Here is a 121,340-nt window from a genome sequence, read left to right as displayed (position 1 = left end):
GAACACATAACTAATCGTTGGCGGCAATTTTCCCTAGAATTGTTTTTTTGGTCTGCGCGGCCCAGTCAAAATTCCCTGCACGCGCGGTTTTTCCATTTAAAAGCCAGTGAGCTGACTGTGCGGGACCTCCAGAGCGCTGAGCGGCCGCACAGCTTAAAGAGAACACTGGTTGGCTACAGAATTTCCTTTATAAGGAATCATTTCTCATCCCTGTAAGTGATAACTGTTAATTTTTCCATGTGAAAGAAGTACACCAACAGCTGGAGGGGGGGCCGTGGAAAGAGCGAAGGACCACCAATGGAATAAAGACCACACAAGACATCAAGGAGTGAATTTACGGAGTCCGATCCAAGATGAGCAATTAATACAAGTTTTGCTTGCAGTTTCTTCCTTGAACTATCTTAGGCATTTGTTCCATATTGTATTGGGTAACTCCATTGTTGTGAATAGCCTCTTGTAAATGATCTTGCTGTGGTGCAAGCATAACACGGCAAGGTTTCATTTTTCAAGTGGGATGTGCTCAATGGCTATGAGAATTATCCTCTTGTGATATTATGGTTTGAAGTTCAACAAAATAAACTTTTTAATGCAGCCTCATTCAAAATATATTTGACTTCTACTCAATGTAAAAGTCAGAAAATGTTTCCAGTTGTTGGAGGGGGGGTGGGGAAGACCAAAGCTCGGGGCCATAAATAAAAGATGGTCACCAATATGGAATTCAGGAGGAACTTCTTTACCCAGAAAAGGCATTTTTGGCAGTTGACAAAATGTGCAAATCCGAAAGACATTCAGTACTCAAAAGAGTTAATCTGCATAGTTTCATTTCAATGACAAACACTTGTTCTGGGTGTTTTTTTTTCAATTGCAGTTCACTGATTTTGCAACACTTGTTTCACTTTGAACATTCTCCCTTTTTTGTGAATCTGATTGACTTCCTAACGTACAAGATGTCAAATTTGCATGGTGGTGAGACTGTGGAATGCGCTTGCACATGGAGTTGAGGCAAACAGCATAGTTGCATTCAAAGGAAAGCTAGATAAACACACGAGGGAGAAAGGAATAGAAGGATATGCTGGTGGGGTGAGATGAAGAGGGGTGGGAGGAGGCTCGGGTCGAGCATAAACACCGGCACGGAGCTGTTGGGCTGAATGGCCTGTTTGTACTGTAAAATATAAGCAAGTCTGCATTTACTTACCAAGGACCAAACCGCAACCTTGTGTGCAAAGTATCTGGGATAGCAGACCATGGGGAAATATATCTTTTATCATCAGTGTATGTAAGAAATCGTGGATTGGAAGAAATAATAGTCTGTTACGGGGCTCCCTGGCTCAGCAGTTTGCTTAAGTTGAGAATGCAGGATTCCGGTTATGTCAGGGAAAAGAGTTTTACAGAGAGCTGAGTTGCGAGGGCAGAGAGAAAAAAAAGCAGGCCTTCCAGGTCTAGCTAGGATGATGAGATTTAGCCAAGAACCTTAAAGATAAGACATGCAGACAGAGATAAGGAAGAAAATGACCTCATCAGTACCCTCTCCCCTGTGATTGGACAATTGAATGGGTAATTGATTGATGCGAGGTATCCACTGGCCCACCGAAATAAGGTATAAAAACGGGCAACCGAGAGAGACACAGGCAGACTGAGGAGTTTCCTCAAGGTGGATCTCACATAGGCTTCAGCCTAACGCCTTGGTCAAGCTCAAACCTCCGAGGTGGACTCCCCTTGTGGGCTTTGGCCTAACACCTCCACCAGCTCGGGATCTGTTCTGAGACCACCGTTCTGCCTCAACGCCCAGCCGTTCTGGGGCCGTAGATTGTTCTCATCTCTCACAGGTTGTATGTCTACTATATCTATCTTAATCGCGTGTTGTATGCTCATAACGGCCGCTTTTTTAATAAAATGCCATACAACTCTTAAGACCCTTTGGGCAATGTGTGTGTGACCCGTGATCCGAATCTTACAGGTATGCACTAGAAATAGTACAGGATCACACCAGGCATGTCTTAGCTCTCCCACTGACAGAAAACACTATCCCGACATTAGTAGTTCAGGCTACAATGACTTTAAAGAGCAAGTCAGCAGCCTAGCTACAGTACAATACTGCCCTCATCTGGTGCAATCCACACCCAGCTTTTTGAACAGCAAATTTTTCAGTTTAGCTATTAGGAATAATGACATGGCTCATTGTACAGTGATATTCCTGTATAGACCAGCTATATATTCTAACAAGTCCGAGGCACCTTTTGGTGGCTCTCTGAACCCGTTGAAAAATAAAAATTAAGTCTTCATCCAGTTCCATTTTAAAAGCTGTTATAGTTTCCATTAGAACAAAAACTTGTAGTATCGCTGTTCCCCTCAGCAGTTATGAGATCTCTGCCTGACAATGTAATGGAATAAGCTTTCTCCCACTGGGAGTTTCCTCACCTTGCATCTGGATCTGTTGTAGACTAATTGATAGCCATGAATAGGCAACACCACCATTATTTTTGTATCATGCAACTACCAGGATGGCAGAGGACCTCGAACTAGATAGAATTATTAGAGGGGGAAAAAGATCAAGTTCTATGTAAAAAGTGCCTTTAATATGTTATGGGATAAGGTAATGTACACCACAGCCACATAAGGGCATTTAATACTTGGATTAGAATAGGGACTATTAAAAGCTGTTTCAATTTAGTTCAGCCGTGTTTACTTCAAACACTAAAAGGCTCTTTACCATGGTATAAACATACACTTGGACCACTTTTCTGAAAGAAAATCAGCATTAATTGGAAACTCTACTACAAATAATCACAATTTCACAGTTTTAAATCCATGTTTACTTTAGCTTCAGTTTTGGAAAAAATGCCACTCGTTGTGCAACTGTTAATGTAGTGTTGGAGAAGTTAGTTTCACCAACAGTTAAAGCCCCATTTAAATTTAAGAGCTGCTTGAGATAGATTTGAAAATAAATCCTGTCGCAATGTTGTTCTGTAACTAGCCATATCTTTTGAGGGCAGGGGTCGTTTAAATGGTATGTAGGAGAGCTCCACCATACAGCAAAAATCCTTGAATACAGCTCATGAAACTTCTATAACGCTTTTGATTTATTCCTCCTCACAGCTGAGAGCATCAATTGATACTGGGATACAATTGCACACTCAGTACACGCACTCCACTACCTCACCCAAGTGCCAATTGTCCATGTTAGTCTCGACAATGAATATTGACAGGATAATCAACCTTGGAACCAAGAGGCTGCAGTACAGCCAAACCGCATAGTCTTCTCACCTCACTTCCAAGTAGTAAACATGACCAATTTTTCTCACTCTCTAACCTAGGGACGCTATTGCCAATAGCAGCACTGACTAGCTGAGCAGAAACTATAAAGCCAACCTGGGACCTTCCTAGTTTGTATAGCTCAGGACCATGCTGGTACATTTAGCCACTAAGCCATAACTCACTTCTAGACTGCAACAGATTAATCTCACTCAAGGCTAATTTAGTGGCACTTTTTAAACAAGTGCTTTGTAGTGGTAATTTTATATGATGTTGTGTATCGCTGTAATACCAGTGTAAATTGAGTATGTACAAGTTTACAGTAAAGTGCACCATATCCAATTATTACATTTGCTTTGTGCAGTTAACCACATTTTTGCTGATGGTGTTGGTTTACCGATGTTAACAAAATAGAAACTGAAGCAGTGATGCTTAAGTGTACACTGGGGTTAAGAGCAGGCAGGAGTTATTTATTTAACTGAGCAGGTGAAGGGGGATTTACCATTCCTTGGAACATGTGCCAAAGTCCTCTCCCTTAAAAGAAACACCTGGGAAAGGATCAGTAGCAAGTTATCCCACTCTTAAGAGATTACCCTCAGATGCTGCAATTACCTGAATTAATACACTAAACCACAAACCAGTCTTACATATTTATCTTTTCCTACTTGTATTGTTCATGCAGTTTGCCCAGAAAGAACATTGTGACAACCACTCATTGGTCAGGGGGTCTTGTACTTCAAAGTAGTTGAAATTCAATATCGATTAACTTACTTCAATGTAGATCAGTGTGAGGTGATGCATTTTAGTAGGAGGAATAAGGCAGCCACATACTCCTTGGGAAATAAGAGTTTAAATAGGATAGGGGGAAGCAAAGGGATCTAGAGGGTATAGACTCACAAATCATTAAAAGTAGCAACACAGGTGAACAAGGCCATAAAACAATGCAAACTAAATCATTGGGGTTAATTTCTAGAGGAATAGAATTGAAAGCAGAGGTTATGTTAAATGTGGATAAAACCTTGGTTAGACCACACTTGGGTCCTGCACAGTTCGGGTCTCCATAGTACAAAAGGGCATATAGTGACACTGGAGAAGGTGCAAAAATGATTTAAGGATGCCAGAACTGAGGGGTTAGAACAATCAGGAAAGGCTGAATAGGCTCGGGCTCTTTTCTCTCAAAGGTTGAGTTTGGAAGCTTCCACTTGTTTTTTGTTTGGGGGGGGGGGGGGGGGTGGAGGAAGGGAAGGCGGAGGAAGGGAAGGCAAGTGTTCAAAACTAGAGGACATAAATATGAAAAAGAGTCACCCATAAATCCAATAAGGAATTCAGGAGAAAACTTACTTACTCAGTGTAGAACTCACTACCACAAGGGGTAGTTGAGGAGAACAATATAGATGCATTTAAGGGGAAGCTAAATAAGCACGAGGGAAAAAGGAATAGAAGTAAATGCTGATAGGGTTTGGCGAATTACTTTTACATTCCTATTGTGTAGAGTTTATATTAGGGTGGGAGGAGGCTCGTGTGGAGCATAAAAAACTGCTTGGACCACTTAGGCGGAATGGGCCGTTTTTGTGCTGTAAATTTGAAGTAACTAAAAGGACCGACCCATTCTCTAAGTGGATTTGGGCACATAACCCACTGTTGGATTGTGCTCAAACATAATCTTTTGTACATCTTGGTCTACTGAGTGAGCGAGCTCTTGGGGTATTAAATTAATGTAGAATACATACATTGCAGTATTAGTCAAGCGATCTCCCATCCTGTGACTGAAAACCCTACAGGATACTGCCAATTATTGCACAGCTGGGATATTGACAACTCCCTGGAAGCATTTGAATTCTGTACACATTGTAGAGTGTTTGTAAAAATACTTTGAGATACTTATGATTCTGTATGCATCAGTGAATAGGCCTCTATGTCTTTAACAGTTATAAAAGCAGAGAGGCTTCAGTCACAACTTAGTTCCTTTTCTTAAGCAAGCCAAGGAAAAAACAGAATACCAAATTCTAAAGCAAGGCAACAGTGAGGTTCCACTGAGGGGTGAGGTGCTTCCACAATAAAAAGAGTAAAACAAACAGACAAAACACCAGAGTTGATCACTGCACTTCTTTAACTGAAGCTTTGGAACCATCAGAGCATGCATTGCACAGGACAGTGAAAACTACATACAATGCACTGTACCATTTAAGATAGTATTCAATTTTAAATATTCATCAATAAGGCTGCAGCGATCCCTCAACTGATTCTTGCGAGGTGTATCCTCAAATGGCTACAAGCACTTCAGAGACTAAAGCTGTAACTTGAAAACCCTTCACTTTCACGGACTCCTGTGGTTTCGATTGTGCGAGACACAAAGCTACGTTATCGACAGCTTGCATCAATTTGCACTGGGATTTAACGTTTGTGGCAGAGACCCACAAAAAAGGACCCCAAGAAAATGGGTTTTACGGCAGTTCTGCAACAGCTGGCCAATGAAGCAAGGTTACTGCAGCTGAAGGCAACTTTTATACAGCCAGGCAAATCTTTGGTACAGGTCTTTATAATGGTTAACACTCAAATATTTTTAAAAAAACAAGTAAAATGGAAGGTGTGCTTTACAGCTGTAAAGGCTACATTTAGATTACATCATAATCTATAGTTTAGAATCTAGTCCGCATAACGTACAGTTTATTAGTTGGAGTCAACATGCTTCTACTTATGGTAGCAATGTTCTATTTGATTATAGGTATTGAATGCATTCAGTAACTCCGCACAATAGGAATGCAGAAGTATATTAATGTATATTGCAAGTCCTAACAGAGGTAAGCACTTGGCATCAGTCTGTGCCCAATCTACTTCAAAATGGATCACAAGTTACAATCTATTTACATGCATACACACAGGCATCATAGGCCAGGTTAAGCACCTATTAAAAAGAAAACACTTCAATGCTTTTTTTAAAAAAAAAGAGGCTTCTGCTGGTTATCAGTGGGTTAGAAAGCAATTGGAGGAACTGGATTTAAATTTGCTACCCTCAACAACAAAAAATCAAAAGTAGCAAATAAATTCTAACCTGCAAGCTTTTACAACGTAACCTCGATTTAAATCACTGAAAGGGTCATGGCAATCCCAAATGTGAAGCGTCCCGTGCCCAGTCCTTTGCTGGGAGCAGTGTATAAAATGGCAATTCTTCAATTTGCAATGCATTTTAGAACAGCAATTCCTTTGCTTTGACAGCTCTCGGTCGTGTCCAGATCGCCAGCGCCTCATGCGCCTGTGGCAAAAACGCCACTGGCGATTCGAATGGCTCGACAGCAGTTGATGTCGAAGCTGTGGCTTTGCAGCACGACAAATAGGTTTAAAACAAGGATTGTTTTGGAAACTGGAGAAAAACTGCGGCCAGTGTGATTAATTGGGTGAGAGGCTGGCAGACCCCAGCGCATGCCTGTAGTGGATAGAAACTACCGCTGGCAGCAAATTTGTTCGATGGCACTTTTCTTTTGCAGGAGACCCCCAGCTAAAGCGTGGGGGGAAGCCACAGAATTAACGCACAGGTCAAAGGAAAGCAACTGCTAACACAGTATGAAATTGCCACAGATACACAGGCTACCCTCAAATAGTTTAACCTCCAAAGCTGCAAGAAATTTTAGGCGTTTAAAAGATATGAGTATTTTGTAGGCGTACTATCAGGGCTACAGGCACAACAGATTTAAAAAAAAAAATAAAAGTCCCAATTAATAGCTCCATAAAAGGCAGGCAATTATGGAAACAAAATTCTGCCAGATCAACACTAAGGCAGAAACGGTTGCTCAATAGCATGTAGTAAATGTTCACTAAATTACAGCAATCCTTTCGTTTTCCTGCCAATGTTTCCCATTCTGTAGCAACAGTTTCCACAGCCTGTGACTTTGTAAAATAATCTTTTACTCTGGGCTTTTAGTTTCAGTTTTCCGAGGCAGGAATTTGTGGCATTCTAAACCAGTTCTTGGTCCAAAGGTTACTAAATTCAACCCCCTGAACCTCCACATCACACCTGTTAGCAATAGTTTTAAAAACTGGAATATAGAAGTTATCTACTTAAAAACAGGCTCACAGCATTTAAAAAAAAAACAGACAGACAACTACATTACATTTCAAGGATTAGATTGGTGATTACACATTATTATCTAATGCAAAGTATAAAACTACTGTATTAGGACTGCTGTATTAGGCAGCAGAGAATACTAAAAACTGCAGTTAGCACGAGGAGCTCATTTATGGAGAGGTCCCTCAGAAACCAAATTTCGATTTTGGGCCAATTTGGTTAATTTGCGATTATTTCAACATTGGGGAGGCAAAAAAGGTGCCAGTTCGATTGAAATTCATCGATGACTTGCTCTTGCTTCCGAACCTGCAAGAAATAGAAGAGCATTAATCTGCCTTGAAATCTGAATGCAGGAGTGGGAAAGAACTTGAATCCCCTAAAGAGCAGTAGTCTTGAGAGCGCGCGCACACACACACACTTCATCAAGAAATGTAGGTACATTTGGAACTTGCAATCAGACTCAAATGATCAAAATGACGCACCCAGCAATTCAGAATACTTTATTTTAAAAAAATGATCGGTTTATAATACATTTCTCGGGGATCCCTGACGCCGCTGGTAAAGAACTTTACCCGTCCATAGCTTTGGGTGATTACACTGCTACGGCTGTGCTTGAACTTGCTGCATCAGAGTGAGGGGACAACAGTGGTAACCCACATGTGGAGTTGTCAATCTCATCTAAACTGTCTGGGTGGGTGGGAGGAAGGTGAAGAGCAGCAAGAATCAAGGAGTCAATAGAGGCAGATCATGAGCCAGCCAGCCAGCCAGCCAGAGAGCAGGTTCATAAGAACATAAAAATTAGGAACAGGAGTAGGCCATCTAGCCCCTCGAGCCTGCTCCGCCATTCAATAAGATCATGGCTGATCTGGCCATGGACTCAGCTCCACTTACCCGCCTTCTCCCCGTAACCCTTAATTCTCTTATTGGTTAAAAATCTATCGATCTTTGACTTGAAAACATTCAATGAGCTAGACTCAACTGCTTCCTTGGGCAGAGAATTCCACAGATTCACAACCCTCTGGGAGAAGAAATTCTCTCTCAACTCGGTTTTAAATTGGCTCCTCCGTATTTTGAGGCTGTGCCCCCTAGTTCTAGACTCCCCTACCAGTGGAAACAACCTCTCTGCCTCGTTCTTGTCTATCCCTTTCATGATTTTAAATGTTTCTATAAGATCACCCCTCATCCTTCTGAACTCCAACGAGTAAAGACCCAGTCTACTCAATCCATCATCATAAGGTAACCCCCTCATCTCCGGAATCAGCCTAGTGAATCGTTTCTGTACCCTTTCCAAAGCTAGTATATCCTTCCTTAAGTAAGGTGACCAAAACTGCACGCAGTACTCCAGGTGCGGCCTTACCAATACCTTATACAGTTGCAGCAAGACCTCCCTGCTTTTGTACTCCATCCCTCTCGCAATGAAGGCCAACATTCCATTCGCCTTCCTGATTACCTGCTGCACCTGCAATCTAACCTTTTGGGATTCATGCACAAGGACCCCCAGGTCCCTCTGCACCACAGCATGTTGTAATTTCTCCCCATTCAAATAATATTCCCTTTTACTGTTTTTTCCCCCCCCCCCCCCCAAGGTGGATGACCTCACACTTTCCGACATTGTATTCCATCTGCCAAACCTTAGCCCATTCGCTTAACCTATCCAAATCCCCTTGCAGCCTCTCGGAGTCCTCTACACAACCCGCTTTCCCACTAATCTTAGTGTCATCTGCAAATTTTGTTGCACGACACTCTGTCCCCTCTTCTAGGTCATCTATGTATATTGTAAACAGTTGTGGTCCCAGCACTGATCCCTGTGGCACACCACTAACCACTGATTTCCAACCGGAAAAGGACCCATTTATCCCGACTCTCTGCTTTCTGTTCGCCAGCCAATTCTCTATCCATGCTAATACATTTCCACTGACTCCGCGTACCTTTATCTTCTGCAGTAACCTTTTGTGTGGCACCTTATAGAATGCCTTTTGGAAATCTAAATACACCACATCCATCGGTACACCTCTATCCACCATGCTCGTTATATGCTCAAAGAATTCCAGTAAGTTAGTTAAACATGATTTCCCTTTCATGAATCCATGCTGCGTCTGCTTGATTGCACTATTCCTATCTAGATGTCCCGCTATTTCTTCCTTAATGATAGTTTCAAGCATTTTCCCCACTGCAGATGTTAAACTAACCGGCCTATAGTTACCTGCCTTTTGCCTGCCCCCTTTTTTTAAACAGAGGCGTTACATTAGCTGCTTTCCAATCCGCTGGTACCTCCCCAGAGTCCAGAGAATTTTGGTTGATTATAATGAATGCATCTGCTATAACTTCCGCCATCTCTTTTAATACCCTGGGATGCATTTCATCAGGACCAGGGGACTTGTCAACCTTCAGTCCCATTAGCCTGTCCAGCACTACCCCCCTAGTGATAGTGATTGTCTCAAGGTCCTCCTTTCCCACATTCCTGTGGCCTGCAAATTTTGGCATTGTTTTTGTGTCTTCCACTGTGAAGACGAAAGCAAAATAATTGTTTAAGGCCTCAGCCATTTCCACATTTCCCATTATTAAATCCCCCTTTTCATCTTCTAAGGGACCAACATTTACTTTAGTCACTCTTTTCCGTTTTATATATATGTAAAAGCTTTTACTATCTGTTTTTATGTTTTGCGCAAGTTTACCTTCGTAATCTATCTTCCCTTTCTTTATTGCTTTTTTAGTCATTCTTTGCTGTTGCTTAAAATTTTCCCAATCCTCTAGTTTCCCACTAACCTTGGCCACCTTATACGCATTGCTCTTTGATTTGATACTTTCCTTTATTTCCTTGGTTATCCACGGCTGGTTATCCCTTCTCTTGCCGCCCTTCTTTTTCACTGGAATATATTTTTGTTGCGCACTATGAAAGAGCTCCTTAAAAATCCTCCACTGTGCCTTAATTGTGCCACCGTTTAGGCCTGGTTTCCAGTCTACTTTAGCCAACTCTGCCCTCATCCCACTGTAGTCCCCTTTGTTTAAGCATAGTACGCTCGTTTCTGACACAACTTCCTCATCCTCAATCTGTATTACAAATTCAACCATATTGTGATCACTCATTCCGAGAGGATCTTTTACTAGGAGATCGTTTATTTTTCCTGTCTCATTACACAGGACCAGATCTAAGATGGCTTGCTCCCTTGTAGGTTCTGTTACATACTGTTCTAAGAAACAATCCCGTATGCATTCTATGAATTCCTCCTCCAGGCTACCCCGTGCGATTTGATTTGACCAATCGATATGTAGGTTAAAATCCCCCATGACTACTGCCGATCCTTTTTCACATGACTCCATTATTCCCTTGATTATTGCCCGCCCCACCGTGAAGTTATTATTTGGGGGCCTATAAACTATGCCGACCAGTGACTTTTTCCCCTTACTATCTCTAATCTCCACCCACAATGATTCAACATTTTGTTCATTGGAGCCAATATCATCTTTTATTAACAGAGCTACCCCACCTCCTTTTCCTTCTTGCCTATCTTTCTGAATCGTCAGATACCCCTGTATGTTTAATTCCCAGTCTTGACCACCTTGCAACCATGTTTCTGTAATGGCCACCAAATCATACCCATTTGTAATGATTTGTGCCGTCAACTCATTTACTTTATTTCGAATGCTGCGTGCATTTAGGTAGAGTGTTTTCATCCTAGTTCCCTGTCCATCTATCTTTACAGAGTTGATGAGGGGGAAGGGGCCTGGTGTTTGTCAGCAGGAGAAATGACTAAAACAATCCCTCACTATAATTCTAGATACCGGAGCATGGATATTACGCTGAGTTATCTTATTGCGCGAATGTTAAACATGTTCTGTCCAGTATTTGATCGGAGACATTAACCAGTTTATTTTAAACAGAATAATGCAATCATTGAAAAAAAATAAGACCACATATTCTACCCCAGGAAATGGCACTGTGCAGGACATTCGATAACACACACCCTGCATAAGGGAGGGAGGAAATTCCTCATTTCGGCTGTGTCACTACAGGGAGGAACCAGTATTTCCACTCAGGAGCGTGCAGACAAGCAACAGTGACCATGAAATGGAGAGGGCAAGGGGAAAAGGAGAGCACAGGAAAGGGAGTGCCAGTACAAGAGAGACACACTCGAGAGCAAAAGTGCAACATCGGATCAGCTCAGGGCACTTTGAAGCAGCATTGGCAGAGGTGGAGAATTAACTCAACCACTCTCATCCCAGAGACCTGGGGTGGGAAGGACCAAAATCAAAACTGACACCTGTAACATGGCAATTAAACAGCGTGTTCCAACTATAATTTCTCACATCCGATTCTAAAACGCAGGACTGGAGATTGCATCAGATAAACGGCACAGAAACAGGCCATTTGGCCCAGCCAGTCTATGCCGGCATTTATGCTCCAGTCGAGCTTCCTCCAGTCTTTCCTCATCTAAATCCATCAGCATAACCCTCGATTCCCTTCTCCCTCATATACCTGTCTAGCCTCCCCTTAAATCCATTTATACTATTCGCTTCAACCACTCCCTGTGGCAGCGAGTTCCACATTCTCACCACTCTCTGGGTAAAGAAATTTTTTCAGAATTCCCTATTGGATTTCTTGGTGACTACCTTATATTGATGGCCTCTAGTTATGCTCTTCCCCACAAGTGGAAACATTCTCTCTGTATCCACTCTATCAAAACCTTTCATCATTTTAAAAGACCTCTATTAGGTCAGCCTTCTTTTTTCAAGAGAAAAGAGATCCAGTTTGTTAATGCTTTCCTGATATGCATACCCTCGCATTTCTGGTATGATCCTTGTAAATCTTCTCTGCACTCTCCAGTGCCTCTATATCCTTTCTATAATATGGTGACCAGAACTGTACACAGTACTCCAAGTGTGTTCTAACCAAGGTTCAATACAGGTTTACCATAACTTCAATACTTTGCAATTCTATACCTCTAGAAATAAACCCTAGTGCTTGGTTTGCTTTTTTTATGGCCTTGCTAACCTGTGTCGCTACTTTCAGTGATTTATGTATTGGTACTCCGAGATCCCTTTGTTCCTCTATCCCACCCAGACTCTCACCCTCCAAGTAATAAGTGACCTCCCTATTCTTCCTACCAAAATGTAATACCTCACATTTATCTGTGTTGAATTTCATTTGCCAATTAAATGCTCATTTTGCAAGTTTATTAATTTGTTGGCGTCCTCCTCAGTATAGACCATTACCACGCACCGCGCCCCCCCCCCCAAAAATTTGGTGTCATCCGCAAATTTAGAAATTGTATTTTTGATTCCAAATCTAAATCGTTAATGTAAATTGTGAACAACAGTGGTCCCAGCACTGATCCTTGTGGAACACCACTACCCACCTTCTAATACATGTACTTACTTTGGAGTGGTCTTGGTCAGACTGGATTTGACTCGTGCCGATAAGGAGCTGGACGAGGGGGTCTTGCCAATGATTTGGTGCTCAGGAGTGGTAAGTGGCCCAAGCATGCTCACTAGGGAAGAAAATTATGAATTAGGTGATGAAAAACTGAAATTTGTATCCAGAGACTTTCATAAATTTCGGTTTAGTTATTCATTGAAAATCGGTTATCTGACACTCGGAGCTGCTCATGGGTGGCCCTGGTGCCGCTCCATTCGTATGTTAAATCTGTATGTTGGACCAGTCTTAACCCACGAGATCTGGAGTGGCTGCATATACCTGACGGACACCAACATTTCGTGGCCTGGGTGCTCCTGGACCAGGACCCAGGCTGGTGCAAAGTGCAGCCTGCATGCAGGGTTATATAGCTGCTCCAGGATACATGTGGGCCATGCTATATCATGCATGCCATTGGAGCGGTTCCAGATTCCAGAGAAGACCTAGAGAAAAGGTGAGTTTTCATGGATGAATGAAAATTCATATGTCAATTTGGAGACATTTAAAAAACGTATTCTCCATGGCCGCCCTCTTTAACAATGAAGAAGATAGGTGTACAATGGGAGTTTCAGTTATTTTGGTGAGACACTACAACGAGTGGAAAGTCACATTTCCGGTTTTTAATAACCCAAGAAATGTACGCAAGAAATTAAGATTTGTATTTATAAAGCGTCTTTCACGACCACCGGACGTCCTAAAGCGCTTCACAGCCAATGAAGTACTTTTGGAGTGTAGTCACTGCTGTAATGCTGGAATCGTGGCAACCAATGTGCGCACAGCAAGCTCCCACAAACAGCAATGTGATAATGACCAGATAATCTGTTTTAGTGATGTTGATCAAGGAATAAAATATTGGCCAGGACACCAGGGCCAACTCCCCTGATCATCTTCGAAAGAGTGCCATGGGATCTATTACGTCCACCCGAGAGGGCGGACAGGGCCTCGGTTTAACGTATCAGAAAGACGGCACCTCAGACAGTGCCACACTCCCTCAGCACTGCACTGAAGGGTCTGCCTAGATTTGAGTGCTTAAACCTCTGAACCCACAACCTTCTGACTCAGACGTGAGTGCTACCAACTGAGCCACAGCTAACACACACAACTGTTTTTTTAAAAATATAACCATTGGACACTTTTTGCAGCGGTAATTTAAAATGCTTGCCAACTTATATGAATGCGTTTGTTATAATGATTCCATTAGTTCACTTACTAGTATAGTTTTAAGCACCTTTTGACTTTGGAATTACCACCATGTGATAAAATGGGACAGAATATTTAATTAGGAGCGTGTAGAGGGTAAAATTCAAGATTCAAAACCAAGATTTGTTAACGAGTGTTAAAAAGGCTGCACCAGTTACTTAGAACATTAATGTGACACTGCTAACTCAATGACTTAAACCCGCTCACCTAAATCACTGTCCGACCATACTTGGCTTACTCAAAACAGTAGATTTAAAAAAAAAATAAAAAACCTGGCATCCATAAGCTTCGTGGCCATGTAGCGCTCCTGGGGTCCCGCACAGTGGGTGAGCCAGCTTTTAACTTGGAAAAAAAAACTGCGCACGAGCGGACTTTTGAATAACAGGCTGTGCGGCCTAAAATAAAATGATGGGGAACATTGCTGGCACCTGGTCCAAGGCTGTGATCCAGCTATGGGGTCTGTTTAACATTGACCAACCACAAAAGCTTTATTTGTTGTTTGGACTGCTGTTGATCCACGACTATACATGAGGTCATCCAAAACTCGGCTGCCCATGTCCTAACTCGCACCAAGTCCCGCTCAACCATCACCCCTGTGCTCGTTGACCTACATTGACTCCGGTTAAGCAACGCCTCGATTTCAAAATTCTCATCCTGGTTTACAAATCCCTCCATGGCCTCGCCCCTCCCTATCTCTAATCTCCTTCGCCCCCCACACCAAGATGTCTGCGTTCCTCTAATTCTGCCCTCTTGAACAGCCCTGATTATAACTGCTCAACCATCGGTGGCCATGACTTCAGCTGCTTGGGCCCTAAAGCTCTGGAACTCCCTCTCTAAACCTCTCCACCTCTTTTTCCTCCTTTAAGACGCTCCTTAAAAACCTACCTCTTTGACCAAGCTTTTGGTTATCTGCTGTAATTTCTTCTTCTATGGCTCGGTGTCAAATTGATCTGTTTCAAAAGGGAGTTAGATGTGGCCCTTACGGCTAAAGGGATCAAGGGGTATGGCAAGAAAGCAGGAATGGGGTACTGAAGTTGCATGTTCAGTCATGAACTCATTGAATGGCGGTGCAGGCTCGAAGGGCCGAATGGCCTACTCCTGCATCTATTTTCTAGGTTTCTAAAGGCGCTATATAAATAAACGTTGCTGTTATTATAACAAAGGACCCTTAAAATTGATTAACAAAATGGATACATGGCAGACAATCGAACAAGGCTCTTCACATGCGGCCCCCTCATTACAAATATGAAGTGTGTGCATCTTTAGACCCGATTTCTGATAAGGAAACAATGCAAAATTTCTGGATTTTCCTCCCTCAAATTCGGGGAGAAAGCAGTTCGCCGATGGTTATTTAATCGGCGGAAAGTGGTTAAAAAAAAATGTATTCGAAAGGCACCAGCTGCCAAAAAGACAGACCAGCATTTATATAGCACCTGGTCACATTTCTCAAACACCCCAAAGTGCTTTACGTGAATTACTCTGAAGTGCAGTCTCTGATGTTAAACAGAGCAGCCATTCTGCACACAGCAAGCTCCCACAAGCAACAGCAAGATGGTTGGTGATGTTGATTGCAGGAGGAATGTTTGGACAGGGCCACCAAGCGAACCAACTCCTGGATCTTCTTAGAACAGTGCCACGGGGATCATGCACATCTAGCCGAGCACAGACAGAGCTCGGTTTAATGTCTCATCTGAAAGATGGCATCGCCAACAAGGTATTGCACTAAAAAAAAAGTCAGCCCAGATTATGGGCTCAAGTCATGCAGCGGGGCTTCAACTTGACCTGACAACGGAGCCTAGCTGGAATAACACTGCTACACTCGTGAACAATCCATCCCATAAATTATTTCAAACCATCGCAAGGTACACTCAAGTGCCCAGCTTAAAACAAGTCAGAATGCCATTTTAATTTTGATAACCAAAAGTGTTACCTTTTACTTCAGGAGTGCTGTAAGCATTTGAATTTTCAATGATATGATTCGGATGCACATTCTCCTTTTCCACCATCGTAAACTGGCTCCAGTATTCCACTGGCAAAGACAAGAAACGTTCAACCACCTACCGGAAAAGGAGAAGCTTTAGATCAGTTCAATTCAGAAACAGACGCATGACAAAGACGGCTTGCTACCATATTACCTGAAAAACTCATGTGCAGCTATGGATAACTTGCAAGACCGTTAAAACTACACGTGTACATCAGGGCAGGAGTTTGTTTGTGAGATTCACTGTTGGCCCAAGGCAAAAAGGTTCAGACAAAAGGTCACAGACCTGAAACATTAACTCTGTCTCCACAGACGCTGCCTGACCTGCTGAGTATTTCCAGCGTTTTGTGTTTCTGTTGCAAAAAAGATGACATTCACGATGAAAAGAGACTGCAGAAAGCGGTTTGCAATCAGGACTGCTGCTTGCAGCACAATGCACAAAGTGCCAACATCAGATGGGCTGCCAACAGGGAACACGTGAAACACCCGTACAGTTTTGTGGCTTCAGGGAGAACTGCCCAAGCTCACACTTCCACCTTTGTGCACACTCTACCAGTGACAGTGCAGATGTCGGAAAGCTTTCCGCGTAACACTGGAGAATCACACATTCTGGCGACCGGAAGCTTTGATCAAGAGAAGCTCGGCTCGCCACACAGGACTGGGAAGCCAAAAAGATCAACTTCAAAGCCAAAACGTGACCAATTTGAGCTTATCATAGAAACATAGAAAATAGGTGCAGGAGTAGGCCCTTCGAGCCTGCACCACCATTCAATAAGATCATGGCTGATCATTCACCGCAGTACCCCAACATTTCTCCTCTTCCTCAGCTGTTGTGGAAAGGTATGGCACACTGCAACAGCTTGGTTACATACCTTTGGTTGTCGCTTGGTTTCCTGCAGCATTGTCATGGGGGCTAGATCAGGAGCGGAATAACCCACAATTGTCGGGCCAAAGACCTTGGCGAGGTTGCTTATGTCCATCTTGCAGTTTGGGCTGTTGGCCACTCTGAGAGGGAGGAAGAATTGGAGTTCAGATCTGGGTATCAAAATTTGTGGTTTACTTGCACAACAAACCAGTGAAACAAGTAAAAAGTTGATCAGGATTTTACGGCAATACAACAGTCCAGAACTGTTTGGCCAGTTAGCAGGTGCGCAGGCCACAGACACCTCTGACGCAATGAAATTCAGCTACAAAACCATTTCAATGGCTTCAATTAAAAATGGCCCCAGAGAACAAATTGCTGTTTGAATATTCAGATAAAATGAAGCATTTCTAGACCACAAAAAGTTCTAAAATTCACATTATTGTAAAGCTGCACAACAAGGAGAAGCTCCCGATATACAAAAGAGTTCTGAAAAACCACCCGCCAGAAGAAACTAAGCTCCCGGAGAATAATGAAGCAGTCAGATAATGCAGCTAGCCAACAGTACGAGCACACTGGCCAACACCCGCCTTCCACTCCCAGAAACACCCAATCTCCAATAGGACACCTCATTCCCACTGGTGCTTCAGCTATTCCTGATGGTGGGTTTTTGCATTAATAGCACACAGCACAGCTCTGCAGTGGAAGCAGGAGGGTTGCAGACAGGACTCAGCCAGCCCTCCTTGGAGCAATCTAAAGCAAACCTTAAAACGGCCCGCAAAAGGACTTGAGACTGGGTATGCCACAACCCCACCCCCAAAGCCCATGAAAAGGAAACAAGCAGACACTACAGCCCCTGCCAAGCAGAGGGCACCCTGCCTGCTCACCAATTCCCCCGTGCAGAGCCACCGACACTGCGCCTCTGCGTTTCAATGCTGCATTCGTTCCCCGCCCATGGTTACAGAGAGATTTTTTAAAAAGCAAGAAAGTCAGAGAAAAAGAAAAATATAGGCAAAATGAGAAGTGGACGCTCAATCAAGATTCTGACCAATAGGGTTATTCATATGCGACCCACGCTACAAAACCTCGGACACCCCTGCAATGTTCCCATTAGGCTGCGCAGCTCCGGAGAACCCGCGCAGGCCACTTGTCTACTTTACAATGGAAAAACCACACGTGCGCAGGCATTTGAATAACGGGCTGCGCAGCCCGTTAAAGGGAACATTGTATCCCAATGTAGTCAATATTCTGAACTGCGACAGATCCCAAACATACCTACCTCTGTAGGTGATTCATCAGGAATGCCAGAGTGTCTCTGTTGGGCTGTGGCAGCTCACCGATAGTCTGGTACATTGCCGCAATGCTGTTATCATCGTCAGGGATTTCTATAAAATGAAACAACATTGGTGAAACAACCTGTGCAATATCATCGCCCTTGGGTGAAGACCAGTTAGAAATGCTGAACTCGCTTTAACTGGTGAAATGAATTCTATTTCCCCAAGAGAAAATACATCCAGCTTTAACATATCCCGCAAAATTTCCCCCCCTCTTCAAATATACTGAAACACAATGATGTATCAGTCACGTGACACCATTACCCTTTCGGCTAAAACTATCAGTTTTAGACAGCTCCAATAATCTACACTGTTCTTTTCTGGCACGTTATCTGGTTGGATCAGGGAAATGAGTAGAGTTAAAAAGCAGACACTTGCTGCTACTTTCAGTTTAGAACACCTGAACTCCTAAAATGGATGTACTGCTTTGCAAGGTGTTCCCCGTATCTAATGTTAAACTAGGAAAGGTGTTAAAATTGTACCAGTTAAACCAACTGCATAGCTAATTTGTTTTTAATAAAAACTGGAACCATAAGTTTTGCATTCATTTTCTCATCAGATTTTCCAATCAGGGTGGTCTCCTCACTGGGGTTTGATTGCACAGGTGGGAGTTAGACTTCAGGTATCTCACCAAAGGCAGCACTTCATGTGCACACTTTTACGGCAAGTGTCAGCAGGCTTTCTGACCACAGGAGTGACCAGGGTCGTTCCCAATCATATTACGGTTTTCGCTGACATCCCCCTCACAGCAATCAGGAGCAGTAACCTGCCTGATTATCCCCTCGTTCACCCAAAAAGGTGCGGAGGCTAATTTCAGTGACCTCAAGTCATGGTGAGCGAGATCTGACAAAGCATTGGCTGAGCTTCAAACCTGGGAACAGAACGTTCACTTCCGAGGTAAACTAATCTGGAAATTCAAAGTCCAAACAACGATAAATATTTTAAAAGAATCAATAAAGTGTTTTAAACCTTGAACTTTGAACCTCCAAAACAGGAATAGTAACAAAAGGCAGCAGCCTTTGGAATCAGACATCCTCAAAACACACAGCGGCTGGATTGCCCACACCGAGGGACGTCTGCATGTGCAGTTACTCAACAAACGGGCTGTTCTGTTCTCAATGCTAGTCATTAGAACCAACTTTTACAAACCTGCTGCATTTACAAATGTTGAATACAGTTTGAAAGTCACAAGAGGCTCCTTCAAATTCCTTAGAAAGTCTTTCAGAAGGCCACAGATTGCATGAATGTCGTCCACTTTACTGAGCAGTGGCATGTTCTTCCCTCTCAGGAACTTCTCCTTCAGCTCTTTCACCGTGCGGTCACACCCCGAGATACGGTACAGCCCAGTCTAAAAGGAGACATCAGTTACTCGTACTATACAACTAAACCTAATCTATCGTTACAAACCCAAATTGAAAAGATTTCTGTAAATCTCGGATACACTTTTTTCAAACGACGTATTTTTCTGACGAATGGCCTAGTTAGCACTCAGTTTTAACTTGACTCGCCTGGCATCAACAGGGTGGCAATGGCCTCTCTGCCTCGTTGACCGCAATGATGCGGCTAGTGCCATTTTGAAAACAGCACGCAACACGGCTCCCCATTGCAGGGGAAGAGTTCAATACAACATGCACATCGGGGTCAGAGGACCTGGACTGCCATTTTAGGTTGCAATGTGCGCAGTACGCACTCCAATTATTGCTACGGGCGATGGAGCCAGAAAGGCCTGGCCACGATTATTTTCGTAGGGCCCCAGAGGAACAGGAGTATTCCTCCAGGCTCCACAAAAAAGAATCTGGGCTGCTGCTGCCCTGGTTGACACGAATTACAAGACACCAGTGCTTCACCCACACGAACCTTGAATTCCACAATCTTGGAATTGGTTATTAAAAAACCTCCCGTGTCGACGAGAGAGAGAAGAAAATGATAAACTGCATGAAAATTGAGCACCAAAACATGGAACAGGTTTGAGTCATTCAAGCTTTATAATTTCAAACCAAGACTATAATCAGAATTAATAATGAAAGGTTTCATCTTCCACCAGTCCTACCTCAGATAAGCCTCTTTGCTCAATTTCATTGATGCAGTGCACCACAATGGATGGGATCATGGGCGATGTACGAGATGTGAAGTCGGCCAACACTCCCTGGAAGCAAAAAAGTGAACAATATTCCAAAAAAAACAATATACGTTCAGAACTATGGGACAAGACTGTTTACTTGGACATTTTTCATTCTTAGTAACTGTACAGACCAAAACGGATGATTTGGTAACCCATGGAGACCATTTATCGCTCACCAAATGGAACACAAAAAGGCCAATTTTGTACCTCTACGCTGCAAATAGCTGCTCATCTTTGTTTGCGTGTGGGTTGGCTGACACCAAGTTGGACTAAACGGTCAAAGAATCTCAACTCAACTTTAGTTCCTGCACGGTTTTTAAAATGCTTATTTGACCATTTTTGCTGCCTGAAGTCTATTGCACAGATTCCCAGACTGCCACCGTGACTCTTACCTCTCCAATTTTCACAGGTGTTCCCGACAAGGTTGGGATACAGGGGAGTGGACAGCGATCTCGGCATTCGGGGTGAGACACAACTCTGCAGTCTCGGCACTTCAAGGCCAACTTCCCAAATTTGATCCTTTTGCCACAAGGGACGCATGACTCGGGTTTTATAACCTACAAAAATAAAGAGACAAACAGATCGGCACTGGAAACATTACAGTACTATTCCAGGGTGATGGGAACTATGTTTGAGGTCATCGTACCACATAACTTCAAGACATCATCCCAGGAAAATTGCAGTCAAAAGCTTCTGTACAGAAAAGTGAAACCCAGCCAAAGATTGTGGCCACGTCGAAATTAAATTGGATACCGTAAAAGTCAGAAATACCGTTTTAGAGACAAACTCGTGAGTCCTCATCCCTCCAATACTCTGAGGTGTGACACAATTATCAGAGTGACTGGCTACTGATGGTGTGCTGGAAGGAGTGTCTGAAATGACATCAAGATCCTGTCCTTGCAGGTTTGCTGAAGAAATGAAATTGGAAATGATGTAAAGTCACAGACAATTTAAATTGTAGCTGGACAGGAAGAACACAATTCAAATGCACTCAGAAAATAGTCTATGGCAATTATACTTGGTGAGGATTCAAATGTAGACAAGTGTCCAAATTTACTGGAGATCAAATAGGCCATACGGTCATTCAATTTTCAGCCATTATTATGCTCAATATATTCATAAAACATAAATGATCAGAAGCAAAATGTGTCAAAAATGAGCCAACAATTTTTCCTCCACTATTAACCCGACTTTATTACTAAAAGTCAGCCTGGCACATTCCCAATTTGGAAGCGAGCGAGAACCAATCTGTGTCCCAGTTATTGAACAGTTCCTATTACAGTACAATAGTAAGTGACTGCACAGCTAGATTATCAGCAGCCTGGCAGGTCTCCAGCCCTTCCTCTCCACAGGGTGCGTGGTAGGAGATAACAGGGCGAGCAAAAGAGAAAGGTAAGTTACCAAATGCATGTATAAACCCATACTGATACACAGCGGAACAACTAATCAGAGGAAATATTGGCCCAAGTTCAAGCAAAGCATTCTGCATTTCCAGGACAACTATACCCAGAAATATCCGATGCTCTATTGCACAAGTTATGGGAGAGTGTCAAGCCCACTTGTAGCCAAGCCGGACGTCTGCAAATCCAACAACAGAATCCATGAAGTGTGCCTGGCCAAATGATCAGTAAAGCAAATAGATCAAACGTGGCAGATGCACGCCCATCTTAAAACTGGCTCCCCCCAAATTAAACAGAAAGTCAACGTTTCTTTGGTTAGGATTCATTGGATGAATTTGTGCTGCAATATTCCCACCATGGAACACATTTCTGAACAGATTTGCTGAAGCACATTTTAAAACTACCCTCAACTTTCCATAGAACCATAGAATGGTTACAGCACAGAAGGAGGTCAGTTGGCCCGAATCTGCAAGAGCACCTCAGCTAGTCCCACTCCCCCGCCCTTTCCCCGTAGCCCTGCAAATCTTTTTCTTTCAAGTACTTATCAAACTCCCTTTTGAAAGCCATGATCGAGTCTGCCTCCACCGCCCTCTCAGGCCGTGCATTCCAGATCATAACCACTCCTTCGTGATTTTCCTTGTGCTGCCTTTGGACCTTCTGCCAATCACCTTAAATCTGTGTCCTCTGGTTCTCGACCCTTCCACCAGGTCGACTTGATTTCAAAATCAAGTTTTCAGTCTAATGAATAAAAAGGAGTGTCCGGGTTTGCTCAACAGCTCAGCTGGTCAAGATGGCAAGTAGCTGAGCCAGAGAGACCAGGAAGGTAGCCGAGATCAATCCCTGGCCTGTGCTGTGTTAGCTGACTTCAGTGGGACAATGGCAGTGGTTTCAAATGGTCTCAGTTCCCCCTCCCCCCCGCCCCCGGCAACAGAAAGCTGTGCAGAATTCCCACTCCCGATATATAGTGATCCCGATTGGAAGTGCATGTGTAGAGGTCAGGAGAGGATGGGGCGGGGTCGACTGCGATGGCTCCTTATTCCGCCCACTGCTTCACACTAACCAGGTTCACCCATTAAAAAAAAACAAGTAGCCACTTGAGCGAGGCTTCACTGTGAATGGCACCCATGAAACCACAGCCCAGTGTGGAGTCAATTGCCTTCAAGAAAGATGGGGGGTGATGGGGGATCCAATTTTATAAAGCAGAAATCCTCCAGCTCAGTGCCAACCAGATTCTCTGCAACAAATAATTGAGGAAACATTTTTGCAAAAATGAAGCCAAACCCCTTAGCTGATGGCCAAATCTTCACAACCAACAACACTGCTGCCATTTTCCATCTTGTGCCCCGATTCCCAATGCTAGCCGCAAAAGGTAAGACCGCAGCATTTGGTCAGCGGAACTCACCCGTTCGCCGCCTGCTTCTTGTCCAGTATGGCACAGTCTCGATTGTAGAAACGGCCTCGATTGGCCCACCATTATTTGGCAAGGTCAGAGTGGTTTTAGCCACGATGGAGTCATTTCCCTGAAAAGGTAACCAAGGTGGTCAGCAATGCTTGGACAGCATTCCCATGCTCAAAGAACATTCGCGTTCCTCTTCCCCTGCCTCCCCTTACCGTATTAGGAAAATGCATTAACGTAAGAAATATGAGCAGGAGTAGGCCATTCGGCCCCTCGAGCTTGCTCCGCCATTCATTATTATGGCTGATCTTCGACCTCAACTCCACTTTCCTGCACTGTCCATCTCCCTGGATTCCCTCAATATCCAATGCACACACTATTTCTGCAAACCTTGGGGGGGGGGTCACTTCTTTCATTACAGAAAGCTTCAAGAACCAGGTGAGACCACACCTGGAGTATTGTGCACAGTTTTGGTCTCCTTACCTAAGGAAGGATATACTTGCCCTGGAGGGAATGCAACAAAGGTTCACCAGACTGATTCCTGGGATGGGGGGGGGATTGTCTGATGAGGAGAGATTGAGTAGACTAGGCCTATATTCTCCAGTGTTTAGATGAATGAGATGTGATCTCATTGAAACATACAACATTCTTATAGGGCTTGACAGGGTAGGACGTTTCTTCTGGCTGAGGAGTATAGAACCAGGGGTCACAGTCTCACGATAAGGGGTTGGCCATTTTGGCCTGAGATGAGGAGAAACTTCTTCACTCAGAGGGTGGTGAATCTTTGGAATTCTCTCCCCCAGAGGGCTGTGGAGGCTCAGTCTTTGAGTATGTTCAAGACAGAGATCGATAGATTTTTGGATATTAAGGGAATTAAGAGATATGGAGATAGGGCAGGAAAGTGGAGTTGAGGTGGAAGATCAGCCATGATCTTATTGAATGGTGGAGCAGGTTCGAGGGGCCTACTCATGCTCCTAATTTTAAATGTTCTTAATCTGATTCCTTGGTTTAGCTTCACGAAACAGTAAGAGAACCAACAAATTAGCTCTCGTCTGGGAAGTCAGCAACATGGTTTAACTCCCCTGCTAATTAAGATTGATCGTTAGTTGGAAACAGAAAAAGTTGCGTTTCGACTGGTTCACAAGAGAAGAAACTTCCACTGCAGTTACAGGAAGGTATGGCTCATCACGCAGGGGGTGGGGTGGTGAGACATGGACAATGTACAGTAGACACCTCAAATCGCTGGAGAAACACCACCAACGATGTCTCCGCAAGATCCTGCAAATCCCCTGGGAGGACAGACGCACCAACATTAGCGTCCTCGATCAGGCCAACATCGAAGCACTGACCACACTCGACCAGCTCTGTTGGGCGGGCCACACTGTCCGCATGCCTGACACAAGACTCCCAAAGCAAGCGCTCGGCTCGGAACTCCTACACACGGCAAGCGAGCCCCAGGTGGGCAGAGGAAACGTTTCAAGGACACCCTCAAAGCCTCCTTGATAAAGTGCAACATCCCCACCGGCACCTGGGCGTCCCTGGCTAAAGCCCGCCCCAAGTGGAGGAAGAGCATCTGGGAGGGCGCTGAGCACAGTCTCATCGCCGAGAGCATGCAGAAATCAAGCGCAGGCAGCGGAAGGATCGTGCGGCATACCAGACTCCCCACCCACCCTTTCCCTCAACCACTGTCCGTTCCACCTGCGACAGAGACTGTAATTCCCGAATTGGACTGTTCAGTCACCCGAGAACTCACTTTTGAAGTGGAAGCAAGTCTTCCTCGATTCCAAGGAACTGCCTATGATGATGCTGGGGTGGTGGGGCTGTTGCAGCTCATGAAATGGAACTTCAGTCTTTCAAAAAGTAGTATGATTGGCTAAGTCCCAACCTCAAAAAGGCCAGTATCTTTATGCAACACCGTCTCGCTTTTAAATGTAATCGCATTACAGATCCAACCGAGTCGTTCCGATGCTTCTTGCAACAGTGAAACCTGAGAGACTGCCAACAACGAGGTTTGTTTGCAGTCCACAAGGTAATACAAATACACTCATTGCAATAGGAACTGGGTGGTACAGTGGGTTAGACACGGACTGGCCTTGCACTTGTGGCAGTTAAAGCACGAGTGCGGGAGATCTCCAATGGCAGGCTGCGGTGGTCTCTGGACCCCAGAGCCTTTTTAGGTGGACTGCACAGGATGCGGAGGTGAACTTTGGTCCTGCCTGTGGATCTTGGCCATTTCTGGTGGCCTATCATCCAAGTGAAAATGAGCAGCCGTTGGCTAGTTAGAAACAAAGATGATCCTGGTGCCAGGACAAAAGCTCATCATTGTCAAACACCTGATTTACTGAGCAACACCAGTGACAGTAAGCAGAACTGACTAATCTAATCTCGCCTATGTAATCCCCTGGAGTCAGTTATAGCCGCATTTAAATTGGTCTTGGACAAAAGTTAATGGTGATGGATTTGTTAATGAAATTCAAGCTTTTTGGGGGACAATAGATGGAAATGAATTTGTAGCATTAAACAAACTTAGCAGTTGAAATAACAATACCCATAAAGTTTATAGCCTGGCAAATGTTTAGCGCAGGTCCCACATTAGTAGCCTCAATAACTGAGCTAGTTGGACCTTGTACCTGGGACAATGAACGGTTTGTTTATGAAAACACAAGTAACTTTCTTTTCCCCGATGTGCAAGGCAGCAAAGCAATTCAGTTGAGGGCTTCGGTAACTGATCCCCGTTCCAGAATAGATACTTCAATCACAATCATTACTAAATTGTACTACTCTCCTGCACAAATATTAGCCCTTTATCCCACTTCTCCTCATTGTTGTTGGGCAGTTCCAAAAGCACTAAGGAAACGGCTATTAGCATCCCTACTATAGCTGTCCCTGTAGCATTTCATTTTACAAAACATCTTGCATTTCATCAAATATTGCAGAACTGCCACAGTAGTGATACAGTCAACTGCTGCATATTACAGTGCGCCCACCTTTTCAATTGATCGTGACCGTTTAGCTGCCGCTGGCTGGACATCAATAAGGACTCTGGAAGAACGCTGGAAACAAGCAGAAACAAAACACTTTACACACCTGGACAGAATGGATTGCACGGCCATTCCTAAATCAATCAGTACACGGTTTGTATTTGCGTTATAAATTGAAGTGCTTTCAGGCAAGGTACGATGGTACCTTGTTCTGCAGCCAGGAGTGAATTTGTAATTAGGGCGATGGCAGCTTCTATTACCCACGGCCTTTAATCCAGGTATAAACTGCCTCCATTTACAGAAACTCCTTGCTGAAGGTGAAACTAGTCTAGAAAAACAGATTTTTACGTCAAGGAAGATGGAAATCACATTTTCTTATAAGAACATGGAATGAAAAGGGCCATTCTTTAACCGGATCACTAATGTGTGCACTGGTAAGCATGCTCACGGGTTTATAGAGCTGTTGCATTGTGAGTGGCTAAGCCAGTCACGTGATGTTCACAAGACTCAATAAAACCCCAGCCAGTTGGATTCGGAGGATCCACGATGAGGCAGGTGGTTGTGAGCCTGGTGGATGAACTGGTAATGTGTAGTGTGATTGTTAAACCTTTTGCTAATAAACGAACTCGTTCTTAATAGCAACGTGTTGCTATGGATTCTTAAGCAAAGAAGCCATGAAGCAAATACATTACAATCACCATGACAGATTACATGACCACAAGCGATTTTCCACAGGCATGATTACAATAGACAGAACAGTTGCGAGATTGGCAGGGGAAAGACGACACGAGGAAAAACTTTTTCTATGCAGCAAATGGTTCGGATCTGGAATGCACTGCCCGAGAAAGTGGAAGAGGCAGATTCAATCATGGCTTTCAAAAAGGGAATTAGATAAGTACCTGAAGGAAATAAATTTGCAGCGCTACGAGGAAAGGGCGTGGGAAATGGGACGAGCTGAAGTAGTCTTGCAGGGAGCCGGCACAGGTTTGAAGGGCCAAATGGCCTCCTTCTGTGCTGTAACCATTCTGTGATTCTACATGAAGGAAGCAAATGCCCCATAAACACAGAAAGAACGCTCATTGGGGCTTGTGTACTTTGGTTGTCATTCTTTCAACAAATACCATGCAAATATGTACATCCAAGCTAAATTATATTAACTTCACACTTTGTGGTGTGGTCGTGTCCATCATTTTATGGACGAGGAGAGTCTCTGCTGACTGTGCTAATGTGTTCAGAGCGGAGTCGTAAATAACTTGAGCAAGAAAGTTTGAAACCTACTCTTTTTTCTCTTTTCTTTAACTTGACAGTCCTCACAATGGAGGAATCCCAGTCCTGCATCAAGAAAAAGACAACGGTTTAATTTCTCAGCAACAGTCTAAAAGCTACAATGACAATCATTCGATCCTTTCTGAAAGATTCCACCGATATGCAATTCAATTTAGGCAAAGAGTTCTGCATTAGTTAGATTGCAGGTGAACAGCCAACCATGTTCAGCATTGGACCATTGCGGCAATGTGCACGTAATGCCGGGTTGAAGCGCAAGGCCCTTTAAATCCAGTTATTCAAGGCATTTGCCTCCTCTGCCTTTCACTGCAGTCTCCCCATGCTACATACCTTACTCGGTTAGCCATTCGGAGGTGCTTTCGAGACGCACGGTGGATGGTTGTGATTTTCCTGGTGGGAAGTGCTAAGCCACCAGCCCACGTCGGGGAATAATCCACTCCATATCCTACCCATCTGTAGCAGCGTACATTGGAGCCCTGATAGTTCGGATGCCAGACACGAGACTCCCAAAGCAAGCGCTCTACTTGGAACTCCTTCACGGCAAACGAGCCCCAGGTGGGCAGAGGAAACGATACAAGGACACCCTCAAAGCCTCCCTGATAAAGTGCGACATCCCCACTGACACCTGTGAGTCCCTGGCCAAAGACAGCCCTAAGTGGAGGAAGTGCATCCGGGAGGGCACTGAGCACCTCGAGTCTCGTCGCCGAGAGCATGCAGAAACCAAGCGCAGGCAGCGGAAGGAGCATTCGGCAAACCAGACTACCCACCCACCCTTTCCCTCAGCGACTATCTGTCCCACCTGTGACAGGGACTGTGGTTCCCGTATTGGACTGTTCAGCCACCTAAGGACTCAAGTTAAGAATGGAAGCAAGTCTTCCTCAATTCCGAGGGACTGCCTATGATGATGGACACTGGAGCTCCGACACAAACAGCATGTCACTAGAATGAGTGTGTCATGAGCAGCATTAACGCAGAGCAAGTACATTTATATAACAGACAGCAAATTAAAAAATCAGGTCACAGCTGCTTAAAGAGCGTCCTTTGCTGGTATGAACGATGCCCCCAAGTCAACCAATTCCTCAGCCGCTCACTTTGCTGCTTTGAATTTGAACACATGAAACAAACACCATTTTAAGAAGCCCGTATAAACCCTGAATTTGAGTGGGGAATACCACCTACAAACTAACAGACTAAAATTCATATCAGTTTGTGCGTGCGTAAAAATGTGCCTTCATTACAGGGATCAAAGCACTTCACACGGGAAACGTAGAATTAATACTGTCCTTCACACAGTTCAGTGCTCCGGACGAACAGTGTACAGGCAGGTCCAAGCTGAAATTAAGGTTGCCTCAGATTTTGAATGGGATGGTCACCAAAATTCTGAATGCTGACCCTTCTTGGGCCAGTGTTGGGATAGGTTGTCTCACCTCTCAAGCCCCCTCCCTCCCCGCAACAATGTTGGCACCAACAATAACCCAATCTACACAGGAGCCTGTACTTCTCTACTCTTAATTCAACGTCAGTTAATTCAATTACTGGACAAGTCGCTAGTCGCTTTTTAAAAATAAAAAAAGCACATTTTCTTCCAGTACCGTTTGCTTTATTGAATAATTTACAATTTTCTAATACAGGTTGAACCTCTCTGGTCCGGCACCCTCGGGATCTGACCAGCGGCGAAAGAGAATTTTCCAAACCACGGGAGGTCAGTGCTGGTGATCGCTGAGTGGGGGAGGAGAGGCGGGGAATGTTGCTGATAGGCAGAGAAATGACCAGTCTCGGGTCTGACACCCCTTCACTGCAACGTCAAGTCCCACAATGAGGAAGCAGAGCGAGATGCTGAGCGTCACGGGAGCGCTTAACAGTGAGCTCCAGGCCCAGGAAAGCAGCAGTTCCGCCACGGATGCCGAACCATGGATGTTTCCGGACCGGAGAGGTTCAACCTGTACAGAACTAAACTGATACGAGGCGGTACCACTCAAGATTCACTAATATCCTTCAGTTAAATCCCATTAACATGGTCCTAGGTTAATTTAACAAATCAAAAATGAAATATACAAACAAAAGGATTACCATCGAGTCATCAGTCTTGTCGTAGCTAACGTCAGAATGAGAAACAAAAGATCCAGACTCATCGATTGTGGATAATCTAAAAATAAAACAGCAAAAATATTTAGCAACCATTAACTTTCCAAGAACAACTCATCTGACTTACTACTTTACCCGGCCTCAAATCGCGACACTTGAAAGATGTGACTACCATGCGCACCCCCCTCCAGTCATTAACAAACTGAACTGTGCACATTTACTCCCAAATAAAACCATTTAAAAAAGCAACACTGGATTATTTGGGCTCACTCAAGGGTGAAAATAAATGTCACACCCCACTGCCTACTACAGAAGATCCCTCTTATTTATTTGCGCCATCACCTGAGCAAAGAATCTTTAGAACTGGGTAAATTGATTGCAAGAGGGTATGGCACCTTACAGCTAGGCCAAGATGACAGCAAGTAACAAGTAGAGAAAAATAATATATGTAGCGCCTTTCGCGTTTGCAGGACGTCTCAAAGTTTACTTTTGAAATGCAGTCACTGTTGCTTAGCAGGTAAATGCGGCAGCCAATTTGCGCACAGCAAGGTCCCACAAGCAGCAAATTAGATGATGAATAACCAGTTAATCTCCTTATTTATTTAAAAGGAGGGATATACTTGCATTGGAGGTAGTTCAGAGAAGGTTCACTAGGTTGATTCCGGAGATGAAGGGGTTGCCTTAGGAAGAAAAGTTGAGCAGATTGGGCCTATACTCATTTAAGTTTAGAAGAATGAGAGGTGATCTTATTTGAAACATAAGATTTGAGGGGGCTTGACAGGGTAGATAGAGAGAGGATGTAGGTAGAGAGGATGTTTCCCCTCGTGGGGGAATCTAGAACTAGGGGCCATCGTTTCAGAATAAGGGGCCGCCCATTTAAAATGGAGACGAGGAGGAATTTCTTCTCTCAAGAGGGTTGTGAATCTTCAGACTTCTGTACCCCAGAGAGCTATGGAGACTGGGTCATTGAATACATTCAAAAGGTGGAGATAGACAGAATTTGGAACGATAGGGGAGTCAAGGGTTATGGGGAGCGGGCAGGGAAGTGGAGTTGAGGCCAAGATCAGATCAGCCGTGGATCTTATTGAACGGCAGAGCAGGCTTGAGGGACCTGCTCTTCTCATTCGTATGTTCTTATCTGTTTTGGAGATTGAGGGAATACATTTTGGCCAGGCCTCTCTGCCGAACAGTGCTGTGGGATCTTTCGCATCCACCTCAATAGGCACTAGGCTTCAGTTTAAAGACGGCTCCTCAGACAATGCAGTACTCCCTCAGCACTGTACTAAAATGCCAGCTTAGATTATCTGGAGTGAGACTTGAACCCATGAACGTACTCAGAGGTGAGAATACCACTAGTGAGCCAAACTGACACTCAAACCGTTGAAAACCACCTGCAGTACTGGTCACTTCAATTACTGATCCAGGCTTTTTATACAATTCTGGATTGCAAATGCCTCATCTAGAATGGTAATTGTACAAATAGCTAAATGGACACTAATGCTTTTGGTGCAAGTGTTTTTACAAAGTATATCCTAGGAAACCCACTAATGTACCTTGAGACGGCCTTAAGAGTACCTTAAACCTCTTATTAATTGCATGCATTTTGATACAACACTGAACCCTCTAAATCAACACATTAGCGTGCTCCATAGACAACCATTAAAGAGAGGAGGAAAAAATTTTTTTTGCACGAAGTACTTCTTTATAAAAGAAAATGATACGCTCACCAAAGGGATTCTTGGTCTTCCTTTGCCGATATCAAGACCTGGGACGTGAGTGGAGTCTCCCACCCTACAGGGCCACTGCAGGGACATCAGTCACAGGGAGGATCTCAAAGCGTGCTGGAGTGACTTGGTTATAAACAGCAGGAGGTGGTCGAACTTCAAACCGCCCAGAGAGCTGCTCGGGAGGCTCGACCTCAAAACTACAGGCTCGGAAATTTCCTCCCGCAGCCTGTGCCGTGGTCTCTCGGGGATGGGCAGCTCTAAAGCAGCCTCTGGACTGGTTTAAAGCCCTGCCTCTAGCTGCTTGCACTGGGGCGTATGGGGATGTGCAATGGGGATGGGGATGCAGTTATTGGAGCAGCTGAGCAAAGTGGGAGCGCCTACTGGAGGGTCTTAGTAGTGGCAGGAAAAAAAAAAGAGGAAAAAAAAAAGTGCTTTTTTTTTTAGAAAAAAAAAGGTTTGTTGAGTATAATTATTTTATAGAAAAAGAGTACTTTGCATTAAAAAAAAAAAGAAGAGTACTGTCCCTTCATATGCCTTCCTCAAGTGTCGATTAGCATTGAATGAAATTTTAATTGTGACCTTTCCTGCTTTAACAGGATACAAAAGCTACACTAGCCTCCCTCCCAAATGTGTGAAGCTTTATCCTAAAACCAACAGCACAAGTAATTGTTGGGGACTGAAAGGTACTACCGTTTGTTGGATGCATATCCATTAGAATTTGAGCATTTGGGATTGAGGAAAGCAAGAGCAGACTTCTGTTCTTCATTTAATTGAATGCTGGTCGAGCCTTCTGCTATGAGGAGCTCTCGGATGAGCTGAATCTGACGTTCCTAAATGAAAGAAAGTAATTACTACAAATGGAAGAGAACCACGGGCTCAAGTTAAATCAAATCTTCATGCAGCCGCAGTTCCTGCTTCTGACCATTCTCCAGTCATCCTGGCACAGCAGTGGAGGATAGCACTGGGCTTGGCTGAGACAGTCAAACTCCCTGCCAATGCTCGCCATCTACAACTACAACTTGTATTTATATAGCGCCTTTAACGTAGTAAACATCCCACAGCGCTTCACAGGAGTGCTGTAAGACGAAAACAAATAAATTGGACACCGAGCCACACAAGAAATTACGGCAGAAGCTTGGTCAAAGTGGAGGAGGAAAGAGAGGCGGAGAGGTTTAGGGAGGGAGTTCCAGAGCTTGGGGCCTTGGCAGCTGAAGGCACGGCCACCGATGGTGGAGCAGTTATAAAAAGGGATGCTTAAGGCGGCAGAATTTGAGGAACTCAGACAACTCGTGGGGTTGTGAGGCTGAAAGAGTTCAGAGATAGGGAGGGGCGAGGCCAAGGAGGGATTTGGAAACACGAATGAGAATTTAACCGGGAGCCAACATAGGTCGGCGAGCACAGGGGTGATGGGTGATTGGAACTTGGTGCGAGTTAGGACACGGGCTGCCAAGTTTTGGATGACTTCAAGTTTACGGAGGGTAGAATGCGGGAGGCTAGCCAGGAGTGCGGTGGAAGAGTCAAGTCTGGAGGTAACAAAGAGGCTCATGCATAAAGAATGGACATGGGGCAAGATACCAGTTTACTCCTGGAGCTGTACTGAGCACGAGTCAACGGCATCAAGAGGGGGAAAATGGGACTAAATTGCATGAGGAGCCCCACTACAAGGCAAGGCGGCCAGCGGACCTCTTATAATATTCATACACATGGTACCGGCCAATAAATATTCTGCAGCGCCATTGTGGCAATGGAGTGGTGCGATTTTTGCAGACTAAATGGAATGCGCGAATGGCTACAAAGGTTCCAAACAACCATTATTTAGAAAGAAAGACTTGTATTTATATAGCATCCTTCACAACCACCAAACATCTCAAAGCGCTTTACAGCCAATGAAGTACTTTTGGAGTGCAGTCACTGTTATAATGTAGGAAATACAGCAGCCAATTTGCCCACAACAAGCTCCCACACACAGCAATGTGATAATGACCAGATAATCAGCTCTTTTATTATGTTGATTTGAGGGATAAATATTGAAGGATAAATAACTCCCTAGCTCTTCTTCAGAATAGTGACATGGGATCTTTTACGTCCACCAGAGAGGGCAGACGGGGCCTCAGTTTAACATCTCATCCGAAAGACGGCACCTCAGACAGTGCAGCATTCCCTCACTAGAGTGTCAGCCTAGGTTTTTTTTTTTTTTTGAGAGCTTCAAGTTCCTGGAGTGGGACTTGATCCCACAACCTCCTGACTCAGGTGAGTGCGCTACCCACCGAGCCATTTTGTGAGGTTATTTTGTGAATCTCTACCTGAACCCCAATTAAATGATTGTGGTTTAAGAAGTTAGCATTATAGCCCCAATCTTACACAATTCAATGTCCCAACCAAGGCCCTGCAGGCAGCAAATCACACAATCAGCTCCCGAACCTCCACCAAGCAAGTATCAAGGTAATCCTCTACAAAGCTTTCTGGTCCGGAATGCCACCGTTATTTTTTTATAAAAGGCTTCTCCCATAGCGCAAGCCTTGCCCACAAAAACTGGAGAGCTCCCCTACTCGTGCAGGACTCTTAAAAGGCAAGTTTTAGTGGGTCCGTTTGTGCTTTAGTGGGCACAATTGAACAATTTATTTATATAGCGCCTTCAACGTAGTAAAACATCACAAGGCGCTTCACAGGAGTGTTATAAGACAAAACAGATAAATGTGACAATGAGCCACATAAGAAATTACAGATGACCAAAAGCTTGGTCAAAGAGGTCAGTTTTAAGGAGCGTCTTGAAGGAGGAGGAGAGTGAGTAGAGAAGTTTAAGGAGGGAATTCCAGAGCTTGGGGTCCAGGCAGCTGAAGGCACGGCCACCGATGGTGGAGCGATTATAATCAGGGATGCTCAAGAGGGCAGAATTTGAGGAGCGCAGAGATCTTGGTGGGTTGTGAGGTTGAAGGAGATTACAGAGATCGGGAGGGGCCATGGAGGGATTTGTAAACAAGGATGAGAATTTTGAAATTGAGGCCTTGCTGAATGACACTGGATGAATGGATGCCATAACTGGTCTACCCTCTGCAACCATGGCTGTTGACCCCACAGAGAGAAAGCTCGGAATAGCAGGAGGTGCACCTCACCCAGGTACCCCATAGCTTCTACTTACTGTCCCTCTACTGGCTCGTGCACCAAGGAAAGTGCCATACAGCATCGGTACAATGAATGAGCAATTGCAAAAGCGCAATGGTGTTGCAGGTACCTCTCAAAGGGTGCAGGAGCTCCCAACTTGGGGTTTGTCCTGTGCTTGAAATGTGACCACATTGACCATGTTCCTCCAGGTACCAGCATACTTCTTTCCTCATTTGCAGCTAGGTACAAGGAAGCCAAGCGACGTCCCTCTGTGGCGTTGGCACCAACCTTCGCTCTAAGCCACGGAGCTCTGTGCCGGTTCCACGCAGCCTGGGACCGGCTTCTTCAATGTGAAATTTTGTGCATGCGTGAAACTGGAAATGGGCTGCATACCCATCCCCCCAAAAAAAGTTAGGTGCCTGACTTTTACTGGAAGATGGCGTTCAGCCCCAATCCGGGCCACTCCCCTTGGGTGCCTCTCCTCCAGCAAGACTTCCAGCTCTTCAAAAAAGGTAGCTGCGCCGTAGCGTCTCCCTGTTCTATTGTGAACAATTAAGCAATTTGTAGGCCACCTCGGCCTTTTTGGCAAGCCTTTTCAGCCTCACTGGATGGTGCAATCTGTAACCAGGTGTTCTGCAGGCCAACCTCTCTGTGGAAGCTTTCCCATTGCCACTAGCATCGTCAGATTGGGGAAAGGGAAGAGTGTCTTGCATTGCAAAATTGGGCACAGATCAGCTCTGGAATCTTAAAGTTTGGGCTGAAGTGCTGTATACACAGACGCAATACTTTCTACAGGCCATCCTTGTCTCACCCTTTCTGAAGTTGAAGACACTTGGGGCTAACAAACCTACATTTGTATTCGTACTGGCACCTTGCTGCCAGCCATCAGCTGTAAGCCAGTTAACATAATGTACTACACCGTTTGTTAGATTAAGTCAATGCAAGAGAGACAATTTTGTGCTCCAAGAATCATATTTTTAAACTAGAGCTATAATTTTTTTTGATTGCTTATTTACATAGAATTTTACAGCACAGAAACAGGACATTTGGCCCAACAGGTCTGTGCCGGTGTTTATGCTCCACACGAGCCTCCTCCCACCGCTCTTCATCTCATCCCATCAACATATCCTTCTATTCCTTTCTCCCTCGTGTTTATCCAGCTTCCCCTTAAATGCATCTATACTATTCACCTCAGCCACTCCCTGTGGTCGTGAGTTCCACATTCTTTGGGTAAAGAATTGTCTCCTGAATTTATTAGCGACTACCTTGTATTTATGGTCTCTAGTTCTGGTCTCTCCCACAAGTGGAAACCTCTTCTCTACATCCACCCTTTCAAACATTTTAATAATCTTAAAGGCCTCTATTGGGTCACCCCTCAGTCTTCTCATTTCTGGAGAACAGAACCCCAGCCTGCTCAATCGTTCCCGATAGTTGCACCCTTAAATTTCTGGTATAAACCGATTAAATCGGTTTTGCACCCACTCCAGTGCCTCTACATCCTTTTTATAAAATGGAGACCAGAACTGTTCACAGTACTCCTAGCGTGGTTTAGCAAAAGTTCTGTACAGGTTTACCATAACTTCTGCTTTTCAATTCCAGCTCTCTAGAAATGAACCCCAGTGCTTTGTTTGCCATTTTTATGGCCTTATTACCCTGCGTCGCTACTTTGTGATGTGTGTCTTTGTACACAGAGATCCCTCTACCCCATTTAGGCACTTGCTTTTCAGAGTGTGTGGCCTCCTTATTCTTCCTACCAAAACGTAGGAATATATTACAGGGAGTAGGAGCCCTTGTGTATTGTCTCCTGGGTATACCCAAATCTAGGTTAGACAAGTATTGCACCAAAAGGATATTTCATCGATATTAAAATTGTTTTGAATAGTTTTTGATTATTGCAATGCTATACAGTTATGGAAAATGCTGGAAGTACTTAGCAGGAAGCAAATGTGGATAGAGGACGCTGGGTTAACTTTTCAGGTCAATGACCCTTTGAGAAAACTCCACACCAGATACATTAACTCGGTTTCTCTCTTCACAGACACTGCCGAGTTAGGTTTCTATTTTCAGCATCTGCAGTATTTTTTCTTTTTGTTTTATTCGTTACTCCAGAATTATGTAATGGAGGTTCTGCTGTACTCCAAGAAAGAAGACTTACATTTATATAGCGCCTTGCACGACCATCGGATGTCCCAAAGCACTTTACAGCCAACAAAGTACTTTTTGGAGTTTAGTCACTGTAATGTAGCAAACATAGCAGCCAATTTGCGCACAGCAAGCTCCCACAAACAGCAATGAGTGGCCCAGAAATTGCGCTTGGAAGCTTCCCGCGGTGAATTGCCTCCGACCTGAAACATTTCTACGAGTTTACCTGGTGGTCCGGGAGGAGCGTGGGATTCCGGCGGGGAGGCCTTCTCTTCCCGCGCTGCGGAGCGCGATCCCGTCCTCCAGGTTCCCGCGCAGAAGGTGCAGTCACGTGTGACTGCTCAGCCAATCAGGTACAGTATTCCACAGCCTTCTCATTAATAGCAATGGGAGCTCCGTATCTATGAGATCTCATTGCTATTAATGAGAAAAAAAACACACACACACTAAACACCATAATATAATTTTTAAAAAAAAACACCTCACAATTTAAAATTAATTTAAATTAAGTTAATAAATGCCTTAAAAAAATAATTTCTTCCCCTCAGTTTTGTAATTGGGGTTAAAAATAAACTTACCTTAGTGGGCAGGGTTAACAACAATAAAGTGTTTTTTTTTTAAATTTAATTTAATTATATTTTTGTATGTTTTAAAACTTATGTCTGTAAAAGTAAGCCATGTGCCTGCTTTTATCAGGCGCAAGAGTTTTGAGGACATTTACTGGGCAAGATATGGGTAAATCCCGCAATCTTGCCCTTGCAAATGTCCTCGCTCCAGAGATACTGAGGATCCGTCAAGCTGCAGCTTGACAGATTGGAAAAGCCGGTTTTCAGCACATGTGCCTTGTGCGATGCCTTCCCGGGTCCGTACACACTCTGTACCGACCCAGGGAGGCCGGGATTTCCAAGCCATTGTGACCAGATAATCTGTTTTAGTGATGCTGATTGAGGGATAAATATTGGCCAAGACACCGGGGAGAACTCTTCTTCAAAATAGTGCCATGGGTACTTTTACGTCCACCTGAGGGGCAGACGGGGCCCTGTTTAACATCTCATCTGAAAAACGGCACCTCCGACAGTGCAGTAAGGCACTGGAGTGTCAGTCTAGATTTCTATGCTCAGTCCCTGGAGTGGGACTATGAACCCACAACCTTCGGACTCAGAGGCGAGAGTGCTACCCAGAGACACGACTGACACTGACGTTTTATCCACCAGTGTGATGTCATTTACCTTCAGACTGACCACCTTCATTACTATTTCATCAAGACCAGTCCATCGCTGTTTGAGAGCAGGGGGAGACGAGTTGAGGAGACAATACATACAAGCGTGATGTAGAGATGCATACAGCTCTTGCCTCTCCAATTACTAAGCCATTAGGAAAATGAGAGAGAGAGAGAGAAAGAACTTGCATTTATTTAAGCTTCTCGTCACATCTTCAGGACATCTCAAAATGGCTCACATTCAACTCATTACTTTGGAAGTGCAGTCACTTGTTACTTTCGTAAATGCAGCAGCCATTTTGCGCAGAGCAAAACCCCATTAACAGCAAATGCAATTGATGACCAGTTAACCTGTGCATTTTTATTTATTTATTTATATAAAAAAGTGTTGATTGAAGATGAATGGACACCAGAATTCCTCTGCTCTTTGAATATCATGGGAGCTGAACAGGCAGATGGATCTCGAATGTTTTATCCGAAAGAAAAGCACCCAACAATACTGCATTACTATTACAGTACCAGCCTTACAGTGGGACTTCAAGCCACAATCTTTCGACTCAGATGGGAGCGCTACCAACTGGATAAATTATAAAGTGAGAAATATGCAAAGAAAACCACAAATTCCAGTAATGAACAGCTCAGTCAGGTAGAAATATTTAACAGCGCTATTTGCTGGTTTACCTCAAAATAAATGGTTTGAACACAAAAGGAACCCCATGATATAACCCCCACAGACCGTGGGTGAATTGGAACTTGCATTATCCATGTGCAAACATGGCATCACGAAGGTTTACGAAAGACAAGACCCGAGTATGCACCCAAAGAACCAGTCAGATGCCGACGGGCTGTAAAATGTGGCTTGCTGCAAGGGGACATATTAACCCCCTTTGGACTCATTCTCGGTCCATTCTCCTTTCGTACTGCGCTATTAGTATCAGTACATTGCTGCGTCTTTGCTTCCGTGCATCACCTCGCCTGTAAATAAATCTGGGCAGCACCTACTGATCTGGTGATATATTATTTGCAATTTCAGGCGTGACTGGAGACTGCGATGGGCACTCCATGTATTGTCCTGCCAGTGTTTTATCACAATTGGGACCGAACTGCTTAAATCCGGGCATGTTAGCACACCCAGTGAATAAAGGGTGCAGGCTTTGGTCCAAACAAATCAATCAGCTTCTGAAAACTGTTGCCACGACATGGCAAGAGCTGGATGACAAAAGCCCTTTAAAAAATAAAAAAAAATCAGTTTAATGCTATGTGCAAAGTTCCGTTAACATTACAAGCTGGTTAGTTGATCTAATTGTCAAAACCCATGTATAGAAACTAAGAAACCCATGTGTTTTTAGAATTAGTGGTTTAGAATGCAATGTGAAGATCAGCCAGACATACCAGTCGCTCACACTCCGTCTCGGCCTTCTGCCGACGTTTCATTTCGATGTCAACTTGGTTCCGTGCGTGCTTCAACTTGACGTCGAGGGCGCTCCGCTCGGTCTCGGCTTTTGTCAGGCACTCTGTGGCACGGGACAGTTCCAGCTCAGTCCTTTGCCATTTTCGTCGGCACTCTTCAAAGTTTTTAGCTAACTGAATAAATTCTGCAAGAAAATAGCCACGGATATAACTTTTTTTTTAATAAAAAGAAACAATTCTTACCAAGTCAAGTGCTCATTCTGCCTCCATTCGATGCATCAATAAGAGTTTTGCTTCATTGAAACTGCCTTGTTGATAACAATTTGATCGAAATTTGGCACCAGTTTTGTTTTTCAGTTAATTTGCCATTTTCTTCCCCAAAAGGCACTGGCTTGTACCCGGGTTCAAAATTATACACAACACCGTCAGATCTTAAAAATCTTCTGGATCTGTATCCAAACCATTGTGCCAGTCCATGTGTGGCCTGTGAGCCCTGGTCATTTAGCCTGGGAGGCCCCAGTGACTCATTTTCAACTTGGGGTTTATATTGCAAATTCTGCCGCTCAGAAAACAGAGTGTCGGGGATAAATGGTTCATTCTCGGGTTGGCAACCAGTAACTAGTGGGGTTCTGCAGGGATCAGTGCTGGGACCCCAACTAGTTACAATCTATATTAATGACTTGGAAGAAGGGACTGAGTGTAACATAGCCAAGTTTGCTGATGATACAAAGATGGGGGGAAAAGCAATGTGTGAGGAGGACACAAAAAATCTGCAAAAGGACATACAGGCTAAGTGAGTGGGGTATAATGTTGGAAAGTGTGAGATTATGCACTTTGGTAGAAAAAAAAATCAAAGAGCAAGTTATTATTTAAATGGAGAAAAATTGCAAAGTGCTGCAGTACAGCCGGACCTGGGGGTACTTATGAATGAAACACAAAAGGATAGTATGCAGGTACAGTAAGTGATCAGAAAGGCCAATGGAATCTTGGCCTTTATTGCAAAGGGGATGGAGTATAAAAGCAGGGAAATCTTGCTACAATTGGTGAGGCCACACCTGGAATACTGCGTGCAGTTTTGGTTTCCATATTTAAGAAAGGATATACTTGCTTTGGAGGCAGTTCAGAGAAGGTTCACTAGGTTGATCCCGGGAGATGAGGGGGTTGACTTAAGAGGAAAGGTTGAGTAGTTTGGGCCTCTACTCATTGGAATTCAGAAGAATGAGAGGTGATCTTATCGAAACGTATAAGATTGACAAGGTGGATGCAGAGAGGATGTTTCCACTGATGGGGGGAGACTAGAACGAGGGGGCATAATCTTAAAATAAGGGGCCGCCCATTTAAAACTGAGATGAGGAGAAATTTCTTCTGAGGGTTGTAAATCTGTGGAAGCTGGGACATTGAATGGATTTAAGACAGAGATAGTCGTTTCTTAAATGATAATGGAATAACGGGAGTGGGCAGGGAAGTGGACCTGAGTCCATGAACGGATCAGCCATGATCGTATGAAATGGCAGAGCAGGCTTGAGGGGCCTTATGGCCTGCTCCTATTTCTTATGTTCTTAAGTTCTCTCCTCCTTGAATTTCCCAGGCCTAGCCGCTTGAAAAGGCCTACTCTCAAGGGCATACCCGCTCGTTGGTATTAATCTCTCAATCCATCGAAGGGGGCAATGCTGACAACAGATCCAGTCAAACCACAATGCCCCAAGAAAGTGGAGTGGGAGAAACCGGTGGTGGATAAAAAATAAACAGACACTGGGGAAAGCACAATGGGAGTCAGAGGATTGAGGAGCCAGCACATTGAAGAATAAGAGCATATTGGGGAGGGGGAAAACTGTTCAGTTTTAATTACTGAAAAGCCAGTGTGAAAGCTGGGTGTACATTAACGGTACTGAATTATGATTGAAGAGAAAGTGGAACAGCGAGCCGAGAGAAAATGATTGACCTTTGATAAATAAATTGAATTTACTGACATTCTCCTGGTAAGATAAGACGAAGTGCATCGGCATAAAATACACGTAGAAACGTCAACAGTTGAAATCTTTACGTTCCAAAGGAATGAACAGCTTCTGTATTGTAACTATTTCCATTTGCCCACAAGGTCTCACCAAGCCACATTGGAACCCCTCTCCCATTGGTTTTACACAATATACCCACAAAGATTCCCAGCATCCCAAGGCACGGAAGCTCACGGTCAACAAGATCGACAAAAGAAAATATGCTTACGCGGTTCAATTCCTTCATTCAGTACTTCCATCTGCCTGAGCAGCTGCTCGAACATGCCGCGTAGAGTCACCATTGCGAATTCCATTTTCCTAGAAGACAGACTTACATTTATATAGAGCCTTTCACGACCACTGGACATCTCAAAGCGCTGTACAGCCAATGAAGTACTTTTGAAGTGTAGTCACTGCTGTAATGCGGGAAACGCGGCAGCCAACTTGCACAGCAATGTGATAATGGCCAGATAATGTTTTTTGTTGTTACGTTGATTGAGGAATAAATATTGGCACCGGGGAGAACTCCCCTGCTCTTCTTCGAAATAGTGCCATGGGATCTTTTACGTCCACCTGAGAGAGCAGATGGGGCCGCGGTTTAACGTCTCATCCAAAAGACAGCACCTCCGACAGTGCAGCACTCCCTCAGTACTGCACTGGAGTGTCAGCCTAGATTTATGTGCTGAAGTCTCTGGAGGGGTACTTGAACCCACAACCTTCTGATTCAGAGGCAAGTGTGCTACCCACTGAGCCACGGCTGACACTGTGATGCTTTGGTTGCTTCAATTATCTTGTGTGTGGAAATTATTCCTTAAACCTTCACCATTTGAGATAAGAACAAGCAGCAACGGAACTAGAAACAGACAGAGCTTTCACTTCCCTCAGTTTTAAACACGGTGAACAATTCCTTTGTACACATTAGGATTACTTGGAGAGAATCACAGCAAGAGTCAAATTACTTCAAAATGACATCATTTTCATTCAACTGTACTTAAAACCAGACAGTAGTTTGGCTAGAAGATAGACTTTCATCTAATCAAGTTGGCTAGAAATCCCAAGACATTCTCCACGTGCGGCTGCAGAACATCTCCAGATGTTCCCTCGAACATCATAAAATGGCTGTCAGTCTGAAACTGTTGATCACAGCTGCTCAACTTTCCTGTCCTCACAGTTACAGGAATCCCAGCTCAGCCTTATTACATTTGTACAGGCGGGACAAGAGGAACACTGGAGGCTGGATTTTCGGTTGTCTAACGCCTCAGTTAGTGCCCAGAGGGGGTGTTAATGGGAGCGTTAGAGCTTAGCGACCGGGTGCACAGCTTTTAGCGCCCCGAAAATTCATTACAGGCTCACCAGGGGCACAAACCGCTAGCGCCTGGCTGCTGACGATCGCTCCGATCATGACGTATTCCTGGTGTAACGCTCACACTTACGCCCCGGTTGGTAAATTCGGTGCAGCCGCCTCATTGAGCGCCCACCAATAACACCGTCTGGAAAAACAGTGGGCCCAGGCTTGCAGAGTCGTTAACTGGCGGCCACTTAAAGGGATGAGGAAGCACTTCCCGGGGAGGTCGCAGTCAGTGCAACGTTTACACACAGCACGGTGCGTGAGCCTCCCAGTTTGCAGCGGCAGACAGACATAACAGCACAGCATGAAAACAAGTGGTTTTGAAAACTTTAATGGGTGCATTACTATGCTGCGCCTTGAAGACTCGGCTTTTCCCGGGATCTGATTTGGAGTTCCGCGCGTGTGCATTGGGTCTGCAAAATGTACCGACCAAACTTTTGTTATCGCCCCCCCCACCCCCCTAGCTCTGGTGTGCAACGGCTGATTTATTGCCCGTCAGCTCTTCGAATGATTCTGACAAATTTCTGATCGGGAGGCGCAAACCTTTTCACGGCGCTACAAGTACCGCTCCGCCTGGATTATCGTCACAACATAGCCGCGACCGAATTTCTACCCCCCCACCGGCATATTAGCCTTAAACAAAAAAAACACAGTAATACAAAGCAAAAACACTGCCACTCAACACCAAGTCACATTGAATCAGCGGAAATGGAGCACGAGATGATATCACCAGCCGCCATTAAGAAAGGACTGAGTTTGCTGCGATGGCGACAAACGTTCAATTGATAAAGAAATAAACCAAGCATGTCCAATCACAAATGATAACGGTTTAAGGAATAATTTCCACAGAAGATAATCAAAGCACACCGAAGCATCCCAGATGAAAAGGTTGGCTAAAATACATCCAGCAATATAAAGACTTGCATTTATATAGCACCTTTCACGACCTCAGGACACCCCGAAGCGCTTTACAGCCAACGGCGTACATAGAAGCAATGCTTACTGAAAGGAATTCCTCAGATTTTTGGTGACAATACTTGTACCAAAGGAAGTTTCAAGAATTGCCCATTCACTCCTCACAAATTGGATGAAGTAGTCACATTAACAGTTTAAAAAACAGTGCTGACAGCACTGAACGGCAAGGGGGCTGTGCTCCAAGCTGTACCGTTAACCGATGGGGACATTTCTGATGTCAGTCCCCATGTTATACGAAACAAAAAAAAAGCTCTTGCTTGAGCACGCAACAAACATTCAAGTGCTGTGTACAGCAAAAGTACAAAAGCATCATTAAACCCCGATATCTAATCATGTCCGTTTGCCGGTTGGTTTTTGTAACTTGTGCCCACACAAGTACACAATACATCCAGTGTAAGACCAGAAATGGTCTGACTCAGCATTGCAGTGGGGTGGGCGTCAGTACTAAGGACTGAAATTCCCCTATTGAAACCCCAACAGTGCAAATGCCACACCGTTTATAAACTAACTTTATCAGTTTGTTGGGCAGGGAGGAAAATCCTTTCACTCAACGACCACTTGCCTCGAGATCAATCAATACACAAGGTTGACAGCTATATAACGGTAATGAAACCTGGTCTTTCACAGATTATGCCAGAGAGAGAGGGTTCAAATCACATCTCAACAACCACTAATACTGCACTTTTTCATTTGCATCATTCAGCAATCATAGAATAGTATAGCACAGAAGGAGGCCATTCGGCCCATCGAGCCCGTGCCGGCACTCTGCAAGAGCACCTCAGCTAGTCCCACTCCTCTGCCCTTTCCCTGTAACCCTGCAAATGTCTTTCCTTCAAGTACTCATTCAACTCCCTTTTAAAAAATGATCGAGTCCGCCCCCTTCACTCTTTCAGGCGGTGCGTTCCAGATCGTAACCACTCGCTGCGTAAAAAAGTTTTCTTGCGTCGCCTTTGGTTCTTCCGCCAATCACCTTAAACCTGTGTCCTCTGGTTGTCGACTCTTCCGCCAATCATAGATGTTTACAGCACGGAAGGAGGCCATTCGGCCCATCGTGTCTGCGCCGGCTGACCAAGAGGCTACCCAGCCTAATCCCACTTTCCAGCTCTGGGTCCATAGCCCTGCAGGTTACGGCACTTCAGGTGCACATCCAAGTACTTTTTAAATGTGGTGAGGGTTTCTGCCTCTACCGCCCTTTCAGGCAGTGAGTTCCAGACCCCCACCACCCTCTGGGTGAAGACAGTTCTCCTCAAATCCCCTCTAAACCTCCCCCCAATTACTTTAAATGTATACCCCCTGGTTGTTGACCCCTCTGCCAAGGGAAATAGGTCCTTCCTATCCACTCTATCCAGGCCCCTCATAATGTTATACACCTCAATGGGAGCAGTTTCTCTCTATCTCGGCCCAGACCCCTCACCTCCATCAAATCCCCTCTCAGCCTTCTCTGGCTGCAGCGACGGATGGTCAGGTGGGGTGAGGGTGAGGGGGATGGGCCCGGGTTACTGCCCGGCGGGCCGCACAGACACCAGGGCCCGCAGCGCACGGTGTGGGCCAGGGACACAAACAACCGCTCCCCCCGCCTCTCTCTCTCTCTGGGCCCACACACACCGAGCGGGAGCCCGGCCACAGTTTGCGGAAGGAGGGATCGGGCGCTTCCGCCCGTCCGCAGTACTCACCGACCGACCGATCTCTCTCTCTCCCCCGCTTTCCCCTCGCGAATTTTTCGCGGGCCTGATTTGAAATTTCCCCAACGGCCGCCACGTACCATGACGTCATCGCGCATCTTAAAGGCAACGTGTCCCATCCCCCCCCCCCATTAATTTAGCCGACCGCAAATCTTCCAGTCAAAGAAATAACTTGCATTTCTATAGCGCCCTCAAAACGTCCCAAAACGCTTTTATACCCCCCAGAAAAAAAAGACGTACATTTCTATAGCGCCTTTCACACCCTCAGGACGTCCCAAAGCGCTTTACATCCAAAAAAAAGACAGACTTGCATTTATATATTCACGACCACCGGACGTCTCAAAGCACTTTACAGCCAATGAAGCACTTTTGGAGTGTAGTCACTGTTGTAACATGAAAAAACTTACATTTTTATCACGCCTTTCACGTCCTCAGGATGTCCAAAAGCGCTTCACAGCCAATGAAAAAAGACAGACTTGCATTTAAATAGCACCTTTCCCAATCACCGGACAGCTCAAAACGCTTTACAGCCAATGAAATGCTTTTTTAAAAGAGTGCAGTCACTGTTGTAATGTAGGAAACACAGCAGCCAATTTGCACACAGCAAGCTCCCACACACAGCAATAATGACCAGATAATGTGTTTCTTACAGATGTTGATTGAGAAATAAGTATCAGGGGAGAACATCCCCTACTCTTCAGTGTCAGCTGTGGCTCAGTGGGTAGCACTCTCTCACCTCTGAGTCAAAATGTTGAGGGTTCAATTCCCACTCCAGGAACTTGAGCACATAAATCTAGGCTGACACGCCAATGCAGTGCGGAGGGAGTGCTGCACTGTCGGAGGTGCCGTCTTTTGGATGAGACGTTAAACCGAGGCCCCGTCTGCTCTCTCAGATGGACGTAAAAAATCCCATGGCACTATTTCGAAGAATAACAGGGGTTATCCCTGGTGTCCTGGCCAATATTTATCCCTCAATCAACATCACAAAAACAGATTACCTGGTTATTATCACATTGTTGTGTGTGGGAGCTTCCTGTGCGCACATTGGCTGCCGCATTTCCCACATTACAACAGTGACTACACTCCAAAAGTACTTCATTGGTTGTAAAGCACTTTGGGACGTCTGTTGGTCGTAAAAGGCGCTGTATAAATGCAAGTCTTTCTTTCTTCTTCGAAATAGTGCCATTGGATCTTTTACAGCCACCTGAGAGGGCAGACAGGGCCTTGGTTTAACATCTCATCCCTCAGTAATTCACTGGAGTGTCAGCCTAGATTTTAGAGGCGACAGTGCTACCCACTGAGCCACAGCTAATACATGTAGCTACATGTGACGGGCCTATATTCAGGGCTGTTATCCTGTCATCAGCTTTTCTGAACATAAGAACATAAGAAATAGGAGCAGGAGTGGGCCATATGGCCCCTCGAGCCTGCTCTGCCATTTAATAAGATCATGGCTGATCTGATCATGGACTCAGCTCCACTTCCCTGCCCGCTCCCCATAACCCTTGACTCAACTATCACTCAAAAATCTGTTTAACTCCACCTTAAATATATTCAATGACCCAGCCTCCACAGCTCTCTGGGGCAGAGAATTCCACAGATTTACAACCCTCTGAGAGAAGAAATTCCTCCTCATCTCAGTTTTAAATGGGCGGCCCCTTATTCTAAGACTATGTCCCCTCGTTTTAGTTTCCCCTATGAGTGGAAATATCTTCTCTGCATCCATCTCATCGAGCCCCCTCATTATCTTATATGTTTCTTCTGAACTCTAATGAGTATAGGCCCAACATACTCAACCTTTCCTCATAAGTCAGCCCCCTCATTTCCAGAATCAACCCAATGAACCTTCTCTGAATAGCCTCCAATGCAAGTATATCCTTCCTTAAATATGGAGACCAAAACTGTACACAGTACTCTAGGTGTGGCCTCACCAACACCCTGTACAGTTATAGCAGGACTTCTCTGCTTTTATATGCCATCCCCCCTTGCAATAAAGGCCAACATTCCATTTGCCGTCCTGATGACTTGCTGTACCTGCATACTCACTCATGATCCTGGTGGGCTTGTATATATGTGCCTGCGAAACTATCATATCGATTAAGTATTAATTGTAAAGGCTGGCTTTTTTGTTCACCCCTTCCCTTCCTGACTCTGCTGCTCTGCTGTTGCTCCTGGTGATGATTACATAACGTCGGGAACTTCCTCACTTTGTCAGAGAAGCTGGCTGACTTCTGCTTCTAATGGCAGGCTGCTGGTGTTGCCTTGCTCTGGATGGCTTCCAGTGTCGCCTGACAGCTTGCTACAGTTGATGACTGCTTGCTGGTGGAACACTGACTTCTGATGCCTTCTTGGAGACTGGCTACTGGGGGGAGACCGGATGCTGATTGGCTGCTGGGGGAGAGGGGACTGGATGCTGATTGGCTGCTGGGGGAGACTGGCTGCTGGGGGAGGGGGAGACGATGCTGATGGGCTGCGGGGGGAGATTGGCTGCTGGGGGCGGGGGGGGGGGGGCGAGAGTGGATGCTGATTGGCTGCTGGGGGAGACTGGCTGCTGGAGGGGGGGCAGACTGGCAGCTGATTGGCTGCTGGGGGTAGGCTGGCTGCTGATTGGCTGCTAGGGAGACTGGCTGTTCATAGAATCATGGAAATTGACAGCACAGACGGAGGCCATTTCAGCCCATTGTGTCCGCGCCGGCCGACCAAGAACTATCCAGCCTAATCCCACTTTCCAGCTCTTGGTCCGTAGCCCTGTAGGTTACGGCACTTCACGTGCACATCCAAGTACTTTTTAAATGTGGTGAGGGTTTCTGCCTCTACAGCCCTTTCAGGCAGTGAGTTCCAGACCCCCACCACCCTCTGGGTGATGGCATTTCCCCTCAAATCCCCTCTAAACCCTGCCCCCAATTACTTTAAATCTATGCCCCCTGGTTGTTGACCCCTCTGCCAAGGGAAATAGATCCTCCCTATCCACTCTATCTAGGCCCCTCATAATGTTATATACCTCAATAAGGTCTCCCCTCAGCTTCCTCTGTTCCAAAGAAAACAATCCCAGCTTATCCAATCTTTCCTCATAGCTAAAATTCTCCAGTCCAGGCAACATCCTGGTAAATCTCCTCTGTACCCTCACTCGTGCAATCACATATTTCCTGTAATGTGGTGACCAGAACTGCACGCAGTACTCCAGCTGTGGCCTAACTAGTGTTTTATACAGTTCAAGCATAACCTCCCTGCTCTTGTATTCCATGCCTCGACTAATAAAGGCAAGTATTCTGTATGCCTTCTTAACCACCTTACTTACCTGGCCTGCTACCTTCAGGGATCTGTGGACAAGCACTCCCAGGTCCCTTTGTTCCTCTACACTTCTCAGTATCCTACCATTTATTGTGTATTCCCTGGGTTGTTAGCCCTCCCCAAATGCATTACCTCACACTTCTCTGGATTAAATTCCATTTGCCACTGTTCTGCCCACCTGACCAGTTGATTGATATCTTCCTGCAGTCTACAGCTTTCTTCTTCATTATCAACCACACAGCCGATTTTAGTATCATCTGCAAACTTCTTAATCATACCCCTTACATTCACATCTAAATCAGTGATATATACCACAAAAAGCAAGGGACCCAGTATTGAGCCCTGCGGAACCCCACTGGAAACAGCCTTCCAGTCGCAAAAACATCCATCAACCATTACCCTTTGCTTTCTGCCTCTGAGCCAATTTTGGATCCAACTTGCCACTTTGCCCTGGATCCCATGGGCTTTTACTTTCGTGACCAGTCTGCCATGTGGGACCTTATCAAAAGCTTTGCTAAAATCCATATACACTGCATCATACGCACTGCCCTCATCGACCCTCCTGGTTACCTCCACAAAAAATTCAATCGTTAGTCAGACACGACCTTCCCTTAACAAATCCGTGCTGATTGTTCATGGAGACTGGCTGCTGATTGTCTGCTGTGCAAATTGCTACCGTGTTTCCCACAATACAACAGCGACTACACGCCAAAAGCACTTCATTGGCTGTAAAGCACTTTGAGATGCCCGGTGGTTGTGAAAGGAGCTATATAAATGCAAATCTTTCTTTCTGGGAGTGACTGGCTGCTGGGGGGGGTGACTGGCTATTGATTGGCTGCTGTGGAAGACTGGCTGTTACTGGAGACTGGCTACTAATTGGCTGCTGAGGGTGACTGGCTGTTGATTGGCTGCTGGGGGTGACTGGCTATTGATTGGTTGCTGGGGGAGACTGGCTGCTGATGGAGACTGGATACTAATTGGCTGCTGCGGGTGACTGGCTGTCAATTGGCTGCTGGGGGTGACTGGCTATTGATTGGCTGCTGGGGGAGACTGGCTGTTGATGGAGACTGGATACTAATTGGCTGCTGAGGGTGACTGGCTATTGATTGGCTGCTGGGGGAGACTGGCTGTTGATTGGCTACTGGGGGAGACTGGCTGTTGATGGAGACTGGCTGCTGGGGGAGACGGGCTGTTCTGGAGACTGGCTACTAATTGGCTGCTGGAGGTGACTGGCTGTTGATTGGCTGCTGGGGGAGACTGACTGCTGATTGGCTGCTGTGGGTGATTGGCTGCTGAGTGGCTGCTGTGGGCGATTTGCTGCTGATCGACAATTTTGACATAAGAAATCCGAGCAGGATTAGACCATTTGGTCCCTCGAGCCTGCTCCGCCATTCAATAAGATCATGTCTGATCTGATCATGGACTCAGCTCCACTTCCCCGCCTGCTCCCCATAACCCTTTACTCCCTTATCGCTCAAAAATCTGTCTATCTCCACTTTAAATATATTCAATGTCCCAGCCTCCACAGCTCTCTGGGGCGGAGAATTCCACAGATTTACAACCCTCTGAGGGAAGAAATTCCTCCACATCTCAGTTTTAAATGGGCAGCCCCTTATTCTCAGACTATGTCCCCTTGTTTTAGTTTCCCCTATGAGTGGAAATATCTTCTCTGCATCCACCTTGTCGAGCCCCCTCATTATCTGATATGTTTCGATAAGATCACCTCTCATTCTTCTGAACTCCAATGAGTATAGGCCCAACCTACTCAACCTATCTTCATAAGTCAACCCCCTCATCTCCGGAATCAGCCTAGTGAACCTTCTCTGAACAGCCTCCAATGCAAATATATCGTTCCTTAAATACGGAGACCAAAACTGTACGCAGTACTCCAGGTGTGGCCTCACTAATACCCTGTACAGTTGTAGCAGGATTTCTCTGCTTTTATACTCTATCCCCCTTGCAATAAAGGCCTTCCTGATTAATTGCTGCAACGGCATACTCACTTTTTGTGTTTCATGCACAAGGACCCCCAGGTCCCTCTGTACTGCAGCACTTTGCAATTTTTCTCCATTTAAATTATAATTTGCTTTTCTATTATTTCTGCCAAAGTGGATCACCTCACATTTTCCCACATTATACTCCATCTGCCAAATTTTTGCCCACTCACTTAGCCTGTCTATATTCCTTTGCAGATTTTTTGTGTCCTCCTCATAATTTGCTTTCCCACCCATCTTTGTATCATCAGCAAACTTGGTTACATTACACTCGGTCCCTTCATCCAAGTCATTAATATAGATTGTAAATAGTTGATGCCCCAGCACCGATCCCTGCAACACCCCACTAATTACAGTTTGCCAACCGGAAAATGACCCATTTACCCCGACTCTCTGTTTTCTGTTAGTTAGCCAATCCGCTATCCAAGCTAATATATTACTCCCAGCCCCGTGAGCTGTTATCTTGTCAGATTTGTCTGCTCCCTCCTTTGACCTATTTGAATCAAACCCTTATTTGAACATGAGCAGCGAGGAAATGGAATGATTTAATTTTCTTGTTGGCTCATTTCATCCTTAGTGTCCAGACATAATTCTGAATCCTAGCCAGGCCTAAACCATTTTAAGTCAGATCATGAAGATTTGCTTGATTCTTCAAAATGGCACCTCATACTCTCAGACAAAATGGTTGTGTTGTTTCATGCTGAGGATGCTGAAAAGGGCAATGTATTCACATTGACAAAGTACAATCCACCCGCAATATCTCGGGTGGCCAGTAGATGGCAGGCATGTCACACTGAATTGGTTGCACACCACATTTACTGAGACTGGCTGAAAAAAAATTATATACAGATTTTTGCAGTTTTTCACTGCAATTCACGAAGTCCGCGTCTTCAACATTTTACTGTCAGCAATTAGCAAAGCAAAGGCTTAAAAAAATGACATGATTGGCTTCATTTGAGAATTCCTGAGTTTGTGAAAGGCGCTATAGAAATGCAATTTCTTTCATCTATCATGTGAAAAAATAATAAAAATCGAAGGTGGTGCTGAGTTAAGCACTCCTAGGCTAGGAGAAGGGGGAATCAACCAGGGTTCTTGCTCAGGATTGCTAAGCAGTGATCATTGCCGGTCTGTGTCAAGACCGCAGTAGTGAGGTTGGAGATGGCATCAAACAGGAAATTAGGGATGCGTGCAATAAAGGTACAGCAGTTATCATGGGTGGCTTTAATCTACATATTGACTGGGCTAACCAAACTGGTAGCAATACTGTGGAGGAGGATTTCCTGGAGTGTATTAGGGATGGTTTTCTGGACCAATATGTCGAGGAACCAACGAGAGAGCTGGCCATCCTAGATTGGGTGTTGTATAATGAGGGAGGATTAATTAGCAATCTTGTTGTGCGAGGCCTCTTGGGGAAGAGTGTCCATAATATGGTAGAATTCTTTATTAAGATGGAGAGTGACACAGTTAATTCAGAGACTAGGGTCCTGAACTTAAGGAAAGGTGACTTCGATGGTATGAGACGTGAATTGGCTAGGATAGACTGGCGAATGATACTTAAAGGGTTCACGGTGGATAGGCATTTAAAGATCATATGGATGAACTTCAACAATTGTACATCCCTGTCTGGAGCAAAAATAAAACGGGGAAGGTGGCTCAACCGTGGCTAACAAGGGAAATTAAAGGTAGTGTTCGATCCAAGGAAGAGGCATATAAATTGGCCAGAAAAAGCAGCAAACCTGAGGACTGGGAGAAATTTAGAATTCAGCAGAGGAGGACAAAGGGTTTAGAAACATAGAAACATAGAAAATAGGTGCAGGAGTAGGCCATTCAGCCCTTCGAGCCTGCACCGCCATTCAATGAGTTCATGGCTGAACATGAAACTTCAGTACCCCCTTCCTGCTTTCTCGCCATACCCCTTGATCCCCCGAGTAGTAAGGACTACATCTAACTCCCTTTTGAATATATTTAGTGAATTGGCCTCAACTACTTTCTGTGGTAGAGAATTCCACAGGTTCACCACTCTCTGGGTGAAGAAGTTTCTCCTCATCTCGGTCCTAAATGGCTTACCCCTTATCCTTAGACTGTGACCCCTGGTTCTGGACTTCCCCAACATTGGGAACATTCTTCCTGCATCTAACCTGTCTAAACCCGTCAGAATTTTAAACGTTTCTATGAGGTCCCCTCTCATTCTTCTGAACTCCAGTGAATACAAGCCCAGTTGATCCAGTCTTTCTTGATAGGTCAGTCCCACCATCCCGGGAATCAGTCTGGTGAACCTTCGCTGCACTCCCTCAATAGCAAGAATGTCCTTCCTCAAGTTAGGAGACCAAAACTGTACACAATACTCCAGGTGTGGCCTCACCAAGGCCCTGTACAACTGTAGCAACACCTCCCTGCCCCTGTACTCAAATCCCCTCGCTATGAATGCCAACATGCCATTTGCTTTCTTAACCGCCTGCTGTACCTGCATGCCAACCTTCAATGACTGATGTACCATGACACCCAGATCTCGTTGCAACTCCCCTTTTCCTAATCTGTCACCATTCAGATAATAGTCTGTCTCTCTGTTTTTACCACCAAAGTGGATAACCTCACATTTATCCACATTATACTTCATCTGCCATGCATTTGCCCACTCACCTAACCTATCCAAGTCACTCTGCAGCCTCATAGCATCCTCCTCGCAGCTCACACTGCCACCCAACTTAGTGTCATCCGCAAATTTGGAGATACTACATTTAATCCCCTCGTCTAAATCATTAATGTACAATGTAAACAGCTGGGGCCCCAGCACAGAACCTTGCGGTACCCCACTAGTCACTACCTGCCATTCTGAAAAGTACCCATTTACTCCTACTCTTTGCTTCCTGTCTGACAACCAGTTCTCAATCCACGTCAGCACACTACCCCCAATCCCATGTGCTTTAACTTTGCACATTAATCTCTTGTGTGGGACCTTGTCGAAAGCCTTCTGAAAGTCCAAATACACCACATCAACTGGTTCTCCCTTGTCCACTCTACTGGAAACATCCTCAAAAAATTCCAGAAGATTTGTCAAGCATGATTTCCCTTTCACAAATCCATGCTGACTTGGACCTATCATGTCACCATTTTCCAAATGCGCTGCGAGGCCATCCTTAATAATTGATTCCATCATTTTACCCACTACTGAGGTCAGGCTGACCGGTCTATAATTCCCTGTTTTCTCTCTCCCTCCTTTTTTTAAAAGTGGGGTTACATTGGCTACCCTCCACTCGATAGGAACTGATCCAGAGTTAATGGAATGTTGGAAAATGACTGTCAATGCATCCGCTATTTCCAAGGCCACCTCCTTAAGTACTCTGGGATGCAGTCCATTAGGCCCTGGGGATTTATCGGCCTTCAATCCCATCAATTTCCCCAACACAATTTCCCAACTAATAAAGATTTCCCTCAGTTCCTCCTCCTTACTAGTCCCTCTGACCCCTTTTATATTAATTGGGAGGGGGAAAATAGAGTATGAAAGGAAGCTTGCAGGGAACATAAAAACTGACTGCAAAAGCTTCTATAGATATGTGAAGAGAAAAAGATTAGTGAAGACAAATGTAGGTCCCTTGCAGTCAGAATCAGGTGAATTTATAATGGGGAACAAAGAAATGGCAGACCAATTGAACAAATACTTTGATTCTGTCTTCACGAGGGAAGACACAAATAACCTTCTGGAAATACTAGGGGACCGAGGGTCTAGCAAGAAGGAGGAACTAAAGGAAACCCTTATTAGGCAGGAAATTGTGTTAGGGAAATTGATGGGATTGAAGGCCGATAAATCCCCAGGGCCGGATAGGCTGCATCCCAGAGTACTTAAGGAAGTGGCCCTAGAAATAGTGGATGCATTGGTGGTCATTTCCAACAGTCTATCGACTCTGGATCAGTTCCTATGGACTGGAGGGTAGCTAATGTAACCCCACTTTTTAAAAAAGGAGGGAGAGAGATAACAGGGAATTATAGACCGGTTAGCCTGACATCAGTAGTGGGGAAAATGTTGGAATCAATAACTAAAGATGTAATAGCAGCGCATTTGGAAAGCAGTGACAGGACCGGTCCAAGTCAGCATGGATTTATGAAAGGGAAATCATGCTTGACAAATCTTCTAGAGTTTTTTGAGGATGTATCTAGTAGAGTGGACAAGGGAGAACCAGTGGATGTGGTGTATTTGGACTTTCAAAAGGCTTTTGACAAGGTCCCACACAAGAGATTAGTGTGCAAAATTAAAGCACGTGGTATTGGGGGTAATATACTGACGTGGATAGAGAACTGGTTGACAGACAGGAAGCAGAGAGTCGGGATAAACGGGTCCTTTTCAGAATGGCAGGCAGTGACTAGTGGAGTGCCGCAGGGCTCAGTGCTGGGACCCCAGCTCTTTACAATATACATCAATGATTTAGATGAAGGAATTGAGTGTAATATCTCCAAGTTTGCGGATGACACTAAACTGGGTGGCGGTGTGAGCTGTGAGGAGGATGCTAAGAGGCCTCAGGGTGACTTGGACAGGTTAGGTGAGTGGTAAATGCATGGCAGATGCAGTATACTGTAGATAAATGTGAGGTTATCCACTTTGGTGGCAAAAACAGGAAGGCAGAATAGGAGCAGGGAGGTCTTACTACAGTTGTACAGGGCCTTGGTAAGGCCACACCTTGAATATTGTGTACAGTTTTGGTCTCCTAATCTGAGGAAGGACATTCTTGCTATTGAGGGAGTGCAGCGAAGGTTCACCAGACTGATTCCTGGGATTACAGGACTGACATATGAAGAAAGACTGGATCGACTAGGCTTGTATTCAATGGAATTTAGAAGAATGAGAGGGGATTTCATAGAAATACATACAATTCTGACGGGATTGGACAGGTTAGATGCAGGAAGAATGTTCCCGATGTTGGGGAAGTTCAGAACCAGGGGTCACAGTCTAAGGATAAGGGGTAAGCCATTTAGGACTGAGATGAGGAGAAACTTCTTCACCCAGAGAGTTGTGGGTATGTGGAATTCTCTACCACAGAAAGTTGTTGGGGCCAGTTCGTTAGATATATTCAAAAGGGAGTTCGATGTGGCCCTCATGGCTAAAGGGATCAAGGGGTATGGAGAGAAAGCAGGAATGGGGTACTGAAATGCATGATCAGCCATGATCATATTGAATGGTGGTGTTTCTATGTTTCTATCTGAATGGCGGCAGATTAGGAAAAGGGGAAGTGCAACGAGACCTGGGTGTCATGGTACATCAGTCATTGAAAGTTGACATGCAGGTACAGCAGGTGGTGAAGAAGGCAAATGGCATGTTGGCCTTCATAGTGAGAGGATTTGAGTATAGGAGCAGGGAGGTCTTACTGCAGTTGTACAGGGCCTTGGTGAGGCCACACCTGGAGTATTGTGTACAGTTTTGGTCTCCTAATCTGAGGAAGGACATTCTTGCTATTGAGGGAGTGCAGCGAAGGTTCACCAGACTGATTCCCGGGATGGCAGGACTGACATATGAAGAAAGACTGGATCGACTGGGCTTATATGCACTGGAATTTAGAAGAATGAGAGGGGATTTCATAGAAACATATAAAATTCTGACGGGACTGGACAGGTTAGATGCAGGAAGAATGTTCCCAATGTTGGGGAAGTCCAGAACCAGAGGTCACAGTCTAAGGATAAGGGGTAAGCCATTTAGGACCGAGATGAGGAGAAACTTCTTCACGCAGAGAATTGTGAACCTGTGGAATTCTTTACCACAGCAAGTTGTTGAGGCCAGTTCGTAGGATATCTTCAAAAGGGAGTTAGATGTGGCCCTTACGGCTTAAGGGATCAGGAGGTATGGAGAGAAAGCAGGAATGGGGTACTGAAGTTGCATGATGAGCCATGAACTCATTGAATGGCGGTGCAGGCTCGAAGGGCCGAATGGCCTACTCCTGCACCTATTTTCTATGTTTCTATGTTTCTCAGACAGGATCAAGGGCTGACTGCGTGCAGCGCAACATCCCGCAATGAATCCTGGGCGTTTCAACACTGCCTGTGATTTGCTGCTCTTGTACCGCTGTTTTCTGGATCCTTCGCCGAAGCAGTGAGATTCCCGGTCTCTGCCGAAACCATAAGTGCGAACTCATCAGTTGGACGAATGAATGCGAATGGGCAGGGAGCACTTGGTCTGACTTTGCAGTGGACATAGTGCACTCACCCTTTTTGTAGTATCAAAAACTATTCAGTGATTTCAAGATTTAGTGTCAGCTGTGGCTCAGTGGGCAGCACTCTCTCTCGCCCCTAAGTCAGAAGGTTGTGGTTTCAAGTCCCACTCCAGAGACTTGAGCACATAAATCCAGGCTGACACTCCAATACAGTGCTGAGGGGGTGCTGCACTGTCGGAGGTGCCGTCTTTCGGATGAGACGTTAAACTGAGGCCCCGTCTACTCTCTCAGGTGGATGTAAAAGATCCCATGGCACTATTTTGAAGAAGAGCAGGGGAGTTATCCCGGGTGTCCTGGGGCCAATATTTATCCCTCAACCAACATCACAAAAACTGATTATCTGGTCATTATCACATTGCAGTTTGTGGGAGCTTGTTGTGCGCAAAATTGGCTGTTGTGTGCCCTACATTACAACAGTGACTGGACTCCAAAAGTATTTAATTGGCTGTAAAGCGCTTTGAGATATCCGATGGTCATGAAAGGCGCTATAGAAATGCAAGTCTTTCTTTATCAGATTCCAATTCCAGGCGACAATTATAAACCACTTTGCCTTTGACCCTCACATAGACCTGTCACGTTCTATCAAGTCTAAAACCAGACATAGGAGTGGGGTGCGGATCATCGCTTGGGTTCTGATGTTTGCTTTAGGGCTGATGACAATGACTAAAACAAAACTCAATCTATGACTTGTTCAAAAATCTTACATCTGCATGCACTTCCTATCTACAAAAGCTTACTTTCTGTTGTCACCCTTGTCATCACACTTTTGTGTCAACTTTCTTAATGTGATTAATTCCTTTGTCTGCACTTATAATGGAAACCACCTATAACTCGTCATCATGTAATTTCATAATCTAGCCATTGGATGGCAGTGTATTATTTCACCAACGATGTCTCGGCAAGATCCTACAAATTCCCTGGGAGGACAGACGCACCAATGTTAGTGTCCTCGTCCAGGCCAACATCCCCAGCATTGAAGCACTGACCACACTCGATCAGCTCCGCTGGGCAGGCCACATTGTTCGCATGCCAGACATGGGACTCCCAAAGCAAGCACTCTACTCGGAACTCCTTCACGGCAAACGAGCCAAAGGTGGGCAGAGGAAACGTTACAAGGACACCCTCAAAGCAACATCCCCACTGACACCTGGGAGTCCCTGGCCAAAGACCGCCCTAAGCGGAGGAAGTGCATCCGGGAGGGCGCTGAGCACCTCGAGTCTCATCGCCGAGAGCATGCAGAAATCAAGTGCAGGCAGCGGAAAGAGCGTGCGGCAAACCTGTCCCACCCACCCTTTCCCTCAACGACTATCTGTCCCACCTGTGACAGGGACTGTGGCTCTTGTATTGGACTGTTCAGCCACCTAAGGACTCATTTTAAGAATGGAAACAAGTCTTCCTCGATTCCGAGGGACTGCCTACGATGATGATTATTTCCCTCACCCCAACAAATCACTCAAATTGCTTCCTGAAATTTTTTCATACGTCATTTTGTTTCTCAGTAACTGAAATTTCTAATCTTCAAAATAAAATTTTAAACAAAATAAAACATAAAAAATATATGTTTCACAATACCCCATAATAGACTGATGAACAAGGTCAGAGAATGCGGAGTCAGGGGACAAGTAGTAGAATGGATAGTTAGCTGGCTTCAAGACAGAAAGCAGAGAGTAGGGATAAAAGGTAGCTATTCACAGAGGCAGAAGGTGGGTAGTGGTGTTCCACAAGGATCAGTGCTGGGACCACTGCTGTTCAGTTTATATTAAGTCGAGGAGGAGTTTGGGTAGTCGAGAGGCCTACAAAAGACCCAGCGGGTATGTCGGAGGCGGTGGCAGTTGAGGCGGAGCGGGAGATCGCTGAGCCCAGCTGGTGCAGCTGCAGCAGGGAGAGAAGGCAAAAAAGAAGTAGAAAGAAATTGAAAGGTGACGTCACAGCCAAAGGAGTAAGTGATTGGCTGGTGATCGGTAAGCAGTTTTTCTTTTTCTTTTCTTTATCAGTAAGTAACATTTAGCATTGTTGTTGCCAACTTAAGTTTATCTAAGGGTTCAGTCATGGCAGGACAGCTCGGTCATGTGTTATGCTCCTCCTGTAATATGTGGGAACTCGGACGCTTCCGGTGTCCCTGACAACCACGTGCGCGGGAAGTGTATCCGCCTCCAGCTCCTGACAGACCGCATTGCGGCCCTGGAGCTGCGGTTGGATGAACTCTGGAGCATCCACGATGCTGAGAATGACGTGAGTAGCACGTTTAGCGAGTTGGTCTTACCGCAGGAAAAGGGTACACAGCCAGATATTAAATGGGTGACCAGCAGGAAGAGCAGTGCAAGGAAGGTAGTGCAGGGGTCCCCTGCGGTCATCCCCCTGCAAAACAGATACACCGCTTTGGGTACTGTTGAGGGGGATGACTCATCAGGGGAGAGCAGCAGCAGCCAAGTTCATGGCACCGTGGGTGGCTCTGCTGCACAGGAGGGCAGGAAAAAAAGTGGGAGAGCTATAGTGATAGGGGATTCTATTGTAAGGGGAATAGATGGGCGTTTCTGCGGCCGCAACCGAGACTCCAGGGTGGTATGTTGCCTCCCTGGTGCAAGGGTCAAGGATGTCTTGGAGCGGGTGCAGGACATTCTGAAAAGGGAGGGTGAACAGCCAGTTGTCATGGTACACATAGGTACCAATGATATAGGTAAAAAACGGGATGAGGTCCTACAAGACGAATTTAGGGAGCTAGGAGCTAAATTAAAAAGTAGGACCTCAAAAGTAGTAATCTCGGGATTGCTACCAGTGCCACGTGCTAGTCAGAGTAGGAATCGCAGGATAGCTCAGATGAATACGTGGCTTGAGGAGTGGTACAAAAGGGAGGGATTCAAATTCCTGGGACATTGGGGGAGGTGGGACCAGTACAAACTGGACGGAATCAATGTCCTAGGGGGAGTGTTTGCTCGTGCTGTTGGGGAGGAGTTAAACTAACCTATGCAGGGAGACAGAGTGAAACAAAATGGAGACAGAAGCAAAAGGTAGAAAGGAGAATAGTAAAAGTGGTGGGCAGAAAAACCCAAGGCAAAAAACAAAAATGGCCACATTACAGAAAAATTCTAAAGGAGCAAAGTATGTTAAAAAGACTGTGCCTCAATGTGAGGAGTATTCGGAATAAGGTGGACGAATTAACTGCGCAGATAGCAGTTAACGGATATGATGTAATTGGCATCACGGAAACATGGCTTCAGGGTGACCAAGGCTGGGAACTCAACATCCAGGGGTATTCAATATTTAGGAAGGATAGACAGAGAGGAAAAGGAGGCGGGGTGGCGTTGCTGGTTAAAGAGGAAATTAATGCAATAGTAAGGAGGGACATTAGCCTGAATGATGTGGAATTTGTATGGGTGGAGCTGCGGAATACCAAAGGGCAGAAAACGCCAGTGGGAGTTGTGTACAGACCACCAAACAGTAGTAGTGAGGTTGGGGACAGCATCAAACAATAAATAAGGGATGTGTGCAATAAAGGTACAGCAGTTATCATGGGTGACTTTAATCTACATATTGATTGGGCTAACCAAACTGGTAGCAATGCGGTGGAGGAGGATTTCCTGGAGTGTATTAGGGATGGTTTTCTAGACCAATATGTCGAGGAACCAACTCGAGAGCTGGCCATCCTAGACTGGGTGATATGTAATGAGAAGGGACTAATTAGCAATCATATTGTGCGAGGCCCCTTGGGGAAGAGTGACCATAATATGGTAGAATTCTTTATTAAGATGGAGGGTGACACATTTAATTCGGAAACTAGGGTCCTGAACTTAAGGAAAGGTAACTTCGACGGTATGAGGCGTGAATTGGCTAGAATAGACTGGCAAAGGATACTTAAAGGGTTGACGGTGGATAAGCAGTGGCAAACATTTAAAGATCACATGGATGAACTTCAGCAATTGTACATCCCTGTCTGGAGTAAAAATAAACCGGGGAAGGTGGCTCAACCATGGCTAACAAGGGAAATTAAGGATAGTGTTAAAGCCAAGGAAGAGGCATATAATTTGGCTAGAAAAAGCAACAAACCTGAGGACTGGGAGAAATTTAGAATTCAACAGAGAAAGACTGAGGGTTTAATTAGGAGGGGGAAAATAGAGTATGAGGGGAAGTTTGCAGGGAACATAAAAACTGACTGAAAAAGCTTCTATAAATATGTGAAGAGAAAAAGATTAGTGAAGACAAACATAGGCCTCTTGCAGTCGGATTCAAGTGAATTTATAATGGGGAACAAAGAAATGGCAGACCAATTGAACAAATACTTCGATTCTGTCTTTACGAGGGAAGACACAAATAACCTTCCGAATGTACTAGGGGACAGTGGGTCTAGTGAGAAGGAGGAACCGAAGGATATCCTTATTAGGTGGGAAATTGTGTTAGGGAAATTGATGGGATTGAAGCCCGATAAATCCCCGGGGCCTGATAGTCTGCATCCCAGAGTACTTAAGGAAGTGGCCCTAGAAATAGTGGATGCATTGGTGATCATTTTCCAACAGTCTATCGACTCTGGATCAGTTCCTATGGACTGGAGGGTAGTTAATGTAACACCACATTTTAAAAAAGGAGGGAGAGAGAAAACGGGTAATTATAGACCGGTTAGCCTGACACCAGTAGTGGGGATGAAATAGCAGCGCATTTGGAAAGCAGTGACAGGATCGGTCCAAGACAGCATTGATTTATGAAAGGGAAATCATGATTGACAAATCTTCTGGAATTTTTTGAGGATGTAACTGGTAGAGTGGACAAGGGAGAACCAATGGATGTGGTGTATTTGGACTTTCAAAAGGCTTTTGACAAGGTCCCGCACAAGAGATTGGTGTGCAAATTCAAAGCGCATGGTATTGGGGGTAATGTACTGATGTGGATAGAGAACTGGTTGGCAGACAGGAAGCAGAGAGTCGGGATAAATGGGTCCTTTTCAGAATGGCAGGCAGTGACTAGTGGAGTGCCGCAGGGCTCAGTGCTGGGACCCCAGCTATTTACAATATACATTAATGATTTAGATGAAGGAATTGAGTGTAATATCTCCAAGTTTGCAGATGACACCAAGCTGGGTGACAGTGTGAGCTGTGAGGAGGACGCTAAGAGGCTGCAGGGTGACTTGGACAGATTAGGTGAGTGGGCAAATGCATGGCAGATGCAGTATAATGTGGATAAATGTGAGGTTATCCATTTTGGGGGCAAAAACACGAAGGCAGAGTATTATCTGAATGGCGGCAGATTGGAAAAGGGGAGGTGCAACGAGATCTGGGTGTCATGGTTCATCAGTCACTGAAAGTGGGCATGCAGGTATAGCAGGCGGTGAAGAAGGCAAATGGTATGTTGGCCTTCGTAGCTAGGGGATTTGAGTATAGGAGCAGGGAGGTCTTACTGCAGTTGTACACGGCCTTAGTGAGGCCTCACCTGGAATATTGTGTTCAGTTTTGGTCTCCTAATCTGAGGAAGGACGTTCTTGCTATTGAGGGAGTGCAGCGAAGGTTCACCAGACTGATTCCAGGGATGGCTGGACTGTCATATGAGGAGAGACTGGATCAACTGGGCCTTTATTCACTGGAGTTTAGAAGGATGAGAGGGGATCTCATAGAAACGTATAAGATTCTGATGTGACTGCTCAGGTTAGGTGCGGGAAGAATGTTCCCGATGTTGGGGAAGTCCAGAACCAGGGGACATAGTCTTAGGATAAGGGGTAGGCCATTTAGGACTGAGATGAGGAGAAACTTCTTCACTCAGAGAGTTGTTAGCCTATGGAAGTTCCTGCTGCAGAGAGTTGTTGATGCCAATTCATTGGATATATTCAAGAGGGAGTTAGATATGGCCCTTACGGCTAAGGGGATCAAGGGGTATGGAGAGAAAGCAGGAAAGGGGTACTGAGGGAATGATCAGCCATGATCTTATTGAATGGCGGTGCAGGCTCGAAGGGCCGAATGGCCTACTCCTGCACCTATTTTCTATGTTTCTATGTTTCTTTGTTTAACGATTTAGACATTGGAATCAAAAACGCAATTTCTAAATTTGTGGATGACACCAAATTGGGGGGATAGTTAATACTGAGGAGGACTCCAACAAATTACAGGAGGACATTAATAAAGTTGCAGAAAGGGCATATAATTGGCAAATGAAGTTCAACACAGATAAATGTGAGGTATTACATTTTGGAAGGAAGAATAGGGAGGTCACTTATTACTGGGAGGGTGAGAGTCTGGGTGGGGTAGAGGAGCAAAGGGATCTCGGAGTACCAATACACAAATCACTAAAAGTTGCAACACAGGTTAACAAGGCCATAAAAAGCAAACCAAGCACTCGGGTTTATTTTTAGAGGTATAGAATTGAAAAGTAGGGAAGTTATGGTAAACCTGTATCGAACCTTGGTTAGATCACACAGAGTGCTGCGTACAGTTCTGGTCTCCATATTATAAAGAGGATATAAGGCTAGGCTTTGCATTAGTGTCCAGATCGCCCAAAAGTGGGCGATATTTCCAGCGTTAGCGATTATATATTTTTTTGTGATCGCCGGAATATCGACCATTTTCAAACCCGCTAGTTTCCACTTTTTAATTTGGGCATTAGCCGTAATGATGTGAAATGGGCGTTAGCGTTTTTTTCAGTCGTGCAAGGCCGGCGTCCATAGCAACGGTCTTTTCCCGCATTTCAGGAGGTCAGGGGTCATCTGCACATGCACAGAACAGAGAGAGAGAGAGAGAGAGAGTCGAGTGTGGTTATGGTTGGAAAGCTGGCTTTGAGGGATGGTGATTAATTGATTTTTGGCCGAAAATAATTGAAAATAATTAAAACGAAATAATGGAGCATGTAGAGGTGGAGGAGGTGGGTGAAGGGAGTGATCTGGGTGAGGTGGGAGAGGAGATGGGTAGCAGAAGGCGTGCAAAGCGTTTTTCTGAGGAGGCCAATGCCGCCCTTGTCCACGAGGTAGAAACTCGTCGGGCCCAATTGACCCGGGGTGGTTGTGGGAAATCACCCCCCAGGGTTTATCAGCGATTATGGGCGGAGATCGCCGAAGTGGTCTCGTCGGTGACATATGAGGTCCGTGAGGCGAACCAGTGCCGCAAGCGCTGGGACGACCTTGTTGGTTCCGGAGGAGTAAGTATTACATTTATTTACGTTTATTTATATAATTGTAATTCTAATTGTAATGATGCATGATGAATTTAAATGCAGATCTGATGTATTGTAGTTGGACCGGTAATCATTTCATCCAAACCTCGATCTGAAACAAGTTATTTGCAGACGGTAGATATAACCATGCATGCGATATTAATGACATTTACAGTGGAGTAGCATGTGTGTTGTGTTGCGTAATATTATTATAATAATAATATGATATCTGTCAGTAATCTGCTATCTGTTATAACAGTACCTAGCAATGATCTTACGCCATGCCATGCTGTTGTCACCTTTTGCAGAAGAAACTTTCGAAGAATAGGGCCAAGCAGCGGCGCACGGGTGGCTGCCCAGCGGACCTTAGCGCCCTCACTGATCTCGAGGAACGGGCGCTGGCACTGATGGGCATCCACAACCGGTCAGCCACCCGTGCTGCATCGGAACCTGTCCTCATGCCACGTGAGTAAAGTATAAACCATTGGGTGATGTAAAGTCAATTAATGCCACTCATATCCGTATTATATATGACTGATGATTGATGATATGATGTATTTTATTAATGCAATATTATGTAATGTTATGTTATGTAATTAATGATGGGATCATGAAAATCATTGTAATGCAGATTTTGTACGATCATGATGTTCATTAGACGTGATGTCTGTCATTATTTTTATAGCAGTGGTGTTGCTCTCGCACATGTGCCTGTGTAGCGTTTGCATTCCCAGGTGATCCGAGCATCCCCTTCTCCTCGAATTACCTCAGTTATGTTTTCTCGCTCAGCCAAGAGTGCAGGCCTTGCAGGAACCCCAGGCGTCCCAGGATCCTGCGATTGTAATCGTGTCTGCGGGCAAGGAGGCACATGTGTCGCCCGCCCTGCTGCAGGTCCTCTTCACTATCCACTGAGGATAGTGAGCCTGCAGCACTGTCCACAGGTGCTTCTGCGGCCACATTCTCTTCGACCGACGCAGGGCACCCCGAGTGGCTCCATGCCGCGGAGGTTGGTTCGGCGCAGTCGGACTGCTCCGGGAGTGGTGGATCGAAGTGCGGACGTGGTAAACGTGTCCAGGAAAAGCGTCGACATTGATCGGGAGCTCCTCCAGACAATGTGAGGTTGACCTGGCCAGGTTGCCACTCTGTCCGCAAGCATCGATGAGAAGATGACGCGGATAGCGGTGGCCCTGACGATAATAGCCAGGAACACTGGTGCCAGAGGCCGATCAGTGGTCCCGGAATCTGGCACTGCACCCTAAGGTGCCGCGCCACCCCCCCCCCCCCCCCGCTTGCCAGAGACACATGCAAGCCAGGAGGAAGCTCTTGCTTCTGGCTCGGAGGACATTTCCTCGGAAATGTCCTCTCCATCCTCGGCCCAAACAGCAGAACGACCCTCATCAACCACCCCCCCCCCACCGAAGCAATGCTTGAGGAGCACTGCAGCAAAGCGGCTTGGAGTTGGTAGGGGAAGGGGAAGAGGTGGAGTACAGACCCAGGTGGAGGGGGGCGGGGGGGAAAGGAAAGGAGAGGCGTGGCCACAGGTAGGGATGGATGGAGCGAGGGAGGGAGTGGGTTTGTTAATTGTTGTACGTTTACTGAAATAAAATGTGTTGCCTGTTGGGTGGATGGGTTATTAGGGTCGTTGTTTAAATTATTTGTTGTTGTTGTTCAACTTTTCACTGTTGGGATGGTTTGGGGGAGAGGGGGGGGGGTGCATGCGTTTTTATTAAAATCCTTGTTGTATTTGTTGTTATTTACTGTGATGTTAAAATGTTCCAAATTTGGGGTGGGGGAGGGGGGGTACTGTTGTGTTGTGTTATATTTTTGAATTTAAAAAAATATTCTTTGTTTATTGTGTCCCTGCACACAGGGAGGTTAAAGTAACAGTGACCTCAGTCTTTAATAAGACACTACAGAGTGAGAAACATGCCTTAGGGGCCGGCTTATATACAGTGCTCCCACGGGATGCTGGGATCCCTTGGGACTTCAGGGGATGCGCTCCCTGGTGGCGGAACATGGGAGTGCATGCTTTACAGATACACAACATCACTTCCGCCCCCCCAAAGTCAAAGTGAAAACTATTTACAAGGTGAGCCGGTCGGGAGCCTTTCTTTCCCTGGTGGACCGCCTCGGTACAAATGTCTGTTCTGGTGTGTTGGCTGTGCCCTCGCTGGGCTGGCGTGTTGTTGGCCCTGCAGGGCTGCTGGGTGAGCCTGGCCTTGCTGGGCGTGTTGGGCGTGATGGGTTCGATTTCCTGGTCCGGCATGGTGTCGTTGATCCTTTGGGTGTGTGTTGTGGGCTCGAAAAAGGTGGTGTCTGCTGTGGGTTGTTCAGGACAGTCTGTGAACCGTAGCCTCGTTTGGTCCAGGTGCTTTCTGCAAATTTGTCCATTGTCTAGTTTGACTGCAAACACCCTACTCCCTTCTTTAGCTATCACCGTGCCCGCGATCCACTTGGGACCATGTCCATAGTTTAGCACATACACAGGGTCATTCAGATCAATTTCTCGTGACACAGTGGCGCGACCATCGTTCACATTTTGTTGCTGCTGCCTGCTCTCTACCTGATCATGCAGGTTGGGGTGAAACAGCGAGGGTCTGGTTTTAAGTGTCCTTTTCATGAGTAGCTCAGCCGGGAACACCCCTGTGAGCGAGTGGGGTCTCGTGCGGTAGTTGAGCAGTACTCGGGACAGGCGGGTTTGGAGTGAGCCTTCTGTGACTCGTTTAAGGCTCTGTTTGATTGTTTGTACTGTCCGCTCTGCCTGCCCATTGGAGGCTGGTTTAAATGGGGCCGAGGTGACATGTTTGATCCCATTGCGGGTCATGAACTCTTTAAATTCGGCATTGGTGAAACATGGCCCATTGTCACTGACCAGTATGTCAGGCAGGCCGTGGGTGGCAAACATGGCCCTCGGGCTTTCAATGGTGGCGGTGGCAGTGCTTCCCGACATCATTTCACATTCAATCTATTTTGAAAAAGCATCCACCACCACCAGGAACATTTTACCGAGTAACGGGCCCGCATAGTCGACAAGCTCCTGGAAGCATAGACAACAGGTTGCAACTTCCCCGCAACGTTAGCTTGTTGTAATACACACCCGACTCTGTACGACGACGCATCACATGCTAGCACAAGTCTTTTACATGGGTTATACAATACAAGCAGCTTGTTGGAGCATAAAATGTTTCTGGCTTTCTCAAAAGCAATTACTTGTTTTTTTTCCCCATACCCAGTTCTCACCTTTGCGCAATAACACATGTAGGGGCTCTAAAAGGGTGCTTAACCCCGGTAGGAAGTTACCAAAATAGTTGAGGAGTCCCAGGAACGACTGCAGCTCCGTGATATTCTGTGGCCTGGGCGCGTTCCTGATAGCCTCTGTCTTGGCGTCTGTGGGCCGAATGCCATCCGCCGCGATCTTTCTCCCCAAAAACTCCACTTCTGTTGCAATGAAGACGCATTTTGACCTCTTCATCCGCAGCCCTACGCGATCCAGTCGCTGGAGGATCTCCTCCAGGTTTTGTAGGTGCTCGGCGGTGTCCCGACCCGTGACCAATATGTCATCCTGAAAGACCACCGTGTGTGGTACCATGTTTCTCTGGAAGATCGCTGCAGCCGACCGAATTCCAAACGGGCATCTGTTGTAGATGAACAGTCCCTTGTGCGTGTTGATGCAGGTGAGGCCCTTCAAAGACTCCTCCAGCTCCTGCGTCATGTAGGCCGAAGTCAGGTCGAGCTTGGTGAACGTCTTGCCTCCTGCCAGCGTCGCAAATAGGTCGTCTGTCTTAGGTAGCGGGTATTGGTCCTGTAGCGAGAAACGATTAATAGTTACTTTATAATCGCCGCAAATCCTGACCGTGCCATCACTTTTGAGTACTGGAACAATCGGGCTGGCCCACTCGCTGAATTCCACTGGGGAGATGATGCCCTCGCGTTGCAGCCTGTCCAGCTCGATTTCCACTCTCTCCCTCATCGTGTGAGCTACCGCACGCGCCTTGTGGTGAATGGATCATGCCTCTGGGACCAAGTGGATCCGCACCTTCGCCCCAGAAAAGTTTCCAATGCCTGGCTCAAAAAGGGAAGGAAATTTGTTAAGAACCTGGGTACATGAGGCCTCATCAACATGTGATAGTGCTCGGATGTCATCCCAGTTCCAGCGGATTTTGCCCAGCCAGCTCCTTCCAAGCAGTGTGGGGCCATCGCTCGGGACAATCCAGTTCGTGCACCGTGCCCTCGTAGGTGACCTTGACCATTGCGCTGCCCAGGGCAGTGATAAGCTCTTTGATGTACGTTCTCAGTTTAGTGTGGATGGGGCTCAGGGCTGGTCTGAATGCCTTGTTGCACCACAGTCTCTCAAACATCTTTTTACTCATGACGGATTGGCTAGGGCCAGTGTCCAGTTCCATGGCTATGGGTAAGCCATTCAATTTTACATTTAGCATTATAGGTGGACATTTTATCGAAAATGTGTGCACCCCGTGTACTTCAGCATCTGCCTCCTCTCTCTGAGGCTCGAAATTGCTTTGATCCACCATGGACCGATCTTCCTCTGCCACATGGTGGTTAGCAGGTTTTGCAGAGCTTGCAGCTCGTTTGCAAGCTCGTTGGAGGTGCCCCATTGTTCCACAGCTCTTGCAAACATACCCTTTGAAGTGGCATGAATAGGCTGAATGGAAGCCTCCACAACGCAAACAAGGTGTGAATTGCCTTGCATTCATCCTTTGTTGGGGACTCTGAGTCATCTGGATCACCTGAGGCCTGCTGGCAGTTGCAGGCTCGTGGGTTCTGCCCTGTACATTTCTGCCTGCAAACACAGTTCTAGTTAATTTATTAACCTTGCTAGCACTTGTGTGCTGAGAGATTTGTTTGGTGTTATCACTGGTGGACATAAACGCCTGTGCTATCGCAATGGCCTTACTGAGGGTCGGTGTCTCTACAGTCAAAAGTTTTTGTGAGATGGTCTCGTGGCCAATGCCCAGTACAAAAAAGTCTCTGAGCATTTGCTCCAGGTAGCCATCAAACTCACATTGTCCTGCAAGTTGCCTTAGCTCGGCGACGTAGCTCGCCACTTCCTGACCTTCAGATCGCTGGCACGTGTAGAACCGATACCTCGCCATCAGCACGCTCTCCCTCAGGTTAAGATGCTCCCGAACCAGTGTACACAGCTCCTCATATGATTTATCTGTGGGTTTCACCGGAGCCAGAAGATTCTTCATGAGGCTGTAGGTCGGTACCCCGCAGACTGTGAGGAGGACCGCTCTCCTTTTTGCAGCGCTTCCTTCTCCGTCCAGCTCGTTGGCTACAAAGTATTGGTCTAGCCGTTCGACATAGTTTTCCCAGTCCTCACTCTCTGAGAACTTCTCCAGGATGCCCACAGTTTGCTGCATCTTTGCATTGGATTTGTATTCTCGTCACCAGTTGTTGTGTTCCTAACACAGGTGAGACTGCAGACAGAGGTTAAAGTAACAGTGACCTCAGTCTTTAATAAGACACTACAGAGTGAGGAACAGGCCTTTGGGACCGGCTTATATACAGTGCTCCCCAGGGATGCTGGGATCCCTTGGGACTTCAGGGGATGAGCTCCCTGGTGGTGGAACATGGGAGTGCATTCTTTACAGATACACAACATTATTAACATTAAATTTTTTAAATTTAACTTAACATTGCTGTGCATTGTCTTCAGATAGCTGTAACGTTAAACATTGGCGAGTCTATACCATGAAAGGCAAAGATTAAACGTAACGTAAATCAACTGTAACTGTAACTGTCCCCAACGTAATGCAAACTGTTCATTTATGAGCTGCAGACACAACAGTCTTGCAGCTATGTAGCCACCACGGGCTTTTTCCTGCGGTACAGAGGTGGGGTGAAGGCATGGTTTCAACGTCAGTCTGAGTGTCTTTCCCGAGGTCATCGTTCACCTCCTCTTCTTCCGCTTCTCCTCTCTCCTGAGGTGGACCAGCAGTCCCATCTGGCAATTCTTGTCCCCTCCTGATAGCCAAGTTATGCAGCATGCAGCACACCACAATGAATTGAGCGATCTGCTCAGGGTGGTATTGTAATTCGCCTCCTGAGTGGTCCAGGCATCTGAAGTGCTGCTTAAGCACTCCAATTGTCTTTTCGATGATATTGCATGTGGCTATGTGGCTTTCGTTGTATCGCTTCTCGGCATCTGTCTGGGGCTTACGCAGGGTGTTCATCAGCCAGCTGGCAAGGCCATAGGCTAGATTTTACACTTTTGTGCCGATTGCCCAAAAATGGGCGGTATTTCCGGCGTGGGCGGTAAAAATGGGTTTTCAGATTGCCGGCTTGTCGCCCATTCTCAAAGCACCTAGTCTCCATTTTTGAAATTGGGCGTTACCGCGAGCGATATGAAATGGGCGGTAGCGTTATATCTCTCTGACCTTCTGCCGTAAAGTGTCGTCGTCCTTAGCAACGGCATGGCAACGCTCGATTCCCGTGATTCAGGAGGTCAAGGGTCACCATGACATGTGCAGAAGAGGAGAGAGAGAGAGAGGGAGCTGGGAGGGAGTGAAGGTGTGTGTGGCTGTGGTGTGGCTGCTTTGGGAGGAAGGAGGGAGAGTTTAGAGCTTTCGAGCAAATAGGGAAACAAAAAGTAGCTGTTACCAGCCACATATTTGCCCGAATTTGGCCTATAATGGAGGGAGATGAGGAGGCATTGCAGCACGCTGTGGAGACTGACGCTGGAGAGAGCAGTGAGGTGGGAGAGGAGCACATTGGAGGGCGCAAAAGAGCCAGGAGGTTCTCGGACGAGGCAAATGCCTCCCTCCTGCAGGAGGTCGAGTCACACTGGGGTGATTTGACACAGGGAGGGTGTGGGAAGCCCACCCCAAAGGCCTACCTGAGGATATGGACCGAGATAGCAGAGGTGGTCTCGTCGGTGACCAACGAGGTACGTGAGGGCAACCAATGCCGCAAACGATGGAACGATCTTGTGGGATCCGCAAGAGTAAGTATTATATTGATTTACATGTACTTATATATTTATATAATTTGATCTGTAACAGTCATGAGTAACTATCAGCAGATATGAGATCTTGCACTTTTACCGGGAATGTTGTAGTCAAAGCCTGCGGTCACGGTGAACGTCTTTAGGTAAAGGATGATAATTATCATAATAATTATGATTATTTCTGTTGGTTATGTGTTATCAGTCTCTGTGACAGCACCTAGCAATGATATCACTCAATGATCTCATGCCATGTCGTCCTGGTACCTTTTACAGAAGAAGCTATCGACGATAAGGTCCGTGCAGAGGCGAACGGGTGGGGGGCCACCAGTCCCCAGCGACATACACCTACAGTAAACCCCCAATAGTCCAGAATCTGAAAATGTGTCTGTTGAGATGGTCACTTCAGCTGAGAAGAACTCCAGAGTCAATCCAAACTCCCCCGAAGTTGAAGCAGCCTTTTGAATGAAGCGACCTGCGATTTAAAAAATGGCAGCCACACCGCTGGCGTTCGTTCAGAACAGTGCCACTTTTTCTGAGCGGTGTTTTGGGCGAGCGATATTGTGGGCGATATGTGTGCGAGGTGGTGAAAGTGACGCTGGGCGATCTCCTGGGCGTTAGTTTCGGCAAATGTGATCTTTACGACAAAAAAAAGTGGGCGGGCGGTATTATTGAATCTCGGCGTTAATTACATGCGGAAAGTAACGCTGGGCGATATTATGGGCATTGATTTTGCCCATCCTGATGATTCCGCCCCAAAAAAGTGGGCAGGCGGTATTATTTTTTCCCGGCGTTACGCACATGGGGAAAGTAACGCTCGGCAATGTGTCCGAAAAATGCCCGTCAGTTTCCATTTTGTGGCTAAATGGGCGATATATGGGCGTTATACATCATTTCAGCGGTAAAATGGACGTTACGTGGGCGTTAAGCATGCAAAAAAAGTGAAAAATCTAGCCCCATATCCTTTATCTCCCAGCATCCAACTGTGACCTTGTGGCTCACTGTTAAACAGGTCAGACACAGTGCTCTCATGCAAGGATGTGCGCATCATGGATGCTGCCTGGAAATTTTGCATTTACTGCCACGATTATTTGCTTGTGGTCGACAACAAGTTGCACATTCAGGGAGTGAAATCCCTTTCGGTTACGAAACACCTCCGCATCCTGTAAAGGGGCTCTCAGGGCGATGTGCGTACAATCTATTGCTCTCTGCACCTTGGGGAAGTTTGCTATTCTCGAGAAACCCAAAGCCCTCTCACTTTGTGCCTCCTTGGTCATAGGAAGGTTTATAAAGTCCATCCTGCGAGCGTAAAGGGCTTCAATCACCTGTCGAATGCAGCAATGTGTGGCGTGCTGAGAGATAGCGCAAATGTCGCCAGTTGAGGCCTGAAAGGAGCCCAGTGCGTAGAAGGAAAGTGCCGCCGTGACCTTGACCTCAATGGTCCTGATGGTGCTGTTAGGCTGCAGATCTCCCTTAATTAGCTGGCATATCTCACTGATGACCTCCTTTCAGAAGCGCAGTCTCCTAAGGCACGTGTTCTCGGATAAGTTCAGGTAAGACCACTTCTCCCTGTTAGTGCGTCGGGTGTAAGTTCTCCTCCTCTTCAGTCTGCCATCTCTTTGATTGGGCGCATAATGCTCTTCAATATACCTTCTGCTATCTCTAGTCTGCAGCATGTGATTATTGACCAATACTGGCTGAGAAATTACAGGCTGCATTACAATTACTATTATTCGTGTTCTTCAGAAATAATACATTTTCCTTCTAAAACTCATAAAAGAAATTCAATTCGTCCACAATATAATAGGTTTCTTCAGATTTTATATTCACCTTAAAATAACTCACAGATTAAATCAAAGCTCCCCTGAACTTGAAGCAGCCTTTTATATGAAAAGTCCTTTGATTTACAAAATGGATTCCATAATGCTGGGTGAGTGCAGCTTTTTTTGAGCGTTTTTTTGGGTGAGCGATCTTTTCGGCGCGAAAGTAATGATCGGCGATACTCTGGGCGGTTTCTGGACGTTAGTTTCCTTTAAAAACTGTATTCTGGGCGGCGCACTATTGTTGACATCATAACAATATGGGCGGGCCGTCTAACTAATTCTCGGCATTAACTTGATGCCGAAACTAATGCTGGCGATAAATGGGCGATAAATGGATGTTAGTTTCCATTTTTAGGGAAAATGGGCGATAAATGGGCGTTATACTTCATCTCAGCGTTTAAATGGGCGGTAAGTGGGCGGTAGCAAGGCGAAACTGATGGAAAGTCCAGCCCATAGAGTCACTGGAGAGGGTGCAGAGAAGATTTACAAGGATGATACCACAAATGCGAGGGTATACATATCAGAAAAGGATGAACAGGCTGGGTCTCTTTCCTCTTAAAAAAAGAAGGCTGGCAGGTGACCTAATAGAGGTCTTTAAAATTATAAAAGCTTCTTTGCTGGAAACGCAGCCTTCTGACACAGTCTGCATCCCTCAAGTGCAGGTACGAACGCCTGTCTCGATATACCCGAGGTGGGTAAGGCCTCCTGCCCAGCACCCTGCGGGCTCTGATGTTCCTGATGCGATGTCGTCGAATCAATTGTCTCCTACGTAGCACCATGATGCAGAAGGCTCGCACAAGGTATGGCATTGTCAGTATTGCCCCCATACTTAAAGAGTTAACCTTTGAAAGAAGCTCACAATGGCAGGAAAGCAGGCAGGACAGGTTCACAGTTCTCTCTCTCCCCAAGGTCTGTAATGGATAGTTTCCACTTGTGGGGAAGAACATAGCTAGAAGCCATCAATGTAAGATAGTCACCAAGAAATCCAATGGGGAATTCAGAAGAAACTTCTTTACCCAGAGAGTGGTGAGAATGTGGAACTCACTACCACAGGGAGTGGTTGAAGCGAATAGCATCGATGCATTTAAGGGGAGGCTGGACAAGTATATGAGGGAGAAGGGAATAGAGGGTTATGCTGATAGATTTAGATGAGGAAAGACAGGAGGAGGCTCGAGTGGAGCATAAACACCGGCATGGACTGGTTGGGCCGAATGGCCTGTTTCTGTGCCGTATATCCTGTGTAATCCTATGTAAATAACATGATTAAATTTATCAACTGAATTATCTTTTGTGTCTTTTAATGCCCCATTTCTGTTATTATTTGAATGCCTCAGAATCTCCCAAAAGCCTCATTTGTGCTTTGTTGAACGTTAGAAAATGAAAATGTTCTAATTGCTAATGCCTGTCAGCAATGTTCCCTCTAACTTTTTGTGTGCGTGGTCCCTTTAACTGGCTGCGCGGTCCATTCACATTTTTGCACATGCGCGGTTTCTTCCCTGTAACGGCCAGTGAGCAGCCTGCGCGGGACCTCCAGACCCCTGCACGGCCGCACAGCTTAAAGGGGAACGTGTCAGAGGCTGTAATTCCCGTATTGGACTGTTCAGTCACCCAAGAACTCACTTTTAGAGTGGAAGCAAGTCTTCCTCGATTTCGCGAGCCTGCCTATGATGATGAATATTACATAACTCTATGGTGAAGCTGCAAACACTCCCAGCAAAGCATTATTCTCAGTGCAAACCATCTGAAGCCCTCGCTGGGATTACTGTCCTTATGTTTCTCCGTAATGGTCTAGATCACAGGACAGCTAGGAGCAAAACCTGCGATCAACACGATCACAAACCCATCTAAACATGTGATGCTGTGCTTATTATCCCAAAATCAATAAGTCTCATTCCAAATGAGTGAGACCTGGTGTGTCTCTCTCTCGCAGGTATCCCTTATTATTTATGGAACAGAAGCGAATGCTTAGATGGCATCCTAAGCATAAAAGTCAAGCCTGTGTTTCTCTTTGACACCACTATCTAACATATTAAATGGATTTGTGATCAGACACTAACAAGCAAGAGTCTAACCACCCCTGCTTGATATTCAATGGTATTACCATCACCGAATCCCCCACCGTCAACATCCTGGGGGTCACCATTGACCAGAAACTTAACTGGACCAGCCACATAAATACTGTGTCAACAAGAGCAGGTCAGAGGCTGGGTATTGTGCGGTGAGTGTCTCACCTCCTGACTCCCCAAAGCCTTTCCACCATCTACAAGGCACAAGTCAGGAGTGTGACGGAACACTCTCCATTCGCCTGGATGAGTGCAGCTCTAACAACACTCGAAGCTCGGACACTCAAGGACAAAGCAGCCGCTTGATCGGCACCCCATCCACCACCTTCAACATTCACTCCCTCCACCACCAGCGCCCCCTGGCTGCAGTGTGTACCATCTACAAGATGCACTGCAGCAACTCGCCAAGGCTTCTTCGGCAGCACCTCCCAAACCCGCGACCTCTACCACCTAGAAGGACAAGGGCAGCAGGCGCATGGGAACACCACCTCCTCCACGTTCCCTTCCAAGTCACACACCATCCTGACTTGGAAATATATCGCTGTTCCTTCATCGTCGCTGGGTCAAAATCCTGGAACTCCCTCCCTAACAGCACTGTGGGAGCACCTTCACCACACGGACTGCAGCGGTTCAAGAAGGCAGCTCACCACCACCTTCTCAAGGGGCAATGAGGGACGGGCAATAAATGCCGGCCTTGCCAGCAACGCCCACATCCCAGGAACGAATAAAAAAAATATATTAACAGTCTTCCCTTGCAAGTGTCACACTTACTTCCTGTCACACTTTAGCTGTCACACTGATGTAACAGATTTCCCTTACAGTGAGACGGTACCTAAGGCTGTATTAGTTTGGTAGTTACCACTGATGCTGCAAAGTCGACAAAGAGTAAGAGTGTTTGTGCATAAATGCCCACCCCTCCTGGCTACCTCCATGGTGGCATTCTAAAGGAGGAGGCACCTGTTAAAATAACAGGATAGCAGGGTTGCCATGACAACAGCAGATCAGGAGAAGCCTAACGAAAGGTACGTCACATCTGTATTGAAGCGCCCAGAACTTGGCTATTGTTTTTCGGGGGGGGGGGGAGGTTAACAGCACCACAGAACAGTAAAATGCCGCAGAGGGTGTGTGTCAGTTGGTTGTGGGTTCAAGTCCCACTCCAAAGGGCTGAGCCCGTGACCCAGGCTGATTCGCCCAGTGCAGTACTGAGGGAGCGCTGCACTGTCGGAGGTGTCGTGTTTCAGACGAGACGTTAAACCGAGGCCCCGTCTGCCCTCTCAGGTGGACGTACAAGAAGACGAAATCCTGCTGATGTTTGTGTCCTGACCAATGTTTATCCTTCAATCAACATGACAAAAACAGATGATCTGCTCACGATCCGATTGCTGTGTGCGGGAGCTTGCTGAGCACAAGTCGGCAGCCGCATTTCCCACATTACAACAGTGACTACACTTCAGAATGACTTCATTGGCTGTAAAGCGCTTTGGGACGTCCCGAGGTCGTGAAAGGCGCTACAGGAATGCAAATCGTTGTTCTTTAGGAATCGCAGTGAAGGCGGTCGAAGGTCAGTTACACGAGTCTGTGATACGAGTGGAGCCTGGAATGAAATGCTGGATATTCTCCATGTATCGTTCCCTTAGGAGCTCAGGAGTCTCAATGTTCGAGCATCAGCTCCACAAATTATCCTGAATTAAGTCTAACGTAAATCTTGACAGTCCATTTATAATAGTGTCACGTGGTGCGTATTTCCATGAGGTGATTTCTTTGTCCTTGAGTTGTCTGTACAGGGGGATGTTCTACTTTTGAAAAATAAGATAGCGTACCAACCAGAATTTGTCATGCGATTAAAAATGGCAGTCTTGGAGTGAAGTTCGTCCCCCCTCCTCTCCTGAAGTTATTGCTGGGACACAGTTCGTGTGGAAATTTAGACAGTGAGTGTCAGCAGTCGGTCACTTCATTAAGAACATCACACCCAGCCTAATCCCGTCTTCACACAGGGGTCACGGGGAATAGCGGGAGCCTATGACCTACTCGTCTGCACGACTCCATACCACAGCAGGAGGTTCCGCTAAGCTATCGGTCCAGGGCTGTTTTTTAAAATGTATATTTTTCATCCCCTGCCCCCTTGGGGGTTTTTCCTGCACCAGCCGTTGCCTCAGGAGACAGGCAGGGAACTTGCCCTCTGGCCTTTGCCAGTGACACTCCCCGCCAAGCTCTTGGGGACACCCGAGGGAGTAAATCTTTGCCCAATTCCCTCTCAGCCGTGATCTCATTGAATGGCGGAGCATGCCCGAGGGCTGAATGGCCGACTTGTGTGCCTTCCAGTGGAAGACACTGAGATGATGCTCGACAGCTCCCTCTTGTGGCACAGCACAGCAACATGCAGGGAGGTGCAGCTTAATCTGTGCAGAGAGCTTTCAAGCTGCACCTGCATAGTTACATGGTGCTGCATCCTGGTGGAAAGCTACTTATCACTGGTATTAACTTAAGTTCAACAGGATTGGACAGGTATCTGACAAAACATCCCAACGGTACTTTCCATTGTTAAGTGCAACTGCACTGACATGTGTCATCATAGGCAGTCCCTCGAAATCGAGGAGGACTTGCTTCCACGCTAAAAGTGTATTACGTATGTAATAACTCAACAGACTGAATACTGTAGACTAACACAGGTACAAACCTGGCTCTGCTTTATTAGGGCCCAAAGTGATTACATTACATGATGGCTGGCCTTTTATACCTGGGCCGCACACCCGTGCGTACAGCCCAATGACCTCCGACAGTGGCGCCACCTGGTGGCTAGTAACCCCAAGCATACATACATGACAATAGCCCCCTTTAAGATATTAGTAACAGTCTTTTTACAAATTGAGACGGTCCGGGGCTTTCTGCTCCCGAGTTGATCGTCTCAGTTCAACTCCAGCCTTGGGCGAGCGTTCTGAGTCTGTTATGACTGGGGGCTGGGTAGCCGATCTGATGGGAGTGGCAGTGACCACGTCAGGGATTGAAAGTCCAGATTCATTGATGACAGCGGAGTCCTCTGATGACTGAGGGTGGGTTGGTTGGTCACTGATTGAGTCTTCCTCAGACTGTTCCGTTTCATCCGTGTGCCGCAGTTTTATCTGATCAACATGTTTCCTGCATGTCTGCCCATTCTTGAGCTTAACGATAAACACTCTGTTACCCTCCTTGGCCGTAACAGTGTAAATGTGGATTCTTTTCCCTCAATCTGGTTCAGCAAAATTACTGAAACGAATACCGTTTGTGTTTTAAACAAAGCAAGCTTTTATTTAAAAAGCAAATCCCGATCGGGGACCTTATCAGACAGAAGGAATGCAACTCTGATAGAACGCACTCACTTCCTACGGACAAAGTGACGTTACATTGTAAAGGGACGATGGTTATACATTTTCGGCAAAAGATAACAAGATAGGGCTAGAGTGACATCCTAGTTCAGCCTATCACTTTTGATCCCTTTTTCCCTTTGTCCACTCATAAGCCGACCTAAGTATGGTCTGATTTTAAACAAAGACCTTCTGTTAATATTTCAGGTTAATAACATGATTTAATAAGACCTTGAGGTTTTTCTGCAAGCTGTGGGTTTTGTTTCAATATGTGTTAGTGTTGTAACATTTCGCAGTCTCGAGTCTGAGATATCATGGCTATTCCTCCATGAATTCTTTGTTAGCTTATACTGTCCCTATACAATTCCCACGTTCTCAACTTCAATGTCTCTATACATTTTTAAACATTCACAACAGTACCGGCGATCCACTTGGGACCTTGACCATAATTTAGTACATACACAGGATCGTTAATAGAAATATCGTGTGACACGGCAGCGCGATCATGATATCACTGCTGACTTTGACATCTATATTCAACATGATCGTTCAAGTCAGGGTGGACAAGAGAGAGCTTGGTCTTGAGACCTCTCTTCATCAATAGTTCAGCAGGGGAGACCCCGATAAGCGTGTGGGGTCTTGTCCTGTAACTGAGCAATATGCATGATAAGCGAGTCTGCAGTGAACCTTGAGTTACACGTTTCATACTCTGCTTGATGGTTTGGACCGCACGCTCTGCTTGACCATTAGAAGCAGGTTTCAATGGTGCTGACCTCAACATGTTTAATACCATTGAGTTTCATGAACTCTTGAAACTCCAGACTAGTGAAGCAAGGTCCGTTGTCACTTACAACGATGTCGGGCAGACCATAAGTAGCAAACATGACACGAAGGCTCTCAATGGTAGCTGTGGATGTACTGGATGACATGATTGTACACTCTATCCACTTGGAATATGCATCCACCACAACTAAAAACATCTTTCCCAGGAAGGGACCTGCAAAGTCGATGTGGATCCTGGACCATGGTTTAGATGGCCACGACCACAGACTCAGCGGCGATTCCGCTGGTGCTTTATTTAGCTGCAAGCAAGTGTTGCACTGATGCACACATGATTCCAGATCAGAGTCAATTCCAGGCCACCATACGTGAGACCTGGCAATGGCTTTCATCATGACAATACCGGGATGAGTGCTGTGTAGGTCATGTACAAATTTCTCTCTGCCTTTCTTAGGCATAACAACACGATTATCCCTCAGTAAACAATCTGACTGAATGGATAGTTCGTCTTTGCGATGGTTGCAAGATTTGGTCTCATCACCCATTTGCTTGGGTATGGCAGACCAATCACCACTAAGGACACAACGTTTCACAAATGATAATATCAGGTCCTGGCTGATCCAGATCTTAACTTGTTAAGCCGTGACACTTTCAAAAGCATCCATGACTAACAGTAGGTCTGCCGGTTGTGCTCTGGTTTGGGCATGGCAGACGACTCAGTGCATCGGCACAATTCTCGGTGCCAGGTCTATGGCAAATGGCATAATCATAGGCAGATAATGTCAGCGCCCACCTCTGGATGTGGGACGATGCATTGGTATTGATACCTTTGTTTTCCAAAAACAATGAAATGAGTGGCTTGTGATCTGTTTCCAGTTCAAAACGAAGACCAAACAGGTACTGATGCATCTTTTTAACCCCATACACACAGGCTAATGCTTCTTTTTCTACCATGTTGTAGGCTCTTTCTGCCTTTGACAAACCTTCAGAAGCATACGCAACAGGTTGTAGTTTATCTGACTCATTAGCTTGTTGGAGCACACAACCAACTCCATATGGCGAAGCATCACAGGCCAATACTAGACGTTTACATGGATCATAATGTACCAGCAGTTTGTTAGAGCAAAGCAGATTAGTAGCTTTCTCAAAAGCTCTATCTTGAGACGCACCCCAAACCCAGTTGTCGCCTTTTCTTAGCACCATGTGCAGTGGCTCTAATGAAGTGCTCAATCTAGGTAAGAAATTACTGAAGTAGTTGAGAAGTCCAAAGAACGAAAGCAGCTCCGTCACATTCTGAGGCTTGGGTGCATTTTTGATGGCCTTGGTTTTCGAGTCTGTAGGCCTAATGCCATCAGCAGCAATTTTCCTCCCCAGGAATTCGAATTCCGGTGCCATGAAGATGCACTTCAAGCGTTTCAGTCTGAGTCCCACTTTGTCCAGATGATGTAGAACCTCTTCTAGGTTGTTCAGATGTTCAGTGGAGTCAGGACCTGTGACCAGAATGTCATCTTGGATAACGACGGTTCTGGGGACGGACTTCAGTCGACTCTCCATGTTCCTCTGAAACATGGCTGCAGCCGAGCGAATTCCAAAAGGACACCTGTTGTAGATAAACAGTCCTTTATGAGTGTTGATGCACGTAAGTTTCTTCAACGTCCCGACCAGCTCCTGTGTCATGTAGACCGATGTCAGATCCAGTTTAGTGAACGGCTTCCCGCCGGCTAGCGTTGCAAACAGATCATCAGCCTTCGGTAACGAGTATTGATCCTGTTTCGAAACTCGGTTGATCGTAACCTTGTAGTCTCCACAAATCCTGCCAATGCCATCACTCTTCAACACAGGAACAATGGCTCATTCGTTAAATTCGACCGGTGATATGATCCCTTCATGCTGGAGTCTGTCCAGTTCGATTTCGACCTTCTCCCTCATCATGTACGGAATCACCCGAGCTTTATGATGGACAGGTCTTGCATCTGAGTCCACGTGGATCTGCACCTTGGCTCCCGTGAAATTGCCGATGCCTGGTTCAAACAGCAAGGGGAACTTGCTCAGCACTTGAGCACATGGAGTATCATCCTCCGACGACAATGCTTTGATCTTGTTCCAGTCCATTTGATTGTTTCTAACCAGTTCCTGCCGAACAGTGTTGGACCATTGCCTGGAACAATCCATAACGGTAAATCATGAACCGCACCATCATACAACACCTTGATTACTGCACTGCCAATCACCGTTATGAGTTCTTTAGTGTACGTACGTAACTTGGCATTGACTGGACTCAGCTTAGGCCTCACAGCCTTAGTATCGCACAGCCTGTCGAATGTCCTCCTGCTCATTATTGATTGACTCGCACCCGTGTCCAATTCCATCGGTACCGGCACACCATTAAGTTTTACATTAATCATTATCGGTTGGCTCTTTGTTAGGAACGAATACATTCCATACACTTCCTCCTCTGGTATCTCGGATTGCATATCCAGATCCGCGCTAGACTGGTCAACATCCTCCACGTGGTGTGTCGCAGCACGCTTGCTCAGTTGCGGACACATGCGCTGGAGATGCCCCCGTCTCAAACAGCCTTTACAAATATACTGTTCAAACCGACACTGATGAGGCCGATGATTGCCCCCACAACGCTAACACGGTGATATCGGATTCATTCCCGTTGGCGGACTTTGAGCAGCCACAGGTTTCGCGTACGCAGTCGGGTAGGCCCTGCCATATGCAGCTCTGCCAAACGACGATACAATCTTGTTTACAGTACTTGCCGAGTTCCGATTTTTCGATGATATCTGCTTTAAGTGTTTGTCTGTCGTCATGCTTGCCTGGGCAATCGTGGTGGCCTTGCTCAAATCCAGCGTCGTAGCTTACGCAGGATCACATCATGGTTGATGCCGATTATAAAGAAGTCCTGCAGCATGTCTCCCAACGCGTTTTCGAACTTACACGGTCCAGCTAGACGTCTTGGGTCGGCAACGAATTCTGACACATCCTGGCCCTCAGAACGAATGTGCTTGTAGAATCGATATCGTGAGATGATGATGCCTTCTTCTGGTTTGAGATGGTCACGTACCAGAGCACACAATTCCTCATAGTCCTTGTCCGTTGGACTTGCAGGTGAGAGAAGATTCTTTATGAGTCCATAGATTTTCGGACCGCAGACCGTGAGGAAGACCGCCCTGCGCCGAACTGCGTCAGTGGGTTTCTCCGTTTTGTTGGCCACGAAGTACTGGTCCAGGCGAGCTACAAAATCTACCCAGTCCTCTCCCTCCATGAATCTCTCCAGAATTCCAATTGTGCTAATTTTTTTTTGCATGCAAAGGTTCTTGTTATCTCGTCGCCAAATGTTATGTATGTAATAACTCGATAGACTGAATACTGTAAACTAACACAGGTACAAACCGGGCTCTGCTTTATTAGGGCCCAAAGTGATTACATTACAAGGGTTTCCTTTTATACTTGGGTCGTACACACGTGCGTACAGCCCAATGACCTCCGACAGTGGCGCCACCTGGTGGCTAGTAACGCCAAGCATACATACATGACAAAGTGTGTTCTCAGGTGACTGAACAGTCCAATACGGGAATTACAGTCTCAGCCACAGATGGGACAGACAGTGGTTGAGGGTAAGGGAGGGTGGGGAGTCTGGTTTGCCACATGCTCCTTCCGCTGTCTGCGCTTGGTTTCTGCATGCTCTCGGCGACGAGACTTGAGGTGCTCAGCGCCCTCCCAGATGCTCTTCCTCCACTTAGGGCGGTCTTTGGCCAAGGACTCTCAGGTGTCGGTGGGGATGTTGCATTTTATCAAGGAGGCTTTGAGGGTGTCCTTGAAACGTTTCCTCTGCCTACCTGGGGCTCGCTTGCCATGTAGAAGTTCCGAATAGAGCGCTTGCTTTGGGAGTCTTGTGTCGGGCATGCGGACAATGTGGCCCGCCTAGCAGAGCTGGTCGAGTGTGGTCAGTGCTTTGATGTTGGGGATGTTGGCCTGGTCGAGGACACTGACGTTGGTGTGTCTGTCCTCCCAGGGGATTTGCAGGATCTTGCGGAGACATCGTTGGTGGTATTTCTCCAATGTTTTGAGGTGTCTACTGTCTATGGTCCACGTCCCTGAGCCATACAGGAGGGCGGGTATCACTACAGCCCTGTAGACCATGAGCTTGGTGCCAGATTTGAGGGCCTGATCTTCGAACACTCCTTTCCCCAGCTGCCGAAGGCTGTGCTGGCGCACTGGAGGCGGTGTTGGACCTCGTTGTCAATGTCTGCCCTTTCTGATAATAGGCTCCCGAGGTATGGAAAGTGGTCCACGTTGTCCAGGGCCGCGCCGTGAATCTTGATGACTGGGGGGCAGTGCTGTGTGGCGGGGTCAGGTTGGTGGAGGACCTTTGTCTTACGGATGTTTCGTGCCAGGCCTATGCTTTCATACGCCTTAGTAAATATGTTGACTATATCCTGGAGTTCAGCCTCTGAATGTGCGCAGACACAAGCGTCGTTCGCGTACTGTAGCTCGACGACAGAGGTTGGGGTGATCTTGGACCTGGCCTGGAGGCGATGAAGGTTGAACAGGTTCCCACTGGTTCTATAGTTTAGTTCCACTCCAGCAGGGAGCTTGTTGAGTGTGAGGTGGAGCATGGCAGCGAGGAAGATCGAGAAATGGGTTGGCACAATAATGCAGCCCTGCTTGACCCCGGTCCGGACGTGGATTGGGTCTGTGATGGATCCGTTGGTCAGGATCACGGCCTGCATGTCGTCGTGGAGCAGGCGGAAGATGGCGACAAACTTTTGGGGGCATCCGAAACGGAGGAGGACGCTGCATAGTCCCTCGCAGTTAACAGTGTCAAAGGCCTTTGTAAGGTCAAAGGCCATGTACAAGGGTTGGTGCTGTTCCCTGCATTTCTCTTGCCGTTGTCGCGCGGTAAAGATCATATCTGTTGTGCCCCGTAGTGGACGGAATCCGCACTGTGACTCCGGGAGGAGCTCCTCAGCCACAGGGAGAAGACGGTTGAGGAGAACTCTAGCGACAACTTTCCCAGTGGCTGATAACAGGGAGATTCCTCTGTAGTTGCCGCAGTCGAACTTGTCCCCTTTTTTAAAGATGGTCACGATCACTGCATCTCTGAGATCTCCCGGCATGCTCTCCTCCCTCCAGATGAGAGAGATGAGGTCATGTATCCGTGCCAATAGTGCCTCTCTGCCATATTTTAGTGCCTCAGCAGGGATTTCATCCGCTCCCGATGTCTTGTTGTCCTTGAGCTGACGGATGGCTTTTTCTACCTCGTGCAGGGCTGGGGTTTTGCTGAGATGGTGGCAGGTCGCTTGCTGCGGGCTGGGGTCGAGAACACTCAGGTCAAAGGCAGAGTCTCGATTGAGGAGATCTTCGAAGTGCTCCTTCCAGTGGGCCCTGACAGCCTCAGTGTCCTTAATGTGTGTCTCCCCGTTCTTGGCCAGCAGTGGGGTGGGGCCTTGGGAGTTTGGACCGTAGGTGGCCTTGACTGCGATGAAGAATCCTCGCACATCATGGCTGTTGGCCAGCTGTTGTATCTCCGAAGCTTTCTCCATCCATCACCTGTTCTTTAAGTCCCGGGTTTTTTGTTGGACCTCGGCCGTAAGCCGTCTTAATGTTGCCTTGCTACTCCCGAGTTGGGTTGTTGCTTTAGGATCAGAAATGTTCTGTGCTTGCGATTTATTAGCTCTTGGATCTCCTGGTCATTCTCATCAAACCAGTCCTGGTGTTTCCTGGTTGAGTGACCGAGCGTCTCTTCGCAGGCACTGGTTATGGTGACTCTGGGGTCGAGGGTCACCAGGTTGGTAGTGAGGCGCTGGTTGTATCGGCCCCGGCGTTGATTTTTCTGCAGCATTGCTTCTGTTGCCGTCATCACTTTGGAGCTATGTTAATGTTGATGGATTAACATTAGTGGGGAAGTAGTGGGGAAAATGCTTGAAACTATCATTAAGGAAGAAATAGCGGGACATCTCGATAGGAATAGTGCAATCAACAGACGCAACATGGATTCATGAAGGGGAAATCATGTTTAACTAACTTACTGGAATTCTTTGAGGATATAACGAGCATGGTGGATAGAGGTGTACCGATGGATGTGGTGTATTTAGATTTCCAAAAGGCATTCGATAAGGTGCCACACAAAAGGTTACTGCAGAAGATAAAGGTACGCGGAGTCAGAGGAAATGTATTAGCATGGATAGAGAATTGGCTGGCTAACAGAAAGCAGAGAGTCGGGATAAATGGGTCCTTTTCGGGTTGGAAATCGGTGGTTAGTGGTGTGCCACAGGGATCGGTGCTGGGACCACAACTGTTTACAATATACATAGATGACCTGGAAGAGGGGACAGAGTGTAGTGTAACAAAATTTGCAGATGACACAAAGATTAGTGGGAAAGCGGGTTGTGTAGAGGACACAGAAAGGCTGCAAAGAGATTTAGATAGGTTAAGCGAATGGGCTAAGGTTTGGCAGATGGAATACAATGTCGGAAAGTGTGAGGTCATCCACCTTGGAAAAAAAACCAGTAAAAGGGAATATTATTTGAATGAGGAGAAATTACAACATGCTGCGGTGCAGAGGGACCTGGGGGTCCTTGTGCATGAATCCCAAAAAGTTAGTTTGCAGGTGCAGCAGGTAATCAGGAAGGCGAATGGAATGTTGGCCTTCATTGCGAGAGGGATGGAGTACAAAAGCAGGGAGGTCCTTCTGCAACTGTACAGGGTATTGGTGAGGCCACACCTGGAGTACTGCGTGCAGTTTTGGTCACCTTACTTAAGGAAGGATATACTAGCTTTGGAGGGGGTACAGAGACGATTCACTAGGTTGATTCCGGAGATGAGGGGGTTACCTTATGATGATAGATTGAGTAGACTGGGTCTTTACTCGTTGGAGTTCAGAAGGATGAGGGGTGATCTTATAGAAACATTTAAAATAATGAAAGGGATTGACAAGATAGAGGCGGAGAGGTTGTTTCCACTGGTTGGGGAGACGAGAACTAGGGGGCACAGCCTCAAAATATGCGGGAGCCAATTAAAAACCGAGTTGAGAAGGAATTTCTTCTCCCAGAGGGTTGTGAATCTGTGGAATTCTCTGCCCAAGGAAGCAGTTGAGGCTAGCTCATTGAATGTATTCAAATCACAGATAGATAGATTTTTAACCAATAAGGGAATTAAGGGTTACGGGGAGCGGGCGGGTAAGTGGAGCTGAGTCCACGGCCAGATCAGCCATGATCTTGTTGAATGGCGGAGCAGGCTCGAGGGGCTAGATGGCCTACTCCTGTTCCTAATTCTTATGTTCTTATGTTCTAGATTAGACGGTGGTCCGTTCAGCAGTCATCAGCTCCTGTCATGGCGCGGGTGATGCGCACATCCTTGCAATCCCTGGCTCAGACGATGACATAGTCGAGCAGGTGCCAGTGTTTGGAGCGAGGGTGTTGCCACGATGCCTTGTATTTGTCCCTCTGGCGAAACAAGGTGTTAGTGATGAGGAGTTCATGTTCTCGGCATATTTTCAGGAATAGGGTACCGCTGGAGTTGGCTTTCCCTACCCACTCTCTGCCGATCACGCCTCCCCAGAGGTCTGTGACCTTGCCGACCCTGGCGTTGAAGTCAACTAGGAGGATCAGCTTGTCGTCCGTAGGGACGCGGGACAGGGATTGTTCGAGGCTGGAGTAAAACCCCTCTTTGGTCTCATCTGTTGCATCGAGTGTTGGGGCATACGCACTGATGACTGTGGAGCACTGGTTCCAGGATAGGATGAGTCAGAGAGTTATGAGACGTTCGTTAAACTCGCAGGGGGAGTCTCTGAGGCGGCGAACCAGCTGGCAAAACCGACTCCGTGAAGGCAGCGTTCTTCCTCTGGTTTCTCTTTCCAGAAAGTGGTGTAACCTCCACCTTGTTCCTTGAGCTGGCGTTCCCCTGCCCGCCGGGTCTCGCTTAGGGCGGTAATGATGACATCGAAGCGTCTAAGTTCCCGGGCAACTATGGCGGTGCAGCGTTCCGGCCTGTCGCTGTTGGAGTTGTCCATGAAGGTTCCAGGTCCCGAACTTCATATTGAAGGGTGGAAGATGCCTGTGCGTGAGTTCTTTTAGAGTGGGGTGGCCATTGCACATCGACTACCACACGGGCTTAACAGAGCGAGGTCTTGGTCCAGTGGCAAGGGGGTCCAAGAGGACTGGAGACCAGGCTGTACTGTGTGAGCCTGATTGCCTACGGCGGGGTGCGAGCCATAAGCTCGGCGCTGAGCAGCGACCTTCGGTGAGGTGGTAAGTGAACAGAGGCCTGGCTTGGGGCAGGCATTGGGAAGGTCAGAGGTCCACTTTGTGGAAGGAGGTGAGGTCAGGGTGTTCAGAGTGGAAGGAGGAGAGGTCAGAGTGACCAAAACCATTGTGCTCACCGCATGCTGGAAGAGGAGAGTCCCGGTCATCGCTGGAGGAGGAGGGGCCGGTCATCCATCGCTGGAGGAGGAGGGGCCGGTCATCCATCGCTAGAGGAGGAGGGGCCCGGTCATCCATCGCTGGAGGAGGAGGGGCCGGTCATCCATCGCTGGAGGAGGAGTGGCCGGTCATCGCTGGAGGAGGAGGGGCCCGGTCATCCATCGCTGGAGGAGGAGGGGCCCGGTCATCGCTGGAGGAGGAGGGGCCCGGTCATCCATCGCTGGAGGAGGAGGGGCCCGGTCATCGCTGGAGGAGGAGGGGCCGGTCATCCATCGCTGAGGGAGGAGGGGCCGGTCATCGCTGGAGAAGGAGGGGCCGGTCATCGCTGGAGGAGGAGGGGCCGGTCATCGCTGGAGGAGGAGGGGCCGGTCATCCATCGCTGGAGGAGGAGGGGCCGGTCATCGCTGGAGGAGGAGGGGCCGGTCGTCCATCGCTGGAGGAGGAGGGGCCCGATCATCCATCGCTGGAGGAGGAGGGGCCCGGTCATCGCTGGAGGAGGAGTGGCCGGTCATCCATCGCTGGAGGAGGAGGGGCCGGTCATCCATCGCTGGAGGAGAAGGGGCCCGGTCATCCATCGCTGGAGGAGGAGGGGCAGATCATCCATCGCTGGAGGAGAAGGGGCCCGGTCATCCATCGCTGGAGGAGGAGGGGCCCGGTCATCCATCGCTGGAGGAGGAGGGGCCCGGTCATCTATCGGTGGAGGAGGAGGGGCCGGTCATCGCTGGAGGAGGAGGGGCCGGTCATCCATCGCTGGAGGAGGAGGGGCCGGTCATCCATCGCTGGAGGAGGAGGGGCCCGGTCATCGCTGGAGGAGGAGGGGCCCGGTCATCCATCGCTGGAGGAGGAGGGGCCGGTCATCGCTGGAGGAGAAGGGGCCAGTCATCGCTGGAGGAGGAGGGGCCGGTCATCCATCGCTGGAGGAGGAGGGGCCGGTCATCCATCGCTGGAGGAGGAGGGACCGGTCATCCATCGCTGGAGGAGGAGGGGCCGGTCATCGCTGGAGGAGGAGGGGCCGGTCATCGCTGGAGGAGGAGGGGCCGGTCATCCATCGCTGGAGGAGGTGGGGCCGGTCATCCATCGCTGGAGGAGGAGGGGCCGGTCATTGCTGGAGGAGGAGGGGCCGGTCATCCATCGCTGGAGGAGGAGGGGCCGGTCATCCATCGCTGGAGGAGGAGGGGCCCGGTCATCCATCGCTGGAGGAGGAGGGGCCCGGTCATCGCTGGAGGAGGAGGGGCCGGTCATCCATCGCTGGAGGAGGAGGGGCCGGTCATCCATCGCTGGAGGAGGAGGGGCCGGTCATCACTGGAGGAGGAGGGGCCGGTCATCCATCGCTGGAGGAGGAGGGGCCGGTCACCCATCGCTGGAGGAGGAGGGGCCGGTCATCCATCGCTGGAGGAGGAGGGGCCCGGTCATCCATCGCTGGAGGAGGACGGGCCGGTCATCCATCGCTGGAGGAGGAGGGGCCCGGTCATCCATCGCTGGAGGAGGAGGGGCCGGTCATCGCTGGAGGAGGAGGGGCCGGTCATCCATCGCTGGAGGAGGAGGGGCCGGTCATCGCTGGAGGAGGAAGGGCCGGTCATCCATCGCTGGAGGAGGAGGGGCCCGGTCATCCATCGCTGGAGGATGAGGGGCCGGTCATCGCTGGAGGAGGAGGGGCCGGTCATCCATCGCTGGAGGAGGAGGGGCCGGTCATCCATCGCTGGAGGAGGAGGGGCCGGTCATTCATCGCTGGAGGAGGAGGGGCCGGTCATCGCTGGAAGAGGAGGGGCCGGTCATCCATCGCTGGAGTAGGAGGGGCCCGTCATCGCTGGAGGATGAGGGGCCCGGTCATCCATCGCTGGAGGAGGAGGGGCCGGTCATCGCTGGAGGAGGAGGGGCCGGTCATCGCTGGAGGAGGAGGGGCCGGTCATCCATCGCTGGAGGAGGAGGCGCCCGGTCATCCATCGCTGGAGGAGGAGGGGCCGGTCATCCATCGCTGGAGGAGGAGGGGCCGTTCATCGCTGGAGGAGGAGGGCCCGGTCTTCCATCGCTGGAGGAGGAGGGGCCTGGTCATCGCTGGAGGAGGAGGGGCCCGGTCATCCATCGCTGGAGGAGGAGGGGCCCGGTCATCCATCGCTGGAGGAGGAGCGGCCGGTCATCCATCGCTGGAGGAGGAGGGGCCGGTCATCGCTGGAGGAGGAGGGGCTGGTCATCGCTGGAGGAGGTGGGGCCCGGTCATCCATCGCTGGAGGAGGAGGGGCCCGGTCATCCATCGCTGGAGGAGGAGGGGCCCAGTCATCCATCGCTGGAGGAGGAGGGGCCCGGTCATCCATCGCTGGAGGAGGAGAGGCCCGGTCATCCATCGCTGGAGGAGGAGGGGCCCGGTCATCCATTGCTGGAGGAGGAGGGGCCCGGTCATCCATCGCTGGAGGAGGAGGGGCCCGGTCATTCATCGCTGGAGGAGGAGGGGCCCGGTCATCCATCGCTGGAGGAGGAGGGGCCCAGTCATCTATCGCTGGAGGAGGGGCCGGTCATCCGTCGCTGGAGTAGGAGGGGCCGGTCATCGCTGGAGGATGAGGGGCCCGGTCATCCATCGCTGGAGGAGGAGGGGCCGGTCATCGCTGGAGGTGGAGGGGCCGGTCATCGCTGGAGGAGGAGGGGCCGGTCATCCATCGCTGGAGGAGGAGGGGCCCGGTCATCCATCGCTGGAGGAGGAGGGGCCCGGTCATCCATCGCTGGAGGAGGAGGGGCCCGGTCATCCATCGCTGGAGGAGGAGGGGCCGGTCATCGCTGGAGGAGGAGGGGCCCGGTCATCCATCGCTGGAGGAGGAGGGGCCGGTCATCCATCGCTGGAGGAGGAGGGGCCGTTCATCGCTGGAGGAGGAGGGCCCGGTCATCCATCGCTGGAGGAGGAGGGGCCTGGTCATCGCTGGAGGAGGAGGGGCCCGGTCATCGCTGGAGGAGGAGGGGCCTGGTCATCGCTGGAGGAGGAGGGGCCGGTCATCCATCGCTGGAGGAGGAGGGGCCCGGTCATCCATTGCTGGAGGAGGAGGGGCCGGTCATCCATCGCTGGAGGAGGAGGGGCCGGTCATCCATCGCTGGAGGAGGAGAGGCCGGTCATCGCTGGAGGAGGAGGGGCTGGTCATCGCTGGAGGAGGTGGGGCCCGGTCATCCATCGCTGGAGGAGGAGGGGCCGCTCATCCATCGCTGGAGGAGGAGGGGCCGGTCATCCATTGCTGGAGGAGGAGTGGCCCGGTCATCCATCGCTGGAGGAGGAGGGGCCAGGTCATCCATCGCTGGAGGAGGAGGGGCCCAGTCATCCATCGCTGGAGGAGGAGGGGCCCGGTCATCCATCGCTGGAGGAGGGGCCGGTCATCCATCGCTGGAGGAGGAGGGCCCGGTCATCGCTGGAGGAGGCGGGGCCGGTCATCCATCGCTGGAGGAGGAGGGCCCGGTCATCCATCGCAGGAGGAGGAGGGGCCCGGTCATCGCTGGAGGAGGAGGGGCCCGGTCATCGCTGGACGAGGAGGGGCCCGGTCATCCATCGCTGGAGGAGGAGAGGCCGGTCATCCATCGCTGGAGGAGGAGGGGCCCGGTCATCCATCGCTGGAGGAGGGGCCCGGTCATCTATTGCTGGAGGAGGAGGGGCCCGGTCATCCATCGCTGGAGAAGGAGGGGCCCGGTCATCCATTGCTGGAGGAGGAGGGGCCGGTCATCGCTGGAGGAGGAGGGCCCGGTCATCCATCGCTGGAGGAGGAGGGGCCGGTCATCCATCGCTGGAGGAGGAGTGGCTGGTCATCCATCGCTGAAGGAGGAGGGGCCCGGTCATCCATCGCTGGAGGAGGAGGAGCAGGTCATCCATCGATGGAGGAGGAGGGGCTGGTCATCCATCGCTGGAGGAGGAGGGGCCCGGTCATCCATCGCTGGAGGAGGAGGGGCCCGGTCATCCATCGCTGGAGGAGGAGGGGCCTGGTCATCGCTGGAGGAGGAGGGGCCGGTCATCCATCGCTGGAGGAGGAGGGGCCGGTCATCCATCGCTGGAGGAGGAGGGGCCCGGTCATCCATCGCTGGAGGAGGAGGGGCCGGTCATCCATCGCTGGAGGAGGAGGGGCCGGTCATCGCTGGAGGAGGAGGGGCCGGTCATCCATCGCTGGAGGAGGAGTGGCCGGTCATCGCTGGAGGAGGAGGGGCCGGTCATCCATCGCTGGAGGAGGAGGGGCCCGGTCATCCATCGCTGGAGGAGGAGGGGCCGGTCATCCATCGCTGGAGGAGGTGGGGCCGGTCATCGCTGGAGGAGGAGGGGCCGGTCATCCATCGCTGGAGTAGGAGGGGCCGGTCATCGCTGGAGGATGAGGGGCCCGGTCATCCATCGCTGGAGGAGGAGGGGCCGGTCATCGCTGGAGGAGGAGGGGCCGGTCATCGCTGGATGAGGAGGGGCCGGTCATCCATCGCTGGAGGAGGAGGGGCCCGGTCATCCATCGCTGGAGGAGGAGGGGCCCGGTCATCCATCGCTGGAGGAGGAGGGGTCGGTCATCGCTGGAGGAGGAGGGGCCGGTCATCCATCGCTGGAGGAGGAGGGGCCGGTCATCCATCGCTGGAGGAGGAGGGGCCGGTCATCGCTGGAGGAGGAGGGGCCGGTCATCCATCGCTGGAGGAGGAGGGGTCGGTCATCGCTGGAGGAGGAGGGGCCGGTCATCCATCACTGGAGGAGGAGGGGCCGGTCATCCATCGCTGGAGGAGGAAGGGCCGTTCATCGCTGGAGGAGGAGGGCCCGGTCATCCATCGCTGGAGGAGGAGGGGCCTGGTCATCGCTGGAGGAGGAGGGGCCCGGTCATCGCTGGAGGAGGAGGGGCCTGGTCATCGCTGGAGGAGGAGGGGCCGGTCATCCATCGCTGGAGGAGGAGGGGCCCGGTCATCCATTGCTGGAGGAGGAGGGGCCGGTCATCCATCGCTGGAGGAGGAGGGGCCGGTCATCCATCGCTGGAGGAGGAGAGGCCGGTCATCGCTGGAGGAGGAGGGGCTGGTCATCGCTGGAGGAGGTGGGGCCCGGTCATCCATCGCTGGAGGAGGAGGGGCCGCTCATCCATCGCTGGAGGAGGAGGGGCCGGTCATCCATTGCTGGAGGAGGAGTGGCCCGGTCATCCATCGCTGGAGGAGGAGGGGCCCGGTCATCCATCGCTGGAGGAGGAGGGGCCCAGTCATCCATCGCTGGAGGAGGAGGGGCCCGGTCATCCATCGCTGGAGGAGGGGCCGGTCATCCATCGCTGGAGGAGGAGGGCCCGGTCATCGCTGGAGGAGGCGGGGCCGGTCATCCATCGCTGGAGGAGGAGGGCCCGGTCATCCATCGCAGGAGGAGGAGGGGCCCGGTCATCGCTGGAGGAGGAGGGGCCCGGTCATCGCTGGACGAGGAGGGGCCCGGTCATCCATCGCTGGAGGAGGAGAGGCCGGTCATCCATCGCTGGAGGAGGAGGGGCCCGGTCATCGCTGGAGGAGGAGGGGCCCGGTCATCCATCGCTGGAGGAGGGGCCCGGTCATCTATTGCTGGAGGAGGAGGGGCCCGGTCATCCATCGCTGGAGAAGGAGGGGCCCGGTCATCCATTGCTGGAGGAGGAGGGGCCGGTCATCGCTGGAGGAGGAGGGCCCGGTCATCCATCGCTGGAGGAGGAGGGGCCGGTCATCCATCGCTGGAGGAGGAGTGGCTGGTCATCCATCGCTGAAGGAGGAGGGGCCCGGTCATCCATCGCTGGAGGAGGAGGAGCAGGTCATCCATCGATGGAGGAGGAGGGGCTGGTCATCCATCGCTGGAGGAGGAGGGGCCCGGTCATCCATCGCTGGAGGAGGAGGGGCCCGGTCATCCATCGCTGGAGGAGGAGGGGCCTGGTCATCGCTGGAGGAGGAGGGGCCGGTCATCCATCGCTGGAGGAGGAGGGGCCGGTCATCCATCGCTGGAGGAGGAGGGGCCCGGTCATCCATCGCTGGAGGAGGAGGGGCCGGTCATCCATCGCTGGAGGAGGAGGGGCCGGTCATCGCTGGAGGAGGAGGGGCCGGTCATCCATCGCTGGAGGAGGAGGGGCCGGTCATCGCTGGAGGAGGAGGGGCCGGTCATCCATCGCTGGAGGAGGAGGGGCCCGGTCATCCATCGCTGGAGGAGGAGGGGCCGGTCATCCATCGCTGGAGGAGGTGGGGCCGGTCATCGCTGGAGGAGGAGGGGCCGGTCATCCATCGCTGGAGTAGGAGGGGCCGGTCATCGCTGGAGGATGAGGGGCCCGGTCATCCATCGCTGGAGGAGGAGGGGCCGGTCATCGCTGGATGAGGAGGGGCCGGTCATCCATCGCTGGAGGAGGAGGGGCCCGGTCATCCATCGCTGGAGGAGGAGGGGCCCGGTCATCCATCGCTGGAGGAGGAGGGGTCGGTCATCGCTGGAGGAGGAGGGGCCGGTCATCCATCGCTGGAGGAGGAGGGGCCGGTCATCCATCGCTGGAGGAGGAGGGGCCGGTCATCGCTGGAGGAGGAGGGGCCGGTCATCCATCGCTGGAGGAGGAGGGGTCGGTCATCGCTGGAGGAGGAGGGGCCGGTCATCCATCACTGGAGGAGGAGGGGCCGGTCATCCATCGCTGGAGGAGGAGGGGCCGTTCATCGCTGGAGGAGGAGGGCCCGGTCATCCATCGCTGGAGGAGGAGGGGCCTGGTCATCGCTGGAGGAGGAGGGGCCCGGTCATCGCTGGAGGAGGAGGGGCCTGGTCATCGCTGGAGGAGGAGGGGCCGGTCATCCATCGCTGGAGGAGGAGGGGCCCGGTCATCCATTGCTGGAGGAGGAGGGGCCGGTCATCCATCGCTGGAGGAGGAGGGGCCGGTCATCCATCGCTGGAGGAGGAGAGGCCGGTCATCGCTGGAGGAGGAGGGGCTGGTCATCGCTGGAGGAGGAGGGGCCGGTCATCCATCGCTGGAGGAGGAGGGGCCCGGTCATCCATCGCTGGAGGAGGAGGGGCCCGGTCATCCATCGCTGGAGGAGGAGGGGTCGGTCATCGCTGGAGGAGGAGGGGCCGGTCATCCATCGCTGGAGGAGGAGGGGCCGGTCATCCATCGCTGGAGGAGGAGGGGCCGGTCATCGCTGGAGGAGGAGGGGCCGGTCATCCATCGCTGGAGGAGGAGGGGTCGGTCATCGCTGGAGGAGGAGGGGCCGGTCATCCATCACTGGAGGAGGAGGGGCCGGTCATCGCTGGAGGAGGAAGTGCCGGTCATCCATCGCTGGAGGAGGAGGGGCCGGTCATCGCTGGAGGAGGAGGGGCCGGTCATCGCTGGAGGAGGAGGGGCTGGTCATCCATCGCTGGAGGAGGAGGGGCCGGTCATCCATCGCTGGAGGAGGAGGGGCCGGTCATCCATCGCTGGAGGAGGAGGGGCCGGTCATCGCTGGAGCAGCAGGGGCCGGTCATCCATCGCTGCAGTAGGAGGGGCCGGTCATCGCTGGAGGATGAGGGGCCCGGTCATCCATCGCTGGAGGAGGAGGGGCCCGGTCATCGCTGGAGGAGGAGGGGCCGGTCATCGCTGGAGGAGGAGGGGCCGGTCATCCATCGCTGAAGGAGGAGGGGCCCGGTCATCCATCGCTGGAGGAGGAGGGGCCCGGTCATCGCTGGAGGAGTAGGGGCACGGTCATCCATCGCTGGAGGAGGAGGGGCCCGGTCATCGCTGGAGGAGTAGGGGCACGGTCATCCATCGCTGGAGGAGGAGGGGCCCGGTCATCGCTGGAGGAGTAGGGGCACGGTCATCCATCGCTGGAGGAGGAGGGGCACGGTCATCCATCGCTGGAGGAGGAGGGGCCGGTCATCCATCGCTGGAGGAGGAGGGGCCCGGTCATCCATCGCTGGAGGAGGAGGGGCCGGTCATCGCTGGAGGAGGAGGGGCCCGGTCATCCATCGCTGGAGGAGGAGGGGCCCGGTCATCGCTGGAGGAGGAGGGGCCCGGTCATCCATCGCTGGAGGAGGAGGGGCCCGGTCATCCATCGCTGGAGGAGGCGGGGCCCGGTCATCCATCGCTGGAGGAGGAGGGGCCCGGTCATCCATCGCTGGAGGATGAGGGGCCGGTCATCGCTGAGGAGGAGGGGCCGGTCATCCATCGCTGGAGGAGGAGGGGCCGGTCATCCATCGCTGGAGGAGGAGGGGCCGGTCATCCATCGCTGGAGGAGGAGGGGCCGGTCATCGCTGGAGGAGGAGGGGCCGGTCATCCATCGCTGGAGTAGGAGGGGCCGGTCATTGCTGGAGGATGAGGGGCCCGGTCATCCATCGCTGGAGGAGGAGGGGCCGGTCATCGCTGGAGGAGGAGGGGCCGGTCATCCATCGCTGGAGGAGGAGGGGCCGGTCATCCATCGCTGGAGGAGGAGGGGCCCGGTCATCCATCGCTGGAGGAGGAGGGGCCGGTCATCGCTGGAGGAGGAAGGGGCCCGGTCATCCATCGCTGGAGGAGGAGGGGCCTGGTCATCGCTGGAGGAGGAGGGGCCCGGTCATCGCTGGAGGAGGGGCCGGTCATCCATTGCTGGAGGAGGAGGGGCCCGGTTTATCCATCGCTGGAGGAGGAGGGCCCGGTCATCGCTGGAGGAGGAGGGGCCCGGTCATCCATCGCTGGAGGAGGAGGGGCCCGGCCATCGCTGGAGGAGGAGGGGCCGGTCATCCATCGGTGGAGGAGGAGAGGCCGGTCATCCATCGCTGGAGGAGGAGGGGCCGGTCATCCATCGCTGGAGGAGGAGGGGCCGGTCATCCATCGCTGGAGGAGGGGCCCGGTCATCCATTGCTGGAGGAGGAGGGGCCCGGTCATCCATCGCTGGAGGAGGAGGGGCCCGGTCATCCATCGCTGGAGGAGGAGGGGCCGGTCATCGCTGGAGGAGGAGGGCCCGGTCATCCATCGCTGGAGGAGGAGGGGCCGGTCATCCTTCGCTGGAGGAGGAGGGGCCCGGTCATCCATCGCTGGAGGAGGAGGGGCCCGGTCATCCATCGCTGGAGGAGGAGGGGCCGGTCATCCATCGCTGGAGGAGGAGGGGCCGGTCATCCATCGCTGGAGGAGGAGGGGCCGGTCATCCATCGCTGGAGGAGGAGAGGCCGGTCATCGCTGGAGGAGGAGGGGCCCGGTCATCCATCGCTGGAGGAGGAGGGGCCCGGTCATCGCTGGAGGAGGAGGGCCCGATCATCGCTGGAGGAGGAGGGGCCGGTCATCGCTGGAGGAGGAGGGGCCGGTCATCGCTGGAGGAGGAGGGCCCGGTCATCCATTGCTGGAGGAGGAGGGGCCCGGTCATCCATCGCTGGAGGAGGAGGGGCCCGGTCATCCATCGCTGGAGGAGGAGGGGCCCGGTCATCCATCGCTGGAGGAGTAGGGGCCGGTCATCCATCGCTGGAGGAGGAGGGGCCCGGTCATCCATCGCTGAAGGAGGAGGGGCACGGTCATCCATCGCTGGAGGAGGAGGGGCCGGTCATCCATCGCTGGAGGAGGAGGGGCCCGGTCATCCATCGCTGGACGAGGAGGGGCCGGTCATCGCTGGAGGAGGAGGGGCCGGTCATCGCTGGAGGAGGAGGGGCCGGTCATCGCTGGAGGAGTAGGGGCACGGTCATCCATCGCTGGAGGAGGAGGGGCCCGGTCATCCATCGCTGGAGGAGGAGGGGCCCGGTCATCGCTGGAGGAGGAGGGGCCGGTCATCGCTGGAGGGGTAGGGGCACGGTCATCCATCGCTGGAGGAGTAGGGGCCGGTCATCCATCGCTGGAGGAGGAGGGGCCGGTCATCCATCGCTGCAGGAGTAGGGGCCGGTCATCCATCGCTGGAGGAGGAGGGCCCGGTCATGCATCGCTGGAGGAGGAGGGGCCCGGTCATCCATCGCTGGAGGAGGAGGGGCCGGTCATCGCTGGAGGAGGAAGGGCCCGGTCATCCATCGCTGGAGGAGGCGGGGCCCGGTCATCCATCGCTGGAGGAGGAGGGGCCCGGTCATCCATCGCTGGAGGAGGAGGGGCCCGGTCATCCATCGCTGGAGGAGGAGGGGCCCGGTCATCGCTGGAGGAGGGGCCCGGTCATCCATTGCTGGAGGAGGAGGGGCCCGGTTATCCATCGCTGGAGGAGGAGGGGCCCGGTCATCGCTGGAGGAGGAGGGGCCCGGTCATCCATCGCTGGAGGAGGAGGGGCCCGGCCATCGCTGGAGGAGGAGGGGCCGGTCATCCATCGGTGGAAGAGGAGAGGCCGGTCATCCATCGCTGGAGGAGGAGGGGCCGGTCATCCATCGCTGGAGGAGGAGGGGCCGGTCATCCATCGCTGGAGGAGGGGCCCGGTCATCCATTGCTGGAGGAGGAGGGGCCCGGTCTTCCATCGCTGGAGGAGGAGGGGCCCGGTCATCCATCGCTGGAGGAGGAGGGGCCGGTCATCGCTGGAGGAGGAGGGCCCGGTCATCCATCGCTGGAGGAGGAGAGGCCCGGTCATCCATCGCTGGAGGAGGGGCCGGTCATCCATCGCTGGAGGAGGAGGGGCCCGGTCATCGCTGGAGGAGGAGGGCCCGGTCATCGCTGGAGGCGGAGGGGCCGGTCATCCATCGCTGGAGGAGGAGGGGCCCGGTCATCCATCGCTGGAGGAAGAGGGGCCCGGTCATCCATCGCTGGAGGAGGAGGGGCCCGGTCATCCATCGCTGGAGGAGGGGCCGGTCATCTATCGGTGGAGGAGGGGCCGGTCATCGCTGGAGGAGGAGGGGCCCGGTCATCCATCGCTGGAGGAGGAGGGGCCCGGTCATCCATCGCTGGAGGAGGAGGGGCCCGGTCATCCATCGCTGGAGGAGGAGGGGCCCGGTCATCCATCGCTGGGGGAGGAGGGGCCGGTCATCCATCACTGGAGGAGGAGGGGCCCGGTCATCCATCGCTGGAGGAGGAGGGGCCCGGTCATCCATCGCTGGAGGAGGAGGGGCCCGGTCATCCATCGCTGGAGGAGGAGGGGCCAGTCATTGCTGGAGGAGGAGGGGCCCGGTCATCCATCGCTGGAGGAGGAGGGGCCGGTCATCCATCACTGGAGGAGGAGGGGCCGGTCATCCATCGCTGGAGGAGGAGGGGCCCGGTCATCCATCGCTGGAGGAGGAGGGGCCCGGTCATCCATCGCTGGAGGAGGGGCCCGGTCATCCATTGCTGGAGGAGGAGGGGCCCGGTCATCCATCGCTGGAGGAGGAGGGGCCCGGTCATCCATCGCTGGAGGAGGAGGGGCCGGTCATCGCTGGAGGAGGAGGGCCCGGTCATCCATCGCTGGAGGAGAGGCCCGGTCATCCATCGCTGGAGGAGGGGCCGGTCATCCATCGCTGGAGGAGGAGGGGCCCGGTCATCGCTGGAGGAGGAGGGCCCGGTCATCCCTGGAGGCGGAGGGGCCGGTCATCCATCGCTGGAGGAGGAGGGGCCCGGTCATCCATCGCTGGAGGAAGAGGGGCCCGGTCATCCATCGCTGGAGGAGGAGGGGCCCGGTCATCCATCGCTGGAGGAGGGGCCGGTCATCTATCGGTGGAGGAGGGGCCGGTCATCGCTGGAGGAGGAGGGGCCCGGTCATCCATCGCTGGAGGAGGAGGGGCCCGGTCATCCATCGCTGGAGGAGGAGGGGCCCGGTCATCCATCGCTGGAGGAGGAGGGGCCCGGTCATCCATCGCTGGGGGAGGAGGGGCCGGTCATCCATCACTGGAGGAGGAGGGGCCCGGTCATCCATCGCTGGAGGAGGAGGGGCCCGGTCATCCATCGCTGGAGGAGGAGGGGCCCGGTCATCCATCGCTGGAGGAGGAGGGGCCAGTCATTGCTGGAGGAGGAGGGGCCCGGTCATCCATCGCTGGAGGAGGAGGGGCCGGTCATCCATCGCTGGAGGAGGAGGGGCCGGTCATCCATCGCTGGAGGAGGAGGGGCCCGGTCATCCATCGCTGGAGGAGGAGGGGCCCGGTCATCCATCGCTGGAGGAGGAGAGGCCCGGTCATCTATCGCTGGAGGAGGGGCCGGTCATCCATCGCTGGAGGAGGAGGGGCCCGGTCATCGCTGGAGGAGGAGAGGCCGGTCATCCATCGCTGGAGGAGGGGCCGGTCATCCATCGCTGGAGGAGGAGGGGCCCGGTCATCGCTGGAGGAGGAGGGCCCGGTCATCGCTGGAGGCGGAGGGGCCGGTCATCCATCGCTGGAGGAGGAGGGGCCCGGTCATCCATCGCTGGAGGAAGAGGGGCCCGGTCATCCATCGCTGGAGGAGGAGGGGCCCGGTCATCCATCGCTGGAGGAGGGGCCGGTCATCTATCGCTGGAGGAGGGGCCGGTCATCGCTGGAGGAGGAGGGGCCCGGTCATCGCTGGAGGAGGAGGGGCCCGGTCATCGCTGGAGGAGGAGGGGCCGGTCATCGCTGGAGGAGGGGCCGGTCATCCATCGCTGGAGGAGGAGGGGCCCGGTCATCCATCGCTGGAGGAGGAGGGGCCCGGTCATCGCTGGAGGAGGAGGGGCCCGGTCATCCATCGCTGGAGGAGGAGAGGCCGGTCATCCATCGCTGGAGGAGGAGGGGCCGGTCATCCATCGCTGGAGGAGTAGGGGCACGGTCATCCATCGCTGGAGGAGGAGGGGCCCAGTCATCGCTGGAGGAGGAGGGGCCGGTCATATATCGCTGGAGGAGATGGGGCCGGTCATCCATCGCTGGAAGAGGGGCCGGTCATCGCTGGAGGAGGAGGGGCCCGGTCATCCATCGCTGGGGGAGGAGGGGCCGGTCATCGCTGGAGGAGGAGGGGCCGGTCATCCATCGCTGGGGGAGGAGGGGCCCGGTCATCCATCGCTGGAGGAGGAGGGGCCAGTCATCCATCGCTGGAGGAGGAGGGGCCGGTCATCGCTGGAGGAGGAGGGGCCCGGTCATCCATCGCTGGGGGAGGAGGGGCCCGGTCATCCATCGCTGGAGGAGGAGGGGCCCGGTCATCCATCGCTGGAGGAGGGGGGCCCGGTCATCCATCGCTGGAGGAGGAGGGGCCCGGTCATCCATCGCTGGAGGAGGAGGGGCCCGGTCATCCATCGCTGGAGGAGGAGGGGCCGGTCATCGCTGGAGGAGGAGGGGCCCGGTCATCCATCGCTGGGGGAGGAGAGGCCGGTCATCGCTGGAGGAGGAGGGGCCCGGTCATCGCTGGAGGAGGAGGGGCCGGTCATCCATCGCTGGAGGAGGAGGGGCTGGTCATCGCTGGAGGAGGAGGGGCCCGGTCATCCCTCGCTGGAGGAGGAGGGGCTGGTCATCGCTGGAGGAGGAGGGGCCGGTCATCCATCGCTGGAGGAGGAGGGGCCGGTCATCCATCGCTGGAGGAGGAGGGGCCGGTCATCGCTGGAGGAGGAGGGGCCGGTCATCCATCGCTGGAGGAGGAGGGGCCTGGTCATCCATCGCTGGAGGAGGAGGGGCCGGTCATCCATCGCTGGAGGAGGAGGGGCCTGGTCATCCATCGCTGGGGGAGGAGGGGCCGGTCATCGCTGGAGGAGGAGGGGCCCGGTCATCCATCGCTGGAGGAAGGGAGGTACGGACGTCATCGATGGCTGGAGGCCCGGAGGGAAGGCTTGCGCGTGAGGTCGGCCCAAACCTGTGTTTGAAGCTGGTCGGAGGCTCACCACCGCTGAGATCGCCGGGGGTCGGTTGGAGCAGGTGAGACGTCCGTGGGCAGCGAGAAGCGAGGGTCCAGCCGGAGGGGCTTGGCAGCGAGGAGGTCGGCCTGGAAGGTAGGCCGGAGTTGGGGGCTGGGGGGGTGGGCAGTGGGCCCTTGCAGGGGTCGGTAGAGTACTTTGAGGGTCGGAGTTAGGACCAGAGGGGGCTTAGACAGTGATGGGGGGTGTTGGGGGGGGGGAGATTTGAGGGAGAGAGAGGTGGAAGATGGCATCAGATGGTCAGATGAGGGCTTGTTTGGGGGAAGTGCTCCCTCGGGAGCTGCTATCCCATCCGCCATCTTGATGTGTGTATCCTTTAGGTAAAGGGCTCCCTTGCAGTTGGAGAATTTTTCTCTTTTTAATTGTGAAGCTTTGTGCTTAACAAGATGAGAGCTGTCATTGCCGGGGAAATGGAACATGTTTTCTGCCTTGCTGACCCCCCTCAGTATTCCGCACTCTCGGGTACAGCACTGAGCCAATAACCTGCTTCAGCCACACTCTCAGAAGACAATTCCCAGTGTGTCAGTGTTGTTTTTCCCGATTCCCATGCTGGCCAATGGCTCAGTGGGTGAGAGCGCCCCCCTGTGGTGGAATGGAACCAATGCAGCCCAGAAGATCGCAGGTTCGATCCTGGGCATTGGTGCCCGCCTTATGGCAGAATAACCTGGCAATGCTCGCTCGACTGGCACCGCGATGAATGGCCCCTTAGGTGAGGTAACGACCGTTGGCAGCCTCAGGTCACAAAAATAACGGACCAGCTTTTGCTGAAAACGCAACAGTCTCCAAATGATGCTCGCCGTTAGCAACGTGCAAATCAGCCAGCGATTTGTAGCGAGGAAGAGACACCCCGTGACGTGGGAATCGCCAAGATTTGCGCTGCTCCGCTGTTAGCTAGGCGAAAATGACATCTCGCCTGCACCATCCCCGTGAGTTTCATGAAGTTGCTGCATTTGTACATTAATTGCCCATTAAACACGCCACAGAAAGTCACGTCTAGTAATTGACAGCGTAAGTACCCTTTTAGCAATGTGATAATTCAAGTCAACCTCTCTCGCACCGAAAGTGAACAATTATAAGTGTGGACTCTCATTCCTTCAGATTACCAATTGTTTCAGGAGATTTTAAAAAAGGTCAAATCTTAAATTTTTATTTAACTTTTGCTGTCTGTCTCTCGGCAGCCAATTTGCGCACAGCAAGCTCCCATAAACAACAATGTGATAATGACCGGATAATCTGTTTTCTTGTGATGTTGATGATTGAGGGATAAATATTGTCCAGGACACCGGGGAGAACTCCCCTGCTCTTCCTCGAAATAGTGCCGTGGGATCTTTTATGTCCACACTGAGAGAGCAGACGGGGCCTCGGTTTAACGTCTCATCTGAAAGACGGCACCTCTGACAGTGCGGTGCTCCCTCAGCACTGCACTGGGAGTGTCAGCCGAGATTTTTCAGCTCAAGTCACTGGAGTGGGCCACAACCTTCTGACTCAGGCAAGTGTGCTACCCACTGAGCCATGCACACGATCTTATTGAATGGCGGAGCAGGCTCAAGTGTCCGAATGTCCTACTCCTGCTCCTATTTCTTATGTAGGCCATTCGGCCCATCGTGCCTGTGCTGGCTCGGTCCAATTAGCCCCAATCCTCCCCCCCGCCCCGCCCCCCTGCTCTTTCTCCACAGCCCTGCAATTTTTCCTTTTCAGCGTCCTGCAACTGAGAGCGCCACTATGTGGTGGGCCTTAGGTTTGCTCACTCCTCTGTCAGTCACCACCCGACAGTTGCAATCAACTTTACACTGAGAATGCATTGCTACCGCAACCTTTAGCGTCGGACAGGAAAAAGTTTCAATAAGAAAAAGTTTTAAGTCCGAGAAAAAAAAAAAGCACTTTTTAAATCCAGGGCGATGCTTCAACCCTTAATAAAGAAATGTAATTACATTTTCATTTTATAGCTAGGATTTATGAATTTCTGGATAGAACTTCATTTACAATAATGGATTTTTTTTTTTAGTATCGGCACCCGAGCCACATTATAAATTAATAAGGTTCAAAGTCTGTTCCGAGATTTCCTCAGCCCTTACCTCGAGCTTTCCCTCGACTGTTGAAATGGCTTTTCACTCACCCGAGGCGGCAATAGGTGCCGTGAGAGAGTGGTGGGGTCGGGGGGGGGGGGCATTCTCGGTGCACTGCATTTCGCCTTCATCTGAATTGCGGAGACGTCTGCCAGGAGCGGGAGTGAAGACGCTGGAACCGGCTCTTTGTGGAATTTAGGCCGCCTGAGATGCAATGGCCCTGAAATTCCGATGTCCCGGGTCCGTAAGAAGTTCCTACGGACCCGGGACATCGGAAAAGCCGGTTTCTAGCGCACAATGCGCATGCGCTGGAAACCGACATTTCTGATCTGTCAAGTTTTTGGTCTTGACCGATGGCCGCATCGAGGGAGCGAGGACACTTGCAGGGTAAGATTTCCGATATTTACGAATATCTTGCCCAGCAAATGCCCTTTAAAATCCTGCGCCTGAAAAAAACAGGCGTATAGCCTACTTTTACAGGCGCAAGTGGTTAAAAACACATATACAAATAAAAAACAGTTATAAAAGCACTTTTTATGTTTAAAAAGCCTCCCCACTACAGTAAGTTTATTTTAAGTATTAATACATTTTTTTTTAAGTCGGACATCTATTTTTTTTGATAACAACTTTAATTTAAATGCATGTTAATTATGTACTTTATTTTCTATTTTTTATTGGTTTTTAAGTGTTTGTGGGGGGGTTTCTCATTCATAGCAATAGGAGTTCGGTACTTATGGAAGTCCTATTGCTATAAATGAGAAACTATACTTTACCTGATTGGCTGCTGTCACTAGATCCCGGCCGGCGCACGTCCCCACGTGCACGTGCTGCGCGCGCAGTCTCCTCTGGGCCTCAGGCTCGGAAGTTCAGACAGTCGCAGCAGCAGCAGGTAAATGCGTATCTGTTTGCTTTTTTTTTTAGGTCGTTTCCCCGCGGGAAGAGGTTGAACGGAATTTCAGGGCCGTTGGGCCGAATCTTGCGGGCAAAATAACGTCGCACGCCATGATTAATACGCAGACCGGCCGGCAAGTTCCGGGGATTGCGATTACTGCTCGATTTGCGCCGCTCTGCCGATTGCTTCACCCTCAACCTCCCCGGTATTTTGAAGAGCTTGCTGGATCTGCTCATTAATCACCCGTTAAACCCGCCACAGAAAGTTAAGTCCAGTAATTACAAGCATGAGTACCCTTTCACCAACGTGATAAGTCAATCTCGCTGACACCTAACGTTAAGAGTGGAGTCACATTCCTTTTGATTTTTAATTTTTCAGGGAAATTTTAAAAAATGTTCACATTTTAAAATTAAATGTTTATTCTACTTTTCCTTTTGGTCGCTTTTTTTTCTCTCTCTCTCAATCCAATCTTTCTTTCCCTCTCTTTATTTCTCTTTCTGTAACTGATTTGACTCTAATTTGCTCAGTTTCATTCTCCATCTTTCCTCTGTTTCTTTCTCAATCCTTAAATAAAAAGAAAAACTTGCATTTATATAGCGCCTTTCACAACCACCAAAGCGCTTTACAGCCAATGAAGTACTTTTGGAGTGCAGTCACTATTGTAATGTGGGAAACACAGCAGCCAATTTGCACACAGCCAGCTTCCACAAACAGCAATGCGATAATGACCAGATACTGTTTTTGTTCTGTTGATTGAGGGATAAATATTGGCCAGGACATCGAGGAGAACTCCCCTGCTCTTCTTCGAAATAGTGCCGTGGGATCTTTTACGTCCACCTGAGAGAGCAGACGGGGCCTCGGTTTAATGTCTCATCCGAAAGATGGCACCTCCGACAGTGCAGCACTCCCTCAGCACTGCACTGGAGTGTCAGCCTAGATTTTTGTGCTCAAGTCTCTGGAGGGGCTCCACCCCAACTGGAGCCATGCGATCTCCTGGGAGAGGCATAAAAACCCAGGCCAATTGGGGGAAAAAAATCTGGGAAAATTCCTCTCCGACTCATCCAGGCAATCGAAACTACTCCAGGAGACCACTCTGGCCGTATTGGATTCCATGATGTACTTACCATCGTATCTGTGCCAGCCAACAAGAGGTTATCCAGCCTTATCCGACTTACCAGCTCTAGGTCCGTAACCCTGCAGGTTACCACACTTCAAGTGCCCATCCAAGCACCTTTTAAATGTGGTGAGGGTTTCTGCCTCTACCAACCTTCCAGGCAGCGAGTTCCAGACCCCCACCACCCTCTGCGTGAAGAAGCTTCCCCTCAAACCCCCTCTAACCCTTCCACCAACCACCTTAAACCTATGCCCCCTCGTAATTGATCCCTCCACCAAAGGAAATAGGCTTTTGCTATCCAATATCCAGGCCCCCCAAAATCCTCAATGAGGTCTCCCCTCAGCCTCCTCTGTTCCAAGGAGAACAAACCCAGCCTATCCAATCTGTCCTCATAGCTATCTGTTCACCATTCCAGGCAGCATCCTCGTAAATCTCCTCTGCACCCTCTCCAGTGCAATCACACCTTCCTATAATCACATCCGTGTTAAAAATAATAACCAACATTGTAACAGGTAGTACAGATAATTTGGCGAATGGATTGGCATATTAAGATATACATCTGGCAGAAAATCCAGCCTCTTTCCTTTTGTCCAACAAAAAACAAGAAATCACCGTCATCATTTTGGGCCATATGACTAGCCCCACCTCGCAACGGGCAATTCCTTGCTTTCGTTCCACTGAACAGCTGAGGGTGGCACTAAAACCCAGGGCTGGGGTACACCTTGACAGAGTGGGCCATGACTGGAGGCCAGAGCCGTATTGAGAAGGTCTGCCAAGGGTGGACTACAAGTAGCCCAGGGGCAGCACGGACCAGCCCACACTGCGATATGTGTGCGCACTCGGTCCGTGCAGCAGAGCAGGTCTCCAGTCGTCCCGGTTAACCCTTGCCACTGGACCAAGGCCTAGCTCTGTCAAGCCCGTGGGGTGGCTGGTGTGCAACGGTCACCCCACGTTAAAAAAATCCACACACAGGCACCTTCCACCCCCTCAATTGGAGTTCAGGACTGGAACATCGAGTCCTTCATTGAATCATTTGTGAACTCCTGGAAGCAAGTCATCCTCGTTCGAGGGACCACCTAAAATGATGACAAGTCGCCCCTAATAACATCAGAATTCGGAGCAGGAGTCGGCCATACAGCCCCTCGAGCCTGCTCCCCCATTAATAAAAAAGGCTGATCATCGACCTCAACTCCACTTTCCTGCCCGATCCCCATATTCCTTGATTCCCCCAGAGTCCAAAAACCTATCGATCTCAGCCTTGAATATACTCAACGACTGAGCCTCCACAGCCCTCCGGGGCGGAGAATTACAAAGATTCACCACCCGTTGATTGCTATGAACAGCACTGCTGCCTTACAGCCTTGAATCGACTGCAAGGAGCTGCTCTCCATCATACATATATCTCTCGGCTTTTAGTTGCTCTTTGTGGAAGGTGACCCTCAATGCCCTGCATCTCCATGGCGATGAGTGACCTTCATACCAAATCATTGATGTTTGCGACACCTTTACTGCACCATTATCCATTGGCAAGTCCTCAGTGAGCATGTGCCCCTCCTGGTGTGGCAATGAAAGTCTTGCATTGCATTTCTATAGCGCCTTTCACGACCACCGGACGTCTCAAAGCACTTTACAGCCAATGAAGTACTATGTGGAGTGTGGTCACTGTTGTAATGTGGGAAACGCAGCAGGCAATTTGCGCACAGCAAGCTCCCACAAACACCAATGATGATAATGACCCAGATAATCTGTTTTAGTGATGTTGATTGAGGGATAAATATTGGCCCCAGGACACCGGGGATAACTCCCCTGCTCTTCTTCGAAATAGTGCCATGGGATCTTTTACATCCACCTGAGAGAGCAGCCGGGGCCTCGGTTTAACGTCTCATCCGAAAGACGGCACCTCTGACAGTGCAGCGCTCCCTCAGCACTGCACTGCGAGTGCCAGCCGAGATTCTTTTTATGCTCTGGTCTGCCTGTGAGTTGTCTGGGACGGTGGTAGGGGCGCGGCAACTGGTCTTCGTACCCGCTGTGATAGGGAAGGGTCAAAATCAGCCATGGTGCCCTCCCCGCCCCTGACCCCTGACCTCAGTGGCTCGTACTGGAAAGAAGCACAGGCGGACGCCGCCGCCTGTAGTCGAATAGCTCGCCGTCGAGGCTTGCGTGGGAAGAATGACCACTTGGGTGCGGCGCTGCAGAGCTGGAATACTGCGTGCAGTTTTGGTTTCCATATTTACGAAAGGATATACTTGCTTTGGAGGCAGTTCAGAGAAGGTTCACTCGGTTGATTCCGGAGATGAGTGGGTTGACTTATGAGGAAAGGTTGAGTAGGTTGGGCCTCTACTCATTGGAATTCAGAAGAATGAGAGGTGATCTTATCGAAATGTATAAGATTATGGGGGGCTTGACAAGGTGGATGCAGAGAGGATGTTTCCACTGATGGGGGAGAGTAGAACTAGAGGGCATGATCTTAGAATAAGAAGCCGCCCATTTAAAACTGAGATGAGGAGAAATTTCTTCTCTCAGAGGGTTGTAAATCTGTGGAAGCCGCTGCCTCAGAGAGCTGTGGAAGCTGGGACATTGAATATATTTAAGACAGAAATAGACAGTTTCTTAACCGATAAGGGGTTATGGGGAGCGGGCAGGGAAGTGGAGCTGAGTCCATGATCAGATCAGCCATGATCATATTAAATGGCGGAGCAGGCTCGAGGGGCCGTATGGCCTACTCCTGCTCCTATTTCTTACATTCTTATTATGTTCTTAACCTTGAAACTGCACCCCAGTGCAAGACAGAGGAGAAAATTGAGAGTGTTGGGGTGGGGTGGCGGTAGGGAGTAAGGGAGGAAATCCTTCACCGAGGAACTGGAAGAGGAATCCTTGCCATTGCTGGATTTGTGGAGCCAAGTGCAATGATGTGGGCGGGTGTGTGAGGGGGCTGTGCATTGCTTCTCACCTTCTGACGAAGGGTCACCGACCCGAAACGTGAACTCTGTTTCTTCCTTCGCAGATGCTGCCCGACCCGCTGAGCATGTCCATCATTTTCCTGTCTGCCTACTTGGCTCACCCTTCACATTAACTGTCCCGCCAGAAATGAATGAGCACTCGCTATTTTTTTTTCAACCCACCAACATCTTTGCGCCTGTCGCGTTTCGAGACCAAATGCAGAATGAATTTTGTGAAGGGCTTCGAGGCAGTTAATGATTCATGAATAATGCGCTATAATTAGGCTTGTACACCTGCGCTGTTAATTCATTCCGAAATCTGCCTGAAGGTTTGAGCCACAGTGAAGGAGGGCGCAACAGATGAAAGGTGTGCAACTTGGCTTGTGCTGTTCAAGTGCTGTGTGCTGACAGGGAGCTGTGGCCTGTGGGCGCAGTCAGACAGATTCCCAATTTGCAACCGCTTTGAACAGTGCCCCAGTGATTTGTATGTCTCACCGGCAAAAGGAGATCATGGGGCTTCGGAAAAAGAAAGAAAGACTTGCATTTATATCGCGCCTTTCACGACCACCGGATGTCTCAAAGCGCTTTGCAGCCAATGAAGTACTTTTGGACTGCAGTCACTGTTGTAATATGGGAAACACAGCAGCCAATTTGCGCACAGCAAGCTCCCACACACAGCAATGTGATCATGACCAGATAATCTGTTTTTGTTATGTTGATTGAGGGATAAATATTGGCCCCAGGACACCGGGGAGAACTCCCCTGCTCTCCTTCAAAATAGTGCCATGGGATCTTTTACGTCCACCTGAGAGAGCCTCAGGTTTACCGTCTCAGCCAAAAGACGGCACCTCCGACAGTGCAGCACTCCCTCAGCACTGCACTGGGAGTGTCAGCCTGGATTTATGTGCTCAAGTCCCTGGAGTGGGACTAGAACCCACAACCCTCTGACCCCGAGGCGAGTGTGCTGCCCACTGAGTCACAGCTGACAGAATCACAGAATGCTACAGTACAGCAGGAGTCCATTCAGCCCATCATGCCTGTGCCGGCTCTTTGAAAGCGCTATCCAGTTAGAAAAAGAAAAAAGGAAGACTTGTATTTCTATAGCGCCTTTCACGACCACTGGATGTCCCAAAGCGCTTTACAGCCAATGAAGCACTTTTTGAAGTGTGGTCACTGCTGTAATGTCGGAAATTAGTCCCACTGCCCCGCTCTGCAGCTTTTTCCCCTTCAACTATATATCCAATTCCCTTGTGAAAGTTACCGTTGAATCTGCATCCGCCGCCCTTTCAGGCAGAGTGTTCCAGTTCATGACAACTCACTGCATAAAACAAATTCTCCTCATCTCCCCCTCTGGTTCTTTTGCCAATGACCTTAAATCTGTGTCCTCTGGTTACCGACACTCCTTTCAAAAGGGAATTGCATAAATACTTGAAAAGGAAAACATTGCAGGGCTCTGGGGGAAGAGCGGGGGGGGCAGGAATGGGACTGATGGGATCGCTCTCTCAGAGAGCCGGCACAGGCTCGATGGGCCGAATGGCCTCCTCCTGTGCTACATCATTCTATGATGTTCCCCTTGGTTCTTTTGCCAGTTGCTGATTGGTCCGCTTGGAGGATAGGCCACACCCTGAAGTTTCTCTGGAATGTGTAACTGGAACCACCCAGCCCACGTTCTGACTGACTTTACAAATTGCAATTCGATCCACTCTGGCTTCAGAAGCCGGAGAGACCTTAAATCTGTGTCCTCTGCTTCCCGGCCCTCCTGCCAGTGGGGAGATGCTTTCTCAAACCGGACCAATCATTGATTAAGAATGGTCAGGGCAGAAATGGTGAGGCTCCACTGCTGGTGTGCAACGTTGCTGAGACGTGGAGTGTGGCTCGGAGCGAGAGCTACAACACTGTATCCCTTATTCTGTGCCCCACACTGGCTTCTACCGGAGCCTCGGCACCTCTGCCCTTATAAAAGCCGATGGGACTGAACAGCCTGGGCTTCGTAGGCCGGATGGCTGGGGCGGGGGCCGGTCGTCCGTTGCACATGGCTCACAGGCAGTCGTTTGGACACCCCCTGGCAAAGACAGCTGGCGTTAAAATGTACAAATACTTCATGCAAATAGAAAGAAACTGCAGTTGCTGTTATAAATAAATACAACACATGGACCAAACACTCAGCCAGTCAATCAGCATCTGACTGGAGGGCCGACATTTTATTGTTTCTTTTTCCAGGATTTTATTTTTCATTCTTGCATTTGTTTGTGTGGATGCATTAATATATTCTTGCATATTTCAGACATTTGTGCATTCATGTTCCAGCCGCAGGGCAGTCACAGTCCGGCCTTGTCGCTGCCCGCTGTAATGACAGATGTCGCTGTCCGAAAATGAAGCAAAGAGCAGCAGGGGCTCAGTTCCAGCACAGCGCCACCTGGTGATGTGATCGAGTACTGCAACCACCATCATCACAGGCAGTCCCTCCAAATCGAGTAAGATTTGCTTCCACTCTAAAAGTGAGTTCGTGGGTGACCGAACAGTCCAATACGGAAATTGCAGTCTCTGTCACAGGTGGGACAGACAGTGGTTGGAGGAAAGGGATGGGTGGGACTGGTTTGCTGCACGCTCCTTCCGCTGCCTGCGCTTGGTTTCTGCACGCTCTCAGCGACGAGACTCGAGGTGCTCAGCGCCCTCCCGGATGCACTTCCTCCACTTAGGGCGGACTGGTCTTTGGCCAGGGGACTCCCAGGTGTCGGTGGGGATGTTGCACTTTATCAGGGAGGCTTTGAGGGTGTCCTTGTAACGTTTCCTCTGCCCACCTGGGGCTCGCTTGCCGTGTAGTAGTTCCGAGTAGAGCGCTTGCTTTGAGAATCTTGTGTCGGGCATGCGGACAATGTGGCCCGCCCAGCGGAGCTGCAACTACATCATCATAGGCGGTCCCTCGAATGAGGATGACTTGCTTCCGCATGAGTTCACAGATGTTTCAATGAAGGACCTAATATTCCAGTCCTGAACTCCAATTGAGGGGGTGGAAGATGCCTGTGCGTGGATTTTTTTAACGTTGCACACCAGCCACCACACGGGCTTGACAAAGCTTGGCCTTTATCCAGTGGCAAGGGTTAACCAGGACGACTGGAGACCTGCTCTGCTGCACGGACCTAGTGTGCGCACATATCGCAGTGTGGGCTGGGCCCGTGCTGCCCCTGGGCCCTCGGCTCTTCTGCGCCCCGTACCCTCATTCGCCGCTCCTCCGCCGCGATCTCTCGCCGTTCCTCCGTCACAAACATTCGCCGCACCTCCGCCCCGATCTCTCGCCGCTCCTCCGCCGCGATCTCTCGCCGCACCTCCGCCGCGATCTCTCGCCGCTCCTCCGTCACGAACATTCGCCGCTCCTCCGCCGCGATCTCTCGCCGCTCCTCCGCCGCGATCTCTCGCCGCACCCCCGCCGCGATCTCTCGCAGCTCCTCCGCCACGATCTCTCGCCGCACCCCCGCCGCGATCTCTCGCCGCACCTCCGCCGCGATCTCTCGCCGCTCCTCCGCCACGAACATTCGCCGCACCCCCGCCGCGATCTCTCGCCGCTCCTCCGCCACGAACATTCGCCGCACCTCCGCCGCGATCTCTCGCCGCTCCTCCGCCGCGATCCCTCGCCGCACCTCCGCCGCGATCCCTCGCCGCTCCTCCGCCACAAACATTCGCCGCTCCTCCGCCGCGATCCCTCGCCGCACCTCCGCCACAAACATTCGCCGCTCCTCCGCCACGAACATTCGCCGCACCTCCGCCGCGATCTCTCGCCGCTCCTCCGCCACAAACATTCGCCGCTCCTCCGCCACGAACATTCGCCGCACCTCCGCCGCGATCTCTCGCCGCTCCTCCGCCACGATCTCTCGCCGCTCCTCCGCCACAAACATTCGCCGCTCCTCCGCCGCGATCTCTCGCCTCTCCTCCGCCGCGATCTCTCGCCGCACCTCCGCCCACGATCCCTCGCCGCACCTCCGCCGCGATCTCTCGCCGCACCTCCGCCACGATCTCTCGCCGCACCTCCGCCGCGAACATTCGCCGCACCCCCGCCGCGATCTCTCGCCGCACCTCCGCCACAAACATTCGCCGCACCTCCGCCACAAACATTCGCCGCACCTCCGCCACAAACATTCGCCGCTCCTCCGCCGCGATCTCTCGCCGCTCCTCCGCCACGATCTCTCGCCGCTCCTCCGCCACGATCTCTCGCCGCTCCTCCGCCCCGATCTCTCGCCGCACCTCCGCCGCGATCTCGCGCCGCTCCTCCGCCGCGATCTCTCGCCGCTCCTCCGCCACGAACATTCGCCGCTCCTCCGCCGCGATCTCTCGCCGCTCCTCCGCCACGAACATTCGCCGTTCCTCCGCCGCGATCCCTCGCCGCTCCTCCGCCGCGATCCCTCGCCGCTCCTCCGCCGCGATCCCTCGCCGCTCCTCCGCTTAGATCTCGCGCCGCTCCTCCGCCGCGATCTCTCGCCGCTCCTCCGCCACGAACATTCGCCGCACCTCCGCCGCGATCTCTCGCCGCTCCTCCGCCGCGATCTCTCGCCGCTCCTCCGCCGCGATCCCTCGCCGCACCTCCGCCACGATCTCTCGCCGCTCCTCCGCCACGATCTCGCGCCGCACCTCCGCCGCGATCTCTCGCCGCTCCTCCGCCGCGATCCCTCGCCGCACCTCCGCCGCGATCTCTCGCTGCTCCCCCGCCGCGAACATTCGCCGCACCCCCGCCGCGATCTCTTGCCGCTCCCCCGCCGCGATCCCTCGCCGCACCCCCGCCGCGATCTCTCGCCGCTCCTCCGCCACAAACATTCGCCGCACCTCCGCCACAAACATTCGCCGCACCTCCACCGCGATCTCTCGCCGCTCCTCCGCCGCGATCTCTCGCCGCACCTCCGCCGCGATCTCTCGCCGCACCTCCGCCACGAACATTCGCCGCACCTCCGCCGCGATCTCTCGCCGCTCCTCCGCCACGAACATTCGCCGCACCTCCACCGCGATCTCTCGCCGCTCCTCCGCCGCGATCTCTCGCCGCTCCTCCGCCGCGATCTCTCGCCGCTCCTCCGCCACGATCTCTCGCCGCTCCTCCGCCGCGATCTCGCGCCGCACCTCCGCCGCGATCTCTCACCGCTCCTCCGCCGCGATCTCGCGCCGCTCCTCCGCCGCGATCTCTCGCCGCTCCTCCGCCACGAACATTCGCCGTTCCTCCGCCGCGATCCCTCGCCGCATCTCCGCCGCGATCTCTCGCCGCTCATCCGCCACGAACATTCGCCGTTCCTCCGCCACGATCTCTCGCCGCTCCTCCGCTTAGATCTCGCGCCGCTCCTCCGCCGCGATCTCTCGCCGCTCCTCCGCCACGAACATTCGCCGCTCCTCCGCCGCGAACATTCGACGCTCCTCCGCCACGAACATTCGCCGCTCCTCCGCCGCGATCTCTCGCCGCACCTCCGCCACGAACATTCGCCGCTCCTCCGCCGCGATCTCTCACCGCTCCTCCGCCACGATCTCTCGCCGCACCTCCGCCGCGAACATTCGCCGCACCTCCGCCGCGATCTCTCGCCGCTCCTCCGCCGCGATCTCTCGCCGCTCCTCCGCCACAAACATTCGCCGCACCTCCGCCGCGATCTCTCGCCGCTCCTCCGCCACAAACATTCGCCGCACCTCCGCCACGATCTCTCGCCGCTCCTCCGCCACGATCTCGCGCCGCTCCTCCGCCGCGAACATTCGCCGCACGTCCGCCGCGATCTCTCGCCGCTCCTCCGCCGCGATCTCTCGCCGCACCTCCGCCGCGATCTCTCGCCGCTCCTCCGCCGCGATCCCTCGCCGCACCTCCGCCGCGATCTCTCGCCGCTCCTCCGCCGCGATCCCTCGCCGCTCCTCCGCCACGAACATTCGCCGCACCTCCGCCGCGATCTCTCGCCGCTCCTCCGCCGCGATCTCTCGCCGCTCCTCCGCCACTAACATTCGCCGCACCTCCGCCGCGATCTCTCGCCGCTCCTCCGCCGCGATCTCTCGCCGCACCGATCTCTCGCCGCTCCTCCGCCGCGATCTCTCGCCGCTCCTCCGCCACTAACATTCGCCGCACCTCCGCCGCGATCCCTCGCCGCACCGATCTCTCGCCGCTCCTCCGCCGCGATCTCTCGCCGCTCCTCCGCCACTAACATTCGCCGCACCTCCGCCGCGATCTCTCGCCGCTCCTCCGCCGCGATCTCTCGCCGCACCTCCGCTGCGATCTCTCGCTGCTCCCCCGCCGCGAACATTCGCCGCACCCCCGCCGCGATCTCTCGCCGCTCCTCCGCCACAAACATTCGCCGCAACTCCGCCACAAACATTCGCCGCACCTCCACCGCGATCTCTCGCCGCTCCTCCGCCGCGATCTCTCGCCGCTCCTCCGCCACAAACATTCGCCGCACCTCCACCACGATCTCTCGCCGCTCCTCCGCCGCGATCTCTCGCCGCTCCTCCGCCACGATCTCTCGCCGCTCCTCCGCCGCGATCTCTCGCCGCTCCTCCGCCGCGATCCCTCGCCGCACCTCCGCCACGATCTCTCGCCGCTCCTCCGCCACGATCTCGCGCCGCACCTCCGCCACGATCTCTCGCCGCTCCTCCGCCGCGATCTCGCGCCGCACCTCCGCCGCGATCTCTCGCCGCTCCTCCGCCACGAACATTCGCCGTTCCTCCGCCGCGATCCCTCGCCGCACCTCCGCCGCGATCTCTCGCCGCTCATCCGCCACGAACATTCGCCGTTCCTCCGCCACGATCTCTCGCCGCTCCTCCGCTTAGATCTCGCGCCGCTCCTCCGCCGCGATCTCTCGCCGCTCCTCCGCCACGAACATTCGCCGCTCCTCCGCCGCGAACATTCGACGCTCCTCCGCCACGAACATTCGCCGCTCCTCCGCCGCGATCTCTCGCCGCACCTCCGCCACGAACATTCGCCGCTCCTCCGCCGCGATCTCTCGCCGCACCTCCGCCACGAACATTCGCCCTCCTCCGCCACGATCTCTCGCCGCACCTCCGCCGCGATCTCTCGCCGCTCCTCCGCCACGATCTCTCGCCGCTCCTCCGCCGCGAACATTCGCCGCTCCTCCGCCGCGATCACTCGCCGCACCTCCGCCGCGATCTCTCGCCGCTCCTCCGCCACGATCTCGCGCCGCTCCTCCGCCGCGATCTCTCGCCGCTCCTCCGCCACAAACATTTGCCGCTCCTCCGCCGCGATGTCTCGCCGCACCTCCGCCGCGATCTCTCGCCGCACCTCCGCCGCGAACATTCGCCGCACCTCCGCCGAGATCTCTCGTCGCTCCTCCGCCGCGATCTCTCGCCGCACCTCCGCCGCGATCTCTCGACGCTCCTCCGCCGTGATCTCTCGCCGCTCCTCCGCCGCGAACATTCGCCGCTCCTCCGCCGCGAACATTCGCCGCTCCTCCGCCGCGAACATTCGCCGCACCTCCGCCACGATCTCTCGCCGCTCCTCCGCCGCGAACATTCGCCGCTCCTCCGCCGCGAACATTCGCCGCACGTCCGCCGCGATCTCTCGCCGCTCTTCCGCCGCGATCTCTCGCCGCTCCTCCGCCGCGATCTCTCGCCGCTCCTCCGCCGCGATCTCTCGCCGCTCCTCCGCCGCGATCCCTCGCCGCACCTCCGCCGCGATCTCTCGCCGCTCCTCCGCCGCGATCCCTCGCCGCACCTCCGCCGCGATCTCTCGCCGCACCTCCGCCACGATCTCTCGCCGCTCCTCCGCCGCGAACATTCGCCGCTCCTCCGCCGCGAACATTCGCCGCACGTCCGCCGCGATCTCTCGCCGCACCTCCGCCGCGATCTCTCGCCGCACCTCCGCCACGAACATTCGCCGCACCTCCGCCGCGATCTCTCGCCGCTCCTCCGCCACGAACATTCGCCGCACCTCCGCCGCGATCTCTCGCCGCTCCTCCGCCGCGATCTCTCGCCGCTCCTCCGCCGCGATCTCTCGCCGCTCCTCCGCCACGATCTCTCGCCGCTCCTCCGCCGCGATCTCGCGCCGCACCTCCGCCGCGATCTCTCACCGCTCCTCCGCCGCGACCTCGCGCCGCACCTCCGCCGCGATCTCTCTCCGCTCCTCCGCCGCGATCTCTCGCCGCTCCTCCGCCGCGATCCCTCGCCGCACCTCCGCCGCGATCTCTCGCCGCTCCTCCGCCGCGATCCCTCGCCGCTCCTCCGCCACGAACATTCGCCGCACCTCCGCCGCGATCTCTCGCCGCTCCTCCGCCGCGATCTCTCGCCGCTCCTCCGCCACTAACATTCGCCGCACCTCCGCCGCGATCTCTCGCCGCTCCTCCGCCGCGATCTCTCGCCGCACCGATCTCTCGCCGCTCCTCCGCCGCGATCTCTCGCCGCTCCTCCGCCACTAACATTCGCCGCACCTCCGCCGCGATCCCTCGCCGCACCGATCTCTCGCCGCTCCTCCGCCGCGATCTCTCGCCGCTCCTCCGCCACTAACATTCGCCGCACCTCCGCCGCGATCTCTCGCCGCTCCTCCGCCGCGATCTCTCGCCGCACCTCCGCCGCGATCTCTCGCTGCTCCCCCGCCGCGAACATTCGCCGCACCCCCGCCGCGATCTCTCGCCGCTCCTCCGCCACAAACATTCGCCGCAACTCCGCCACAAACATTCGCCGCACCTCCACCGCGATCTCTCGCCGCTCCTCCGCCGCGATCTCTCGCCGCTCCTCCGCCACAAACATTCGCCGCACCTCCACCACGATCTCTCGCCGCTCCTCCGCCGCGATCTCTCGCCGCTCCTCCGCCACGATCTCTCGCCGCTCCTCCGCCGCGATCTCTCGCCGCTCCTCCGCCGCGATCCCTCGCCGCACCTCCGCCACGATCTCTCGCCGCTCCTCCGCCACGATCTCGCGCCGCACCTCCGCCACGATCTCTCGCCGCTCCTCCGCCGCGATCTCGCGCCGCACCTCCGCCGCGATCTCTCGCCGCTCCTCCGCCACGAACATTCGCCGTTCCTCCGCCGCGATCCCTCGCCGCACCTCCGCCGCGATCTCTCGCCGCTCATCCGCCACGAACATTCGCCGTTCCTCCGCCACGATCTCTCGCCGCTCCTCCGCTTAGATCTCGCGCCGCTCCTCCGCCGCGATCTCTCGCCGCTCCTCCGCCACGAACATTCGCCGCTCCTCCGCCGCGAACATTCGACGCTCCTCCGCCACGAACATTCGCCGCTCCTCCGCCGCGATCTCTCGCCGCACCTCCGCCACGAACATTCGCCGCTCCTCCGCCGCGATCTCTCGCCGCACCTCCGCCACGAACATTCGCCCTCCTCCGCCACGATCTCTCGCCGCACCTCCGCCGCGATCTCTCGCCGCTCCTCCGCCACGATCTCTCGCCGCTCCTCCGCCGCGAACATTCGCCGCTCCTCCGCCGCGATCCCTCGCCGCACCTCCGCCGCGATCTCTCGCCGCTCCTCCGCCACGATCTCGCGCCGCTCCTCCGCCGCGATCTCTCGCCGCTCCTCCGCCACAAACATTTGCCGCTCCTCCGCCGCGATGTCTCGCCGCACCTCCGCCGCGATCTCTCGCCGCACCTCCGCCGCGAACATTCGCCGCACCTCCGCCGAGATCTCTCGTCGCTCCTCCGCCGCGATCTCTCGCCGCACCTCCGCCGCGATCTCTCGACGCTCCTCCGCCGTGATCTCTCGCCGCTCCTCCGCCGCGAACATTCGCCGCTCCTCCGCCGCGAACATTCGCCGCACCTCCGCCACGATCTCTCGCCGCTCCTCCGCCACGAACATTCGCCGCACCTCCACCGCGATCTCTCGCCGCTCCTCCGCCGCGATCTCTCGCCGCTCCTCCGCCACGATCTCTCGCCGCTCCTCCGCCGCGATCTCGCGCCGCACCTCCGCCGCGATCTCTCACCGCTCCTCCGCCGCGATCTCGCGCCGCTCCTCCGCCGCGATCTCTCGCCGCTCCTCCGCCACGAACATTCGCCGTTCCTCCGCCGCGATCCCTCGCCGCATCTCCGCCGCGATCTCTCGCTGCTCATCCGCCACGAACATTCGCCGTTCCTCCGCCACGATCTCTCGCCGCTCCTCCGCTTAGATCTCGCGCCGCTCCTCCGCCGCGATCTCTCGCCGCTCCTCCGCCACGAACATTCGCCGCTCCTCCGCCGCGAACATTCGACGCTCCTCCGCCACGAACATTCGCCGCTCCTCCGCCGCGATCTCTCGCCGCACCTCCGCCTCGAACATTCGCCGCTCCTCCGCCGCGATCTCTCACCGCTCCTCCGCCACGATCTCTCGCCGCACCTCCGCCGCGAACATTCGCCGCACCTCCGCCGCGATCTCTCGCCGCTCCTCCGCCGCGATCTCTCGCCGCTCCTCCGCCACAAACATTCGCCGCACCTCCGCCACGATCTCTCGCCGCTCCTCCGCCACGATCTCGCGCCGCTCCTCCGCCGCGATCTCTCGCCGCTCCTCCGCCACGAACATTCGCCGCACCTCCGCCGCGATCTCTCGCCGCTCCTCCGCCACAAACATTCGCCGCACCTCCGCCACGATCTCTCGCCGCTCCTCCGCCACGATCTCGCGCCGCTCCTCCGCCGCGAACATTCGCCGCACGTCCGCCGCGATCTCTCGCCGCTCCTCCGCCGCGATCTCTCGCCGCACCTCCGCCGCGATCTCTCGCCGCTCCTCCGCCGCGATCCCTCGCCGCACCTCCGCCGCGATCTCTCGCCGCTCCTCCGCCGCGATCTCTCGCCGCTCCTCCGCCGCGATCTCTCGCCGCACCTCCGCCGCGATCCCTCGCCGCTCCTCCGCCACGAACATTCGCCGCACCTCCGCCGCGATCTCTCGCCGCTCCTCCGCCGCGATCTCTCGCCGCTCCTCCGCCACTAACATTCGCCGCACCTCCGCCGCGATCTCTCGCCGCTCCTCCGCCGCGATCTCTCGCCGCACCGATCTCTCGCCGCTCCTCCGCCGCGATCTCTCGCCGCTCCTCCGCCACTAACATTCGCCGCACCTCCGCCGCGATCCCTCGCCGCACCGATCTCTCGCCGCTCCTCCGCCGCGATCTCTCGCCGCTCCTCCGCCACTAACATTCGCCGCACCTCCGCCGCGATCTCTCGCCGCTCCTCCGCCGCGATCTCTCGCCGCACCTCCGCCGCGATCTCTCGCTGCTCCCCCGCCGCGAACATTCGCCGCACCCCCGCCGCGATCTCTCGCCGCTCCTCCGCCACAAACATTCGCCGCACCTCCGCCACAAACATTCGCCGCACCTCCACCGCGATCTCTCGCCGCTCCTCCGCCGCGATCTCTCGCCGCTCCTCCGCCACAAACATTCGCCGCACCTCCACCACGATCTCTCGCCGCTCCTCCGCCGCGATCTCTCGCCGCTCCTCCGCCACGATCTCTCGCCGCTCCTCCGCCGCGATCTCTCGCCGCTCCTCCGCCGCGATCCCTCGCCGCACCTCCGCCACGATCTCTCGCCGCTCCTCCGCCACGATCTCGCGCCGCACCTCCGCCACGATCTCTCGCCGCTCCTCCGCCGCGAACTCGCGCCGCTCCTCCGCCGCGATCTCTCGCCGCTCCTCCGCCACGAACATTCGCCGTTCCTCCGCCGCGATCCCTCGCCGCACCTCCGCCGCGATCTCTCGCCGCTCATCCGCCACGAACATTCGCCGTTCCTCCGCCACGATCTCTCGCCGCTCCTCCGCTTAGATCTCGCGCCGCTCCTCCGCCGCGATCTCTCGCCGCTCCTCCGCCACGAACATTCGCCGCTCCTCCGCCGCGAACATTCGACGCTCCTCCGCCACGAACATTCGCCGCTCCTCCGCCGCGATCTCTCGCCGCACCTCCGCCACGAACATTCGCCGCTCCTCCGCCGCGATCTCTCGCCGCACCTCCGCCACGAACATTCGCCCTCCTCCGCCACGATCTCTCGCCGCACCTCCGCCGCGATCTCTCGCCGCTCCTCCGCCACGATCTCTCGCCGCTCCTCCGCCGCGAACATTCGCCGCTCCTCCGCCGCGATCCCTCGCCGCTCCTCCGCCGCGATCTCTCGCCGCTCCTCCGCCACGATCTCGCGCCGCTCCTCCGCCGCGATCTCTCGCCGCTCCTCCGCCACGATCTCTCGCCGCTCCTCCGCCGCGAACATTCGCCGCTCCTCCGCCGCGATCCCTCGCCGCACCTCCGCCGCGATCTCTCGCCGCTCCTCCGCCACGATCTCGCGCCGCTCCTCCGCCGCGATCTCTCGCCGCTCCTCCGCCACAAACATTTGCCGCTCCTCCGCCGCGATGTCTCGCCGCACCTCCGCCGCGATCTCTCGCCGCACCTCCGCCGCGAACATTCGCCGCACCTCCGCCGAGATCTCTCGTCGCTCCTCCGCCGCGATCTCTCGCCGCACCTCCGCCGCGATCTCTCGACGCTCCTCCGCCGTGATCTCTCGCCGCTCCTCCGCCGCGAACATTCGCCGCTCCTCCGCCGCGAACATTCGCCGCACCTCCGCCACGATCTCTCGCCGCTCCTCCGCCGCGAACATTCGCCGCTCCTCCGCCGCGAACATTCGCCGCACGTCCGCCGCGATCTCTCGCCGCTCTTCCGCCGCGATCTCTCGCCGCTCCTCCGCCGCGATCTCTCGCCGCTCCTCCGCCGCGATCTCTCGCCGCTCCTCCGCCGCGATCCCTCGCCGCACCTCCGCCGCGATCTCTCGCCGCTCCTCCGCCGCGATCCCTCGCCGCACCTCCGCCGCGATCTCTCGCCGCTCCTCCGCCGCGATCTCTCGCCGCTCCTCCGCCGCGATCTCTCGCCGCTCCTCCGCCTCGATCCTTCGCAGCTCCTCCGCCGCGATCTCTCGCCGCTCCTCCGCCGCGATCCCTCGCCGCACCTCCGCCGCGATCTCTCGCCGCTCCCCCGCCGCGAACATTCGCCGCACCCCCGCCGAGATCTCTCGCCGCTCCTCCGCCGCGATCTCTCGCCGCTCCTCCGCCTCGATCCCTCGCAGCTCCTCCGCCGCGATCTCTCGCCGCTCCTCCGCCACTAACATTTGCCGCTCCTCCGCCGCGGTGTCTCGCCGCACCTCCGCCGCGATCTCTCGCCGCACCTCCGCCGCGAACATTCGCCGCACCTCCGCCGAGATCTCTCGCCGCTCCTCCGCCACTAACATTCGCCGCACCTCCGCCGCGATCTCTCGTCGCTCCTCCGCCGCGATCTCTCGCCGCACCTCCGCCGAGATCTCTCGCCGCTCCTCCGCCGCGAACATTCGCCGCACCTCCGCCGAGATCTCTCGTCGCTCCTCCGCCGCGATCTCTCGCCGCACCTCCGCCGCGATCTCTCGACGCTCCTCCGCCGTGATCTCTCGCCGCTCCTCCGCCGCGATCTCTCGCCGCACCTCCGCCGCGATCTCTCGACGCTCCTCCGCCGTGATCTCTCGCCGCTCCTCCGCCGCGAACATTCGCCGCTCCTCCGCCGCGAACATTCGCCGCACCTCCGCCGCGATCTCTCGCCGCTCCTCCGCCGCGAACATTCGCCGCACATCCGCCGCGATCTCTCGCCGCTCCTCCGCCGCGAACATTCGCAGCACGTCCGCCGCGATCTCTCGCCGCTCCTCCGCCGCGATCTCTCGCCGCTCCTCCGCCGCGATCTCTCGCCGCTCCTCCGCCTCGATCCCTCGCCGCACCTCCGCCGCGATCTCTCGCCGCTCCTCCGCCGCGATCCGTCGCCGCACCTCCGCCGCGATCTCTCGCCGCTCCTCCGCCGCGATCTCTCGCC

The 121,340-nt window shown here is 51.2% G+C and overlaps 1 protein-coding gene across 3 annotated transcripts; it reads right to left on the bottom strand.

Annotated features, from left to right (window-relative positions):
• Positions 1–5,344: 5,344 nt before the first annotated feature.
• racgap1 (Rac GTPase activating protein 1) lies at positions 5,345–102,891 on the bottom strand. 3 transcript variants are annotated; one of them, XM_070869488.1, is made up of 17 exons: positions 102,669–102,891; positions 41,197–41,285; positions 38,956–39,158; positions 31,791–31,930; positions 29,359–29,434; positions 27,283–27,336; positions 26,011–26,076; positions 23,030–23,147; positions 20,999–21,135; positions 20,620–20,784; positions 20,156–20,251; positions 19,255–19,453; positions 18,051–18,156; positions 16,782–16,914; positions 15,859–15,985; positions 12,693–12,804; positions 5,345–7,621 (listed from the first exon to the last, which is right to left on the bottom strand). In XM_070869488.1, exons 1-17 carry the CDS (start codon positions 102,788–102,790, stop codon positions 7,546–7,548), a joined length of 2,019 nt encoding a protein of 672 aa, XP_070725589.1. In that variant the 5' UTR covers positions 102,791–102,891; the 3' UTR covers positions 5,345–7,545. The 3 variants fall into 3 exon arrangements, with proteins under 3 accessions (XP_070725589.1, XP_070725590.1, XP_070725591.1); XM_070869489.1 differs by lacking the exon at positions 102,669–102,891 and adding an exon at positions 44,964–45,030; XM_070869490.1 differs by lacking the exon at positions 102,669–102,891 and adding an exon at positions 44,705–44,866.
• Positions 102,892–121,340: the final 18,449 nt, after the last annotated feature.

This window comes from Pristiophorus japonicus, chromosome X (assembly GCF_044704955.1).
Source record: "Pristiophorus japonicus isolate sPriJap1 chromosome X, sPriJap1.hap1, whole genome shotgun sequence".
NCBI classification, from domain to species: Eukaryota; Metazoa; Chordata; class Chondrichthyes; family Pristiophoridae; genus Pristiophorus; species Pristiophorus japonicus.
This window is presented reverse-complemented; position numbering and strand designations above follow the sequence as displayed.

What these genes read in the sequence shown, in the direction of transcription:
- racgap1 (XM_070869488.1), bottom strand. Translation starts at nt 102,790, where the DNA reads ATGAAGGCGAAATGCAGTGCACCGAGAATGCCCCCCCCCCCCGACCCC. An exon ending in AGCAAAGAGGCTTATCTGAG is followed by an intron (nt 19,454 to 20,155) that starts GTAGGACTGGTG and finishes GTCTCCTTTTAG; the next exon opens with ACTGGGCTGTACCGTATCTC. An exon ending in CAGCACTCCTGAAGTAAAAG is followed by an intron (nt 12,805 to 15,858) that starts GTAACACTTTTG and finishes TTTCTTCCCTAG; the next exon opens with TGAGCATGCTTGGGCCACTT.